This window comes from Panicum virgatum, chromosome 3K (assembly GCF_016808335.1).
Source record: "Panicum virgatum strain AP13 chromosome 3K, P.virgatum_v5, whole genome shotgun sequence".
Taxonomy (NCBI): Eukaryota; Viridiplantae; Streptophyta; class Magnoliopsida; order Poales; family Poaceae; genus Panicum; species Panicum virgatum.
In genome coordinates this window covers 50,055,345-50,197,682 of record NC_053138.1, presented here as the reverse complement: position 1 = coordinate 50,197,682, position 142,338 = coordinate 50,055,345, and the positions used below count along the sequence as shown (strand labels likewise).

The 142,338-nt window shown below is 44.3% G+C and overlaps 9 protein-coding genes and 1 long non-coding RNA gene across 14 annotated transcripts; 7 read left to right on the top strand and 3 right to left on the bottom strand.

The window, feature by feature from the left end:
• The first annotated feature begins 28,702 nt into the window (after positions 1-28,702).
• Positions 28,703-39,281, top strand: LOC120699475 (L-galactose dehydrogenase-like). Its single transcript, XM_039983478.1, has 5 exons — positions 28,703-28,955; positions 29,058-29,289; positions 29,390-29,689; positions 31,703-31,831; positions 38,796-39,281. The coding sequence occupies exons 1-5, from the start codon at positions 28,795-28,797 to the stop codon at positions 38,925-38,927; spliced, it is 954 nt and encodes a 317-aa protein (XP_039839412.1). The 5' UTR covers positions 28,703-28,794; the 3' UTR covers positions 38,928-39,281.
• A 298-nt stretch (positions 39,282-39,579) lies between these two features.
• On the bottom strand, positions 39,580-40,828 carry LOC120701010 (protein LIKE COV 3-like). Its single transcript, XM_039985184.1, has 4 exons — positions 40,389-40,828; positions 40,084-40,251; positions 39,781-39,996; positions 39,580-39,680 (listed from the first exon to the last, which is right to left on the bottom strand). Exons 1-4 carry the CDS (start codon positions 40,594-40,596, stop codon positions 39,580-39,582), a joined length of 693 nt encoding a protein of 230 aa, XP_039841118.1. The 5' UTR covers positions 40,597-40,828.
• Positions 40,829-45,174: 4,346 nt separating this feature from the next.
• Positions 45,175-47,758, top strand: LOC120699473. The gene is made up of 2 exons (XM_039983477.1): positions 45,175-45,812; positions 46,630-47,758. Exons 1-2 carry the CDS (start codon positions 45,473-45,475, stop codon positions 47,562-47,564), a joined length of 1,275 nt encoding a protein of 424 aa, XP_039839411.1. The 5' UTR covers positions 45,175-45,472; the 3' UTR covers positions 47,565-47,758.
• An 818-nt stretch (positions 47,759-48,576) lies between these two features.
• Positions 48,577-52,967, top strand: LOC120699472. Of its 4 annotated transcripts, XR_005685443.1 has the most exons (5): positions 48,577-48,832; positions 48,973-49,141; positions 50,430-50,491; positions 52,558-52,679; positions 52,776-52,967. It is a non-coding gene; the product is annotated as an uncharacterized LOC120699472 (long non-coding RNA). The 4 variants fall into 4 exon arrangements; XR_005685444.1 differs by lacking the exon at positions 50,430-50,491; XR_005685441.1 differs by having other exon boundaries at positions 52,558-52,873.
• Positions 52,968-70,437: 17,470 nt separating this feature from the next.
• On the bottom strand, positions 70,438-73,005 carry LOC120699471. The gene is made up of 2 exons (XM_039983476.1): positions 72,813-73,005; positions 70,438-71,039 (listed from the first exon to the last, which is right to left on the bottom strand). The coding sequence occupies exons 1-2, from the start codon at positions 72,863-72,865 to the stop codon at positions 70,799-70,801; spliced, it is 294 nt and encodes a 97-aa protein (XP_039839410.1). The 5' UTR covers positions 72,866-73,005; the 3' UTR covers positions 70,438-70,798.
• Positions 73,006-73,164: 159 nt separating this feature from the next.
• Positions 73,165-84,062, top strand: LOC120699469 (DEAD-box ATP-dependent RNA helicase 28-like). The gene is made up of 19 exons (XM_039983474.1): positions 73,165-73,691; positions 73,859-74,023; positions 75,065-75,133; positions 75,214-75,320; positions 76,040-76,118; positions 77,208-77,381; positions 77,554-77,702; positions 78,148-78,243; positions 78,567-78,669; positions 79,417-79,479; positions 79,664-79,725; positions 80,070-80,166; positions 80,562-80,680; positions 80,757-80,799; positions 80,940-81,041; positions 82,144-82,239; positions 82,333-82,419; positions 83,319-83,605; positions 83,773-84,062. Exons 1-19 carry the CDS (start codon positions 73,236-73,238, stop codon positions 83,789-83,791), a joined length of 2,373 nt encoding a protein of 790 aa, XP_039839408.1. The 5' UTR covers positions 73,165-73,235; the 3' UTR covers positions 83,792-84,062.
• A 146-nt stretch (positions 84,063-84,208) lies between these two features.
• Positions 84,209-86,250, top strand: LOC120699470 (UPF0481 protein At3g47200-like). The gene is made up of 2 exons (XM_039983475.1): positions 84,209-85,110; positions 85,325-86,250. Exons 1-2 carry the CDS (start codon positions 84,391-84,393, stop codon positions 86,051-86,053), a joined length of 1,449 nt encoding a protein of 482 aa, XP_039839409.1. The 5' UTR covers positions 84,209-84,390; the 3' UTR covers positions 86,054-86,250.
• A 2,585-nt stretch (positions 86,251-88,835) lies between these two features.
• On the top strand, positions 88,836-92,847 carry LOC120701009 (protein FAR1-RELATED SEQUENCE 5-like). The gene is made up of 5 exons (XM_039985183.1): positions 88,836-88,887; positions 90,276-90,523; positions 90,930-90,991; positions 91,088-92,505; positions 92,603-92,847. The coding sequence occupies exons 1-5, from the start codon at positions 88,836-88,838 to the stop codon at positions 92,845-92,847; spliced, it is 2,025 nt and encodes a 674-aa protein (XP_039841117.1).
• Positions 92,848-109,795: 16,948 nt separating this feature from the next.
• Positions 109,796-114,100, top strand: LOC120699467 (serine/threonine-protein kinase D6PKL1-like). Of its 2 annotated transcripts, none has more exons than XM_039983471.1 (4): positions 109,796-109,992; positions 110,547-110,638; positions 110,732-112,284; positions 113,079-114,100. In XM_039983471.1, exons 3-4 carry the CDS (start codon positions 110,744-110,746, stop codon positions 113,917-113,919), a joined length of 2,382 nt encoding a protein of 793 aa, XP_039839405.1. In that variant the 5' UTR covers positions 109,796-109,992; positions 110,547-110,638; positions 110,732-110,743; the 3' UTR covers positions 113,920-114,100. The 2 variants fall into 2 exon arrangements, with proteins under 2 accessions (XP_039839405.1, XP_039839404.1); XM_039983470.1 differs by having other exon boundaries at positions 109,811-109,992; positions 110,547-110,644.
• Positions 114,101-116,582: 2,482 nt separating this feature from the next.
• LOC120699468 lies at positions 116,583-118,554 on the bottom strand. Its single transcript, XM_039983473.1, has 2 exons — positions 117,418-118,554; positions 116,583-117,017 (listed from the first exon to the last, which is right to left on the bottom strand). The coding sequence occupies exons 1-2, from the start codon at positions 118,487-118,489 to the stop codon at positions 116,974-116,976; spliced, it is 1,116 nt and encodes a 371-aa protein (XP_039839407.1). The 5' UTR covers positions 118,490-118,554; the 3' UTR covers positions 116,583-116,973.
• Between the last annotated feature and the right edge of the window lie 23,784 nt (positions 118,555-142,338).

The following is a 142,338-nucleotide window of genomic DNA, read 5'->3' as shown; positions in this document are numbered from 1 at the left end:
GGACAAGCTTCCAAGTTCTCGTATTCGCCGCGATACAGGATGCAGTCGTTAGGACATGCGTGAATCTTCTGCACGTCCAATCCAAGAGGGCAAACCATCTTTTTAGCTTCGTATGTTGTTGACGGCAGTTCATTACCCTCATGAAGCATGTTCTTTACAATCTTTAATAGCTCACCAAATCCCTTATCGGTGACACCATTAGTTGCTTTCCATTTCAGCATCTCTAGCGTGGTACCCAACTTCTTCTGCTCCGGTTTGCAACTAGGGAACAACGGCCTTTTGTGATCCTCCAACATCTTCTCGAACTTTAATGCCTCCTTCACAGTTTCACTGCCTTTCTGTGTATCAAGCAACGCCTGACCTAGCTCGTCAGGTGGCTCCTCTTGTGCAACATTTGCTTCACCCTCGTCCATTGGTTCATCTTGAAAGCAACCTGCTTCATGAACCCATGCCCAATCTGGAAGATTGTTATCACCATCGGAATCTTCTTCATTATCTTCCATCATAACTCCAACTTCTCCGTGCTTAGTCCAAAGGCTATAGTTACTCATGAAACCATTCAAGGCCAGGTGATTCCATAGAGTATCTCTTTTTCGGAATTCTTTTTTTTCGCAAACACTGCATGGACAACACATTAAACCCTTAGGCGACCTATTTGCCATTGCCGCCTTGAGAAAAGAATCTAAATCCTGAATCCACGCCGAGGTGCTCCGGCTTCCGTGCATCCATTGTCGGTCCATCTGTACAAATTAAAAAAAAATCATGCTCATTATCCCTAAAAACAGGTTACTATGAAATAATTCGAAAAAATGTAAATGTGTCATAGGCCACCTATCTAGTAAATTTAAACTAAATAGCAAAATAAATTGGCACAATAACATATACACATGTCACCATGAAATAATTCAAAAAACTCATTCTAAATGTGTGATAGTCAAACTATATAGTAATCATTCTCTAAAAAGCAACAAATCAATTCTACCTTGCTCAAATTAATGAACAAATTAATAAATCATGCTCATTTTCCCTCATCCTTAAAATCCTTAAAATTTTGCATAATAACATATACACATGTCCCCGTGAAATAATTCCAAAAAATTACTCTAAATGTGTCATAGTCAAACTATCTAGAAAACCTTCTCTAAAAAGTAACAAATCGATTCTATTTTGCTCAAATTAATGAACAAATCGGAAAATTATGCTCATTTTTCCTCAACCTTAAAATCACTATTTTCTTTATCTAGAAAGCATGAAACAAAGAATAAACACCGTGAAAAGAGAAGAAGAAGTTACTAACCTTTGGTGCACTTGGATGGGTGAAATCCTCACAAATTTGGGGGAAAATGGGCAGCATCTCCCCTCTAACACGCCATGAGAGAGGAGGAGCTCGGCCAAATGAAATGGTCGAGCTGGGGAAGAAGGAGTGTCTGGTATATACGGGGCAAGTTAGTGCCGGCTGGTGGTTTTAGCCGGCACTAAGTGTGGACGTTTAGTGCCGGCTAGAGCTACCAGCCGGCACTAACTTGCAATTGACCAAGTTAGTGCCGGCTAGAATTCCCGTCCGGCACTAATGTGTCTTTTGACCGTTGTGGCAGCCGTGCTGACCGTTGGGAGATGGCACGTTAATGCCGGCTGGGGTTTCTAGCCGGCACTAACGTGCCCGACTTGTACTGTTCATGCACGTTAGTGCCGGCTCCTAGTTGACCGGCACTAATGTGATGGTACCAATGAGACATTCTCCAGCAGTGTTAGCATCTTCGCCACGATCTTCAGTGAGCAGTTCTGTAGGCATATTGGGCGGAAATCCCCAACTTTGGTTGCAGCACAGTGCTTGGGGATCATGACCACGAAGGCGCGGTTCAGCCGCTCGAGCTCAGCCTCGCCCCGGTGGAAGACGTGTGCGAGCTCCATAACTGAACTAGCAACAGTATCCTAGGCCGCAAGATAGAAGCTGGGGCCGAAGCCGTCCGGGCCAGGTGAGTTGTTCCTGTTCATTGCCTGCACAGCTGCCCGCGCCTCTGCTTCGGTGAAGCGCGCAACGAGGGGCTCGCCGTTGACAGTGGCAGCCGCCGCATAAAGACTGTCCAGGGAGAAAGCCCAGGCGGCAGCATGCTCCTCACCGAGCAGGTTCCGGAGATGTGCTGTCAGTGCCGCCATCTTCGCTTCATGGGATGTGACCATGGCCCCATCCACCTCCAGCGCCCTGATTTGATTCCGGCGCAAGCGCTGGCTGGCGTGCGCATGGAAAAACTGGGTGTTGGAGTCGCCTTCCCGTATAGCTCGCCGCTTGCCGCGCTGCTTCTAGTAAGCAGCACGTTCGCGTAGGGAGGCGGTGAGCTTCTCCTGACATTCAAGTCGCAGCAGCTGTTCCCCTGTGGAGAGGACTTGGGTTTCTTCAAGCACATCAAACAAATAGATGACGAACTTGTAATTTTGGTGGAGAGAGGGTGGTGCACGCTTACTCCGCGCCCAAGCCTTGGTCGCACTCCGGACTGCTTTCAGCGCACCTGCCATGGCGCCCACCGCATTACCATGTAGGTGCCCGTGCCAGGCCGGGAGGATCGAGGGCAGGAAGTCATGGTCCTTGAGCCATCCATTTTCGAAGCGGAAGAGGTTGGGCTTGGGGATGGAAGTGCTGATCGTGAGGAGGATTGGTGTGTGATCAGAAGTGGTTTGGCGAGGGAGGTGAGCGAGGAGTTCGGAAAAACCAGGCTCATGGAGTTGTTGTAGAACACGCGGTCCGGACGCGCCAGGGTGGGGGTAGCCCGGTGGTTGGACCAGGTGAAGAGGCGGTCAAGGAGCGGGATGTCAATCAGGCCAAGATCGCTAATTGCATCATTAAAGGCTTGAGCGAGAGGCTGGTTGACCGACCCATTGCTGTTATCCGTGCTCCCCCTAGTTAGGTTAAAATCGCCAGCAAGGAGCCAGTTCCCCTGAACGTGGCTAGCGATCTCGCGCAAGTCATCCAGGAAAAGGAGGGAGTCCCTGTGATCAGCAGGTGCATAAACATTTGTGACAGCAAAGTGGTAGTCGAAAACAGTGGACGTGAAGAAACACGTGAGGGTGTGGCGGCGAGCAATGTAGGAAGTTGCATTCAGGGATCTGGCATCCCAGGCCGTCATGATGCCCCCGCGAGCGCCGACGGACTCGGCAAAGTGGAAGTCAGCGAGGTTGGGAGGGAGGAAACTTCGGGACTTGGAAGTAGGTATTGACCGCAGTTTAGATTCTTGGAGACAAGCTACGTTCAGCTTAGCGCTGAGGAGCGTATCACGGACGAGCTTGCATTTGTCAGCATCGCCCAAACCTCTAACATTCCAGGAGACCAAGGACCAGTTAGTAGTGCTAGCGGCCATGAACACAGGGAGCCCACCGAGAACACAAACATGGGTTACCCGTCGAAGAGGGCACCCCAGACAAAGAAGACGAACTGGAACAGACGATACGACCTGGTGCCGAGGCGCCAAGCAAGGTTTCAGAAACAGACACTAAACTTGGAAAACCAGGCAAGTTCCGCAGGACTGCCAACAGGCAAACCACAATACTGAAAGACATAAAGGGAAAAGAGCTAAGCTGGAGGCAAGCGCTACTGCTAACATTAGTGGTCAAAGCAGTCCGCGCGGTGGAGACCTTGAGTTCAATCATCCGGATCTGGCCAGCGCCAAGTCCAGAGCAGCGCTCGTGCGATCGCCAATGGATAGGACGTTGTCAACGGCAGCGGCCGTCGCTGCCCCCAAACCAACAGCGTCAGCCAGCTTGAGCAGGTCAGGAGCAGAGATCGGCTTCTTGGTCTTCCTCAGGAGCTTCTTCTTGGCGACGTGGAGCTGCACGGGCTTGGAGCAGAGCGCTAGGCTGTTCTGTAGCGCTTTGAGCTGAGATGCTTTCTCAGATGAGTGCACGTAGACCCCATTGTCTTTGGCGGCCAGGCGCTTGCTGTTGCGCGTGGCGGCCAAACATTTCTTCACCGCAGCAGCCGGGCGCAAGGGTTTTGGTGGTTTGGGCGGGAGTACAGTGCCAACGCGAGTAGGTGGAGCAGGCGGCGTGGCCATGGGGGAGGGGGTGGGCGGGGTGGGGGGGATCAGCAGATGCCGGCGCGCTCTTGTGCCAAGTGAGCAGTAGGGCCGGGGACGAGCGGAAAGTGGCGGTAGCGGGGCAGTGTGGCAGTATACAAGTGATGATCACCGGAAACTTCGGCAAGCGCGGCAGCGGCAGCGGGTTGATGTATCCATGGCAGAGGATGGCGGCACCGAGGAAGGCAGAGGGGTGCAGCGGAGGTGGCTGGTTTTGTTGTGGCGGCGCAGGCTGGCGGGGCGGGCCGAAAGCTTGCGGGGCAGGCGGCAGCAGACCAGCAGTCCCTCGGCCGTACTGCGGCCCATTACCACCGGCCGGAGGAGGCCCAAAGAACGGGATCCAATTCCCCATCCCGTCGTACTGCTGGGCGCGCGGCCAGAACGCCATGGCGTTCATGCGAAGCTGAAACCCATGCCAGCTAGGAGGGTGCACACCGACCCGGTAGGGCACATGGGGGTTGTTGAGCTCAATCACCAGGTGGAGGGAGGAGCGATCCGTGCCAGGGAAGCACAGGGGGTCGATTTCCATGACCGTGCCCACGCAGCCAAAGACCGCGCGGATTCGGTCGCCGTCCCAATGCTCCTCCGGGAAGTTCCACGCCACGACATGGGCGAGCCATTCAGGGACCCCAACGAAGCGGTCCTCGGTTTCCTCCACGCGCTCAAGGCGTACCTCCACGTCCTCATGCGAAAAGGGCTGGAGGCCGACTGCGGCTTCGCGGTCAGCGCACGAGGGGGAGCTGAGGAGGAAGACTCCACGGGAGGAGGGGGTCATCTCGAAATGCAGACCTGGCATCACGGAGTGCATGGCGGCATGGATGAAAGGGCCGGGGGTGGCGGCCGCGCCGCGCGCCTCCAGGTGCATGAAGACACACCTGGCGGCACGCGACCAATCGCCCTCTGGGACCCAGACCTCCATGTACTCAGGGCCACCATCGGCGTTGCTCTCGACTTCTTCTTCACTTTCCTCTTCGCCGTCGTCGTCAGAGGCAGGCTCGGTGCGAGGCAGGGCCTCCGGCACCGGGGTTGGGGACGGCGGGGACCGCCCACGCTCCGCTGAGCTTCCCTCACTCAGCGGGGGGGAGTCGCGGGCCCCCACCATCCTGATATCGCGGGCCTTCGGGTGAGCATGGCGCCGGGGTGGTGCGCCGGAGACACCCTTCCCAGTGTCCACCGGCTCCCGGAACAAATCTCCCAGGAAGAAGGGGCCTTCGTCGGCAGTAGCTTCGTGCTGCTGCACCTAGCGGCCGACGGCCGGACCTGTGCTGGAGGAGGCAAGCATGTTCAGCGGGTCGAAGGCCGAGGTAAAGGACGGAAGGTTGAGGGGGGTTGGGGGTGGTGTTGGCGTGGCAGATGGCGGTAGCGAGCTGCGTGATGCGAAGGGGACGGCATTAACCGCAGCGCGGGATGCCGGGAGGGGAACGGTGGGGCGGCGTTTGGGGTAAGGTGTCTGCTCGCGGCGAGCGGCCATGGGGCACGAGTATCCGCTGTGGCCGGAGCCACGGCAGATGCGGCAGCGGATGGGGTCTCGGCAGTCGCGCAGCTGGTGGTCAGGGGCGAGGCAGCGGAAGCAGCTGGAGTGATGGAGGGGAAAGGGTGCGGAGTGTCGTCTGGGTGGAGGAGCGGGGCGGCCAGGGGAAAGCACAGCAAGAAGGTAGGACGACGCGGTTGTGGGTGGGTGGGCTGGGGTGAATGCGGACGGGACAGGCGGTGCGGCGCCGCGTCTTGTCGCATTAGAAGCGGCAGACGGGGGAAGGGAACAACGCAGGGCTCGACCGGGGGTGCGTTTAGATCCGCGAAAAACTGGTAGAAAAAGTTACATCGGACATCATAGTATACTGTAGCATTTTTCGTTTGTTTGTGGTAAATATTGTTCTACCATGACCTAACTAGGCTCGAAAGATTCGTCTCGCAACGTACATCAAAACTATGCAATTAGTTTTTTTATTTACCTACATTTAGTACTCAATGCATGAGTCATTTCCTATATTTAATGTTTCGATGTGATTTCGATGTGATGGAAAGTTTGGAGGAGTTTGGAAGAAATGAACACAACATGAGCAGTAAAGACGCGATCTTTTGCGATCTCCCCCACGCGGCGGAGTCCAGTCCCAGACAGTGGGCCATCGCAGGCACGGAGAGGGGGGAAGTCAGCTCCTCGGGAAACGGGTGTCTGTCTGGGGGCCTGCACCGAAATGGTTGGTGGCCCGGTGTAACTGCAGGGTTCTTCCTCCTTGAGTCCGTTCGCCATGGCCAGAGCTTGTGCTTCAGAACTATGGAGGCAGAACCGGAACTTATTGAACTCAAGGTAACCACGCGCGACCAGAAAGTTAGCGATGTGACCGTTAGTGACGCTAGCACGAAAGACTGAACGCTTAATGGCCACGACTCTAACTAGGTCAGGGGGAGCCGTGAGAAGGAAAGATAGCACCGAAGAGACGTAGGAGGAGGTGAAACGAGCGGCATGGAGGGGGGGGTCCAAATGGGGGAGCAGTGGGATGCAGGGGCGACAACACCTGGGACGGCCGTGACATGGAAATCACGGAGGAGGACTTCCTGCATCAGGGCTCCCGGCCGGGCAAGGCCACGAGGCGTTGGCGGGAAGGCGGCCAGGCATGCGAGCGGCAGTCCGGGGTGCGTCGAAGGTGGACGCCAGAGATCAGCGGCCGGAGGGGAGAGGGGACGGGTGGTGGCGGCGACGCGAGGGGCGTCGCCTCCGGGGTCACCCGTCTTTTTTTGAACCGGTCGGGGTCACCCGTCTCGCGAGAGGCGAGCGGGTTTGCCATCTGTTGTATATTATAGTATGATTAAACTCATTGTTCTTGCAAATCGTTCCGACGACTCTGTAAACTTGAGTTTTTGAGTGGCAATTTAGCTTGTGCCTTGGGGAACTGGCAAACTGCGGTGGGTTTGATCACTAGATGTTCATTCCATGTTCGTTCGTTCAGCATTGGACCGGGATAACGCGCGACAGGTTGCACATAAACCAAATTGCGCGACGCCCTATCCCACGCTAGTACGTGTAAGCTGAGCAGGCGACGAAATGCACCGGCCTTCAACTCCTGCTGGCACATACCCCATAGGACGTTAAGTGTTGTGCGGGCCTACAGGTGCCGCACGCGGAAGCTCTAGCAGACTACGGTCACATTTTTAGTATAAAATGGCTTTTTTTAAAAAAAATTATCCCTCCATACGAGCTTCGTTTTGAATACCAATTGCACTGTTGTGTTCTGCGCGATGAGACGGTCAAAACTAGATCTCACTTGCATATATTTTGAAGATATTTTGCACTGATAGCAAGTTACTATATGTTATACATATAAGTTGTCATAAAAACTGAAAGTTTCATACACATGAGTTGCCACACATATAAAGTATAAGTCGCCACACATGCAAGATAAATGTTATTATAAAAAATATTTATAAATTACTTAAAAATAAATTTTCCAAAAATCATAATCTATTATAACCATAAGTTGCCAAAAACAATGTCTGTTATACACATAAGTAGTAAAAACGGAGTAAATTATCGAATTTCTATATAAATTGTCATAAAAATAAAAGTTTTCACATATGTAAAATAGAAGTTGCCACAAATATAGAGTCTTATATGCACATGACTTGCCCCATATAGATGATATAAGTTACCACACATGTAAGATAATATTTATAAAAAATATTTATAAGTTGTTACAAAATAAAGTTGGCACAATAGCATAATGTGTTGTGAATATAAGTTGTCACAGAAATAGAATTGGTCGTATACATGAGTTTTAATAAACATAATATGTTATACAGATGAGTAGTAAAAAAAGAGTACATTATCGTACACATATGTTTATATACAAACTACTATAAAAATAAAAATTTCACACATGTACAAAGTTGCCACAAAAACATTCTATTATACACATGAGTTGTCCCACATATAAGCTATAAGGTACAAGTTACTATAAATAAAAATTGATCATGCACTCATACACGTGAGTTGATACAAAACAATAGTTGCTATACATATAAGTTGTTACTACAATAATATGATATACACATAAGTTGCTAAAAAATAGAGCAAGTCATCATTTAAGCTGCGACTAGTGTAAAATATTATTAAAATATATGTAAGTGGGGTCTAATTTTATTCGTCTTGTTGTGTAGAATACATTGGTACAATCGGTACTCGAAACGGAGCTAATATGAAGTAGATAAAATATTTAGGATAACTTCATATAAAAAAAATTCATTTTATCTTTAATGGGTGCATCTAGCAGACCAAAGCAGCGTCTTGTTTGGACCGTAGCTTGGCCGCGGACGCAAAACGGCAGGGCCGGTGCTCAGTCGCGCCTCGCGCGTCAGCGCGACAGGTCGTAGTTTAGCTTTTTCCTTCAGCATTCCCTTGGTTAGGCTTTGGGCGCCCATGTCTGGTGTGTGCTACATACTTCTCCACTACCCTTCCTGACTTGTGCTAAGCTTCTGCATCTCCGGCCACAGAGGACTCCGGCGAGCAGGCCTCCGGAACTCCGTCCGTCGGTATACCTGCACGGGTAGGCAGGCGATCAAGTTTTTGGGGAGGGGCTCCTTCCGCTCTTCACCGACAAACGCCACTTTCCCAACCGTCGCTGCCATGGTGGTGTAGATGAGGGGAACTGCGGGCACGGCTGCCAGCACCAACACCAACATTGAGAGTGGTTCTGGTGGAGCTCATACCGCGGGCACAGGTATTGAGTCCACCCAAGGGTATAAACCTACATCTTCTCTGATTAAGCATTTGATTAGTACTATACTACTTGTTGTTCTGTTCAGTAGTACAGTAGAGAATGCTTTTGCTTTTGTTCAGATGTTCATGTTCATGTTAGTATCTATTACATCGTTTTTATGGATTAAAGTATGTTGCAAAATGGCTAGATTTTCAACAACAACGACAATGGACCACTCGCGAATCCTAAGCAACACTTCATGTGACGGCATCCCAAATAATGCCTGTTTCTCTCGACCTTCTTTGTATTATAGATCCTATCTACACACAAGAAGGAATCACATGCCGTCGTAGCGCAACAAGCAACATACATTATTGTTATCATCATGAGAGTTCATGACATCTCTACTTTTTTACATTGATAATTAAGCTGGATCAGAAATTATTGGGTCCTAGACAAGAAGGGAAGGTTCAGGCGTTCATCTAGTATATATTGGGTCCTAGGTTTGAGTACTTGGACTCGAAGATGAATGCTTTCTTAGCAAAAACTTTTGGAAACTTTTGCCGTAAATAGTAACGATAGCACGCATGCATATCCTTACTGATGTACATTTTCTATCTGGAAACTCTGAATCCGTGTTTCTTATTTGCAAACTCTGCATCTATATGTGTCCTTACTAGTGCTGTACGGCATATATAAGACCTATTATTGGTCTACTGTGACTGGAATTGTGAATCCTAGTTCTATGACCTTTCGAAGAGACTCGCAACGGAGAAATTGAGGTCATTCAAGAATCAATACATAATATTAGTGGAGTACATATATACACGACAGTGCTGTAAGTTTGTCTAACATTATAATTTGTATCTGCATACTAGCTAGCTAGTACAACTCATATGAATTCAGTTTTCTTTTTCTAAATTCTTAATTTTTTAGTGTAAAGAAGCCCCCGCGTCGCCCCCCGTGTTGGGCGACTCGGGCGGACGCCTCGGCCGCCCGCCGCCGCCGGCCCCTCTGCCATCCCTCTCTCGCCGCGCCGCCGCCGGAGCCGGCCACCGGAAGTCCGCGCGGCCCGTGAGGAGGGCGGCAGCGGGGCAGCCCTTATCCTCCCCTTCACCTGGCGGGTGCGGCCGCAAGAGCTGTCGTGGGGGGCTCGCCGCCGAACAGGCGGAGGCGGTGCGGGCGGCTCTGGCAAGGCCGGATCCATCGAGAGGCACGGTCGGCGACGGCGTCAGCTAGCTCCGGGTGAGGTGCGGCCGGGCTCCTTTGTGGCAGTACCGCCCTAATTAATCCGGCTCAAGTGCGCTAACCATCATCTTAAAGACAATCCCGGCTAACACGCACTTCAAACGGAGTAATTCGGCAGTGCTGTCGGGTAAAGTCCCGAAGAATCCACCTGAGCGTCGATCGAACCCAAAGCTTACATGTAACCCACACGAAGGTGAGTCCAGAGAGTACAACACTTCACAAATATATTACATTACAGAGTCTTAACTTAATTATTACAAACCAAGTTCGAAATCATTGAAAGGTACTTGAAATTCGAAAAGAAAGTAGTTCAGAGTTCATTTCAGCGGAAAATAAAACGAGTTCTAAACGACGATACATGATGTCATGATGAAGCCCGTACATGACATCACTCGGCATTGCCATCGCTGGCCGGCGTCGTATCCCACTCCACCGACCAACCAGGAGGCAGAGTACACGGCCAAGTCAAACTAGCAATCATGTCCTCAAAAGTATTACCTGAAACAAAATTTAGCCACAAGCAAGGCTGAGTATACTAATACTCCGCAAGGCTTACCCGACTAGGATATGTCTAACCCTCTAACTAGACATGCAAGGATTTTGGCTTGAGGGGTTTGTTTTTGCCGCAAGCAATAAAGAGTAAGTCCTTATTTCCCGATTTTAGCTTTCAAGTTCTAGTTTGATTAACCATTCTATATTAGCATCTATCCAATAGCATACATGGTGGACAAACAATTATTTTTCATCATTCCACCATATTTCTCATCATCATTGTTCCACTTCTTACTCTATGTGGCAAAAGGGTTAAGCAGTCTCAATATCCGCGAGAGACGGACGATTCGAATCGAATTTGTTAACCTGGCCAGGCAGACCTAAACACACGCATGGGAATGCAGTCCCCACCGACTTTTCCCCTTTTTCCCCGGGCATGAAACAGGCCCACCGTCCTAGGGTGCCCTGCACCCGTGCGTGACCATAGACCAGACAGTGGGGAGTATGTTCCACGGCCGGTTCCATCAGGTACTTAAGCTTACCGATTACCATATTCTCGGCATGTGGTTAGTACGTTCAAACGCTTAACCACCACTACCACACACCGCGGCCTTATCCATTTTGACTAAACAGACGGGGTATCACAAGTACAACAACCCCGCCCGTAACCTTATATTGCAGTGTGTAGTAAGCATTCAACTCCTATGAGCTCGCGAGTGACAGGAAATCACCCGACTTCTACCGAACCATTAGCATAGCCAACTAGCGACCTACACATGCTAGTGTTCAAGCATAGGTACCTAGGATCATGTAACTAAGGTTCCAAACAATTCCTGTAACTTAAATGCACAATAACAGAAATACCAATAGTTGCATAAAATAAAATAGGTAGGACATGCTCCGGGGCTTGCCTTCCTGAGGGTAACTAGCTGTGGGCTCTTCCGAAACTGGGTTCGGGTCTTCGGTAGCTTCAGTCAGATTTACTTGAGCTTCACGCTGCTCACTCTCGGACTCCGGCACCAACTCGTACGTACCGTCAGGTAGAGTAGTCGAATCTATATGAAATGCATACGCGTGAGTTATTTTAGTGATATGATTTAATCAATTCTTCACTAAAGAATTATACTCCAACACAAACTCAAGATGATTTACAAAAGATTATGTTACATCATTTTGGACAACCCTTTATAGAGTAATAATCATTGTACTGACTTCACAAAGTAACTCGGATGGGTTTTCTCTTTTATCCCTATGCAGCAAAAGAAGATTTTTCTTATTTATTACTAGGTTAAGCATGTCCTTATCATAAATAACATTAAACAGAGATTCTGGGTTTGAAATTTTTATGTATGATACATATTTAAATAACTTGCCTACTGTGAAATTTTCAGCCCATTTTATGCAGTCTATTAACCATGAAAAATAAAACAAACAGATACTGCTGGCAACAAAAATGAATTTTATAGGTCAAACTATGCAAGTACTGGTAATGAAATTTTAACTGAAGGTTTTATACCTAAAGATAAGCCTGTCATAAATTTTTCACAATTAAACAAGCATTTTACAGGGCATGAAAAATAGCACAAAGTAATGCTGCATGGATCGAAATTAAATTCCATAGGCTGTTATACTAAGTTCCAGAGCCTCATATTTTACCAGTATGGTTATAAGCTCAATTTAATCCCCTAGAAAAATTATCAGATTTTTCTATGCAAATAAACTATTTTTCTTGGTTTAGTGTAAATATCTATACTATTAATTAGTTGGACTGGTTCCACCCATCTAAAATTTCTCAAAATTTTTGTACAGCAACAAAACATCAAGTTAAAGGTACTGTAAAAGTTTGAGCTCAGTAGACCAAGTTAAACAGTATGTACAAACAAACTATTTTGAACAAGGCATAAAGCAAGATTTAAATAAACTGATATCTAGGCATGTCAAGAGTCTATGAAACTTTTACACAAGGTTATACATCTAACATGTACCCTACTGACCAAAAATGGCTAACAACTCATGTTTTCAACTTGAGATCTAATATAAAGTACATTTCCTTTGCATTTTAAATGAAATAAAAACTATTGAGCAAATGAAAAAGTGCATGTAACAAAAGTTGTAGATATCTTTTCTAGGATTCCATAACAGTTGAGTTTGCATTTTTCCGATTTTTATACGATTTTTAAACGAATTTACAAGTTCACTGGAAAATCTAGAAAATACAAAAACACAGATTGCAAAGGGGCCCCTGGATCTTTCACTTAACCCCCTGGAAATCTAAAACAAATTGCGCTGGGGTCCCTGGCCGGAGGTAGGAGACAGGGGATGCGGCGGCGGCGCGTTTCCCGGCGAGGAGGGGCTCGCCGGCGGCGGGGAGGGGGTCCTAGGGCAAGAGCTCGCCGAGATCTACCTAGGGGTGGGTGATGTGGTCGACGGGAACGGCCGGAGCAGGGTCGGCGGCGGCGTCCAGGGAGCGGCGGCGGCGACTGTAGCGAGCGGCGGCGCTCCGGTGCGGGAGGAGGGGCAAGAGCAGGCCGGGGAGCTTCACTTCGCCCTGAGGAAGCTAGCTCGGGGCTCGACTGGAGGCGGGGAGGGGCGGAGCAGGGAGGTCCGCGGCGGGCGGGCGGCCGGCGGTGTTCACGACGGTGGCGGCGGTGTTCCGCGGCGCTGGGAGGCTCCGGGGAAAATTGGGCGGGCCTGGGAGCTGCCTGGGGGTGAAATAGAGCTCGCTGCGTGCTCGGTGGGGGTGGAGGGGCGCTGAGCTGGGCTCTCCGCGAGAGCCGTGGCTCGGCGGCGGAAAATGGGGGGCGCGGCGGCGCTGCGCGGTGGCGCGGCGGCGCTGGCCGCTCTGGGCGAAGGGGTGGGGCGGATGCGAGGGGAATGGGGTGCGGGCGTGCGTGCACACGTGCGGCGCGAGCTAAATGGGGGAGTGAGGGTGTGAGGAGGGGGCGGGACGCTCGGCGGAGGAAGCAGGGCGTCGGCGGCGAGGGTAGCCGTGGCGCTCCGCGTGCGCGTTTATGGCGCGCTGGCGTGGCTGAGCGGCGAGGCAGCAGCGGGGCAGCGACGCAGTGAAGGCGAGGCGATGATGGCGGGGTGGCGTGCGGGCAGCAGGTGCACGGCCGGCCCGTTTGGGCGCTACGGCGGCGAGGCGGCGCGTCGCCGTGCGCTTGTCGCGGCGTGCGCGTCAACGGGCTGGGCGCGGCGAGGACAGCGTGCGCGCTCAAGTGGAGGGGCGTCAGCGGCGCGGCGAGGTAGCGCGGCGGCAGCGAGGCAGCAAGGCCGCGGCAGCAGCGCAGCGAGGCAGCGAGCGCACGCGCGCTCAAGTGCCTGCGCGCGCGCACAGAGCAGAGAGGAGAGAGTCAGCGGGGAAGAGAGAGAGGGGAGAGAGAAAGAGAGTGGAGAGAGGGAGAAAAAGTCAGCGGTTTGACTTGGTTCAAACTTAAGATTTTCAATGGAAACTCGAAAAATTTTGAACACGAAAGTTGTTCAAAATTAAATTTCCTACAACTTTCCTTTTAGGCAAAAATGCATTTGAGCGTTGGTTTGAAAGTTTAAAATTTGAAATCCAGTTTAATGATCCCGCTTGTGTTTCGGGGTTTTTCTCAAATTTTCATGTTAGAACTTGAAAAACTTTGGACACGAGAGTTGTTTATCTTGTCAAGCTCTACAACTTTCATGTTGGGCAAAAGTTCGTTTAATCAAAGATGCGAGAGTTGACTTTTTGGTGTATTTAAACGGAACCCGGCTTTTAAGTAATTAACCGACTAGGGTTAACTGTGTCATTGCATGTTAATTGCTTGTTTAATAGTGCCAAACACCTGAGGTGTTACAGCCTACCCCCCTTAAAAGAATCTCGTCCCGAGATTCAGATAAGCAAGCTAAGTGCTGGAAAGAGGTGTACCTCCAGTTGAATTCAGAAAACCGGGGAAATTCTGATTTAGGTAGCTTTCAGTTTCCCAAGTAGCTTCCTTTTCGGTATGGTGACTCCATTGAATCTTGTACATTTTAACTGCTTTTCTTCGAGTGACCCTTTCCTTTTGATCAAGAACCTTGATAGGATGCTCGACATAAGAGAGATCTGGTTCCACCAATATTTCTGTTTGTTCAATGATCTCGGTGGGAACCCGAACACATTTCTTGAGTTGAGAAACATGGAAAACATCATGTACTGCTGCCAGTCGAGGAGGAAGTCGCAGTCTATAGGCCACGGGTCCACAAACCTCAGTGATTTCATAAGGGCCAACATATCGTGGAGCTAATTTGCCCTTCACGCCGAATCTCTGCACACCTTTGGTCGGCGAGACTCGAAGATAGACATGATTACCCACTTCGAATTGCAAAGGGTCTCTCCTTTTATCAGAATAACTCTTTTGCCTAGACTGGGCAGCCTTTAGATTCTCTTGTATTACTCTTACTTTCTCTTCTGCCTCTGTTACGAGATCGGGTCCGAATACTACTCGTTCTCCGACTTGCGACCAGCTCAAAGGGGTACGACACCGTCGACCATATAAGGCCTCAAATGGTGCCATTTTCAAACTCTCTTGATAACTATTGTTGTATGAGAACTCCGCTAGAGCTAGACATTTGTCCCAACTCTTGTCATAATGGATGACACAAGCTCTTAACATGTCCTCCAGGATTTGGTTTACCCTCTCTGTTTGTCCATCAGTTTGTGGGTGATAAGCTGAGCTTCGAATTAATTTTGTCCCAAGAGATGCTTGTAACTGTTCCCAAAAGCGTGCAACGAACTGTGTCCCACGATCAGAAATGATGGTCTTGGGTACCCCATGCAAACAAACAATACGATCGAGATAGATCTCAGCGTACTTCTTGGCAGTGTAAGTAGTATGTACTGGAATAAAATGTGCCGTCTTAGTGAGTCTATCCGCGATAACCCAAATGGAATCATGCTTCTGGGATGTGTTGGGTAATCCAACGATGAAGTCCATACTTATATCTTCCCATTTCCACGACGGGATAGGTAGAGGTTGAAGCAAACCGGCTACTCTCAAGTGGCTGGCTTTGACTCTCTGGCAGGTGTCACATTCCGAGACATATTTAGCAATTTCCCTTTTCATTCTAGTCCACCAGAAATTCTGCCTAAGATCTTGATACATCTTGGTACTGCCTGGGTGAATAGAAAATTTGGAAAGATGTGCCTCGTCGAGAATTTGCTTCCGAAGATCATGATTTTTCGGAACAACTAAACGACTTTCGAACCATAGGACTCCCTTATGGTCCTGACGAAAACACTTATACTTCCTTTCTCCTTGAGAGAGTTTCTGTTTAATGATCCCAATACCCTTATCATGTAATTGGGCCATAATGATCTGATCATGAAGGGTTGGTTCAACTGAAATGTGATTTAAGGTACCTTGGGGAACCATTTCCAACTGGAGCTTCCTCATCTCATGACAGAGGGTATCCGAATAGGATTCCACGAATAGGCAATGGCAATGAGCTTTGCGACTGAGTGCATCTGCTACAACATTAGCCTTGCCTGGGTGATAGTGCACCTCAAGATCATAATCCTTGATTAATTCTAGCCACCGTCTTTGTCTCATATTTAGGTCAGCTTGAGTGAAGATATATTTGAGACTTTTGTGATCGGTGTAGATATTGCAATGAGTACCCATAAGATAATGCCTCCATATCTTTAGAGCATGAATGACCGCTGCTAATTCAAGGTCGTGAGTAGGATAATTCTGCTCATGGGGTCGAAGAGCTCGTGACGCATAAGCAATAACTCTATTGTCTTGCATGAGCACACAACCAAGACCCGTACCCGACGCGTCACAATACACGTCAAAGGACTTGGTGTTATCAGGTTGAGCTAAGACAGGTGCGGTAGTCAACTGCTCCCTTAGGGTGTGGAAAGCCTTTTCACATTTTTCATCCCACACAAACTTTACTCCTTTCTTCAATAATTCAGTCATTGGCTTAGCAATTCTGGAGAAATCTGGAATGAATCGGCGATAATATCCGGCTAAACCAAGGAAACTGCGAATCTGATGGACGGAGCTAGGAAGTTTCCAGTCCATCACCTCCTGTACTTTGCTAGGATCCACGGCTATGCCTTCGCTGGAAATAGTGTGGCCCAAGAATTTCACACTATCTAGCCAGAATTCACATTTGGAGAATTTAGCATAGAGCTGATGGTCCCGAAGACGTTGAAGAACAATGCGCAGGTGCTTAGCATGGTCTTCCTCATTCTTGGAATAAATAAGGATGTCATCAATGAAAACCACGACGAACTTGTCGAGCTCAGGCATGAATACCGAGTTCATGAGATACATGAAGTAGGCAGGTGCATTTGTGAGACCAAAAGACATGACTAAATACTCATAGAGTCCATACCGTGTGGAGAAGGCGGTTTTAGGAATATCACATGGACGAATTTTGATCTGATGATAGCCGGAGCGAAGATCAATCTTTGAGAAAATTCTAGCTCCAGCCAGTTGATCGAAAAGAACATCAATGCGGGGAAGGGGATATTTGTTTTTGATTGTCACCGCATTGAGAGGTCGGTAGTCCACACACAACCTCAAACTATCATCCTTTTTCTTTACAAAGAGGGCTGGACAACCCCAAGGTGATGCACTGGGGCGAATGAAACCTTTGTCCAGAAGCTCTTGAAGTTGGATTTTTAACTCGGCTAATTCCTTGGGTGGCATTCTATATGGCCTCTTTGAGACAGGGGCAGTGCCTGGCTGTAGTTCAATAACAAACTCAATCTCTCTATCTGGTGGCATTCCTGGCAAATCATCCGGGAATACATCGGTGTACTCGCATACCACAGGAATTTCTTCTAGGTTGGATGTGCTCATGGCAAATGCACAAGAATTGACACACTCTCGAAAGGGTAAATAGAGAGTAGTGGCTCCGTATTTTGGTGAATTTAGTTCAACAGCTCTGGCGGGAATATCTATTATAACCCCATGCTGAGTCATCCAATTCATCCCCAGGATGATATCTATACCCTGAAGTGGTAGGAGTATAAGGTCGGTGTTGAGGGTCAGGCTACCCAACTTGATTGGCATAAGCCGTGTTATTTGATTCGAAGCGATTTTACCCCCTGGGGTTGATATCATGTACGACCCTTTTGTGTGAGTAAAATCCAAACCCATTTTTGCACCAAATTTTGCACCAATGAAACTATGCGATGCACCAGAATCAAATAATACAACTGCAGGCTTGTTGTGGATAGAAAATGTACCCGTCATCACTGGTGCGCCCTCAGGAAGTTCTGCAAGAGTGGTGAAATTGATACGCCCTTGCTTGACCTGAACAGTTTGCCTTCTGCCCTTGTTCTTGTTGTTTTGATTAAAGACTTGGCCCTGGTTTTGTTGCCTAGGTTGCGGGCACTCACGGGCGAAATGAGTTGAGCTCCCACAATTGAAACAACGGTTTCCCTCACTTGGACGAGCTGGCGGTGGAGCAGTTGGCCTTGGGCCAGTTAACTGAGGAATAGGGAAACGTGCAACACTTTGCTGCAGTGGAGGCCTGATAACCCAACGCCCTGGCTGAGGGGCTTTCTGAGGAATCTGGGGTGCAACATTCTGTACTATGCGATATCTCTGTGGCTGCGCACTAGAGGGTCCAGCTGGCGCTTTCCTCTTTTTCTCAGCACGGTGAGTCATGATACAGTCTTCTTGAGTGAGTGCGAGATTTACCAGCTCATTGTATGTGTCGACCCTAATGGGGTTTAGTCGTTCCTTGAGCTTGGTGTTTAAGCCTCTACGAAAACGATCACGCTTCTTAACATCGGTGTCAGCATGATAGCCCGCGTACTGACAGAGATTGTTGAAAGCTTGGGCATATTGGAGAACTGTACGTGTCCCTTGAGTAAGAGCCAGGAACTCATTCAGCTTCCTGTCCATGAGTCCTTCTGGAATATGGTGGCCCCTGAAAGCAGCCTTGAACTCATCCCAAGTGACAACTTGATCAGCTGGGAGCATGCCAAGGTAGTTATCCCACCAAAGACGTGCCGAACCGCGAAGCTGTTGCGCGGCAAAGCGAGCTTTGTTTTGTTCTAAGCATGGTGCCAGAAGTAGTGAAAACTTGGACTCAATTGTGCGAATCCAAGCGTCCGCATCCAGTGGCTCTTCTGTCTTATTGAACAGAGGGGGCTGAGTTGCCAAGAATTCCGGGTAACCAGCAGCTTGAGGTTGATGAACATTGGGTCCACCCCGTTGCTGTTGTTGTTGTTGTTGCCCCTGGACGAGTTGACGGAGTAACTCGGTTTGGGCGGCCAGATATTCCGCAAAGTTGGGTGGCGGGGGTGGCGGTCGCTGCGAACTGCTACCATTCGCGTCCCCGAAACCCTCAGGGTTGCCACGTGTCGCTCCCACCATCTGGAATGGCAAATTCACTCATTAGTAGGATGACATATGACAAACCCCAAGAACAGAAGGGTAAGCGCGGAAAAGTAGAACTGAAAGGAGCACGTAACAATAGGGACAGCAACGCTGTTTGTTACAAGAAAATTCATAACTTGCACTCTGTTCATCGAAATGCGCCCAAATTTTTACAGCAGATAGATAATTTATCATACTACAACTTTGGTATTCAACTCCAAAGCTGAATCGACAGTTAAGGTGGGCGAAAAATTCAATTCCTCCTGCTCTGTCCAGTCTGTTTTTCAGCAGGCCGAGGTGTAATGTTCGGGCCATAAATTTTGACACACAGGTCTAAAAATGCTGAAATTTGGTGAGCACTTAGATCATGAAATTCCCAACCACTTTGGTATTCAACACACAGCCCAGAAATGCAAGGAAACATGGATAAAAATTCAGACAAGTTTCTGCAGCGATAGACTCCACTGCAATTACACCATTACAACCATGCATCAAGTTCTTAGCTTCCGCCTAAACGATTAAGATACTTTTACATAGGAGTGGTACTCTTTGACAAAAGCGAGGTACTCAACTCTTAGTTAGCCTATTACATCACCATCCAAAGTTAGGCTACCCTACAGAGGAGAATGCGCGAACGACTACTTAAGACATCATCTAAAAGTCGTCCAGGTTGTTGACGGAAGACTCGCTCCTCACTGGAGAGTGAGCTCCCGAAAGTGGTGGCAGGGGCACTCCAGACATAGTGTCAAGTCCTGAGATACCCTGAACCTCCTGGGGCTCCTCCTCCATGGCCTCGGGCTGGGCCTGCTGAGCCTCCAACATCTCAATGTGATCAAAGGCAGCATGCAACTGAACCTGCTGGGCGGTGAACTGCTGCTCCAAAAGTGCAAAGTCAGCATCTCTGTTGTCCAAGAGAACATCACGCTCCTCAATTAGACCCTCTAGTTCGCCCACATGGGCATCAAGATCCCTGATCTGCTCATTCTTAGCAATCACTATCTCATGGCTGGTCCGTGCAGAAGCAATGATCTGGGTCATGGCCTTGGCCTGTAAAGTCTGCAAGCGGTAGAGTGCATTCATGCACTTCACTGTCATGGAGATAGTCTCTGCAGCTCTGTTCTGCTGAAGGTACCCAGTGTGTCCGACCCGACTAAGCCAGTTAGGGTCATGGGGCTGCTCTGCTGGGAAGAGGCCAATAGGAGCTAGTGTGATAGCTGCATAATTCTTTTCACAAAACTTGTTGAGTGCTGTCATGGCTGCAACTTCCCAAGTGTCAACCAGACGGTGTCCAACTACCTCCAGCTCCAAGGAAGCCCAGTGATCTGGAAAAGGGTGGGGAGCATGAGTCATGCGCACGCGACAGCGCGCAACTCCCATCTCATGGAACTCCTCGCCCACATAGCGCGGGGGACTGGGATATCCGGCATCACGCATCACTTCCCAAAGAATGGAGGGAAAACCCTGCCAGTGTGTGCACTCGGAGTGTGCACGCCCATCCTCATCAAACACCAGGAGAGCAGGGGCAGCCATCTGTACAAATACATATGCACAAGTGAGTGATGGCTGAAACAGAATTTGGGTAGTGCACGAAAACGAGTATAACTGAAAACACGGAGCTCTAAAATTCTCAAAATTTCCAGGAACATTCCTTAGGTTCTTAGGAACAACTTTGCTAGTCAACTCAAGAGCTAGATCAGAGCCTAAGGAGGTCTTATCCTTATAGTTTTGCTTTGCTGTCAGCCCGAAATTTTCAGGGATCAGAGAGCCAGTAAACTGAGTGCTGAGGACAAATTACTAAGCCTAAAATTACCAAATTTTTACAGAAGCTTGGTAAGAAAATTTGGCACAAGTTTTGTGTTGAACACTTCTGCAGAAATTATTTCTAGGAAGGCCTAAAAATTCGTGCAACCCAAGTGCTCAAAGCTGACAGAAAAAACTGGGTGTCAAAGTTTCTAATGTGCCCCAATATATACAAGTCGAAAAATTCCCAAATTTAAACAGCAACTAGTAGACAAGTTTTGGAGCAAAATTATCCACTAGCGCCTCTACAAATAAAGTCTTCTACTATGCCAAATAATTCATCTTGCACGATATAGCAGAAATGACAGATTTCTAGATAGACCTTAATTGAGAGAAGATGAACCGTGCTCACGTGCAAACCTTAACCTTACCGACTAACCCACATCTATTTTCAGTGGCCTTCAATTTTATGAGCATGATGCATGCACGACCTAATCGTCCTTCCAAAGAAAACAATTGCCAAATAGTTTTTTGGGCTTACGGGGTTAGCACCGGTGGCATGGCACAACTTACGTCTCTCCCTATATATATATTTCTAGCCGAGTTCTAACCGTTCTTAACTTACGTAATCGCGGTTAGTGTACCTGCAGAAAATTGACAGATATATATATATTCATTGAACCTTTCATGCCAGCACACATGAAAGCGTCCCCATACATTACCGCTCACTATAGAAGCGGCATCCATGCGTCCCACACTGCATGGACAGTGCTCATACGCTACCGAGGCGACGTATTCACGGTTTTTCTTTTACTCCCAATATAATCGACTGATAGTCGGTATATTGGCAGCAGCTCAAGTAGGCCACTGCTTGAGCACAGCGTTCGGTTCGCATTACCGACGGGAAGGTCAGACTCCCTCAGCTGACTGAGTATACTTTACTCCCAATATAGCCAACTAATAGTTGGTATATTGGCAGCACCTCAAGTAAGCCACTGCTTGAGGGCAGCGTTCGGCTCGCATCACCGACGGGAAGGTCAAACTCTCTCAGTTGACTGAGGATTCTTACCATCTTACCTTAGCGTAGGTGCGTCGTTACATAATGTAAAGTACTGAATTTAAAGTACAGAAAGTAATGTGCTGGAAGTCAGTTATAAATAAACCATAAGTTAGATAGCCACCTAAAACTCCCATAATATTCCCTAGGGCTTCACGTACTATACACAATCCTTAACGAACCAACGTATTTACCAAACGTGATTATGTGGCTAAGTTTTAAGTAAAACTTTTAAAATCTAGTCGCACTCTCGGGTGTGCGCTTTGTTCGGCTCTGATACCAGCTGTGGCAGTACCGCCCTAATTAATCCGGCTCAAGTGCGCTAACCATCATCTTAAAGACAATCCCGGCTAACACGCACTTCAAACGGAGTAATTCGGCAGTGCTGTCGGGTAAAGTCCCGAAGAATCCACCTGAGCGTCGATCGAACCCAAAGCTTACATGTAACCCACACGAAGGTGAGTCCAGAGAGTACAACACTTCACAAATATATTACATTACAGAGTCTTAACTTAATTATTACAAACCAAGTTCGAAATCATTGAAAGGTACTTGAAATTCGAAAAGAAAGTAGTTCAGAGTTCATTTCAGCGGAAAATAAAACGAGTTCTAAACGACGATACATGATGTCATGATGAAGCCCGTACATGACATCACTCGGCATTGCCATCGCTGGCCGGCGTCGTATCCCACTCCACCGACCAACCAGGAGGCAGAGTACACGGCCAAGTCAAACTAGCAATCATGTCCTCAAAAGTATTACCTGAAACAAAATTTAGCCACAAGCAAGGCTGAGTATACTAATACTCCGCAAGGCTTACCCGACTAGGATATGTCTAACCCTCTAACTAGACATGCAAGGATTTTGGCTTGAGGGGTTTGTTTTTGCCGCAAGCAATAAAGAGTAAGTCCTTATTTCCCGATTTTAGCTTTCAAGTTCTAGTTTGATTAACCATTCTATATTAGCATCTATCCAATAGCATACATGGTGGACAAACAATTATTTTTCATCATTCCACCATATTTCTCATCATCATTGTTCCACTTCTTACTCTATGTGGCAAAAGGGTTAAGCAGTCTCAATATCCGCGAGAGACGGACGATTCGAATCGAATTTGTTAACCTGGCCAGGCAGACCTAAACACACGCATGGGAATGCAGTCCCCACGCGACTTTTCCCCTTTTTCCCCGGGCATGAAACAGGCCCACCGTCCTAGGGTGCCCTGCACCCGTGCGTGACCATAGACCAGACAGTGGGGAGTATGTTCCACGGCCGGTTCCATCAGGTACTTAAGCTTACCGATTACCATATTCTCGGCATGTGGTTAGTACGTTCAAACGCTTAACCACCACTACCACACACCGCGGCCTTATCCATTTTGACTAAACAGACGGGGTATCACAAGTACAACAACCCCGCCCGTAACCTTATATTGCAGTGTGTAGTAAGCATTCAACTCCTATGAGCTCGCGAGTGACAGGAAATCACCCGACTTCTACCGAACCATTAGCATAGCCAACTAGCGACCTACACATGCTAGTGTTCAAGCATAGGTACCTAGGATCATGCAACTAAGGTTCCAAACAATTCCTGTAACTTAAATGCACAATAACAGAAATACCAATAGTTGCATAAAATAAAATAGGTAGGACATGCTCCGGGGCTTGCCTTCCTGAGGGTAACTAGCTGTGGGCTCTTCCGAAACTGGGTTCGGGTCTTCGGTAGCTTCAGTCAGATTTACTTGAGCTTCACGCTGCTCACTCTCGGACTCCGGCACCAACTCGTACGTACCGTCAGGTAGAGTAGTCGAATCTATATGAAATGCATACGCGTGAGTTATTTTAGTGATATGATTTAATCAATTCTTCACTAAAGAATTATACTCCAACACAAACTCAAGATGATTTACAAAAGATTATGTTACATCATTTTGGACAACCCTTTATAGAGTAATAATCATTGTACTGACTTCACAAAGTAACTCGGATGGGTTTTCTCTTTTATCCCTATGCAGCAAAAGAAGATTTTTCTTATTTATTACTAGGTTAAGCATGTCCTTATCATAAATAACATTAAACAGAGATTCTGGGTTTGAAATTTTTATGTATGATACATATTTAAATAACTTGCCTACTGTGAAATTTTCAGCCCATTTTATGCAGTCTATTAACCATGAAAAATAAAACAAACAGATACTGCTGGCAACAAAAATGAATTTTACAGGTCAAACTATGCAAGTACTGGTAATGAAATTTTAACTGAAGGTTTTATACCTAAAGATAAGCCTGTCATAAATTTTTCACAATTAAACAAGCATTTTACAGGGCATGAAAAATAGCACAAAGTAATGCTGCATGGATCGAAATTAAATTCCATAGGCTGTTATACTAAGTTCCAGAGCCTCATATTTTACCAGTATGGTTATAAACTCAATTTAATCCCCTAGAAAAATTATCAGATTTTTCTATGCAAATAAACTATTTTTCTTGGTTTAGTGTAAATATCTATACTATTAATTAGTTGGACTGGTTCCACCCATCTAAAATTTCTCAAAATTTTTGTACAGCAACAAAACATCAAGTTAAAGGTACTGTAAAAGTTTGAGCTCAGTAGACCAAGTTAAACAGTATGTACAAACAAACTATTTTGAACAAGGCATAAAGCAAGATTTAAATAAACTGATATCTAGGCATGTCAAGAGTCTATGAAACTTTTACACAAGGTTATACATCTAACATGTACCCTACTGACCAAAAATGGCTAACAACTCATGTTTTCAACTTGAGATCTAATATAAAGTACATTTCCTTTGCATTTTAAATGAAATAAAAACTATTGAGCAAATGAAAAAGTGCATGTAACAAAAGTTGTAGATATCTTTTCTAGGATTCCATAACAGTTGAGTTTGCATTTTTCCGATTTTTATACGATTTTTAAACGAATTTACAAGTTCACTGGAAAATCTAGAAAATACAAAAACACAGATTGCAAAGGGGCCCCTGGATCTTTCACTTAACCCCCTGGAAATCTAAAACAAATTGCGCTGGGGTCCCTGGCCGGAGGTAGGAGACAGGGGATGCGGTGGCGGCGCGTTTCCCGGCGAGGAGGGGCTCGCCGGCGGCGGGGAGGGGGTCCTAGGGCAAGAGCTCGCCGAGATCTACCTAGGGGTGGGTGATGTGGTCGACGGGAACGGCCGGAGCAGGGTCGGCGGCGGCGTCCAGGGAGCGGCGGCGGCGACTGTAGCGAGCGGCGGCGCTCCGGTGCGGGAGGAGGGGCAAGAGCAGGCCGGGGAGCTTCACTTCGCCCTGAGGAAGCTAGCTCGGGGCTCGACTGGAGGCGGGGAGGGGCGGAGCAGGGAGGTCCGCGGCGGGCGGGCGGCCGGCGGTGTTCACGACGGCGGCGGCGGTGTTCCGCGGCGCTGGGAGGCTCCGGGGAAAATTGGGCGGGCCTGGGAGCTGCCTGGGGGTGAAATAGAGCTCGCTGCGTGCTCGGTGGGGGTGGAGGGGCGCTGAGCTGGGCTCTCCGCGAGAGCCGTGGCTCGGCGGGCGGAAAATGGGGGCGCGGCGGCGCGGCGCGGTGGCGCGGCGGCGCTGGCCGCTCTGGGCGAAGGGGTGGGGCGGATGCGAGGGGAATGGGGTGCGGGCGTGCGTGCACACGTGCGGCGCGAGCTAAATGGGGGAGTGAGGGTGTGAGGAGGGGGCGGGACGCTCGGCGGAGGAAGCAGGGCGTCGGCGGCGAGGGTAGCCATGGCGCTCCGCGTGCGCGTTTATGGCGCGCTGGCGTGGCTGAGCGGCGAGGCAGCAGCGGGGCAGCGACGCAGTGAAGGCGAGGCGATGATGGCGGGGTGGCGTGCGGGCAGCAGGTGCACGGCCGGCCCGTTTGGGCGCTACGGCGGCGAGGCGGCGCGTCGCCGTGCGCTTGTCGCGGCGTGCGCGTCAACGGGCTGGGCGCGGCGAGGACAGCGTGCGCGCTCAAGTGGAGGGGCGTCAGCGGCGCGGCGAGGTAGCGCGGCGGCAGCGAGGCAGCAAGGCCGCGGCAGCAGCGCAGCGAGGCAGCGAGCGCACGCGCGCTCAAGTGCCTGCGCGCGCGCACAGAGCAGAGAGGAGAGAGTCAGCGGGGAAGAGAGAGAGGGGAGAGAGAAAGAGAGTGGAGAGAGGGAGAAAAAGTCAGCGGTTTGACTTGGTTCAAACTTAAGATTTTCAATGGAAACTCGAAAAATTTTGAACACGAAAGTTGTTCAAAATTAAATTTCCTACAACTTTCCTTTTAGGCAAAAATGCATTTGAGCGTTGGTTTGAAAGTTTAAAATTTGAAATCCAGTTTAATGATCCCGCTTGTGTTTCGGGGTTTTTCTCAAATTTTCATGTTAGAACTTGAAAAACTTTGGACACGAGAGTTGTTTATCTTGTCAAGCTCTACAACTTTCATGTTGGGCAAAAGTTCGTTTAATCAAAGATGCGAGAGTTGACTTTTTGGTGTATTTAAACGGAACCCGGCTTTTAAGTAATTAACCGACTAGGGTTAACTGTGTCATTGCATGTTAATTGCTTGTTTAATAGTGCCAAACACCTGAGGTGTTACATCCTTCCTCTGCTCTGCTGCGACAGAGCGTGGGGGCGGCGCGGCGGTTGTGGCGACGCGGCCGGCGGTGGCCAGCTTGGTCTAGCCGGCTGCGCCATGGAGGTGCTGGCTGGTGATGACTAGGCATGGTGGCCGGCGACGCCTTGGCGGCGCGGCTGGCTTCGCCAGGCCTCCGGCGGGCAGGTCTAACCTGCTCGCTGCACCTTGAGGCTGGCATCGGCGGGCTGCGTGGCCTGGGTGACATCAGGGGAGTGGTTGGCTGTGATGGAGCAGCGTCTTTGGTGCATCGTGCTGCACGTTCGGAGGGGGTGGCTGCCGACGCAGCTGTGCGTTTTCCATGTGCAGCTGGCGCGTCGACACCCCTCTGGACATGCAGTCGTGGAGCGGAGCGACTTCGACGACGGTGGTGGCTGGCTTTTGGGTCTTCGGGGCCTAGTGCTTTGTGCGGAGGGGGAGGTACTTTGGGCAAAAGCCTTTGACGATGGCGACGCCTGTGGGTGCCGTTTCCCCGTTGGGGGCATCGTGCTTCCTCCCCCTCTAACATCTTTCCTCCAGGGGTGAAAACCTTGTCCTTCTTGGACGTGCGACGGTGACGCTTTCAGCGTCATGCCCTTCTTGAAGGCGTCGCACATGGAAATCGTTATGGCCTCGACATTTGTTGTCTTTGGTGGTCGCCTTTCACCTCTCGCCGGCCGCCTGGCAGGCGGGGCCAAATACTGTGACGTGAGGTCAGAGCTACTACGTCAGGGGATGTAACTTGGCAACAATAACACGGGGCGGGCTGTCCTTCGACCCTGGGGTTGCCATAGGTGTGTTTGGGTGGTCACCGGGGGCGGGGCCTTGGTTCGCGATGGGAAGTCAAAGCTGCTCTTCGCGCTACGTTTGAGCTCGGCAACGATGACCTACGTGACCTTGGTCTTTTGCTAGTTTGCCTGGTGGTGGTCGTCTAGGGTTTTGCTTTGGGAAGTCGAAGCTGCTGGCTTATCTAGCTCGGCAACGATGACTCGATGCAGTGGCGTGTTGTGCTGTGCCACGGCACCTGGGTGGGTTAGTCATCCAGTGTGGTTTGGCTAACCTTTTTTGTACTTAAAACTTCTATTCCTTCTTAATTGAATGGCAGAGCTCCTGCCATTTACTTTAAAAAATCCTTAATTTTCCATACGAGTGGCAAAGTATTTTTTTTTTTGCGAAAAGTGGCAAAGGACTTCAGCACTCATTTCTCACCTAATAAACAATAATAGCCTGACCCCTGTGAACAAATCCAGAAGGCGTATGCGTGCGGCAAAGGCAGAGTGAGAGGCCCGATAACGCGAGAATTACATCTATAAATACTATGTCTTGTATCACTCCAGGATATGCAATATGTATACTGATACGGTGTTTCTAGCATTCATCCAAACGTATGCCCCCACGAGTTACAGGCTTGGAATGGAAGGTATCTGGACCCTATACATCGTCAAGCAAATATCAAGAACCAGGATGACACTATACTATAGACACAAGCCACCAATCGGTCAATGATACCACCATAATCACCTTGAGTTCTCCAGGCATATCTGCAACCTCTCCGTGCTCTGCTAGGACCACGACCCTGCATTTTACCAACGAGCTGCCATTCTACTATTCTCGATACTAGCTTGCACCGTATATACTATGTAACTGTTTTCACTCAAACAGAAAAAATGCACTTTGAAAGCCGTCTATGTGTTTTGAATTCCATTTGAACCATGGTTCTACCAATTCAGAATTTATACCACAAAACGAGATCCTATGTGAATAAGTTCAGGCTCGAATAAGTTTTGATTTTTTATTATTTTAAAAAATAAACATCCAAAAATGCACCTTTTCAACATTTGAATATAGATGTTCAACATTTTGAGGATACGGGACAGGTTCAAGATGTCCGTATGTAGCTAGTTTATCGAAGATGTTGAACTAAGTTCTATAAATACTTAATTTAGTTTTTTTAAAAATTAAAGTTGCCCACATTAGATTAATATTTGGTCCTTAATATTTTGAACTTACTAGGTCAAAAAATTTATTTTGTATGGTGTAACTCTGGTGCCCCATCCCACAGAAGGTATATATTCCCCCTCCCCCCAAAATCGTAGGCTGAAATGACCATATTATTACTACACAAATATATTGATCTATGCAGGGTCAATTCCACTTATAGGAACCAGCTTTGTAAATAATAAAAAAATTATTCCTAAGTCGCAGCTCAGAAATTATACGGTTTAGGTCATGTTTGTCCGACCTTTCTATCAGTTTTAAATTTAGATATTTAAGATTTCTAAAAACTAAATATTCCCAAGTGTTTGAACATACCAAAAAGCTATCAACTGCAGTTCAAAATTATCCGGAATTAATTTGGTTTTCACTTTTTTCAGTCAGAGAGGACTCACCTTCACGTAGGTACAGCCGTGACGGAAGAGCATATCTGCCGAACCCACGTGGCCCATATCCGGCCCACGTCACGTCGCTCAGATTGTCAGATTGGATTCCCCTGCTTGATTTGGACACCACAACGACTGGGCACCGCCGCCCACTGCAGAGTCCGGCCATGGAGCTCCGCGAGATGGGCGGCACGGGCCTCCGCGTCAGCGCCGTCGGCTTCGGCGCCTCCCCGCTCGGCAACGTCTTCGGGGACGTGCCCCGCGACGCCGCCCGCGCCGCCGTCCGCCGCGCGCTCGACCTCGGCGTCAACTTCTTCGACACCTCCCCGTACATACGCTGAACCAAACACCCCCCCTCGCGGCCTCGCCTCCCCTCCCCCCTCCCCGCTCCAGCGCTGACCCGCCCCCCTCTCCGCCCGCCGGCGCGCAGGTACTACGGCGGCACGGTCTCGGAGTCCGTCCTCGGCGACTGCCTCCGCCACGCGGCCGTCCCGCGGGACCAGGTCGTCGTCGCCACCAAGTGCGGCCGCTACAAGGACGAAGGGTTCGACTTCTCCGCCGCCCGCGTCGCCCGCAGCGTCGACGAGAGCCTCGCCCGCCTGGGGCTCGACTACGTCGACATCCTCCACGCCCACGACATCGAGTTCACCAGCCTCGACCAGGTCGCCCGCCACCTGCTCGGCGAATTGCCGCGCCCGCCCCTGCAGCTCGCGTGACGCGGGATCCAGCAAGTCGCTCTGCTGATACTCGTTGTTATTGTAGATTGTGAATGAGACCGTTCCTGCGCTCCGGAAGATCAAGGAGAGCGGGAAGGCGCGGTTCATTGGAATCACCGGGCTGCCCCTCAGCATCTACCCGTACGTGCTCGACCGGGCGCCGCTGGGCTCGGTGGATGTCATCCTGTCCTACTGCCACTACGGGATCAACGACACCTCCCTGGTCGATCTGCTCCCCTACTTGAAGAGCAAGGGCGTCGGGGTTATCACCGCTTCGCCCCTTGCGATGGGTCTTCTCACAGATAATGGGCCCCCAGACTGGCACCCTGCACCGGAACATCTTAAGGTATCCCCTTAACGTGATTTACATTTGTCTAGTGCCTGTTGATTGTAGAACAAACAAAGACTAGTGCTTTGTAATATGCAATTTGTCAGGAGGTTAACTGCCTGCAACTTATGCAATGAAATGTGAATCACCCATTTTACTTGCAAGAGGCCTGATTCTAAATAACATGCCATGTTGGCACTATTTGCAAGTGGAACACACTGGAGCCATATATGAGTTTTTTCAATGACTTGGACAGGAACAAGGGGAAAATACGAGATAGATAAGTTAATCCAGTATGAGTGCGCAATCATACATGTACGAGGCATCAAGGTGTGGTTTCAATTATTGAAAAGTAACATGGGTAAAAATGAGAAAGACAAGTTTAGATTTAAGGTTTAGATTAAGGCTTTTAGGGTTTACGATGCAATGAACTCCTTATAAAATTAGCCCCCTAAATCTTTTACACAAAATCTGCAGTGTGTTGGGATTGTCTACCTGATTACCTTCAATGGGGTTTGTGTAGTGATTCGACTTGAGCATAATACTCATTGCAGTAAAAATATGGATGCGAATTGTTCATTTATTTGGTCCAAGTAGAATTCATCCCATCTATTTCACAAAATGGATCTTGCACAGAGGTGGGAGTTGTAGAAAAAGAAACCAGAATTTTCACTATACAAAAGATGAAATAATCGTTCTGCGGAAGGTGTGCTCAAATATTGGGTTGGGTAATGGTCAATGGATCAAGGTAAAGAGATCTGGCACATTGCACCCTGCACTTATTATTTTTTTGGCAATTTTCTGTAGCTTATGCTTTTTTTATGCTTAGGGAAGTTGAAAATTTTGTTAAGAACTTACAAGAAGGTGCAATTCTCTATTATATTTCCAGTCTATGAGTATTGGTTTATGCCAATTTTCTGTACCTACCTGATTCGTGTGGCACTTGCACACGACCAAGCATGCTATCTAGTGCCTGGTTTATGCGTGGCTCTGCATGGTCGTGGGATGACACGATCTATGATGCGCAAATGTCATGCAAATGAGAAGATTATCTCCAGAGTTTAGCTCTACATTTTCCTTTAAATAGTTTCTAAATACAATGGAAAATGCTGCTCGTTTTGAGCAGCACCAATCACTTGAGTAAAGCTTCATTTTTTTTTGTTGGTGTCTTTGCCTATGGGCTGCGCAAGCTCCATGGTGAACTCCAACAATTCAGATAATTTTTGAAAACGACAATAGAGAGATCAGAGGATCAAACCTGATCCTGGTATGGCAGGGCCAGTCAGCCTCCTTGCTTGGCCCACCACCTGTTTTAGTGTTGTGGGCCACCTTGGCACCTCCTGTGATTATGTTCCCACATAATTTTCAAGATGTTGATCATGTAATCAACTCACTAATTTAATACAGAATATGTGTAATTTTATTGCCATTAGTAATCTTGATGTTGCACAGTATAATATGTGCACTACTACAATGATATTCTAAAACTACATACTCTAGATGTATGTACAGTACAATTTAATACCAGAAGTGTAATTTAATCATTCCGAGTCCATAAGGACTAACAAAGAGGTGCGACAAAATTGCCAGGGCATCTCTTGACTTGACATTCTTGATGATATTTGTAGCTTGGACAAACTGTCTGGCTGCACGTTGAGAATTCTTTTTGTCATCTCTCAAGGATAAACTGTCTGGTTGCAAATTGAGAATTCTGTTTGGTCATCTCTCCTTCCATATCTTGCTGAAGTTTTAACCTTATTTATATTAATTGCTTGTATTTATTATTCCAAGGGATTGGAATATTTCTAAAGAGATAGCTTTGGATAGGAGCGCTTGGAGACTAGCTATAAATGTGCCTGAACCTTGAACTTATTTCTTTCGGGTTTCATCTCTAGCCTACCCCAACTTGCTTGGGAAAAAAGGCTATGTTGTTGTTGTTGTTGTTGTTGTTGTTGTTGTATACTTGTATTTATTATTCCAAGCTGTGTTAGATATTCAATTGACAAGTATAATGTAGCCTGTTATTATCAGTCAGCATGCAGGGCAGCTGCAGAGCACTGTAGCAAAAAGGGGAAAAGCATCACGAAGCTAGCTATGCAATACAGCCTGATGAACAATGAAATTTCTACAGTTCTTGTTGGAATGAACTCTTCAAAACAGGTACATATTTCCTTTTTGTACTTTGCCCTCTATGCAGCATATTCACAGAGCGTGACCAATAAATTATGACCAGCATCTTATCGAACTCTTTAAGTTGCTTTAGAAATTAGAAGGCATATTATTACCTAAGCATGTATGTTGCATAACATAATTTCATGCTTCCTTTCTTAGCCTTATGCAAGTGAATCACCAGTTGACTGGCTCCTATAAAAAGAAAGTATATTTGGCTAGATCTTATTAGTTATTACACATGGTCTAACAAAAAATTTTAATCTTTCCTTTTTAATATTAACAAGCAAAATATTTTGTATCCTCATAGTATAATCACAGTGTAACAAGCAGAAGAGTTAATCCCTAATATTTTATTATGGCAGACAGCCATGTGTGTTCGAGAAAATAAGGATAACCATGTTATTGGGACCATAAATAACATTTTGTATAAGTTCCTATTTTGGTTTGCTAATACAGGTACTTTCTTGCCAAATCTGTTCTCATATCTTCTTAAAAGTTAAGAAATTTATTGATTCTTTTTCATTGAGGGGAAATGTCACACCCGGTTTATGAAGGCAAACCGAATGCATCTCATATGTGCACCAGGATCAGTTTACACACATATGATTGACTATAATGTGAATATCACAACGAGTGCAAAGCGAAAAGAGAGTATTAAATAACTTTATTACAAAATCGAATGTCTTAAGCGAATAAATAAATGTCTATAAAGTAGCAGCGAAATCTTCTTCAGCACAGGCAGATGACTGGAAGACATACGCCTAGAAATCTTCGAAGTCTTCTAGATACTCCGGACAGTTATTGTTGTCTGAGCAGCAAGTATGCAAGGGTGAGTACACTTATGGTTGGTACTCAACAAGTGGTAGGGAAACAACTATAATACATGCAAGACTAAGACAAGGAATAGCTGACACGGTTTAACTGCACTCAGCACTTTTAGTTGATCATGTTTTAGTAGCAAACATTAACAAGATATAAGTATATACCATTAAACCCACAAGATAAGCATATATGAAGATAAGCAACATAATCATAAGTAAAAACAACGATTTAGATCAACTTCAAGTTCACTTATCATGTGAGGGTCCAAGCCGCTCGTAACTGTGAGCACGACTGATATATCAGTTTTACACTCTGCAGAGGTTGTACATTTTACCCACAACTCGTGTTTCCCATGTCGCCCGGGTTTGCAAGGCCCTTAAACACTTCCTTTGGTGAGTGGCTAGGGATTCACTATGAGGCCTTTTCAAAGAATCACTATATGTACGCGCCGGTCCCTTACTTTCTGCGGTACCTCAGAAGACGAAGCTTCCTTCACCCGCTCCTCAAAGCTCGATAACCCAACAATCCACCAAATCAAACGCCCCAGGCACGACATATAGATCATCTAGTTACTTAGCCAAGACCAGAGCCATATGGTATTGTGGTTGCACTATTTTCTTGGGTGGTTCTTCATGTTCCAATTAAATCATATACTCTTGATTAACAACATTATGCCATCATGAACATGAAGTAAAACAAGTATAGCTTTTGTACCATCATTAACCAACCATAACCAAAGTATAGCAACTAGCATAGCTACCCAACATGAAAATTAAACCCAAGTTGATCAAGGATAAAGGTAAACAAAGCTAGTCATGTCCTTAATTCGGGTCCCATCATATTATAGCAAGGTTTTAAAAAACGTTGTGCGTTGTGCGTGCGCTAGCCTATGGTTTAGAGTTTTGGAAGTTTAAACGTAGATTAAACGTTTTTTGGTTTTTTTAGTTTTTGGGCAAAATCAGGAGTAATAACACAACTAGAAGTGATAATAGTGACCATACCTCTTGCTGCACACTTGTTTTTGACATCATTTCCTTTTCTGCTTGGTTTCTTGCATTCAACAGCAACTAACAATCAAAGAGAGACAAGTTAATAATATGAAAACAGAAAAATCAAATAGGTAAAGAAACTCATGTATGAGGGCAACAGGCCAGCAGCACAAGGCTATCACAAGAAAATATACACACGAGTACATGACAAGACACAACAATCACAGATTCATAGTTCACATGCTGACATGCCTTAATGGTCCACAAAGGCACAAATAAATAGCAGTACAACACAATAATGGTCTTATGGTCCACACACAAATTGAAGATAAGTAGACAAGTAGATATTAATATTTATATAACTTGGCGTCAACCACCATCTTCCTTAGACAATCCTTTTTAGTCTTCACTTCAGGTAATTCATACCACTTGGAGTCAACCACCATCTTCCTTAGACAATCCTTCTTTTCCATCATACTTTGCATTGTAAGAAAGGCTGTAGCAAATCTAGTTACCCCTGGCCTTATGATTTCTCTCTTCAAGGTGAAGGACCTCAAACATGCCAAAGTTCGGTGGTGACCATAGACAAAGATAGTGAATGATTTTGCTAGATCAATTGTCTTCTTGAATTTTGCAAGGTTACCAATACCTTGCAGCATAAGATTGATGGTATGAGATGCACAAGAAGTCCAAAATATATTTGGCCTCTTGAGGTGCAGCAATGCCTTAGCTCCTATGTTGTTAGAAGCATTATCTGTCACAATTTGCACCACATGTTCAGCACCTGTATCCTCAATTGCCTTATCAACTAGCTCATATATAATTTCACTAGTGTGTGACACATCTGACATCTCCTTTGACTTGATAAAAGTTGTGCCCTCACTAGTATTTGTGCACAGGTTCATAATACTTATTCTCTTCATATCTGTGCAAGCATCAGTCATGATGGAGCAGCCATGCTTTATTTTTTCATCTTCACGGTCTTGTAGTAAGCTTTTGGTTCTTGCGAGCTCCTCTTCCAACAATTTACCACGAAGATCATGAGTAGTAGGAGGTTGGAAACCAGGACCAAATTGACCAATAGCCTCAACCATTTCTTTGAACTCATCATTGTCAATTGCATTGAATGCAACAGCTGCAAAATAAAAGGCACTTTTGCTTAAAATTCCAACAACTTAAAATGTAGGGAATTGATTAAGTATGAAGGCTGCAGGCTGCAGCAATAAGGATTGGTAAATTAGTGCAGAACATACCATGTGTATACACCCATTTAGCAACATATTGCTGCACTTGGTGTGTTCTCTCTTTCCAAAGTGCTTCATTTATGTTTTGTTGCCTCTTAGCTTCAACAGGGGTTAACTTGGGATCAATTGGACGTGCAAATTTGTCCATGGGTCCTAGCTTGCGAGGTGTACTTGAGCTTCCAGCAAGTGACTCAACTTCTATCACTTCATCTTCACCTATTGCAATTTGCACGTTTTCCCTAACCTCTTTCTCATGTTCCTGCTTACCTTTCTTCTTCTTTGCTATTTCATCAAGATTCTTAAAGCACTTTTGCTTAACTTCATCAGGAACTTTTTTGCACTTCACAATAGATGAGCCTTTATGAGCAAGATGCTGCTTAAGGCGATTAATTCCTGCTGCCTCTTGACCACAAAAAAGACACTTGACTTTGTTCTTGTCATTTGGATCACAAAGACGCCCCCACTCCCAGCCTATATCAGATGATTTCCTCTTTAGGTGGTTGTCAGGCTCGGCGGCTTCTAGAGTGGCTGCCGTAGAACCACCAGCAGCAGCAGCTTCGGACGTCGACATCCTAATCCCAACACAAGAACAACATACAAGGCATAATAAGGACCAACAGATCAATGCAGCATGATGAGGACTAAGGAGCTATTGACCTACTGAGGCAGACAGGCAGTAAACATGTGATCTTAACCCTAAATCCCCAATCCAATCCATCAATTGAGTGATTGACATGCAGAAATCAAACTATATAAGTATATATTAATGCCACTTAAATTAAACAGCAAACAATGACTTAACACTGGCAATTCTTAGCATGCAAATTCTTAGCAACAGAGCAAGCAGCATATAAAGCAGAGCCACACAGCAAGTAGCATAGAAAGCAGAGCAATTAGCATAGATAGTAGAGTAATTAGCATATAAAAATATTCACATAATATTCAAATCAAACTACTTGACCAGAACCATGTGCGCCCTCTGTTTTCTATGCAAATAAACAAGCATAAAGGCTAAAGACAAGGGCCTGGTTACTCTTTAAGAAACAGAGGAAGAGGGGAGAGTCGGAGAGAGGATGCGACATGCGTGCATACCTGGACAGGTGAGCTTCAGTCTTCGGCAGTTCGGCTCACAGTCGCAGCTGGCTCAGAGGAAGCTGGTCGGAGGAAGCAGATGGAGCAGGCAGCAGGCGTCAGACGGAGGTGCCGCGCTGCAAGCGGATGCGGTCGCCGGGCGGGTACGAGATGCCCATGCTGCGCAGCGACTTGTGTCCGCCGGGCAGGTACGAGACAGGGGGATGCCACGCATAGGGACGCGCCCGGTCCTGCTTTGTCGACTCCTGGTCCTGCGCCGCCTTTCTTGCCGACGGGCTGCAGTGCGGGAGGCGGAGGCGGAGAGGCGGGAGGCGGGCGGCGCAGGAGCGAGAGCGAGAGCGACGAGCAGGGGATGGGAGGCGGACTGGATTGGCGACGTTTCTTGCCGTCGATTTTGCCGCGGACTGCCGCTCGGGCCCGCCGTTTCCTGCGCTTCTCAGTGCCCGCCCGTGCCTCGTTCCCGCGCAGATATTCCCGCTCGGGACAGCGCCATTATTTCCTTCTTCCCGCGGTCCCGCCCCAGCGCCGCGCGCTTCCCAGATTCAGCGCGAGCTGCGCGATTTTTCAGCGCTTTCCCGCGTTTTTTCCCGATTCAGCGCCGTTTAAACGCTACAGCGCGTTTAGACGAACGCCTAGGCGCGCACAGCGTCTAAATGAACGAATACCCCTTAAACGAAACGTTAGGGTGACGTTTAGCGTTTAATCGCGATTAAACATAGTTTAATAACGTTTTTTAAAACCTTGTATTATAGACACATGCATGTACATAAAAGTAAATGTGATTGATTTGGTGTTTCATGGGTCAAAAATATGGTCAAGGGTCCACTTGCCTTCCTCAAACTGCTGCTGGTCCGGTCCTTCGAAGCCTTGGTCTTGCTGCTGCTCCTCGAACTGCGGATTGTCTATCGCACCAAACACGCACATACAAGCAAACAATTGCAAAAGATAAGAAACAATACACTAAACAATATAAACAGAACAAAACAAGGTTGCTAAACTATTGTACACGTTGCAAGGATCGCATGGGCGCAAAGATCATCGAAAACGGATTAAAAACGAGAAAGTTATGGCTAAAACAAGTTTTAAGGGCTAAAACATAATTAAACCTTATCCTCAGGGGCCAAAACATAAAAGCAGGGGCTGTTTTGTAGATATTTTTGATCTGCTATGGACGGCGGGTTGATTTTAGGAAAACAGAAGGGCTCTTTTGCAAAATCGGCACGGTTGACCGGTATCTGACTGTGTTGACTCAGATTGGATCTAATCTGAGCCACTGGATCGGGATCGGACGGCCGGGGTGGATTGGGGCGGGCTGGCGGCGGTGCAAGGCTGCCGGCGGCGAGCTGAGGCGACGGCGCATCGCCGGACTTGGCTAAAACGGCCGTCCGGGACTCGATTTCGAGCGCGGTTTGCACTGGGAGCATGCGCGCGGCGCAGGCAAATGATCTAGGGCAGCGACACGTGCTAGAACGGGCGGAGTGAAGCTTGCGGCGGCGCATGGCGGAGCGGCGGCGACGGCAAGCACTCCCGGGCGAAACAGAGCGAGAGGGGAACGGGAAAAGGGATCTGCGGCTTCACCACCTCGACGCGAAGCTCCTGGAGGCTCGAACACAGCGAAGAAGTGGCGGAACGGCGGCGTCGCGGAGAATTCCGAGCTCCCAACAATGGCGGCGGCGCTTGCTAGGGTTTTGCGAGGACGAAGGCTGCGGCTTCGGTTTGAGGGGTTCAAGGGGTGCGGGCGCCGCCTTTTATAGGCCGGAGCAGGGCCCCTTGGCGTGCGCACCAAGGCGCGGAGCGGTGGCGCGGGGTGCGGCCGGACTGCAGAGTCCGTGCCCGACCCGGGGTAGGGGAAAGCCCTGACGGGCGGGCCTCGCGTGTCGGTGAGAGAGGGAGAAAGGAAGGCGCGGAACGGGCTGGGCCGGAAGGAAAATGGAAACGGGCCGGCGGAGGAGAGTTTGGGCCGCGGGAAGGAAAAGGAAAAAGGATGGGGTTGGGCGGCTGGGCTGAAAGCGAGGTAAGGAAAAAGAAAAGTTTTTTTTTTCATTTTTCTAAAACGATTCAAACACTTTCAATTTACATTTGAACCCATGAATTCAAATCCAAACTGAACCACAACCAAAATAAGATGCAAAGGCAGCATGAAATGCAACAAAACCTATTCCCCTTATATTTCTTTTTATGGCTAAGTATTTTATTTAATTCCCGACAAATGCTCTAAATTCAAGATAAATTAAATAAAACCTTATCGAACCTACAACAAATCTAATTAATTTTATTTAGGTTCCTAATTTGAAAATACGGGTGTTACAGGAAAAGAAAAGTATTTTCTGTGTTAGTAGTGTATTGCCATATGATGAATCATGTTTTGGTTTCTTTTGCATTTGATTGTTTACTAGTACTGATGTACGTGTATTGGAGCACCATTATGACCGCATCCTGTTGGGAAATTTTGTCAGTTTTAACTTCTGAGTTGTCACGGAAATTACCAACATGTGTTCTGTTGTGTCGTTCTATGTGTTTATATTGTGGCAATAAGCTGATAATAACATCCTTGCTGAGGTAGGTATCTATAATTCTCTATATGCAGAAAGACGTATTTATTGCTGAGGATGTGGAAGTGAATTTGAAAAGTTAATTCAATGATTACATCTCCCTTTTTTTATTCCTTTCTGAAACAAGCATTACAATGAGAGTTTCGCAGTACTGTTTAAAGAATGTTACGTCATCATAAAGAATGTTTCCTGATAAGTTTTGGATGGCAAGAAGTGATTTCCCACATAATGTCTTGTGTTTCCTTGATACAAGGTGGAGGAGAATGTAGCTGCTGCATTGGAGTTGTCAACATCTGGCATTGACGAAGAACTTCTGCATGAAGTTGAAGCAATTCTTGAGCCTGTGAAGAACATGACTTGGCCTAGCGGTATCCAGCAAGCCTAATGTCTAATAGCAGCTTGCTCAGTTGAAACCTTCGGTGTGCCAGTATGGCTTGGTTGGTAACTATATGTGTCCATAACTTCAGTTGCCGGGATTTTGACATGTTAAAGTATACACATGTCAATTGTGTGCATCCGCATCTATCCTGGATAGTTGTTGATCAAAGCGAATGAAGGATATTGCTGGGATTTTATGGGCGGGGCATCTTGTAACATGGACAATAAAAGATCGAAGCTGATCACTGAATAAGCCTTTCGCATACACGTGGGATGGATTAACACATATTATTTTGGTTGCCAAACAAGCAAATTGCACATACTTTTACAGCGAGACAAGGCATTGCTGAATTACACACCATACGTGGATTCCTAATTTCTTTTCTCATTCATCTGTTATCCTGAGTTCCAATGTAAACTTATGTCAATTCACTGTTGATACAGTATTTGTCAATATAAATGTATGCGGATAGAAATTTACACAGCAAAAAGCTTGCTAGGTTGAAGGTTCCCTATGCCTGATCAAAACTGGAACATGTTCTCTAGATCTGCCACCCAACAGTTATGACTTGGAGAGCTAGCAACATAAAGATCTGAATCCTTTGTTACTGCAGCTGCTTGCAAGTTACTGTCAACTTCTATGAGGGAAGAACAGCGTCCTAGGAGTCCTTCGCCGCGCAGCCATGGTCGCCGAGGCCGACGACGCCCTCCACCGCCGAGATGATCTTCGGCACGGACATGCCGCCTGAGAGAATGATCTCTGCAACAAATGTAATTCCCCCCTTTCAGAAGAGTTCACATCAAGAACAAGAAACCATAGGCACAACGAGAGGACACTGGGGCGTCGATTAGATATATACCGATGGCCTCCCGGACGGAGAGGTCCGGGATGATGACGTCGGCGCGGCTCATGAGGAAGATATCGCCGAGGTAGAGGTTGTTGGTGGGCACGTAGACGCAGGCGAGGTCCTGGTCGCCGCGCAGCGCCACCGTCGACGTGATGAAGCCCAGCGCATACTCGCCGATCCTGGGGTGCTGGATGATCACCACCTCCTTGAACGCCCGCGAGCTCTGGTCTGAAACCATGGACACCTATTTGTGAGTAGGCAGAGCATCTACTTGGTATGCCAAAATTTTGATCGGAATGGGTTTTCAGCTGCTACCTGGCGATATGGCGGCGCTGATCTGCTTGGAAGCCGAGTAGATGTGGCGCACTAGGGGCATCCTCTTGATGCAGAACTCGCCGAGGCCGAGGAGCGAGGCGCCCAGCCACGACGACATGAACACGCCGATGAGGAAGATGAAGGTGATCGACGTCACAAACCCGAGACCTGCCAAAAGGATATGAAAGAAATAAACTGGCTTTCAGTTCATCATCAATTGCAGGTAGAAAAAAATTACTGAAGTCACCATAATTCCTTTCTTATTACAGCTCTTTTTTTTTCTCAGATCGGGTCAATGTGTGTACCGAAGAGATGTATGCCGAGGTGGATGTAGATGGGCGAGAAGAAGCCGTCGACGAAGCGGATGAACCACCAGGTCGTGTAGAAGGTGATGGCGATCGGGAGCAGGATGACGCTGCAACGACGACAACAGAGTGCCAAGCACTGGTTCAGCGATCTGTGAATGGTTACTACATAGTGTTGGTACAAGGCGCGCACCGACCATCCAGACATGAACTTCTTCCACGCCCAGCTCCGAATCACTCTCGACAGTGCCTGCACAATCAGAAACACACAACGTTGTAGCCATCATCATCTGTCTGTAAACGCGAGTTTTTGCATGCGTCTTCAAAAGGGAAACCGCGCAAAATTCTTTCCTGAAATCCGTAAAAACAATGCACAATGTGCACGACCAGAAGCATCAATTCGTTCAGGACATGTGAATTCTGAACGATTATTTCTGCGAGTGTATCCATGCATGTTCCTGCAAAATTCCTGTGTTCCAGATCGATCAATGGTGCCGGAATGTTCAGGAGCGGCGTCACTCGATACGACGCCCAAGACGAACGGGACCGTTAAAAGTAATGGAGTCACCTCGATGCCGGTGGGGTGGTGGTGTAGGTGGAGCGCGCGCGCCGACGACGCCGCGGGCGGCGGCGGGCCGCCGGCCATGACGACGGGCGTTGCTGGCTCGGAGTCGTCCTCGTCGCTGGTGGCGGCGTGCTCGCCGGCCACCACCGGGAGGAGCAGCTCCCGGTCCCTCTCCCTGCCGGCCATCGCGCTCGCTCCCGGCCGGATCGATCCAGGCCAGGCCAGCAGCAAGACGGACGCGTCGCGAGCGTGGCCCAACCGCTCTATTTTTGCGCGCCAAGTGCCCGACGGAAGTGCTGGATCGGATCGGGCCCCCTCCGGCGGACCTGGTGAAGTTGCAAATTGCAATGCGCTGCCGCTGGTGGTGGAAGGCTTGCCGCTTGCACGGTCGAGGATCGCCACGTGTGTCTGAGCGCGTGGGCCCGCTCTTGCATTCGGGTGTACACGTCAGCTAAAGAGCTACATGGAACAACCTTTAATAAGAAACCATATCATTTTGAAGGACCGCATGGTGAGTTCATACTTCATACATGGATTCACATATATGCCCATGCGAAAGAGTTACTATCTCTGTCGGAAAATATAGCTACGTTCAAATTAAGTCAAACTCATATATTTTCATCTTTGACCGATAATATCTTAAAAAATAATTAGTTTTCAAATACTAAAAGGTACATTTTATGATAGTTCGTTTCATTATGAATCAACTAATGTCATTTTTATATTACCATCTTTATATTCTTTTTACTATCCATAGCCAAAGTTTAAAAGATTTTACTTTGGAAAAATTAAAAGTAACTATATTTTAAGATACAGGGAATATTTTTTATTTTACTTTTCTCTTTTAAAAAATTTTATTTTTATTTATGATAAATGTAGAACCAATAATAGTGGTGGACTGGTGGTGCATCTATGCTGTTTTTGTTTTAACAAAAGTACTACATTATATTCCTATATCCGGCAATCTAAAATTGCTCAAATGTGTTTTTAACATAAAAATAATTACCACAACATGTAGACACTAGGCTATCAAGGCTCTTGTGAGTGTGCATGCATTGTGAGTGTCTTAGTTGTACTGTTTAATCTAAAAAAACTAGTAAGAGTATCTACAAGAGTATCCTATTTCTCTTCCCCATCCTTGTTTTTTTGGAAAAAATCCAAAAAACCACTCTTCAATAGTTCCCCATTCTAATTTCCCATCTCGTAACAATTGACAAATTGGGTTACCTTGTGCGTAAAAATGCGCACACTTCCGTCGCTCCCCATCGCCCCTCTCCCACGACCTTTTTTTTTGTCGCTCCTCTTCTTTCCTGCGCCATCTCTCTTTTGCGCCATGGATCCAATCCATTCTTTTAGTTTTTTTCCACATTCTAGGATTTAGAGTTTAGTTTCTACGGATGCCGCTGTCATTGTCCTGTCCGCCATGGACTGCGCCCACCACCACTTCTTCCCGCACTGATTCCGGCCGCCACGGTGCATCACCGGCGCAAGTAAGAGGTGAAACGGAACCCTTTCGTCGTCCTCTTTCTTTTTCTCCAAATTCCAAGACCTCTCGTGCCCTAAATCACCAGCAATCTGACTTGCAAGAAACTCCTATCTGCCAGCCATGTCCGTCAGCCATGAAAATTTCTCGTGGAATTATCCTTGTGGGCCACAACTTGTCATTTTTGGGAGTAAAAATAGGAAACTATTAGAGATAGACTTTTTTTTGCCTCCCCATATCTATTTGTGGAGTTGGCAAATAACAAATTTTAGAAAAAAATATTAGAAACTCTTGGAGATGATCTAAGCTCTACCAACATATTGGCTTATTTTAGACAAAATTTGAATCTTCTCGACATTACGAAGTCAGACATGGCATATTATTTATTTATGAAGGTTTAATTTTTGTAGGAAGAGTTGGATATGTTGATCAGCCTCTTTGTTGAGGTTTATAATAGAAATATTAGATAGACGGGTAATCAATAACTCCTTGTTACTGTTCCTTTCGGCAATTTACGTGTGTCGAACAAACAAGAGTCGTATTAAAATCGTCACATACGTACAAGAACCAGTCGATGTCGGCACTAAACATCTGGTCAAGCTTAATGACGAGCTTATCCATCAGACCATCGCCATCAGAATCGATCCCTACAAGGGCTACAAGCCTTGGTGAATGAAGATATCGTCACATAATTTACCGCACACTTCTACCACACAGTGGCTCTCCTATGTTAACGTGTGCTACCCAACACTATTATTACCGATTTACCCATTGCAAACATCCCATCACAGTTTGTTTGACACGAACAGGTGGTGATGGACTTTCACCGCGATTCAAATGGAGGTATTCGTAGTGGGTATTGGAACCGACGGTAAAAGCGAGTATCACCACAATTCGTAATATGAACCGAGGGTGGTATATGCGAGAGATATCACCATCTTTTATATTTTCAAGTGGTGACAAATCTCTCTTCAAGCCACTTATCTCTCTGACAACCAATTCCCTTACATGCCTCCAACCACTCTCTTTTTCCCTTTTCTCATCTTTTTCTACATCCATTACCTCCATCTTCCCCTCTACTTGCCCCTTGCTTGTTTGATTGCGGCGGCGGGGTAGTAAGGAGTGATGCACCTGGTCCCCCTCTCCCTCTGTGGCGGTTGCGAGCGCGATCTACCACAGTGGTGGTGTGAGGAAAGGAGGTGATGGCACAAATTCCCGCAGCGGCACAGACCCAAGACACAAAGTGCAGCAGCGGTGCGGGAGGTCGGCAGGCGAGGCAGTGGCAAGGCCGCAGCGAGTGGGACGGTGCGAACAAGGCGGTGGTGAGCACGGCAGCTGTGAGTACTAGGAGTGCTACGGCGGTGAGTGAGGTGGCTGCGTGCGGAACTGAGTCCCACGGCGGCAAGTGGGGCGAGGCTCGTGGGACAGCAGGAGCAAGGGGGCGTCAGTTTTTTCTTTTTTCGTGAAAGGGCAATACTGCCGGTAATAAACCAGCAATGTTAGGTATAACCATCACCACCGGCTGAAATCTAACAATAGTTAAAACCGGCGGTGATCAGCGGCGGAGCCAGGATCCAGAGCTAGGGGGGCTCTCCTTTCCTTCTTGCTCCTCCCTCCTCTCATTCCTTCTTTCTCCTCAAAATTTTCTCCTTCCTTCTTCTTCCTCCACAAAATTTGTAGGGGGGCTTGGGGGGGGCTTCCATAGAAGCCAAAGTGGTAGGGGGGCTTGAGCACCCCTGCACCCCCTGTCTCCGCCACTGGAGGTGATAGTGTTTTAGAACTACTGGTTTTAGGAGTATCGATGGAGCAGTGCAAAAACCATAGAAACCGTCCTTGATTTGTGGAAAGCGATCGAATGTCTTGCCCACGCGGGCTACACGTAGGACACAGCTCTGATTTCGATGTGCACGATGGAGGTCTACCTGATCCGATATAGTTGCAGTCATGAACCACCACCATACATCGTAGATAAAATTTCCTCTGCAACACATGGTGACATAGAGAATATTATTAGTTTTTCTTTACTGAATCTGAAAAATTCAACTGCATAAGAGAGAGGAAAAAAAGTTGAATTGCCATTGCATGTTTGCGTGTCCTCTGAGCTTCTCAGATGCGTTTTTGCCTCTTGCCCACTTCAGACAAAACCCAGATCTTGGCCTTTAGAGTTTAGATCCACCGATCAAGCCTCCAAGGAACGGACAAACCCCATAGCCGCCCGGCATCGACACTGCCGCTCTGTTGGATATTTCGATGTACTAGAATAAGACTTTGACCACCAATGATTCTATTATTTTTTTTGTTTATGTGATATAAACCCATAATCATGGAAAATTATTATTTTTTTGAATACGTAAAGTTTATATCATGAAGATATTTGTCCTAACGAAACCGAATAAGCCTTTTATATAAAAACATTTGGATCACTATTTTTGCAGGAGTTCAGTTAGCTGCTCAGAATATATATATATATATATATATATATATATATATATATATATATATATATATATATATATATATATATATATGCAGATCATTTGGTTCTTCAGATTTGAATCCTCCTCCAATTGAATTTGAATCTGTATTTGTTCTTTATGAACTACACACATGTAATTTATCCAAGCTACTATGTTGGGGAAAAGCTAATAAATTTTGAGATAAAATAAGTTTTGATGGGAGTTAGTAGATGTAGACCCCCCCCCCCCCCCCCTGGCCCCTGACGTCTCCTCCCTCCAACACCGGTCTCCCCTTTTTCAAAAGCTCAATCACCTTGCCTTAGTGGCGCCCCATTTCACAAAGCTGACACCTGCTCTCCTCCACCTACCCAAAATCAATCCTCTCCATCTTCCTGCTCCGGCTCAGTCCAATCCTTCCCTTCCCTTTTCGGCTCCGGCCAATCAATCCACCGACCGATCATAACCCAGCCAGCCAGAGATTTCTTCCACCTTCTTTTTCTCTAGAGCTCTCTCGCATGGTGCCGTCCGGTGCTGCGCTCGCTTTCTTGGAGCAGAGCAGGTAGGCTGCTGCCGACGCACGATGATCCGCGAGTTCTTGGCCGTGGCGGCGCGCGCGGCGCTGGAGTGGGCGCTGGCGACGCTGCTGCTCGCCAACGGCGCCGCCTTCTGCCTCCTCGCCGCCGCCGCCGCGCGCCTCCGCCTCGGCCCGCCCTGCATCCTCTGCGCCCGCGTCCACCGCCTGCTCCGCGCCGCCTCCGCCGCCCCGGCCGGCGAGGAGCGCGCCGCCCTGCGCCTCCTCCTCTGCGACGCCCACCTCGCCGCCGTCGCCGCGGGCACTCGCGCTGGCCCCGATCGCCGCGACGGGGACGCGGGGAAAGCCGGGCTGGCGGAGGCCGGTGATCCGGCGGACACGGTCTCAGGTAAACCTTCCCCTCGCCCAATCTTCTCTGCTCGTTGCTTTTCTGCCGGTTGATCTCTGAACTTTCTCGAAACAAATTAGCATTATCCACTACAATTCAATGATGCAATTGTGTCCTAATAATTGGGTTGAGAACTCCATTTGACGTGGGTAGTTGATGCCGTCGCAATCAAGGACTAATAGGGCTGGAATTGAAGAATCACTCTGTATGATTGTGTGAATCTCGCTAGTTTTGGTTGGTGCAACTATAACCTTACTAAAACGAACATTAAATTCTAACTTAACCGGAAAAGGAGACAATTAGCTTATAGTAGTTCAATGAGTAGTCAATAAGAGTTCTAGTTTCAAGTGAACTTCCGCCGATGCCTTCTTCAATCACCGCAAAGGTTGTTGGATTGTTGATTCAATGCAACAGCTGGGCTACACCGTCAATTTCAACTGTAGTAGAAAACCGTAGTTGTGCCAGTGAGTGGCATTTGTCAAATGCTCACGGTCACAGATTCATTGCCATTGAGACCAACGTTTGGTTCGTTAGGATCAGGTCAGAAAAAGGTTCAGTTCTAGAGACCGTGCGATGTCCATGGTTAAAGGGTTTAGCAGGGGCCTGAATGTCTGACCCTCAGATGTACATCACAAAAGAGTTTGTATGAAAAAAGCTAAAGTTGCATTGTTTACCATGAATCTAAAAACCAAATGACTTAAACAAACTTTTATGATGTTCACCATTGATGTGCTAAACAAACTCTGATCTCTGATGTACCAAATTACTCTGAATGTCACTCAATCAAGCACCCTTGATGTTTTGTTCACCACTGCAGGCCTGGAGACCCACCGCGTCGTCTCCATCGGCAGCGAGATCTGCGAGCAGGACCTCGACGCCGACGACAGCGGCCAGCCACGCGCTGCCGCCCGCAGCCACATCGCGAGAACCAGCAGCATCGAGGACGGCGGCAGCGGCCCGCTCGTGTCCCTCTTCGAGCTGGCCCCGATCGCCGGCGCCCAGCCTCGGGGCGGCGGCAACTCCTCCGTGGACCCGGCCACGACGCCGGAGCTGGTGGCCGTGGACGGCGACGAGCGCCTCACCGTCGGGCAGGTCGCCTCCGCGCTCCGCGACCAGCGGCGGGAGCTGGAGGCGCTGCGCGCCGAGCTCGCCGCCGAGCGGCGCGCGCGGGCGGAGGCGGAGGAGTACCAGCGGCAGCTGGAGGAGCAGGGCGAGCTGGACCGGGAGGCGGCGCGGCTCGCCATGCAGCTCGTGCACGAGAGCGAGACGGAGAAGCACGACCTGAAGCGGCAGCTCGACGCGTGCAGGGTCAGGGCCCAGCTCTACCAGTCCGAGACCGCCGCCGTGGACGCCGACGACCTCGCCGGCAGCGGGGAAGGATGCTTCCGCCGGGGGGCGAACGGGGGCGACGACGGCAACAACTACCAGTCGCTCGTGGACTTCTTGCCGGGGTCGGTGTACTCCTCCTCGCCGGACCTGGCCAACCTCCTTAAACTCTACACCGAGTCCGGCAACGGTGGCGGCCGCCGCCGCCGGCAGAGGGATGATCACGACGAGCCGGCCGTTGCGGTGGTTGAGGAGGTAGCAGAGGAGGAGGTGGAGGAAGTCACGGCCGTCGCCGTCGTCGCTGATGTCACGGCTGCCACTGAATCCAGCGGGAATGCTGATGCGACCACCTCCATTGTTGCTGAATCTTTACATGAACGAAGCACCAATAGTTGTCACATTGAGACAGCTGCTGAAGCTTCTTAATTCGTCGCGACATCACTGCCTTCTCTTGTAAATTGGATTCTCTTGTGTAAATTTCGCCGCCTTCTTGTCTTTTTTTTGGGGGGGTTTGCATACAGATATTGAAAGCTTGGGGTGTGTGCCAGTGTGTATGTATGTTCATACATGTAACCCGTTTGTCCATTGAAGCTTCAACCTTCAAGATGATTTCCCGGACAGTGTCAGTGTCTGCGGAATGGGAAGCGATGCAATTACAGCGTTACTAGCACAGCATCCTTCGATGGCGGTGGTGCCTTTGGTGGCTCTTGAAGAACACACACACAATGTTTTCAGCCTGACGTACTGATAGTAATCACCAGCCTATTGTGTCAAGAATGACTTTTGTGGTAGGCCTCCAGCCTCTCTTGCTTGTAGTAGGCAGTTGGCGCAGGAACCGTCAGGAACGATAAATAGCATTTCTCAGCCCAGATGAGAATTCAGCCCATATGTGAGCTATTGACATGTCTTTACACAACAGCATGTAGTTGTAGGATTAATAGCTAAATTAAGATTTTTTCTAAGTTAAATGTTTTTAACTTTGAGTATAAATGGCCAAAAAATTATAAAGATTGGTAAAATAAAAGTACAGATTTGCTCCTCATCAATCGACTGAGCCGTCAATCGACGATGTGAGCCGTTGGGTTATGCGCGGACACACGTGATCACTTCTGGTGTAATGGGTCCAAAATCGGGTCCGCCTTTCATTTTTTTTCGCCCCCGCTTGTTTTCTTACCGGGTCAGTCTTGCTATCGGGCACCAGGGTTTAACTTTTCGGCGGAATTTCGCCGAAATTTCGGTTTTTTTTTTCCGTTTCCGCTAGTTACTGGGATCCGAAATTTCGGTATTTTTCGATATATTTCGTTTCAAAATTCAAAATTCAACAAATTTCGTCCAAAATCCACCGAAATTCACCAAAATTTACCGAAATTTCGGAACGTTTCCGCTAAACACCGGGATTTCATCGGAAAACGAAATGGTTAACCCTGTCGGGACTCCTCACATTTTGGCTCACTCCTCCAATTCAGGCTGCAAGCGGCAGGCGGCGGGGTCCTCTGCTCCCCAACCAGCACGAACACCGTGCTGTGCCGCCCACCAGCTCCGGGCACCTCTGTCGTCCTCTGAAATCTCCTCGGCCGCGCCCAGCCTTCTGCTCCTCCTCGCACTGCGCCCAGCCCAGCCTTCTGCCGCCGTCCTCCTGTGCTGCCCCATAGAGAGGAGGGGAAATGGAGGTAGGCGAAGGGGCCGATGATTAGGTTCGATTTTTGATCTGTTCATTCAATTTTGATATTTTTTGTTCGGTTTTGTGTGACGTGCTCGATTATCTTTGATCAAGTATGCCAGGGGGTTCGATTTATGGATCCCTAAGCAATCTGTGTGTTATGTTTTTGTACAGCTTGTATTGGATTAGGGTTGCATACAGTAGAGGATGTAAGCAATGATACCGTTCCTGAATGTGTCCATGAACGTGCCTGAGACCTGAGCGGCGTGGTGCTGTGGACACATCCACCATCCTCGCCGGAGCCTCCAAGACTATCGCCAGCGTCATTGGCAAGCTAGTGACTGTACGCTCCATCCCTCCCCATCTCTCTTGTTGCTTGTTTGTCTGGCCGTTTCATGCTTTTCTAAGCGGTTCGATTTTGGGGGATTTGTGTGTTGTGCTAGAATGGAGATTCTTCGATCTGTTGGCCAATTTATATTGGGACTAGTGATTGCTGGCACAGTTGATTTTCAAGGATTATTGTTATAATAAACTGGGTCTGTGTTATGTGCTTTGTAAGTATAGCTGGTTGATAGGGATGGATGGAGAGATTAATGATTTTTTAAAAAAAATCTAGAGCCTTTGTTACTGAGCTTGCATAGTTTTCGGTGCTTTTCAAGGTGTCTCCAGTCTAATACCAATGGAGGATTCAAGTGTTAGCTTTAGGAGTTGTGCTTACATTTTGACTGTGCATGTTTGCTTAGCTTGCAGCTGGGAGGAGCATGTGGTGGTGAGATATTACAGCCAATTGCGTGTTAAAAATCTGGTGAATCAAATGGCATTCAATTCGATCTCGATTACAGCTATTTTTTTGTTTATGTTCTATTGGTCAGGTTTTTCATTTTTGGATATTACAGCCACATTGCTGTTCATTTCACTTGTCTGTTGCAGTATCTAGAGTGTGGATGTGGTGTGTGACCTCTGCTTAAAACTGACTTCGAAGTGATAGATATTAGTGGAGTACAAGGGCCTGCTAGGCTTGGTATATTGTCCCAAATTTGTATCTAGTATACTTTTGACCACTTGTATGTATCTGCTTTCTTTTGTCTTATTCGTAAAACTTCTAAGATGATTTGTTGTTCCATTTTTGTGTACACTTGTGTGCCATTCCAGTTAATGCAGTTGAATTTGTTTTTCCTTTTATTTCGGGTTTTTCATGCCGCTCCATTTTTCATTTGGTCTCATAGTGTGAATGGCATACTGGAAAGTAGTTGTATGTGTTTTCTTTTATTTTGGTTTCTTTAAGCCGCTTCATTCTTCATTTAGTGTCATAGTGTAAATGACAGTTGTGTTTGTTTTGTTTTATTTTATTTCGGTTTCTTTAAGCCACTTCATTTAGTGTCATAGTGTAAATGGCATATTGGGCAATAGTTGTGTTGTGTTTTCTGAACCCAATGGCATAATTATTTTTTGTTCATCCCAAGTGGTAAAATATTCTTTCTAGTTTATATGATTCTAAAGATAATGCATGTGCCCCTTCATCACTGTGTGTCCTTCGTGTGGCCCCTTTGCCTTGTGTTTCTACTTTCACAATTCTTTTAGTTAGAAGGGTTAGTTTATTCCCTCAAGTTCTAATTATATATGCGCCCCAGGGGAGCAAAAAAATCACTCTACCTCCAGTGCAAGGGATTAGGGTCCATCTTTTGCAAGCAAGGTATTTTTTCAAGTTTCTTTCCCAATTATAGTTTAAATATGTTATAGTTACATAGAACAATTTTGTTGTATCTTATGTTCTTGCTGGATGTAAATTTTTAGTTTGAGGTTTTATTAAATATTTAGTAGCATCTGTTCATATATGCATCTTTGTGGACTTTATTTTTGGTGTATCGACTCATGCCTTTTCTGCTAAGATGTGTTGTTCCTTTCTTGGACATTTATCATTTTTTTTGTGTGTGACACTACATTCTGGTAGTTGGAGTTGGACTTCCTTTTTATTTTAATTACAGTGGTCGAATACTGTACTTACCCAGTTACACCCCAAATTTTGGTATATCTTGTGTGTATGGTCACTGTCATTTAAAAAATATGCGTGCAATTTACATCAATCATTTCTTTTATTCATTATGCAGCTACCAGTCTTGCTACTATGCATTTCTATTGCCACTTCTATGTGGTTTTTCTTTTATATGAAATAACTTATAGGATTTCATGTCTTTTCATATGCCACATTGTGTCAACTCTGAATATTTTTAAAAACTCTGGACATGATGTAAATGTTTGTTTTACACAATAAATGTTTGTTTTTTCAGATGTGCTTTTTTCCTGTTGTCAGCCAAAAAGTAGAACTGTAATGTGTGTTTTCCGGATGTGTTTTTTCTTGTTATCAGCAAAATTGTACCTATAAATGTGTATTTTCTTGTTCAGATCTGTGGCTTTTTTCTTGTTATATCGGCCTAGCAATTGTACCTGTAAATGTCTAGGGTAAATGTAACTTTATTATCAGCCAAAAATTGTACAAGTATTTTTTTGTTTATTTGTTGAGATTTTCTTCGTGATAACCGATTGAGATTTTGTTTATCCCTCAGTTGACACCCTAACCTGCTGTGCTTTTGTAACTAAAATCCTAATGAGGCAGGCTTGCAATCTAAAAGTTTGAGTTGACATGGTCTACTTTTCTTCAAAAAAATGAATAACCTTATATGTATTCATTACTGTTAGCTTTCTGTTTAACACCAATTTGCTAATTGTTAATTACTATTATTATGGATTTTTTTCTTTTCGGATTTGCTCCTTGTATGTTACCTTAGGATCTATTTTTAAACTTGGCTAACATTGCTCCAAGATAGCATCCTCATTGGCAGCTGCATTTCGTTGCCCCATGAGCTTGGACTTCCCTTGTGTAGTTGCACCTTGACCTCCATCTTCATCTGCATGTTGTTTTCTTTCCTCCATGCCAGTGCACTATTACACTGAGAATATTTTTTTTTTTGCATTCAAGCCTAACTATATTATTAATTTTCTTTACCCTTAAGGCAAGCTGAATTGCCCTTACAAGTTGCAGTTCTGAATTTATAGCAAAATAATTCATTTAAATTTTTTTTGTGCATTAGCTGAACATACCCAAAGCATTAGCTACTCTGTTCTTTGGAAACGAACACTACAAATTATTATGCACAAACAATTCTATGAGAAACATTTGATCCAGGAGGGTGGTCGAACAGAAGCTAATGCAGCGTGAGCTCATTTCAATGGCTTAGGAGGTTTTCTTAGTACTGGGTGTAATGTGCTTCATTAAGAACATTCAGAGGATTTTCTTTTGATAAGTGGGGTACTTATCAGATAAAGTTCATCCAATTTATTTATTATCTTGTTATATATATTCACCATAGATTCAAAGGATGGTGATCAAGATAGTCTATGCTTAATTAAGTTAGCAATTTTATTTTCTTAAAAACTTGGCTTCCTTAAGATGTTAGCTTGAGTCATAGTAGTAGCATATGAGTTTTATGGTAGTCCCTTCTTCCTGTCTCTTTCTGAAGACAACTAATGGAAATGGGGGAATGACCTCATGTGGAGAGAAAAGTATATGATCCGGAGACAAAATCATAAGAAATTTGTATTAGAGCTACTCATAGCATGACATTGTAATTTTTTTCTCCGTCATTGTAATTTTTTGGTGAATGCTTGACCAAATTGATTAAATCTTTTTTTTTGTTATTTGCTATAATTCCTTGTGTTATTGATACCATTTTTGTTTCTTATGGTTTCATGCATTCACAGGTTCATCAATTATGCTCAGAATCTTTATGGACTGCCATTACAGATTAGAGTTGCTCTAGATATAATCATGTTTGAACATCCTCAACATTGATCTCCTTTGTTATTGTTGTGGTCTATCATAGGTAACTTTCTTCTGCTTGGTGTAAAGATCGATCTAACAGTCTAGGAGTCTGATTCAACATCGTATACATGTACTTAATATCTCAATTTCCTTTCAGGAAAGCAGAGCCTTTTTCCTGCATTTGTACTTTTCCTTTGTGATATAACATGACACAAACTTAGGGAAATTACCTGCTTGATTTTGTTGAAAATTTCACCCATTCATGTAAATTGTAGTTCTTGTTTTTTTTTTGAGTTTCACATTTATTTGTAAAGTAATTTATTTCAAATATAACTATGTAGTTCATGTATTTCCTAGAAACATTCAAAACAAAAGAAATACCGGTTGTGAGTGCTGATGGTTCAAAAATTAAAAAAATCTGGACTCTTTCACAGACACAATATGTTCGAGCTCCAGAATGGTCAAAATAACAAAAATCCTTCAATAAGTCTAAACTGGCTTGTGTAACAGCGGAACAAACTTGTTAGCCATTCGAGGCAACAGCCAGGTCAAAAGAACTACGAAGCCCAACAAAAGGGTCCAACAGACATAATGACGGGCTGTTAACTTGATGTGAGCGGAAGTAGATAAAAAAAATCGCAGCACACAACACATCAAAAGCTGACAACGGCTCTGAGCTCTTGATCTAGAATCTGATGGTTGAAATGAGTGACTGATGGATAAGATAAAAATCAGTCGATTGACGTCGAGACACTCCAATAAAAGTAATGTTAATAGGTTCACGAACCATGAAACCAACTTCATAACTTGTAACCTTTCTTAAAATAAATTATTTTTAGGGATATTGTTGGTTACGAACGAAAACATTTGTCTTCTAGGATGAAGTAGCATAATTAAGAATAATCAAATTATAATAAGTTTATTTTATTCTGCTTTTTTCAGAACAGTATCATTATTTATTTTATTTTCTATGTTCCTTTTTCCTTGTTTCATTTCATTTCCCCAGTTATATTTCATTTATTTATTTTCTCATTTTCTTTTCCTACTTTTTATTTCCCTTTTATGTTCTTTTGTTATCCTCTCTCCTTTAAGTTACTTTTCAATAATACTAACTTTTCTTTTCCTCTTTTTTTCTTTTCTTATTTTGTGTTTTTTCTTTCTGTATTTCCCTTTCTTTTCTTTTAGTTTCACCTTTGTTTTCTTTGTTTGCCACGTGTATATATTTTTATTCTCATATAAGAATGACTTGTAAGTGATTTGAACAAGTTTGTTCTTGTTTTGATATTAAACTTTTTTATTCACTTTTGAAAATGTTCAGCATCGTGGACACATTAGGTTGTAAGTTAACCAATTGGACGATGTCCTCAAACCAATTTATTACAGAATGTCTAATTTTATCACATCCTTTGTGGTAGTTCAATGGTTCATGGTGTTGTTTGTTGCAATATTTTGTAGACCTTTGGTTCGAACACTTCATTCATTGCTTCATTTTGTTCGATTTAATTATTTTTCCAAGTTATCGGCCCAATAGGCTGCCCGACATAGGATGATGAGGACTCAAAATCAGCCCAAATGCTAGGGGTCACGCGTGTGACTGGCAGTCAAACCATCACAGAAGGCCCAATAACTATTTTAAATCTTTTTATTGCTGGAACAACTGAAAATTGTTTCAAAACAAATTTGATTGGATTACACATGTGGGCTGGTTTGTTTGATCAATTTAGGCCCAAAACTGAAATCTGGAGTGGGAGAACCCAACCGCGCCCCAAAATCAGTCATGGGATGCGAAAAAACAAGTGCCAAACCATGTTGCGCTAAAATGCATGTGCAACGGCGAAACTACTTTGTCCCGTGTTTGGTGGGCTGTAGTATAGTTCTTATATTTAAACTACTGAAATCCACATGCTTCCTTAGGGTTATCTGAAGTTTCCTAGAAGAAGACTGTTTCCATAGAGTTTCTTCAAAAAAATATAGGGAACTATAGATTTCCCTAGGAATCTAACCAAACATTCCTAGGGAAATCACGTTGAAACATGAGCTTAATACTCAAACGGTTCAGTCTCATCCCTCTCTCTCATCCCCTCACTCCTCTCTCTTGTCCTCATCCTCATCCTCGTCCCCTCACTACCTTTCTTTCCCACGCCCCGTCCCCTTCCTCTCCCCGCAGCGGCGCAGTAGGGCAGCAGGTACGGAGCAGCAGCGCCGGAGCTGCGGCGGCACACGGCGGGGCTGAGCAGCGGCGTCGCGGCCAGGGCAGCAGCGGTGGCGCACGGAAGGGCGGAGCGGCGGCATCGCGTCCAGGCAGCAGCAGAGGAGCTACGATGGCGCACGGAGGGCCGGAGCAGTGGCATCGCGGACAAGTAGCAGCAACGGCGCGCGGCGGGGTGGAGCGTGGAGCGGCAGCGCCGTGGCCGGGCAGCAGCGGCGCGCGATGGGACGGAGTTGCATTAGTGCACGGCGGGCTGAGCGGCAGAGTCGCAGCCGGGCAGAGCAACGGCAAGCGTGGAGTGGCGGCGTCGTGGCTAGGCAGCAGCGGCGCTCGGAGTCGGGGCCCATATTTTTAATTTTTTTCTAGACAAGCTTCCTTAGGGCTTAATGTTTCCTAGGGAAATGTTTTCCCTACGGTTTTTTTTGTAAAACCATAGGGCGGTTCGTTCTCATTTCCCATCGAATTTTTCCTTAGAAATCTTTCTTGATCAATTTTCCTAGGAACATGCTTTCTGTGGAGTTTTTCGACCATTTCGCTAGGGTTTGGTCCTAGGAAAACATGTCGATTCCAGTAGTGTTAAACTTATTTATGTAGCTATTCTGGGCGGATTCATCATGCAACAAGCTTTGAATTTTGCCACCTCAAACGGTATATATGATCGTTCCCCATGCTGTATATATGAGGAAACAAATACGAGCGGCCGGAGAGAGATCTGTTAAGATCAGTTAGTGTTCTAGGATCGACTAGACACGGATCAAGAGGGGTATCTTCCATCTTTCCTTTTCACAAGTGCAAAAGAGTTCCTAGATCTAGAACACAGAGAGTATATTAGAGTACAGAGAGAGGGAGAGAGAGACCATCACCACCGGAGGAGCTTGAGGCAGCCATCACAGGTTCGCAGATGAAGATCTGCTCTAGGGCAGCGGCGAGAGATGCAGCAGCTGCACGGTCGTGGTGGCGTTGTCGTGGACGGCGCCGACGACGACGAACCAGGGTTGATGGTGGCGGCGGTGAGACTTCCCACTGCTCCAGCGCCTCTCTCTAGATCGGCTAGGGTTAGGGAATGTGAGTGAGGGTGCTGGCGGCGCGACGAACCTCGTGTCGTGTGCCCCGGCCCCTCACCCCCTTTTTATTTTGGCGCTGTGCAGCGGGGGCTCACCAACCATTAAGGGTTGGGCGCCCCCGATCAGGGCGCGGATTAAGGCCCTAATAGACCGTTGGGTCTATTAGGAAGGAGATCAATCCAACATTCTCCCCTTTGATCTCACTTTGTACTTTAACTTTATACTTTAACATGAAACTTTTTCCTTTAGTTGTTCCATCACAGATTGATAAATAGAGCATGCTTTATCGTCACGGTCCAAGACCGATAGACTCAACAGCTACCATATACATCACTGTTTTGAAACAAATTCTTTATCTTTTGGGCCCTTTTTATTCTCCAGAAATCACAGGCTTTCCCTTAAACCCATGCCGGCTATGTGTTCCATGAACACATTGGGTGGTAAGCCTTTAGTTAGCGGATCCGCAAGCATTTTCTTTGTACTTATATACTCGAGTGTAATAGAGTGATTCTGGATTTTCTCCTTCACAACATAAAACTTTATGTCAATGTGTTTGGCAGCACCACTTGACTTATTGTTGTGAGCATAAAACACTGCTGGTTCATTGTCGCAGTACATTCTGAGTGGTCTTTGAATGCTGTCTACCACTCTTAAACCGGGTATAAATTTCTTTAACCATTCAACCTGCCCCGAGGCCTCATAACATGCCACAAATTCAGCGTACATGGTCGATGACGCAGTGACGCTTTGTTTGGAGCTTTTCCACGATATAGCTCCCCCTGCGAGTGTGAACACATAACCGGACGTGGACTTTCGGTCATCGATGTCCCCCGCAAAACCCGCATCTGAGTACCCTTCTATCTCTAGGGAATCGGATTTTCTGTATGTTAGCATGAGGCCTTTTGTGCCTTGCACATAACGTAATGCTTTCTTTACCATAATCCAGTGTGCCTGTCCTGGATTACTTTGATATCTGCCAAGTATCCCGGTAACAAAAGCTAAGTCAGGGCGTGTACAAACTTGAGCATACTGTATGCTTCCTACAGCTGAAGCATATGGAACCGCTTTCATTTGATCGATCTCATACTGGTTCCTGGGACATTGAAATTTCCCAAATCTATCGCCCTTGACTATTGGAGCAGGTGAAGGCTTGCACATATGCATACTGTATTTCTTTAGAATTTTTTCTAAGTATGCCTTTTGTGACAGTCCTAATACCCCCTTTGTTCTATCTCGGTGAATTTCAATTCCCAATACAAATGAAGCTTCACCAAGATCTTTCATATCAAAGTTTGAGGACAAGAATTTCTTTGTCTCCAGTAGCAGACCAACATCACTACTAGCAAGTAGAATGTCATCCACATATAGGATCAGGAAAATAAATTTTCCACTTCTGAATTTTGCATAAATGCAATTGTCCTCCTCATTTTCTTTAAACCCAAATTTTCTTATGGTTTCATCAAACTTTAAATACCACTACCTAGAGGCTTGCTTTAATCCATAAATGGATTTCTTTAAGCGACACCCCATATGTTCTTTTCCTTTCATGACAAAACCTTTTGGTTGTGCCATGTAAACATTTTCATACAAATCCCCGTTAAGGAATGCCGTCTTTACATCCATCTGATGTAACTCTAAGTCATAATGTGCCACCAATGCCATTATAATCCTGAAGGAATCTTTACACGAAACTGGAGAAAAAGTTTCGTTATAGTCTATCCCTTCTCTTTGCGTAAAGCCTTTTGCCACGAGTCGTGCTTTGAACCTTTCTACATTCCCTTTGGAGTCATGTTTTATCTTGTAAACCCATTTACAGCCTACTGTTTTGGCTCCTTTAGGAATTTCCTCTAAGTCCCAAACACCATTGGAACTCATTGATTTTATCTCATCCTTCATAGCTTCCAGCCATTTAGATGAGTGAATACTTCTCATGGCTTCTTCATACGAAGTGGGATCACCCTCCATATGAACCTCTTCTGTATTATAAACTTCATAGTCGCTAGAAATAGCCGACCTTCTTTCTCTTTGTGACCTTCTAAGAGCTACTGCTTGTGGCACATTTTGTGCCTCAACTTCTGGCACATTTTCCATAGGGGGCTGTAGCACCACTTCCTCATGTCCAACCGCGGGTTCAGGCTGTTCCTGGATGACAGGTTCCAAACCTTCGTTCACAGTTGGTATGGGTGGAGTTACGACAGGTGTTGACACCGTAATAACTGGAATAGTTGGCGCAGCAACAACCGAAGAAGGTACTGACGTCACTATTTCAGGAACTTTTGGTGCAGCATCAACAGGTAGTGAGAAAAATGGCTCTTGAATCATAGGAGTAGGCACATACACCCGCTTCTCCTCAAGGTCAATTTCTCTAGGTACCATGCTCCCCCTGATCATTTCACTTTCTAGAAAGACAGCATGTCTCGTTTCTACAAACTTTGTATGTCTGTCTGGACAGTAGAAACGAAAACCTTTCGACTTTTCAGGATAGCCTATAAAATGGCAGCTTACAATTTTGGAATCCAGTTTTCCAATATTTGGATTAAACACTTTAGCCTCAGCTGGGCTCCCCCAGACCCGTAGGTGAGTCAGTGAGGGTTCTCTTCCTGTCCATAGCTCATACGGCGTTTTGGGCACCGATTTGCTTGGCACTCTGTTGAGAATATGGATGGCGGTTTTCAACGCCTCCATCCACATACTCAATGGCAATGAGGAATAACTCATCATACTGCGCACCATATCCATTAGTGTACGGTTGCGCCTTTCAGCTACTCCATTTTGCTGAGGCTCCCCCGGTGTAGAGTATTGGGCAACTATTCCATTTTCCTGTAAAAACCTCGCAAAAGGTCCAGGAACTTGTCCATAAGGGGTATGTCGACCGTAGTACTCCCCTCCACGGTCTGATCTTACTATTTTAATTCTTTTGTCAAGCTGATTCTCAACCTCAGCTTTGAATATTTTAAATTTATCCAATGCTTCAGATCTTTCTTTGATTGGATAAATGTAACCATAGCGGGAGTAATCGTCTGTGAATGTTATGAACGAATCATATTCATCCACACTTTTCACAGGAAACGGTCCACATATATCAGTGTGAATTATTTCTAACGTTCCTGCACTTCGTTTGGCACCCTTTTTAATTTGCTTTACAAATTTTCCTTTAATGCATTCAACGCATTGTTCAAAATCAGAGAACTCTAGCTGTGGAAGAATTTCACTTTTCACTAATCTTTCAATTCTCCCCCTCGAAATATGGCCTAAACGACAGTGCCATAATTTCGATGAAGTATCTTGAGTTCTCTTTCTTTTCTTTGTTTCTTTCTCTGACAAGGATTCATTCACATTCACATTACATACAGAATGCACTTTATCACGCATAGATAATAAATAAAGATCATTGTAAAGGACAGCATCACCAATACAATTATTATCAAACCATAGTTCACATTTGCCATTCGCAAAATGACAACCAAAACCATCTGTGTCTAAGCGTGATACACTGATCAAGTTTCTTTGAAGCGAAGGAACAAATAAAACATCTTTTAATACAAGCATGAAACCATTAACTAGCTCGAGGGAGACATCGCCAATAGCTTCCACATCTGCTTGTACTCCGTTCGCGACTTTAATTTGTCTTTCGCTTCTTAGCGTAGTCCTTATCGAACGGAATCCCTGTAAAGAATTTGCAACATGCACAGTTGCACCAGAATCAATCCACCAAGTAGATTTAGAAAACTTTAAATACAGGGATTCATTAACAAATGAAATTACATTCTCACCATTCTTTGCCATTATCATTTTTAAATAAGCGGGACAATCTGCTTTGCGATGCCCCTTGTCAAAACAGTGGAAGCACTCATCTTGTGCTGGAGTGCGCTGTTGCTGACGCTGTTGCTGATACTTCTGTGGCATAGGGGCTTTGTCTTTAGCTTTAGAGGAAGAAGCAGCTTGGAAATGCATTTTCTTGTTATTATGCACAAAATTGACAGACCCACCATTCTGTTTCTTGAGTCTATCTTCCTCTTGTGCACACATTGCAATTGCCTTTTCCATGTTCCACTTCTCTGGCTGTGAGTTATAGTTTACAACGAACGTTGCAAACTCTTTTGGCAGAGAGGCGAACACCAGGTGCACCATAAACTCTTCTTTAAGATCCAAGTCCATTGGTTTGAGCTTGGAGTTCAAAGCACACATCCCCATGATATGATCTCTTATCGTACCGGCATTGCCATAGTACCTTTTTGTGACCAACTGCTCTATGATCTGTGTGGCATAAGTCTTTGAAGAACTAGTAAACTGATTCTTTATCTTTGCAAGGTATTCTGCAGCTGAATCACACTCTCCAATTGAACCCAAAATATTAGGATCAATTGTGTTCTTTATAACTGCCACACATTTCTTGTTGGCGTTATTCCACTTTGTCTTTTCGAGATCATAAGCCATCTTTAAGGGAGCATAGTCCCTTTGCTTTTTCTGCCACTCAGCATCAGTGTCAGATTCTCCTCTCACTGGAGCCGGTGGCTCAGTGGGCTTTGGAGTGGTGATAATCTCATCCACTTCTCCACAGACGAAAGCAAGATCAACTTTCTTGATCCATTCACCATAGTTGTCTCCTTTTAGTGTTGGGATGTGACTGATGAATCCCATCAAATTCATCCCCGCTGAAAATTTCAAAAAATAGTGAGAACATAATAACAATAATTGCATGTAAAATTTCAACGTTGGTCAAAATAGAACATACAACTGTTTATGCAATTAAATCTATATCACCGTTAGGCAGAAATAGAAATAAATGCACAAAAACTATGAAATTACAGTATTGTAATTAACAACGTTGGTCAGAAAATTAACAATACTATAATCCTCAAAAATAATCTTTTAATCATGCTCTTAAACTTTAATTGTCTCGTTGGTTCGAATTAAAGTAAAGAACAACTGTAATGACTTTTGCAGCGGAAACATGTAGAAAATTTCTATTTTCAGAAGCAATACTGTGAACTTTTAGCTCTAAACAATATACACGTTGGTGCAAAATTGAATAGAGATCAAACTATAAACAAATTCATTAAAAAAACTATTGAAATTGCTTCTGGAAAAATAGAAAAAACAATAAAACGAAAAACACTGTTCAGCAGCCCAGGAGCAAAACCGGCCCGCGGCCTGCTCGGCCACCCTTCCTTGGGCCCGAGGCCCGACAGCCAACGGCCGGGCCGCCAAAACGGCCCGCCGCGGCGTCTCCTCCCCCCGCCCGCATGGGCCGCCAGCCAGCCCAGGAAGCGAGGAGCGATCTCGACCGTCGATCTTGATCGGACGGTCGCCCGCGCGATTCGCCGGATCAAAACCGACGACGACGCGGCGTCCCTCAAACCCTAGTTCATTCTTTCCCTCCCCTTTCTCTCTCCTCGAAACGGAGGCGACGGCCGCTGGCCATGGTGGCCCAGCGGAGTGGGCAGGGCGGCGCCACCGTGGCTTGCTCGCCGGCGCGCGCGCTCGCCGGTGGGTGAGCGCGCCGCCGTCGAGTTCGCCATGGATGGCGCCAGGCTCTCGAGCCCCGCATGCGCAAAACCCCAGCGTCCCGGAGCGGCAAGCCGGCGGCTTCTCTGTGCCGAGATGTCCGGCGAGCGGCGGCGCAAACGCGTCCTGCGCACCGGTGGCGGCAGTGGCACGCGGACCAGGTAGGCCCCGCGCCCTTTCACCTCTAGGGTTAGGGTTAGGGTTGCATTTTTGAGTTCGATTTGCAATCGATTCTCTCTGTTCTTTTCGATTTGCATCGAGTTCTTTATTTTCCTTCGATTTCTTTCGATTCACAGACGAATCCGTCTTTGCCCCTACTGGATCTATGCACTAGCATGACGTCTGATACCATTGTTAAGATCAGTTAGTGTTCTAGGATCGACTAGACACGGATCAAGAGGGGTATCTTCCATCTTTCCTTTTCACAAGTGCAAAAGAGTTCCTAGATCTAGAACACAGAGAGTATATTAGAGTACAGAGAGAGGGAGAGAGAGACCATCACCACCGGAGGAGCTTGAGGCAGCCATCACAGGTTCGCTGATGAAGATCTGCTCTAGGGCAGCGGCGAGCGATGCAGCAGCTGCACGGTCGTGGTGGCGTTGTCGTGGACGGCGCCGACGACGACGAACCAGGGTTGATGGTGGCGGCGGTGAGACTTCCCACTGCTCCAGCGCCTCTCTCTAGATCGGCTAGGGTTAGGGAATGTGAGTGAGGGTGCTGGCGGCGCGACGAACCTCGTGTCGTGTGCCCCGGCCCCTCACCCCCTTTTTATTTTGGCGCTGTGCAGCGGGGGCCCACCAACCATTAAGGGTTGGGCGCCCCCGATCAGGGCGCGGATTAAGGCCCTAATAGACCGTTGGGTCTATTAGGAAGGAGATCAATCCAACAAGATCCCAATAAAGATTCGGCAGGCCTATTGCGGTAACAACTTTTTCAACCCACCTCCAAAAGAAGTTCTCAAGGTCAACATCGATGGCGCTTTTTTGATGGAGCAAAACTCTAGTAGATGGGATGGACTTCATTAAAAAGATAAGGATGGTAGGTGCTGCCGTAATGGCTGGAGCAGGGAGATTAGAATCAGTTTGTGATGCTCTTTTTGTTTTTTGCATAGGCTCTAATGACAAAGGATTGAGTTGGAAATTAAACGACTCTTCTAATCTAGTCTCCCAATGAAGTCAAGTGCTTAATTTCTTTGTGGTCAGCTCTAGGCGGCTGGTATACTGCTTAATTAGGTGGGCAAGACAAACTTATCCAACTAGAGTTTGTAACTTATCCAGTGGAGATTATTGTGTAGACATGGAAGCTGATGAGCAGCTCCATAGACCAGAGAGCTGACCACAAAGAAAGACAGCTACCTCGTAGTCTAGCTAATTGTGGACATGATTGCTTGTGACCAGTCCTCCTTCCGACATGCGGTAGAAACGAACACAGGTAGCCCGCGAGACACTCATGGCCTCACAACCTACGGTCGGACACACCCCCCTATATAAACATACTTGGTTCATTCCCGACACACCACACAGCCAAAAAAAGTGTCCCTCCATCAACCGCGCGCGCCCATCCATCGTCGTAGCTAGGAAATAAACAACGACCATGGCCCGGAGCACGACGGTGGCCGTCGCGGCGGCGCTGCTCGTCGCCGCCGCCTTGACGCCGTCGCCGGCGTCGGCGCAGTACAGCTCGTCCCAGTTCGACTGCGACCAGTCGTGCATCAACGAGTGCGTGGCGCGCAAGGAGGAGCCCGACTGCCCGCGCTCGTGCAAGGAGGTCTGCGTGGAGATGGAGCAGATCATGGCGCGCTCCGCCGCCGACAAGGACTGCCCGCTCCAGTGCTACGAGTCCTGCATGATTCAGAGCCAGCAGGAGGGCAAGGCGGGGTGCACCAGCAACTGCAAGAAGTTCTGCAACATCAGCAGCGACGAGGAGTTCGCCGCCAGGCTCAACCCCAACAGTAAGGCCATGAAGTGATTGATCGATTGAGGAGCCACCGCTGATGCCAATGGAGCCCATCGTCGCAGCAGTTTTTTTTTATTATTATTAGTTGGGTCTATGCATGTCCTCCCTCGATCGATTGACCCATCGATCTGGATTCGCGTGTCAATAAAAACTTTCATTATGTCACATTTTTGGAACTGCTAAACTCATTGGAACTAAAAAAAATCAACACATTGTATGATCTGTATCGTGTAATGGAAATGACAATGTTAGAATATAATACACAGCTGGACATAACTTATATATTGATACATTGTTATGCATTCTGTCAAGCCATGACTTATCATATGTCCAGCCATGACTTTTTTATATTCTGTCAAAATATATTTCATAATGGTTCCAATCATGCTCATTTGATATCATCAGTATTACTTTTTTATGCAAACTTGGTCAAACTTAAAATAGTTTGACTTAGGAAAAACTTGAAATCCCTTATATTTTGATACAGATTCAAATATTTTGATTTGTGTTAGTATGATATCAAATTTGTATTCATATCCATTTCTAAATATAGATAAAAATATGGAAAATGATTTTTTGGATCTTGCATGTTTCCATCCATAAATGTTGGATTCCAACATTTTTTGAAAGTACAACTGAGTATGACAGCCCCTCTTTTCCCAGTGGCATATTCTATTATATATGTCGTTTAAAATACTACCCCTTTCCACAGTGTAAGAGGTTAATTTTATCTTGAGTAAAATGCGCCAATGGTCCTTAAACTTATTATTGGCTCACAATGTCATCCAGTTCCTCAAACTTTCAAAAAACATATTTAGGTCCTTAAACTTACTAATCTTATAACTTGAGATCCAAATGACAGTTCTTTAAGGTAAATTGAAAATTATATAATTTGTTCTAATAAAAAATTATATACAAAACATCTACACAAATAATAACAAATTAAATAGTATAAATATGTTCAAATACAAAAGATCTGTATAAAAAGTTTGCAGGAAAATGAAACTAATATGGAAAACTTGTAAACAATCAGAAAATAAAAAAGGGTAAATTTTGGAGGAAACATTGGAAAATATGCAGATATAGATTTTTGAAACAAAATTTTGGAGAAAAATTTAGAAAATATAAGAGTTGAGCGTAAAAATTTAGAAATCAAATGTGGACCACATGTAAGCTCCACAACACTAGAAGTATTTCCGCTTTATCACTTAAAAATGGTGATTTGAACTTCACGTGACATGGTTTGGAAGTTTGAGGACCCGAATGCACAATTTGCAACCGGCCAATTTCGAGGACCTGCAATGTATTTAACTCTTTTATCTCTAAGTCAAACTTCATTAACTTTTACCACATTTATTAGAATATATATATATTAACATCTACAATACTAAATGAGTACAGTATAAAAAATATTTCATGTTAGCTTTAATAAACTAATTTTTTTCTATAAACTTGGTCAAAGTTAAAAGAAGCATGACTTAGGACAAATAAAACCTCTTTTTTTTTGAAAAGGATGGTGCATAAGATATCAGCAATACCTGTCCTCTTTTCACTTTCTCTTGTTCTACTGTGCACATTCAACCAGTACACGTCCAGAGTATTGTTTCCTGTGTGTTTCGTATTGCATCCCCACATCACATATTGCATAATCAGGACATCAACGTCTCCCTACAAACGTGCTTCATGTAATTTTAAAACAGTAATTTATTAGTACATTTCTGCTGCCATTACGCATGTTGCAATATTTCTGCAAGTTTGTTGCAATTGGATTGATGAGGATAAGAATAACGGGTACCCCTAACATGGTCCTCAGAGTGTCTGATCACCTGGGTGACGGCCCAGGAGGGGGCGCGGGATAGTTGGGCTCAGGACAAGGCCCAACAATCCAAGGCGGCCTGACATGAAGGAAACGGTCCACGTCTCTCCTAAAGGCTCCACCTCACCCGACGCCGGACCTCCGCGAAGGAGTTCCGCCTTGCCCGACCCCCGACCTCCGTGGAAGGGGGTCCGTCTCGCCCGACCCTCACAAGAAGAACACCGCCCTCCCCTAGAGGGACCCACTCAACCCACGACGATAGGCCTGTGTCGCTATCGACGCCAACTGCCATGAATCATCTTCTTAATGTGTCCAAACACACAGTGGCGAAGCCAAGATGGATTTGACCCTGGTGCACTCTCCATTGCAAAGAAGGAATTTGGTAGACTTTATATGGTAAAATTCAATTAACTACTAGAGAGAAGAAAATTTACCATGGTGCACGTGCACCAGGGAAAGCCCATGTGGCTTCGCCCCTGCAAGCACACCCCGTACGTGCTCATGGTCCTCGTCCAACTCTGCTTTGCAGGTATGGCGTTTCTAACTGAGGCTCTACACAGCCACCTTGTCATTGCCTTCACATTGGAGCATCTGGCATCTGTGGCGGAGCTAGGATTGAGGGCTAGGAGGGCTCTCCTTCCTTCTTTCTCCTCAAAATTTGTAGGGAGGGGGGGGGGGGGCTTCCATGGGAGGCAGGATGGTATGGGGGGGCTTGAGCCCCCCTGCACCCCCCCCCCCCCGGGATCTGCCCATGATAGTAGCTCGGCCACTACTTTTAGCAAAGAAACGGAGCTATTAGCGAACAATAGCTGGCTATTGTTCTACCGGGCGCTCCAATGACATGCAAGTAGCATGGTGTTGATGAATTTAAGAAGGGACATTGCTTTAACCTTACCAACTGATCTCATAACAGCAGTAATTCCACAAGTAGCAGCTGGAATAAGATTCAACACATAGAAAATGTTGTTTTGTACTTTTGTTTATGCACACTGCGAAGCGTATTCCAAGCACACAGTAAAAGACGGCTAAAAATTTGAATTTCCAAGTTTGAATTTGTAATCTTTGTTGAAGTGGGTTGTTGGCCTAGCTCTCGGTGGTTTGCCATGAACTCACACAAACACACGCAACAAGCAAGCAAGAACACAGAGAGAGTTTTGGTGCTCCAGAAAGCCGCAACGTTTTCTGACTCTATCTCCTCAACTTAAACAAAGTACAAGCTTACAAACTTCACCCTTTTCCTAGCCAGGAACACTCCCGCGTTGCGAGCGCGTGCGCTGACTGCGTCACAAGCTCGAGCGTGTGCACAGTGACAGGCTGCTCATGTACAAGGACACCACAACGTGCAAAGAAAATAAAAGGAAAAAGTGTAGATTACCCCCTTGTACTTTTACATAGGTGTAGATAACCCCCCTTAATTCTTAAATGGTGTACTTTTAACCTTAAACTCTCTAAATTGTGGAGCTTATTACCCCGGGGGCACCTAGCGGGCGAGCGCTCGCTGGGATGTATGAGCGTTGCAAATCTACTAGCGGCGCACGAGCACAGCAACTAACTACCACATGTATTAGTTAATACCATATATGTAAAGAGATACAACTTGTCTAGAGCTGGTGCATATTAATTAGGTAGCTTCCGTTTTTCTATCTATAAACTTCTTTCTCTCATGTCTAGTTTTTTTTTGCACTTTTTAGTTCCCTTTCGGGACATCGGGTGGGGATTACTTTGACAACTATATATAGATATAGAAGTGTTTAATATTTCCCTTACATCATAGTATTTATTCAACAAAGAAAATTCATGTATGAATATATGAAAATTTTGTGAAAAAAATAAAACTAAATATTTGACCTTCTTCGTTCCAAATTTTCAAAGTCACTTTTGTCAGAAACTTTACATTCCAAACTTAGTAACTTCGCACTTTGAATTTAGCAACTTTCGTGTCACTAGTCAAAAACTTTTTACAAAAACTGACACAAAACTCTACACTTCAAATTTAATAAACTCTACTAACATGTTTCAAACATTATACTACCAAAAACTTCGTGTTCCGCACCTTGACTCCAAATTTATAAACTTTCTACTAAGATTGTGGAAACCTCAAAGTATGACTTGAGTTATATGAGATACTATATAGTTATAGCTATTAGAAAACTAATAATATTTTTTTGGACCACTAGATGACCTTAAATGAAAATGTTATCAACTACAAATTATAGATCTTACCATTCTCTACAATTTTGATATAAAATTTGACTTCATCCGAGATCATATGAAAAAGTTATGACTTTTTTTTTGTGTGGAATTATTTGTAGGAGCGGGCCATGCCATCACCCGCCGCTAAAAATGCATTTGTAGGATCGAGTGAGGCCACGACGCGCTCCTACAAATGCCACCATGTTTAGGGGCGATTCATGGTGTCATCCACCCCTAAAAATGCTCTTTTTAGGGGTGGATGACGCCATGACCCGCCCCTAAAAATGCTTCTCTAGGGGCGGGTGGGATGCTACAGTAACCCGTTCTATTTGTAGCAACGGATGAAATTTTGGTCCGTCCCTAGAAAAATTGGGGCGTTTCTATAATCGTTTTTGTAGTAGTGTATGGGTCGCCCTAATTTTGTTTCTGCTCGAGCTAATGGAGATATGAACTCCATGGTTTTCATTTTAAGTCATGCTAAATATTTGTTATCTACAACATTTTTATCAACAATACATTAATTTTTTAGATATTTGCCATCATAGTTACAAAAAATGGCCTACATTTCAATTCACTCGTAAAAAAAATAGCCAATTACAGGGTTAAAATTCAAAAATCCTGATACCAAATTTGGTAAGTGCACTACTACAAAAACTCATTTTTGTCCCGGTTCCTAACCCTATGTAGTCCCGATTGTAGCAATTGGGACTATGAAACCGGGACTAATAATCCTAGGCTTACAATTGGGACTACGAAGCTGGGACTAAAGATCCTTGGTTTTAGTCCCGGTTGCCACAACTAGGACTAAAGGGTCTGTGACACGTTAAAAAAATTTTGCGCCCCGCAAAAATCAAACTCAAGACCTCTTGAGTCACACACAACTTTCTTACCACCCCATCTATGGGGTACGTGTGACTATACATATACACGAGATGCCTTCCTTTTGAACTAACTCGTGAAGGACTTTTTAGTCCGGGTTGGTGGTACCACCTGGAGTAAAGAGTTGGGCTCTTTAGTCCCGATTGGTGGCTCCAACGGAGGCTAAAGAGCTCTTTCGTCCCCTAGCCGTTGAAACCGGGACTAATGTCCATATTAGTCTCGAGCGCAATACCATCCGGGACAAATGCAAAAGATCACAGACTATTTCTGTAGTAGTAGTGCCTGATGCTATGGTCCATTATTCTTCACATTTTCAGTCCTTGAGGTAATGTTTTTGTTGATGGATCAAGATAAACCTAGCACTAATTCTTCCCACTTGCATTCAAATTAGATTGCCACCAAAAGAATGGATCCCAATTGTCATATAGCTACTAAGAAATATACCATTGTTGCATCATATAACACACATGCACCATAGTGTGTGAACCATGTCATGCCACCACAGTGTTTGGGATCTCTACCCTATATAAATCTTACATCCTGTCAGCTAATAAGCACCTTTGCCATTCAGGAGACCTGAAAAAGTTGTAATTTGTGATGGGGGAGGTGCACGCACCCAGCACCCCTGCTGTCCGCTGCTGGGGCACCATGGGATGGTGGGGGTCTGGGGGATCTTGGGGACTGGGGAGTTCACGATCGAGCTGGGTAATCCTCGCTCCATCTATCCAATACACTGTGCCTTGGATATCCTAATGAGCCATATTGATTTGTTGGCGCAAATCAACTTCGATATCAGCAATATATCGACTTCTATCACGTTTTAAGAGGAGAATATCTCTGGTGTTACCGGTCCTTAGGGCGTTACCATGAAACCAAGTTTTAAGAGACATCGTCAAGTTTTTTTTACAAGGTTTCACATGTGTCATGAAGTATTTTGGCGCAGAGCGTATGTAAGTTTATATACATGGGGTGCAAAGTGAATATTGCCTGTTAATTTAAAGTGCTAAGTATACATTTGTAGAAGGAAAAATCTAAATTACTCCCCTCAACTATAGCCAAAGCCCGGATAACCCCTAAACTATAACTTTGTTCAGTTTACCTTCTAAACTATATTATTTAGTTCATTTTACCCCACAATACAATTTGTCTTTTTTGTTTCTTTATACATAAGTTTAATTTCAATTTCAAAATTTGCAAGATAGTAGTGGATATCACAATGAATATTTTAAAAAGTTGTTAGAATTTTTTATTGTTATTTTCCATATAATTTTGAACTCCAATGATAAATTTATTATTAATTATCCTAACCTATCAAAATTATGATAAAAATTATGATGTATTTTTTCTAACATGTGTTTATGACGTGTACTATCATCTTGTAAAATTTCAACTTAAAACTCCACATATGCATGAAGAAATTAAAAGACAAATTGTTTTTGGGGGTAATTTGAACCAAAATGCATAGTTTGAGGGGTAAAATAAACCAAACGATAGTTTAGGGAGTTATCCAGACTTTGGCTATAGTTGAGAGGAGTAATTTAGAGTTTTAGAACATATTATGGTTGTGTAGAAAGACTCTCATACACCTAATTATTAAGCATTGGGAATGTGCTAATTAAACTAGCATGTCTTATCCCATGCACCTCTCCCATATGTACCTCCTACATGGTTGCATGTACATCTTTCTATTGGAAAAGACCCGAAAACGATGCACAATTAAAATGGTTGGGTTCACTCTCAACCTAGAATGATATACATTTGAGGACAAATTTCAAGCCATAGAATGACATACATTTTAGGACGGAGGGAGTAATATAGCTAAATTTTTTAAGAAAAAAATCACATACTAATGTGCACAAGAGCATTTAGTTTCAAATAGAAAAATAAATTTATGAACATAAACATTTTAAGTCACACTCAACCTGTTGTAACATAACAATTCGCATTTATAGATGAGAGGACAACTAATTTGTCATACATTGTCCATTTATGTTTAGCTTTTCCACTGTTTTGCAGAGAACCGCAGAATTATTTTAAGAAATTGAAACCTAGCCGCACAATTGTTCAGGCTATTTCGCTAGTTATTCTGTAGTGCATTGTCTCTACTAGGTGGTGCTCGATGATCAAGAACCAAGATGAACCTTTCCCAATTCACAATATGAAGGGATTAAAAGACAGTGGATCAAGCATAGTCTATCTGAGGGATGGAATGAAATTCACCATCCGTACTTCATGTGACTGCAAACAAGTTTACAAGTTTACAACTTATGTCAGACACAGCATCGCTTATGTCTTGCAGTTGTGAGCCCCGTGAGGTCCAGTGTCGATGAAGATTTAAATCCTTTAAAGCACCGATCAAAAAGTATTGTACCATTGTTTCACTGGCAACTGGGGCGCACTATTGATTGACAGATCATTTCTCAATGCACAATTACACATTATTGGGAAATAGGAATGATATATTTTGGAAGTTCAAAGGCACGAAATTGGTATCTGAGCAAGAATTCCAATCAGAAGAGGTGAGGCCATACGTTAGGGAAAATAAGAGAAGTACTTTACTTGTCAACACTGCCAAAAGAATCAGAGCTTCCACTCTCAGCTGAAAGTTTCTGAGCTTCCAAAAGCTTCATCTGCCGCTCAGCATGCTCCCTCTCACATTGGCTAATGCCCATGATGATGTCCAGCATGGTTCCAGTGGTGCCAAAGAAGACCAGAGGAGCCAAGGATTTCTTCTTTATGCCGACAGGAATAGCAACAAGAGCACCAGCAACCGAAAAGAACCAAGTTCCTAGAGCACTGCATGGGCATGAAACAGTGTTTACAGGCAGGAGCAAACAAATTAGAATAGTAGTTAAACCACACAAGACATTAAAATAAATCACACTCAAACTCAACAACCAAGTTACAGTAGACTAGAGATGACACCCAACATGAGCCAACGATGAGAACGAAAAAAGACAACAAAGACCTATATAAAAAATTCACTCAAATTCAGACAAGAAAATATGTGTCTATATTCTCTTAATGTATCTGAAACCAGCCATGCAAGTCTAGCTAATAGAACTTTGTTCTATCTTGTATATATATGTCTGTGCATCGAAACAAATCTTTTCAAAATAGAAGTTATGCAAGTCTACAATATGATTGCCTCAAAAGAAACATTCAAGCATCAATTGAATCTTGGGTCTTCTTTCTTTTGCAGATTGCAATAATGAGCCCGTAGGGATTGCCTTGCCCAGTTAAGAGTGTGCTTGCTTGGTTTGCTTCACATTCTTTTGTTTGCGATATTTGGCAGCAACTAGTTCTAATTTAGAGTGGGATCAAAACTCAAGGGGGTCATCAGTTAGTCTAGTCCTACTATAGTAGTACAACATGATTTGCTGCTGGACACGAATTTCATGTCTTACAGCTTATAAAAGTACAGCATTATGCCGAGTGTAATCTGAAACCTAAGAAATGCTAGATGCCAAACAAGGTAATAATGCTCTCATGTTCTTTTCTTGTGAATGTGTATGAGCCTGCATCAGAAGGACAGGGAAAAAGAGACAAAGATTTAATACAGTTTCACAACTTCGCTTTGTCACTTGTTCTTATGGACACATTCGTGCACAAGCTGTGTACTGCAGGCTACACAAGCAAGGCTGTTCAAGGAGGAGGGGCAGACATATCTAGTTTGTTATTTTTTAATAACTCAGTCGTATCTCTAGGTGGTTAGCAAATCAACCTTATTTTGTGTTGTTTGTTGTTTAGGCCTTGTGTGACCAATCTTTATTTAAGAGAGATGGTAACTAGTGACCAATCTTTATTTAAGAGAGATGGTAACTACTGCAATAAACAAGAACTCTACTCTTTTCTTGCAAGTCATCACTCTCACCTGTTCTCTAACCTCTCTTCCCTAGAAGCTGTTGGCAAAGCACCAGGAACTCAAGAAACACACACATGCAAAGTTTTACACACGGTGGATTCGGTGCAGCGCTAACAGAGCTGCTTTTCTCAGATGTATTAGTCTTTATCTAAATGGAGTACAAAGAGCTAACTATGGCCGCTAATCAAGAGAACAGAAACATAAGAACTGAACTTGAAATGTTGCAGTTTCAGACTGAACTTTGATAGACAGATCTTAGTAATGATTGGCTGATTTTTTGCAATCTGAACTAAAGCCAGCTCCCAAATCAAGCTGAGGTCATATATGCTCATGCTGAATGATTGAACATAAGCTGATGCAAACAATTCAGCCTGAAGACCTCATATTACAATTAAACTTTTGAGAAGACTTTTACTATGTAAATTATCATGGTGTACAAGCAGTACTTGACGCTAGTCAGTAAGAACGTTAAAAACGTTCAACAAACTTAACCATAGAGATATGAGATATCTCCGGATCTAACTCACTGCCACAACAACGATTCAACGACGGCACTCGACGCTAAACACAACTACCAGGATGCGGAGGCAACCACCAAGCTAACGGGGGTTCCTGCTTCCGCGAATCTCGACCGGGGAGAGGACCTAACTACCCTAGCCCTGGAATCAATCACACACAGAGCGAAAGCGAAGGGGGTCACTGACTTGGACACGGTGCAGTCCTCCAGCTGCTTCTCGCCGCCGCCGACTCGCTCCATCGCTGCTGCTGCGGCGTCGATACGGCTGGGGGGCAGCAAGGACGGGTGCGCTCGCGGAAGGGAAGACACTACCGGCGTCTCGCTGCGGCGGCCGGCGGCGGCGGCGGAGACGAGATGGAAATGGGCGGGTGGGCCGTGGGCTTAAGCCTGCCCCAACAGAAGCCCAACTAATTCCAAACGTCACCTGGTCTCATTGACGGCCCATTAAAAAGCCCAGCCCAATAACTCAAAAAAGCCCAGCCCATGGCCTCCTCGCTCTCCTGCACGAAACCCTGGACTAAACCCTCGCTCCCTTCCCCCTCCCTCCTCCCGGCGCCGGAAAAGCGAGCTCACCGCCGCCTCCCCCGCGCCCCTCTCCCCGCCTTTCGACATGGACCCCAGCTTCCGGTTCGACCCGGACGGCTCCGACGAGGAGGTCGCGGCGGCCCCCTCGGCGCGGCGCAAGCCGGCGCAGTCGCCGTGGGAGTTCTCGTCCTACGCGGAGTCCGTGGCGGCGGAGCACGCGCGCCGCCGGACCACCTCCATCGACGAGAAGATCTCGCAGCTGCGCCAGGGACGCGGCAAGCCGGTCCTCTCCGACGACTCCGAGGGCGGGAGCGGGGAGGACGATAGCGATGAGGAGGTGGAGGGGGAGAGCGGGGACGAGGAGGACGAGCTGGAGGAGAGCGAGGACGAGGAGGAGGTAGATGGAAGCGGCGATGAGGAGGAGGAGGAGGTCGAGGCTAGCGGTGATGAGGAGGCGGGCAGCGAGGGGGAGGGGGAGGAGGAGGAGGAAGAAGAAGAAGAAGGCGAGCAGGGAGAAGAGGAAGAGGAGGGCGCCGATGAGGTGAGCTTCACGCAGTTCTACTCCCAACCTCGTTCTGTTGTTCTGTTCAGTATAGTTTTAGCTACTTGTGCTGTGGCGGCAAACAATCGGTGCCATTCAGTTACTCAGCAATCAGCATGATGGGTATGTGCTGAAGTTGTGAAATGCTTGTTAATTGGCAATGACAGGAAGAAGATACGGCCGAGCAGAATGGCACAGTCGATCCTTCTAAATTTTTCGCTTCCTCAGAGGGAGCTTCGTTCCATGCAAATTCGTTCCTTGAGCTCAACTTGTCCCGCCCACTAGTCCGAGCTTGTGAAGCGCTTGGTTACCAGAAACCAACCCCGATCCAGGTTTGCACTTGCAACTCATTACTAGACCATGTTTAAGACTAAGAGTTGGTGCCAAATGCCCAAATCTTCCCTATTGCAGTCCTTAAGATATTTCAGATTCTCAAAGCACTCGATATTAACTGTTTGATGTTACCCCAATTGCTAATTTCACATTTTAAGAACTTGTTGGTATCTCAGAAAATGTCACTAATATCTTTTATGCTTCACCTATATATCTTGTTTTGTTATTGGCTCAGTAGGGATGAGAATTTAGATGGGACAGGTGACAGAAAATTTTGGGTCAATGCTGCTAATTTTAGTCCATGGAGTGGTCGTAATTGAGAGGGAAATGATTTCTAATGGGACTCTTTTTATTTTGCCATCTGAGGTTAGATCAAAATTACAGGCAGAACGCCATTTCAAACATTATATGATGAAATAGAAAGGATTTTCAAAGCATAAGTGAACACAGGACATAGTCTATGGTTTCAAAAATCTTCAGTGTATCTGTATATTATGAACATATCTTACTGCAGGAGCACCGTAACTATCTTTGTTTTTTAGATAAATGTGATATGAGTATTCTAGGGTGCATATAATGGTCAGAGTTTGTTTAGATTACATCAACCTTTCATTTTGTTCATGTGACATTTACAAGGAACATGCATTGAAATATCTCTAGACTGTTACATTAGTTGACCTTTAGGTCATTATGCTGATAACCCTTCTTTTTAATGTCAAATATCCAGTCATGATGAGTATTAGCTGTACATCCACTTGCCACTTGCTGAGTGGAATTCTGTAAAAGGAAATGTTATTACGATTAACTATGCCTATTGACAGGCTAAAGGCAGATTTCTGTCACTACTAACATGTTTATAAGAGTTGGCAGTTAGGGCCAAACATTACCTATATATAAATGCACATTATCTCCTTAATTGATAAAGAAATAATTTATTGTTTCTGTTATGGAACACTTTCATAAAAGTAAATTTAGTGGTTGTGCTGGCAACTTAATTTTGTTTCCAATATCAATTTTTTACTCAACCGTGAATATTCCAGGCTGCTTGCATACCTTTGGCATTAACTGGAAGAGACATATGTGGTAGTGCTATAACAGGATCTGGAAAGGTATCTCTATTGACACACATATATTCTTTCAGGTATTTTGTGGTAGTATATACATAGGGTGACTAATCTCTTTAAGTTAGACAGCTGCTTTCTCTTTACCTGTCTTGGAACGTCTACTTTTCCGACCAAAACGTGTACCTGCAATTAGGGTGCTTATTCTTACTCCTACCAGAGAATTGGCTGCTCAGTAAGTTCTTTATTTTCATATTCATTATCTTACGTGACCATATTTCATCTTACCTCATTTTTGTGGTGTTATTTCATCAGACATAATTTAAACTACAATGGTACTGTCCAAATGAACTTCATTTCCCTCCTTTAACTGTGCATGCTGTTGCAATTGTATTGGTTTGTTTTAGTCTGTATTTTTTAGGAGCTGTATTACAGGGATATGAATACTGGGTCCCTTTTATATTTTATTGTATTAAGATATTCCTTAAAATTTGGGCCTTTTCTATGTCCTGTTGAAACATTAGGTTCATAGATTTTTCTTTTTCATGTTCCCCAAATATTCTTGATTAACCTTTCGTTTGCTGTCAACTTTGGGACTGTTGGGCTGTTGGCATGATCTTTAACTTCAGATCAGAAATCTGTTGCTTATCATGAAGGGCATAGTGCATTGATGTGATATTTTGAAGGCATTTTTTCTCAATAATTTTTGAATTGTAATAAGGGAAAATAATGGCAGATGTCCACTTGTGCTCTTGCTCTTCTTTAAAACAGGGCCTGTCTATTTTTCTTGTATTGTTCACTTTGCTGATTGCTATGGAAAGTTACCTTAATTCACCATAATAACACATAGTTAACTTTTGTACTCTATTGTACTCTATATTATTACTTCTACATGTATTACCAGTTACTACTTACCAGTGAACTGCTTAACATCCATACCTCTACAATGTCCAGGATCCATAGTATGATTGAGAAGTTGGCCCAGTTTACTGACATCAGATGTTGTCTCATTGTTGGAGGACTTTCAACTAAGGTATTCTTGCACTTATTGTGTTCTATTAGGTTCAAGTTTTCCCAAGCCTTTTCTCCTTTTCCTATAGCTTTGCGGTGCATTAGCATAAACATGCTTTAATTCCATTTTAGTCGTGGTTGTATATTGAGCTAGCCAGGTTTTGATATTTGATATCTGGCCTACTATTTTTAGCACTCCTGTCCAATGGATTACAACTTGTTGTCTTGCTATTATATAAGCTTTTGATCATTTGACTTGTACACTATAATCTTGGAATTTGTGGTAAGATTTTTACTGTAACGTCCCGCCTCCCTGAGGCCGGGTCCGCTTACATCTGGCTGCTTTCTAGGACATAGACTGTCCTCACAGACCAACACCAGTCTTTTCTGCACACTTTGTCCTCACTCGTGCGCACCCGAGAAGAACTTCCCGGTCGGTCACCCATCCCCAAATTTCTCCGGGCCAATCACGCTTAACCTCGGAGTTCTTTGGAGACCGGCTTCCGGAAAAGAAGTTGCAACTTGTTGGTATGAGTATCCTATTAATCCTATTAAGCCCTGGGCCGGGGTGTCACATGCTCACCCCCTTAAGAGACCGACATCCTCGTCGGTCAATCTCAAGCCAGGAACGTCCTCTCTTGGCCACGTCCCGTACGTCTAGTGCCAGCAGCCCATGTGCCACGTCCGTGCGTCCAGTGCCAACGGTCCCTGTGCCACGTCCGTGCGTCCAGTGCCAACGGCGCATCCCAGATGCTCGCGCACTGACCCGCCACGCGCCCGTGCACATGCCGGTGGCATCTGCGCCCCCACACGCCCGTGCTCATGCCTCCGCACTTACGCCCGTACGTGCCCGTGAAACCGCGAGAGTCGGCTCTGATACCATTCTGTAACGTCCCGCCTCCCCGGCGGAGTTCTTTGGAGACCGGCTTCCGGAAAAGAAGTTGCAAATTGTTGGTATGAGTATCCTATTAATCCTATTAAGCCCTGGGCCGGAGTGTCACATTTACGTTCTGGTTTCTTCTGTTATTGCCCTCTGTTGTTTTTTCTTTTCCCTGGTCAAATGCTGCCTAACATTTATCTGTTACAATCTTTCTGATGAAATGCTACTCAGGTTCAAGAGGTAGCTCTAAGGTCAATGCCTGACATCGTTGTAGCCACTCCTGGGCGCATAATAGATCATGTACGCAATTCTCTCTCGGTTGGGCTTGAAGATCTAGCTGTTGTGATCCTTGATGAGGCTGACCGTCTGCTAGAACTGGGTTTCAGTGCTGAAATTCAAGAACTGGTAACTGTCGAACTCCTGTGTAGCTAGTTTCCTGTTGTCTTAAACTTTTATGGTAATATTCATCATTGAAACAAATACTGGAGTTGACAGTTGACACAATTGAGTCCTAGTTTTTTGTTGTATTGTTTGAACTCCATATTTTCACCTCACTTTTTCCTAATAACCATTACAGATTCGCATGTGTCCGAAAAGGAGGCAGACTATGCTTTTCTCTGCTACGATGACCGAAGAAATTGATGAACTTGTAAAGCTTTCACTAAATAAGCCAGTTCGTCTTGAAGCTGATCCTTCTCTGAAACGGCCTGCAACGTTGACCGAAGAGTATGCTTATTTTTCATTCATCAGCATGATCTTTCTTTTCTGAGTAGTTTGTGTTTTTCCCCCAAGAGAGAATTACTGTACCACCTCCGTCCCATAATATAGCTATGTTTATGTTTGTCCTAAATCAAACTTTTTTATCTTTGACCAACAATATATCTAAATATAATTAATTTCAAGTACAAATACATATTATGATAGTTAGTTTCACGTTGAATTTGTTAGCATCATGTTTATATTGTTAATCTTTTTAATTTTTCATTATTTATGATCAAATTTGAAGATATTTGACTTAGGACAAATCTAAGCGTAGCTATATTCTAGGACGGAGGGAGTATGATTTATGCTGTTATGTTTTGCGAGTAGACATATTCATCTGCTCAATGCCTATGTTTTCACGAATCTATGTGGATGCTAGTTTCATTTATATGTTCCCTTTTTTATACAGGTTTGTTAGAATACGACGAGCGCGTGAATCAAACCAAGAAGCTGTTCTACTTGCACTTTGTTTGAAGACTTTCAAGCAAAACGTTATCATCTTTAGGTTTGTGTTCTTGGAAACTTTTAGTTTCTTGCATGTGAGGACGCCTTTACTGGTAGTATAATGGACACTAGCTGTCTTATATTCCTTACTTCATGCTATGTTAGCCTGGAAAGTGCCCAAGAATCAGGTTGTACTGGATTGTTACTCCTTATTGCGTAGTAGTTGACAAGATGACACAAAAACCCATCAAGAGATTTGTTGTATATAACAATTCTGTTTTTGCACTGAAGCATTATACCACCTCACCAATTTGATCATATTTAATTGTGTATTTTACTATTTTTTATCATCGTATTGACATTTCATGCCTTGCCCCCTTGCAGTGGGACAAAGCAATCTGCTCACAGGTTAAAAATAATATTTGGTCTCTCTGGCCTGAAAGCTGCTGAACTTCATGGCAACCTTACGCAGGCCCAGCGACTTGAGGTAAATTTGTCACAGGATGTTATTAATTGTTATGTTTCAAAAAATTTCCTGGGTATATGAGGCCAACCTTGCAGAGTCCCTTTCAATTTTGGGTATATGATGTAAGCTGTTATGCTACAAAATTTCTGTTATTCTAATGTGTTCAATGGAAGATATTGGAGCATTATTATTATAATGCTATAGCTTACCAAATTGTGCACGAACTGTCTCATGGTTAAATCAGCTTACATATGCCATCTACTAGCCTTTTTTCTCTGGATTCACACTTAATTTGCTCTGCTTCTCAACATATCAAATAGTCCCAATGATAAGCTTGCTGTGTGGTGGGAGCTAGTTGAGCTAGAATAATTTGATGTGCAGATAGCTAGTAGGATCAAAACATGATGCATATACTTACTGCAGAAAAGCTGCACACTGACTTGACTCGCACCATGCTGACCATAATAATTCGTCACACTATTTTTCCAACAAAGGAACTGCGTAGATTGATTATTGCCAGCCTGGGCCTAACTGAGCACTTTGAGATTACAGCACGCCAATCAACTTCCTCGGATCGTAAATATATATTTCTATCTGGATAATCACGAAATCAGAAATTTTAGATGGGATGTTATATGCAATAAGACACTTATGCCCAATTTGTTTTGGTAATCTAATAGCATACATGCAATTCTGAACATTTCAGTTCATTGAGTCAAATTGTGATATATATTCCCCAATCTGATGGACAATTTTGTTGCTCTATAGGCTTTGGAACTCTTCAAGAAACAAGAAACAGACTTTCTGATTGCCACTGATATTGCTGCTCGTGTAAGAAACAAACTCATCTCACATTGTGATTCTCTTTTACTTTGTTGAGATATTTGTGCTTTTTATTACAAAAGATGCTATTACTTCAACTAAAAAGCAGTGTATCCTATGAAATTAAACATTAGAAGATACATGGGCTGATATTTTAATGGTTTTATTGATGAATTGTTGGTTTAACTTGTAGGGGATTGATATCGTCGGTGTTCGGACTGTAATAAATTTTGCTTGCCCACGAGATGTCAAAACGTAAGTTCTAAATAAGTTATATGTGATTGAGAAGTTTTAAATGCATACAGAAAAGCTTCACGTCCTAGAGCATAGTTCTTGATGGGAACATTGTGAAATACTGATTGATGAGTTTACATCTTTCATTTATCGATTGTTATTTTCTGTCAGTATTCAGTGTTGTGTTTGCACCATGAATTCTTTTTTTTTCTATGTTCTACCCTTCCAGACTTACTACTAAATCATTCCATAGCCTTCCATTTTTATTAAATGAACTTTGACCGGGAATTTCATTTGCCACTCATTCTGATTTTAGCCATGCTCTTCCATATGTATGCACTCCTATATTGTTTATATTATTGCAGATATCTTCATCGTGTTGGCCGCACAGCGCGGACAGGGAGGGAAGGATATGCTGTGACATTTGTAACGGATGATGATAGATCCCTCTTGAAAGCAATTGTAAGAATTCTTGTGATATGCTAAGGATAAAACAAATGCTACAATTCTTTGGTACAAATCATAGATGTATGCATAGAACTGTTAGTATTCTAATAAAGTAATAATCATATTGCTTTAGTGTAGAATCCAACCTTTGCCTGCCGTAGCTTTAGAGTGGCAGTTTGTTTTGAATTTCCTTCATTCTATTATTTTATAACCAAAGAATAACAAACGAGAACATATGAGCTGTGGTCAGTTTTATGAGGATGTATGTCTTAGATAGTTGTAGTACGTGAGTCATAGGGCTTTTAAGTTTCTGCCCTTAATTGATGTGTGCAACAGTTTTATCTGTTAATAATGGTAATTTGCCTTGATTTGGTTGGTGCTGATTGGTTTTATCCGAATTAAATCTTCAGGCAAAGAAAGCCGGTTCACAGCTGAAAAGCCGCATCGTTGCAGAGAAACCTGTGGCTGATTGTGCAAAATTGATCGAGCAACTAGAAGACCAAATTTCTACTATTATTCGAGAAGAAAGGTTAGTTTGACACTAATGTGCTAGACTTTTGTAACTTTCATCCACCACATGAGTATTTATGCCCTTAATTTTTTAGGGAAGAAATGGAAGTGAGGAAAGCTGAAATGGAATTAGCAAAGGTAATCTTTTGGAAGTTCCACTTTTCCCTTAATAAATAGTTGTCCTTTCCTGTGAATATCAATAAGTTGACCATAACTCAGTTTAAGAAGTCTGACTGTATGCATTTATACCTTTGCCATTACATGTTTGAATATACCAGGTAGAAAATATGATGGCTCACAAGGACGATATATACTCACGGCCAAAGAGAACCTGGTTTGCTACTGAAAGAGAAAAGAAGCTTTTGGCAAAGGCTGCTAAAGTAAGTTTATCCCTAATTCTATCAAGTGTTATGCACTTTATTCGCGTGAGGTGTTTTGCTTGTGCAAACTTCATATGTTTCTCTTGCATCTTGCTTTTTTTTATCATTTCTTTGTATTTATTTTGCTTTGACTGTTAAATATTTGCTAAATTTTTTCATCTTCAATTGCATCATTAGCACTCTTGTTCTTCATTATATGGCATTTTATGTCCATAATGCACGTAGTAATTCTGATATAAAACCATCAAATTACTGAGAACCAGAGAACGTAGTTACGAGTTTCATAATTGTATCCAATGGTAAGTGTCCATTTGTCCTAGATGAAAATTTCATTTTAAAAGGCTCTACATCAATGGGAATGGTCCCCCTAGACCCTAGTTCCATATATTTATCTGTTCACCTGGCTCACTCACGAGTAATTTGCTTGACCTGTTGATCCATTCCCAATTCACTTCCCCCACTTCTGCATATTCCTCACATCCCCAGCCCCTTAGCTTGGAGCAGATGTCAGAATCCAGGTAGTGAGGGTGGAGGTGGAGTCAGATTCAGTGGCAGAGGAGAATCCTTAATGGCCCAGCATTGCCAAGGTCCCACCTAGCTCCACTAAGGTAGCTTGGCCTACTTATGTGGCATCCTGCCCAGCCTGCTGATTTGGAGGAGAAATCATGGTGGTTGGCTGGTGCCTAGACCATTTGGATCTTAACAAAAAGAATCATGTTCTTTTTGTTCGAAAAAAGCAGACAAGTAGAGAAGGATACAAAATTAAGTGCTTTTCAGACGAAACCATTTTGGAAGTGTATATGATATTCTTCAGCCTTCTATTTGGTCTACGAAATGGACTCCTAGTCACTTATACTCATCACTGACTGTTCCCATCCTCATGATGCGCCATGGATCAGGCCTTGCAAGTTTCTACAGAAACTTTTATCTTGAGATGTTCCTAATGTTCTCTTGCCTTTGTTTAAATCCTTTCTTAGAAGAAAACAGTTTTTCAAAAAAATTCCTGCTTACATTGGATTGATAATCTTCCTCTTCAAACATAGCTTGTCAATATTCGACACGATACAGTATCAGTAATATTTGGCTTTGTTTTTTCATCAAGGACTCTTTGGACCAAGGTAAGAGTACCTCTGGAGTTATTAGTGCAAAACAAGCTGAAGATCTCCGTCTGAAGGAGAAAAGGAGAAGGGAGAATGAGGTTTGCAGTGTGCTTTTTAAGTGATGTTTAGTGTTTTGTTGATAATGTGCATGAGATTTGTTCTACCAATCTTTTTTCTTCTCTATTTTACAGAAGAATCTACCTAGGAAAAAGCGCCGAAGATTGGAGGCACAGCGGGAGATGTTGGAAGATGATGAAGAAGATGACGAGGAAGCAAAGGTTAATTTGTCCGGTTATTTTGTTCTCTACCTGTGCTGATATAGTAATTTGCTGCAGTGGCAACTGAATTTAAACTAATTGAACCAACACTCCAATATAGCTCATGTTACAATTTTTTGTTCAATTTGTTTGGTTTTTTTTTGTTCTCTACTTGTGCTGATATAATACAGACTATAAGAATTTTCTGCAGTGGCTACTGAATTTAAACTAATTGAACCAACACTCCAATATAGCTCATGTTACAACTTTTTCTTATATACCTTAAATAAAAGGATGCTAACTAGATTCAGTTTGGGATGTGGAGTCAAGTTGTTTAAATAACCGCTAGTTTCAGTAAGACTTTCTTATTGTCACTTCCGAGAAGATGCTTTGAACTTGCTTTTGTATAAATGGTAAAAAGGTGCCTTTTGAAATGTACACTAAAACTTGTTACTTTGTGTAAAAATTACCAAACACTTGCATAAAGAAAATTGGCCCTGAACTGCATTTCTAAGTAAGAATAAATCTAATAGCCTATGGAATATTGAAATCTAAAGGCTTTCTTATAGCAAGCTCCGGTTTCAGTCCAATTTGAATTGACAGTTGTAATATGTTTGTGCTTTTGCATGAATGCCATGCTTCAATGTTCGTAATCTGGAGCCTGAGTTAGGAGCTGTGAGAAAATGGAATTCTTTTCAAAAACTTTACTTTTCATGCCCCCTTCTATTGGTAGCTTAATTCCCAGGAAGCACTTCATGATTACCTTATGCAACATAAGTGTTCTCCAATGGGGAATAAATTATAAACTTTTGTTTCGTGTAAACAAAAATTTGGTCTGGCACATTTGATTCGAGTTCCTACCTATAGCATAGTGATAATTGCGATACATTTGGTCCTAAACATTGAAGAGTCTCCTACAGGAAAATAATAAAGGAGGGAAGAAGGCAAAGAAAGGCCAATCTCTAGTGGATGTGGCTTATCGTAAGGCAAAATCAATGAAGGGGGCCAGTAGACGGGGTCCTGGTGCGGGCAAAGGGAAGAATGAGAAGAAATCAAGACAACACTCTGAGAAGGGCCCCACTAGGCAGGAGGAGATGCATGATCTGTTCCAGAATGATATGAGTGAATGGAAACAGGGACGCGCCTTGAAGAAAAACAACAATTTCGCCCGCAAGAAAGCGAAGAATGCTTTTAAGAGCAAAGCAAGGTATGGAACCATGCGTTTTTGGTAGAAAAATTAAAGGGCAGAAAATGTTTCGCTTTAGGGCTGTCTCTTATGAATAAGCCTAATTATATTTGACTGATGATGCAAAATGCCAGGCGCCTCCACATTTCTAACTGATGTCGTTTTTTCTTTTTCCTTTTTTTTGACAGGTACAAGCGCCGAAAGTAGAATCCACGCTTTCTTGCACTGCAGAGTACTACATACCCCTGTAGTATCATTTTTCACTGACATCTTGTACTGGAGAGTGTATTACATCCCCGTTGTAGTATCATTTTTGACTGACGGGTCCTGAATAAACATCAGGTTCCGGATGATGCGCCTTTCACCTTGTGCTTTTGACCTTTTGTTGGTTGTAAAACTACTTCATCGTAGCATGTAGTGATCCACATAATTTTCGTCATCATTGTATCACCACCAGTCTCGTAGTTCTTGTGCCGAAGCGCCGACCTCTGCTGTTGACTGTTGTGCGCCTTATTTATCACTTCACTTGTAACAGTATCCCTTGCTCCGTATGTTCCTGCTCCTTCGCTTACTACTGCAAGTTTCCTGTCACTATTCCATTCCAAACTTTTTGCTGCATCTGTGGAAGTTCCTTCCCTACAAGGCAAGCCTTCTTCCTGGTGCTCTCCAGTCCTCACCATCCCAGCCTTCATCGAAGTGTGCAATCCTCCCTCCCTCTTTCACTTTATTCTTCCCTCTGCTGCATCTTGATCCCTCTCTTCCTTTCCGAAAGCCTGCAAAGCCTAGCAATCTGCAGCAGCCTGGCGATGGCACCTCATCCTTCTTCATATACCGTTGTCAGCTGTGGAGGTCCTCTGGGGAAGCAGCAGACTCATCAGCAGCAGCGGAGAGCGAGGCCGCCGGACGAAATGGCGGCCTGCCGGCGTGACCGCAGCAGCTTCGAGGAGAGCGCGTGGGTGGCGGAGGTGGAGGCCGTGGTGGCGGACGGCGGCGCATTGGAGGAGGAGGCGGCGCGGTGGCGGCGGCACTGCATCTACCGCGTGCCGGCGCGCATCAAGGACCTGAACCCGAAGGCGTACCGGCCGCAGGTGGTGTCCCTCGGCCCGTTCCACCACGGCGAGCCGCAGCTGCGCCCCATGGACGCGCACAAGCGCCGCGCCCTGGTCCACTTCCTCCGCCGCGCGAGCCGGCCGCTGGCGGAGTTCGCGGCCGCGGTCGCCGGCGGGGACGGGGAGTACGAGCGGCTGGAGGGCGCGTACGCGGGGCTCGGCGACGAGTGGCGCGGCGCCGCCGGCGAGGAGCGGTTCGTGGCGCTCATGGTCACCGACGGGTGCTTCCTCCTGGAGGTGATGCGCGCGGCGTCCGGCTGGGAGGTGAACGACTACGCCGCCGACGACCCCGTCTTCAGCCCCCACGGCCTGCTCCACACCGTGCCCTACATCCGCCGCGACATGCTCATGATCGAGAACCAGCTGCCGCTCCTCGTCCTCGACCGCCTCCTCGCCGTCGAGACCGGCAAGGATGGGGTACGTGCGGATTTTGAGCTGGATTTAATTATTTGCAACTTTATATTTGCACGATGGAATTGTTTAAATAATTTGGCACTGATCCGATGAAACTTTTGATTTGGCTGAAGATCTTTTAAAGCGTAGTCAAATGGTTCTTTATTATTTTGTGCTTTATTTAATTTGCTTTGGCCATGCAAGAAAGTGAAAGGGAGCTAACATGCATGTCGGGCAGAACGAGGAGCTGATCAACCGGATGGTGCTGCTGTTCCTGTCGCCGACGGCGTGGCCGCTGACAACCGGCGTCGGGCTGGCGCTGCACCCGCTGGACGTCCTCCGCCGGAACCTCCTCTACGGCCCGCTCCCTGCCCCGCGCGCGCCGGACTCCTCCTCGCCGGCGGCGGCGCCCGACGACGCCATCCGGTCGGCGGAGGAGCTGTACGAGGCCGGGGTCCGGTTCAAGCGCAGCGCCACGGGCAGCCTCCTGGACATCCGGTTCCACCGGGGCACGCTCTACCTCCCGCCCATCGCCGTCGACGACACCACCGAGTACATGCTGCTGAACCTGATGGCGCTCGAGCAGCTGCACGCCGGCGCCGGGGACGGCGTGACGGCGTACGTCTTCTTCATGGACAACATGGTGGGCACGGCGCGGGACGCGGCGCTGCTGACGGCGCGGCGGGTGGTGCACAGCGCGGTGGGCGGCGACAGGGCCGTGGCGCGGCTGTTCAACGGGCTGTCCAGGGACGCGGTGCTGGAGCCGCGGAGCGCGCTGGACGGCGTGCACCGGGAGGTGAACACCTACTGCCGGAAGCGCTGGAACCGGTGGCGCGCCAACCTCGTGCACACCTACTTCCGGAGCCCGTGGTCGTTCCTCTCCCTCGCCGCCGCCGTCTTCCTCCTCGCCATGACCATCCTGCAGACCGTCTACACCGTCCTGCCCTACTACAGCGACAACAACTAGCTAGCTAGCTAGTTCTTGCTATCACTATATATAACAGCTTTCTTACGGTTTAGTAGTTCTCAGCTGATCGATGAATTTCTTTTAATTTGTTTCTTTCGGTGATTTCTAGCTATGAAGCAACTAATGTGTGCCTTCCTGCAACTCTTTTTAGCGAACTATCTACGTATTTCATTTTGTTTGCTAAAACAAAATGTGCCTTCCTGTAACTCTCATTTTCTTTTCGCGACCGTGCTTAAGCACGTTTTTCATTAAGAGACTGCAACTCTCATTTTGTTTGCTAAAACTAGGTTGAATTAAATTGACCTTGGAGATGAAGGTAGTAGAAAACATACGGATGCTCCGATTTCTTCATAACGACATGTGTAGTGATGATGAATAGAGAAAACAAAAAAAAATTGATCACATAGCCCTGTGAAGATTATTGAACTTGAACCATACATAGCCCTCCAAGTCATGGAGCACCATAGACTAGAAAATCTTCCAAATACTATGTGCATGCAAAAAGTTGTATTCCAACATCAAATACAAATATAAGAGTTTCTTCCATGGCATATATAGTAGGCAGTAGCCAAAACAAAACCAAAACGTTTTAATTTATCATGGAATGTTTGGTGCAGTATACAAGACATGTCATGATGTCCGGCAAAATTTACTGAACCAAACTCTCCAAGTCATGGAGCACATAACATTTAAACCGCAGGTAATTCCTGCAGTATTTGCATATTTGCTCCACACATGTTTCTTGTCTGCGATTTGTACCACCATTCTATTTCCTTCGGCAAATGATGGATTTGGGGCGGGGGAGGTGGTGATATGTGGGTCATATTCCACAGAAAATAGTTGTTTCAAGTGATGATTGTTTGCATAATCACCTGTACAAGAAAAAGCATACAAAGTAGTGGATCATGTGTTAGGAGAAACTAAAATAAAAACTTGATATATTATTACAAATCTTCTATGAATTTGGAACCTAAACGTTCACTGAAGCCCATTTGCTAAATGGGCTTCCATTTTCAGGCCTACTTATATGGGCCTACAATTTCAGCCCAGACCTTATGATAGTGCCCAGATTACTCGTGGAGGGGATTTTTTTTCTCCTTTCTCTCGAATAGGCAGGAGAGTTGCATATTTTTGTATTAAGAAGAGAAGATGAATCACGGTAGTTTAAGTTACATAATGAAGCGCTCAACGCAACGCAAGAGACGGTAGGGCGATGTATTACATGAAAGACCTCGTGATGCTAAAGTTGGAGAGTTGGTTTTCGCTGAAGCATGCTGCTAAAAGTCCACCACTTCAGTTATATAACACGCTAAAATTTGCTGGAGAAACATTATAAATTCGACTCTCATTCATTGTATTATTCAATCAAGATTTACCATCGATGTGAAGTGTATTTTGTTAGAGGAAAAGGTCTTTTATAGTAGATTTGGACTCTTGATTTCTCTAATAGTATATTGTCAATTGCTATAAAATCAATGTCATCTTACAGCTCCTTTGAATACAAACATACTAATGTGAATTTTATACACGAAACATACATATTATTTGACAAATTATTGCTCAAAATTTATGAAGTTCGATTTTTTTTAAAAGTCAAAATACGCCTTAGATTAATGGACAGGGGGCTTCCAGTACACATCATGTAACAAATTTGAAAGTATGCATTTTCCAAAAAGGATTGATAACATGAAAGTATAGCCATACAGCTGGAGCAAACCAGGACTATGCAGTAGCACTGGACATCGATCACAGGATGCCCGGTCCCTGCAAGTGCCTGTAGCCAGGATTCTGTTCAGGCAGATGACAGCAACCATGGCTTTGTATCACAGCAGAGGAACAGATAGATGGTCGTCCAGCCCAATTAATAAGCAAGCAGAACAGCCGCATGGCATGGAGACGCCGATGCTGTTGCTGTTGCTGTTGCTGTTGCAGCTCTGCAGGTCTGCAGGTGCTGCACTTGGAGCGTAGCAGCGCAATCAGGAGGTTAGTGTGTCTGGACTTGTTTGTGGCGCCACCCATGGGCCATGGTCCATCCTGTACAAGGAGGGTGCAGAATTGTATGAACCGGCAGGATTTCAGACACTTGAGCTTTCACGAGCAATCCAAGATTCTGCACACAGTTTCTTGGAACACAACTTGAATCGATTTTGCTATGAGATGCGACGACCTTACTTGACCAGGATCTGTTCGTAAAATGAAATTTCCCGGACCGCAAAATCGTACTCTTTCCGGGTCCATTTCAAGCTTTTGGGATTCTAAAGCCTTGGCCTCCCATGTACTTTGTAGGTGAAAGTGGACATATTTAAAGAATAAGGTACTTTAGGCACACACTTATCACAAATCAGTACTAATCCCTTGCAAGCTGCTGCTGCTGCTTCTTCTCTGAGGACCACCACATGGGAACTGTTCACTGTGGTGCAATGCAATGCGTTGGTGACTTGGTGGCTGGCACGAAAAGGACGGTTGCTTATGGAGGTCATCATGAGCCACGGCCGACACGGTCATGATTAGACCACACTCATCATCGTGCAGTAATATTGGAAACTGCATCGCCTTGAGATCACCTGTTTCTCTCGCTCTCACTTTTTCTGCTTGTTTTTTGCGTGATTTTCTGAGCAAGCAACCAACAGCTCTGCACAGTACAGTACGGCGCAGGGGCGGAGCTAGGTGTAGCCGTTGTTGTCAGCTCAGATCGGCGACTTGCTGCAAAATCAATAGCAAATTACTGTTTCATGCTGTTCATCTAAATAGTTGACACTGGTGTCCAACGGAACTGACACCGATGGATCCGTGGGCTGGCTCCGGCTACGGCGCCATGATTCAGGTCACCAATAGTGCGTTCTAGCTCTCCGTATTACTTATATATATTACTGCTAGGAAATAAATGTTACTTAAATGTTACTTATTACTAGAAAAATAGAACAATCATATGTGCTGCGAAAATTGCAAAAGGAAATTTAACGTCAGAGTCACTTCTAGTCTACCACTTCCCGAGTCATTTTCGCGAGAATCACCTGAATTAAAGTTGTTTTCACTTTCACTAGCGTGGCCTCATATTAAAGTATGCTAACTTGTTTGGATGGTGATCCTAGACAGAGTTAACTATAATTTCCTTTTAGGACAGTTCAATCATAGAACATATGAAATGCTTTGTTTGATGTGTATGTTTCTAGTTTTCATTATCTTATATTTTTAAATCAATTACCCAGTCCCGCTACAATCAATATCCGGCTATCCTACGGCCGACCGTAAAACTAGCATCCGGTACGGCCTTCCTATTTTTGGAAAAAAAACAACTAATCGTAACATATATACTTTCATAATCAGGCCTGCCCACTTGATCTCAGCGACCCGCAGCAGGTTGAGGGGGGGATTCACGTGGTCCCAGCGGCCCGCGGCTAGTTTTGGCGGCAAAAGAAAGCCCGGTCCCCACACCCTCCACCCCGTCTCCCGCCGAAATAAAAACAATTTCTTGCTGCCCCCGTTTCCTTGACGAAACCCCAGCCCCCGCCCTTCTAGGCGCCGCCTCCCCCTGACGAGACGCCCACAACAAGGCAAATTTGCTCAAAATCAGATGGCGAAAAGGAGATTGATTCAATAGAAAAGGTAGAGAAAAAGCATCAGACGAAAAAAGGTACGTATGCACGCAAACTGCTTTGTCTAGTGTGCTCCATAGATCTGAATAGATCTGCATATATCTGAATAGGAGAACAGATTTCATACTAAGCTGCTTAGATCTATACATAAATTTACTTGAGCATCTCAATAGGGTTGTGGTAAAGTTGGTACTAAGATGCGTAGATCTCTATAGACACAAGTTTACTTGAGCATTCCAATAGAACAGAGCTGGTAGTAGGCTACGTGGATATGTATGTACTCAAATTTACTTGACCAGAAAGAAGTCGGTTTGATGCCAAATCTGCTTAATGATAAGACCATCTTGCTTGACCTTTTGTTGAGCTTTTGTTCCAGTACTGCAAAAACAAAAAGAAAATGGCATAAGCATGTTAGCTTACAGATTGGGAAAAAAGGAGGAAAATAAAAGTAACGAAGCATGATTGAAATGTTAGCAAACTGGAAATAGAAAAAAGCATTTTCACCCATCTACACATCGTTGCCAACTTGTTAGCTTTTTCGTACAATGTAAAAATGTTTTTAGGGAAAAAATGCTGGTACAAAGTATTGTATTCTGCTTATTTGCTTAATGAAATGAGGCTTGCAGGCAATACTGAAGGAGCTATTGGTGATGGTGTTCTTGAGAAAATTGTAGGAGTTTTGGAAGGTGTAGTAGAAGAGGTTGTGGAAGAGATTTGGCTAACACCTCCAGTGCCATACACAGGTCAGACTTTTAGCTCTAAGCTGGAGGCAAGGGAGTTCTACAACTCATATGCAAAAATAATTGGCTTTTCTATCCGTACAAGCACTACACGCCTTTCCAGCTTGTCAAGGGAGCAAAACAAGGTTCAATTTGTATGTAACAAAGAAGGACGGGGAGGAAGGTGAAAGAAGATCAAGGCACTGCTGTTTCTGATGATAGCAATTATGATGAAGAAGACTCACAATCGGATGATGGTAATGATGGTTCAGTTAAGAAAAAAAGCTTGACGGCGGCAAGAAGAGAAAGAGGGAGAAGATGTAGCATACAGACTGCAAGGCAAGGATGGTTGTCAAGTTAATTGATGATAGGTGGCATGTAATATACTTTGCACCAGACCACAACCATGATTTTGTTGTGAAGCCGTCACTGAAAAAATTCCTAAGGTCTCACAAAGGGATACCTAAAGAGGAAAAGGAATTCATTGCATTGCTGCACGGGTGCAACTTGAGCACTGGTCGGATAATGCAATTGATGAATGAGTTTTATGGTTCTGCGCAGCTAGTTCCATATGAGGGGAAAGATGTTGGCAACTTCCGCTCCACTATTAGAAGAACAGAAAAGTAAAAGGATGTGCATGAAACCTTGGACTACTTTAGAGAGCTAGAACAAGAAGATCTAGAATTCTTCTATAAAATTAAGCTTGATGCTGACCACAGGGTGGAGTGCCTATTTTTGGTTGATAGTGCTGCAAGGCATGCCTACATTGAATCTTACAGTGATTTGGTGTCTTTTGATGCTACCTATATGACGAACATATATGATATGCCATTTACTCCATTTATTGGTATCAATAAGCATGGGCAATCATTCATGTTGGGTTGTGCCTTCATAAGGGATGAGAAAACTCCTAGCTACATCTGGTTGTTTGAGACATTCCTAGAGGCAATGAAAGGTAAATCGCCTATGAGCATTATCACTTATCAGGATGCAGCTATAAGGGCTGCAATCACGCAAGTTTTTCCAAACACAAACCACAAAAATTGCCGATGGCATATAATGGATAAGTTTTCTGGAACAATACGGCCTGTACTAGACAAGGATGAAGAACTAAGAGATGACTTCAAAGAATGCTTGAACTACACTGTTACTCCGGATGAGTTTGAAACAAAATTGGTGGAGATGATAAACAAATATCATTTGGGAGATGATGTGCATTTTCAGCATCTCTATGCGATCCGGAGCAGCTTTATCCCAGCTTACTACATGCACTATTTTTACCCCTTCCTGCAGTCAACTCATAGAAGCGAGGGGTTCAATGCTGTTATGAAAAAGTATGTGAATCCCAACATGTCTGTTTTGCATTTTGTTAAACAATATCAAAAGATCCAGGATAAGTGCCTTGTTGCTCAGGATGGTCAGGACTTTAGGAAAGATGACAAGGCAAGAAGGAGGTGGTCGAAATATCCTATCGAGAGGCATGCAGCAAGTGTGTATACCAAAAATCTTTTCTACAAGTTCTCAAAGGAGTTTGAGAAAACTGCAGAGTATGATGTGAAACCTGAAGGTCAATTCCAGTATTGGCTAGTGCCGAACAACAATTTTGTTTATGGGTATGGCAAAAGGAACTACCTTGTGACAACACTTGAGGAAAAGGAAAGTTACTGCTGCGAGTGCAGCAAAGTTGATAGAGATGGAATGTTGTGTTGCCATATATTGAAAGTGATAACAAGATTGGGTGTGAAGGCTATTCCTCAGCTGTACATATTGAAAAGATGGACACAAAAAGCAGTCCCTGACAATGAGGGTGATGCGCCTAATGCCCATGTGCAAGCGGATTTCATAGTGCGTGGTATGCCATTGAACAACAAAAAGACTGTGTGGTTTACCAATCTCTCTACATCATTTGCAAAATTGGCAGTTGAGGGCTATGCATCAAAGGAGGTGTATACTATTATGGACAATCACATAAAACAGATTCGAATTGAGGTTGATGAAGCTAAGAAAAGGAAGAAGAAAAACACGCAGAGGGGGCGCAAATGCCAAGCATCTATCCCTAAACCTGAAGCACTTAATAGTGTGCCTGCTGGTCCTGGTGCATCTGAAAATGCAAGTTTATTGGCTCCCATCCCAACTGGTAAGAAATAAAAAAGACGTTGTAATATTTCCCAAACCACCCAACCCAACCACGCATGCACCTAATCCCCCTTGATGAAAAAAATATTTGCATGTAGATCAGAGCAGTAGTGCCCCTGAGGACAATCCTGCTGAATTGGCTGGTCCAGTTGCAATACCAGCAAGTATGAGTAACCCCCCGAGGTCAAAAGTGAAAGGGCGCAAGAAGGAGAAAAGACTGAAGAAGGGGATGAATGCGGAATCGAAGAGACAGAACAAGTGCGGGATCTACAGGTTGACTGGTCACAATGCTGCAAAGTGCAGCAGTAAAAAGAAAATAGAGGATGGAAAGTTAGGGTTCTAGGATGGGATCTATGGTCTACATATAGCTGTGATATCTTACAAACTGTAACTTAGTCAATACAGGGTGTTGGAAAAAAAAGAGTGGAATTGCCTATTACAGAGAATGGAAATGCTTGTGCGGTGCTTAAATGTTGCCTATTGCAGAGAATATAAATGCTTGTACGGTTATTATATTATACCTATTGAGACGAACAGAAAAAGTTGGGAACATGTAGCTAGATTTTGTGTTAATTTGTGTTTTGCTTTGTAATGAAATGCCACTGAGAATGTGAAAACACAGCGTAGCTGATGATGGAGAACAAACAGCTACGTTTTTTGTGTGGAATAGCCTGATGCTTTGTACTAAAATGATTACGAGAATGTGAGAAACCACGTACCTATGCCAAGTTTAAGATGTCTTCCCAGTCCGTGTCATTTTCATCACAGCTGAGCCACTTGCGTGTTGATATCTTTCTTATATTCGCTATGTCTTTCTCTTGTAAAAGGGGGACTGTGCGCCCATTCCAATACTCAGCATTCATGAGCATGTGGAAGCCACAGTCGTGGCTATGTGTAAAAAAAATGAGAAAACAGATATATTAGTAGCATACATGTGTGGCAGGTTACTTAAAGCGAAGAGGGTGAGGGGGGCAGGGGGGTTGCTTACTTGTTTCTCTGCTGTGAGACTGCAATATTGACAAGTTCGTACTTCTCAATTGTGCCATCATAATATGTTCTCCACAAGGTCTTTATGCAATTGACGATCTTATTGCAGCAGTCAGCAAGCTTTTTATCTTCCAAGGTTCTCATAGAATCTAGTACTTCAAATCTATTATTGCGCAAATTCAGCACAATCAGAAAGTAGTGCTCTGAGTGTTCATCAGCCTCAACCAGCTTCTGTAGGACTGGGAATAAAATCTGAAAAAAAAGAAATTTTTGTTCACCATTATGTTAAGTTGACGGTGTGGAGGGGGTGAGGGGAGGGGGAGAACACATGCATCTTTGCATGAGTTGGACACACTATTACATACCATTTGCCTGTGATGTAGGTGGTTTGTCTCCTTACTAAATACATATTTGATCGCTGCCATTCCAGTTTGATTTTGCTACAGCAATGTCTGTATGCACATGTGATGGATCAGACTTGAAAAAATGCCTCCCGAGAAAAAGGCTAAGAAATGCCTTAGTAGAGATACTAAATTACATGGAGGGGACTCACTGAAACATAGAGTCGGAGTACACGTCTTGAGGCTGCCCTTGTCTTCTTGCCATTAATGACATAGATGCCAACCTCGGTGACTGTGTTCTTCAACCTCCCTGTGGGTTTTACAGACTCCACCAGATGCCCGAGCGTAGCGCATGTGAAATGATAATTGATTATAGAGTAAAATGTACCAGAGGTCCATCAACTCGTACGAGAGTGTCACTTAGGTCCATCAACTTCAAAATTGCATTTCTGGGTCCATAAACTAGTAATTTATGTCATTTAGGTCCACAAACTTTGAAAGTTCATTTCTAGGTCCATAAACTTGTAATTTGTGTCACCTAAGTCCATACCCCTCCACCTAACCTTCATGCACTGATATCGCACCAACATGAATCTACACGGTTCCCACACATTGCTGGAGTTTCATCAGAATGGTAAAATTTGAGCCCAATTCCAAATCAAGTGCATAGGGAGGGGTGAGGGGTGGGATGAAAGATTTATTTTAGAGGTTATTGACATGTATTGGGATTCAAAGGGGGCTTCCGGACTGCCATTAGTGAGTTATGGAGCTTACATCCAGATATAACCCCGTAATATGGGTGGAGAGTAGGGGTGATTGCTTTGGAAAGATGGAGAGGGTTATAAGGGGGCTCAACAACATGTATAGCGTGGTAGGGGATATTATATCCTCCGTGGCGTGGGTGGCCGGATATGGTGGTGCAAGGTGTTGTGGCGAAAAATCTTGTGATGATGTTAGACTTGGGTCAACCCAGAGTGGTTCTCAGTGAGGGGTTGAAAGATATTCATGGACAGCTATATCGGGGGCGACCTTTATGGGTCTATAGCCACACGATTACTCATGGATGAAGTTCAAGAATCTAAAAATGCACTTTCAGAGTTTATGGACCTAAGTGACACAAATTACAAGTTTATGGACCTAAAAATACACTTTTGTAGTTTATGGACCTAAATAACACAAATTACAAGTTGATGGACCTAAAAATGCACTTTTGGAGTTCGTGGACCTAAATGGCACACCCTTACAAATTGGTGGACCTCTGGTGCATTTTACTCTTGATTATAATTACACTGAAAAAAAGAGAGTCAAAAACACAAAAATGATGTGGTGTAAAAAACCATGTTTTGTTTTGATGAAAATTGAAAAAAGAGAGCATGTGAGTAAGTTGTAGAAGTTTACATACTTGCTGCTCCTTGACCTGGTGGCGATTCCTGTGAACTTGCAGACAGCATCATATACTTTGCAGATCTCCTTTGAGCATTTGAATGACATTCTCCTTGGTGCAATTTCAATATACGGAGATTGCAGAGCTGCAGCCGTTTTGAATGCTCTTCTTGGTGCAAGTGTATACTCAGGTGTGATGGAAGAATCACCCTCTAGTGATGCGCTGGTTGGTATCCCTCTCGTCTGAGGAGTAGGCTCTGCATTCATGGTCACTATTGTTGCTGCTTGATGCTTGCTGCTTGATGCTTCGTTATCATTCTTGCTTGCGGGGAGTCCTGTAGTTGGTGTGGTTGATGTTGAGCCAACTTTGAGCTTTGCCTTCGCTTGTTCATGCTTCTGAATCGCTTCTGCTTCCCACCTTTCAAACACCTCAATGGGTAAGCTGTCCAGAGACCATGCAGAGCCTTGATCTGTGTGTGGCAATTCTGTAATGTCAGATGAAAACAACACTTACTGAAAAAAAATTCTATTGCATCATTGTTGCTTGGTGGGATGAGTTGGTTTGTCTGATGAGGTCAATTAGTTTGCCTATTTAATGTAACATTACTACTTAACATGATAGAAAGGTGGGGTGTAAAGAAATTAAGTGACAAGGTGAATAGCGCCTACCAAGTGGGTCGAGGTCAATTGTTGGTGGTGTTGTCTCTGCTGCTTGCTTTAGTAGTGTTCTGCGTGTTGCTTCTGCAGGTGGTGTGGGCTCTTCAATTGACTCCATTATATCAAACGAAGGGGGAAGGAAATCCCAAGAGCGCACCTTAGCACCGCTTGCTGTCTGTAGCTAAACATTAGCTGGGGCTGTAGCTATTTCTCTGTCCGCCTGCTTGCTTGCTGCTGCCTTTGTGTTAACTGGCTTGTTGGGGCTGATTGCTGGTTGCACTGCATCTTTGGCTGGAGCACTATCCCTAATGCTGCAGTTTATGTTGCCATTGGTCTTGTCGACTTCATCTACCCTGGTTGGGGGCTCTGGCAGCTTTAACCTTGCATGTCTATTTTCAGGATTGCCTAATTTCTTCACTGTTGGAGTTTGTTGTGCTGGTATGTGTGGGGCTATGGCTTCTAGTGGAGCAAAGTCTTTATATTCACCAGATTGTATCCTTTTTAGCCTGCTGCTAAGTGGAACAAGATCTTCACTGTCATCTATCGATGGTTCCTCACCAACAATGTCTCTATGGTTAGGGGCATCCTCGGGTGCATCCTCAAGATCTAGGTCTAAGCTCTCATTGTCGCTACTCGTATCTGTTTCTTCATCATCTTCATAGTTGAGCTCGTCTTCTTCATAATCAGGATCTTTCTCGGTATCTTCTTCATCTTCATGATGATCAACTGTCATGTTCTGCTTGGACCTTCTCAAGCTTGGTCCAGCTGATTCTTCTTCATGATTCACTGCCCTTTTCTGCTTAAAACTTCTCAAGCTTGCTGTGGTTGAATCATCTGTTGCAGCCATTTCTTGGATGAATGTTCCTAGTGCCTCTGTGACACTGCTAAGAACTTTGCTTATAGCTTCACACATTTTCCTTTTTTTCTGCAAAAAAAGTGGACAGTAAATACGGTTAATATGGAAACTGCTTAATGCATAAAGTTAAAAATCATTTGCAGGTGCATTGATTTGCTTGCTGGGTGACATTAGAATTGCTTGGGGGTGTGGCCGATTTCTCATGCTAAAAAATAGACAAGGGGGGGCGGGGGCTTGCTGCGCATACCTCTGGGGGCAACTGTCTTGGTGCTTTTGATGTTACAAATCTACTGATATCGTCCATCTGTAAGGCGAATCTTGCCCCAACGGAGTGACATCATTCTTTTAGCTGAAAAAAAAGTTTATCGTGTGTTAAAGGGGGCGAAAAAAAGAGATGGAACTGAGAATCAATATGACTGTTTTTTCTTACCTTCAATCTGCCAAAACTTCCATCACGGTTTGTGTCCAACTTGATGGCCTGGTCCAACAGATTTCTCGTCCATGCAGCGATCCTTGGTCTACAAGTTGGGATTTGTAAATTCGGAACATCTAGCGAGTCCGCATACAAAATCTGTAGGAAAATGAACAAAATGGATCAACTAAGTGCAAAAGAATATCAAATATCAAAACTGCACATAAAAAATGACTCCAATGAATCTAAAAAACCCCTTCACATAATTAAAACATACCACAAGCAGAAGAACACAACCCTTCACAGCATTTTGCTTGTTTATTTTCATAGCTGCAGCCTTGAGCTGATCAACCACAAACTGACACCAGTTGAAGCCCTTGACAGTTGAAAGGTCAACTAAAGCTGGGTAGCATCTGGGGTAGATTCCCAAGCTGGTGGGTGGGCACAGGAATGTTGAGATAGCAATCATCAGAAAGGACCTCAAGAAATCTTGGTTTGCAGCCTTGTTTTGTTTCACCATTTCTACTACTTGCTCAATCTTGGTTGGTGACCCTTGGATATTGCTATACTTGCTTTGAATGAAATTTATTGCATCAACATCAAGCTCATATCTCACTTTGTCACCCTTGTTTGGCAACCCAAAAATATCAGCCACCAAATCTGCTGTGACTGGAATTCTGCCTCGACCTAGGAGAACTAGCTCTGAAGATTCAGCATCGAAACAGTGCACCATCAGCCAATTGGTGAATCTTGCTGGGATTGTGGACCATTGGATCTGCAGCAGCCCATCAAAATTGATATCACGAATCATCTTACACTGTTGTTCAGTCAAGTCTGCATATAACTTGACGAGTCTTGCAGGGGACGCCCTGTTTCTTCGAGGCTGCACACATTTAAATGAAAAACATTTGAAAAATGAAAAAGGTTGCATAATCTGATTTATGAATTTGCCTAGATCAGAATAGTATTATTATCTAGATCAGAAAAGGTATTGTTGCTAGATCTGAAAAAATAATTAATCTAGCCAATATTTGAATGAAAAATTTGCCTAATCTGATGAATGAATTTGCCTAGATCCAGATAGTATTATTACCTACAACAAAAGAGTATTGTTGCCTAGATATGAAAAACATTTAATCTAGCAATATTTGAATGAAAAGTTGCTTAATCTAATGAATGTATTTGTCTAGATCAGAATAATATTATTGCCTAAAGAAAAATGTGAAGCAGAACATATTAGTAAAAAAAAAGTGACGAGGACGAGGGTGTGAAGCAGATATGTGACACACATCTTCGAATGATGTAGCCCGACCTTGCTACTCCTTCTGTGCTATTGGCATTGTAATTTCTGATTGCAAATACTCAGTGCTTGGTAGTTGCGGGGTGCCATGTTCAATCTCAGAATAGTGTCCAACAAAAAAGGATAGAGAAAACGAAAAAGAAAATGTAATCTATCAATTTTGTTAGCTGAATACTACTTTCCAATTCTAAAAGATATTGTTAGCTGAATGCAGAGCAGAAATGAGATTTGGATTTATCTCAATACATCTTGGGATTGAAAATTGCAAAAAGGATGCTGAAGTAAATGTTGGCTGATTAGCACATTCTTGATGCAGAAAAAAAAAACATAATGTCCCCTACCTCTATACACATCCCCAACAAAAGGTAGTACCAAAACAAATAAGCCAATCGCACTGATTTTACCTGACAAAAAAACCCAACTAAACACCCTAGAACATGCAATGTAACCCCCTCCCTTAGAAAAATCACTATCAAAAAAAATGTTGAAGTGCTGGCATTATGGGAGGAGCAGTTGGACTCACCTTTTGTTAGCTTAATCCCGTAGCAGAGATCCTTCCACTGTATCCCAACCTAAAAAATGAGGAAAATCCACATGAGTATGAGAAATTTGAGGGGGGTGAATCTCAAAAACTACCAGAGTTCCCTTCCTGACCTGCTAGGCACTGCAGCAGTGAGAGGAGGCATTGGGCCGGGGGGGATTGGTGGTGGCGCAAATGCTGTTAGTGGAGCGCGGATTTAGGCGGCGGGCTAGGGTTAGGAACGCAGCGCAACAGTCGGGGGGAGCTGGATGAGGATTTGGTGAAGGTCTGGGTGGTGCGCGGTGTGCTGATGGAGGTCGATTTTGGCCATGGTGAGATGCTGGGGTGGTGGATGGGGATTTGCAGCGGCAGCAGTGGAGAGAAAAAAATGAAAACGCAGGGGCTTGGAGACAATGGATGGGATGCTCACCTGCGTGCCTCCTCCCACCGATTCGAAAATCGATGGCGTGTCCCCCTGGATCCCCCAGATCCCCCGCCGGCTCAGGATCGATAGCTTCAAAGAACAAAGGGCAAAAAAAATGAAGAAAAATGTGGTAAAAATGCTACAGATCAGAGATACGAAAAGTCGCTAAGGAGAGATGCTCCCCCCTTGATTCTGATCAGTCTCCTCGCCCCCTGCGGATACCCATTTGCTTGGCTTGATAATCTCCACCAAAAACAACCACGCAACCCCCAAAAAAATCGCCTCGTTGTGAAATAAAAAATGATGCGACGATAGCTGAGTAACAGGATGGAACTGACCTAAGATTAGTCTCCACTTGAGAATCCTGCTAATTCCCCGATGGGGATCCGAACTTGCTCTACGATGGATAGGTGAATCGAGCGGTTGTTCGAGAGGATAGAGGAGATAGAGAGGAATCCTAGAGAGAGAATGAGAAGATGAAATGACCGGCGCGAGACCCAATGTTTTGAATAAAATTCCTCGCCGGGTTGTATAAGGTGGGGCCAGCCTATCAGGGGCGCGTGCAGCGCGCGCGACGCGTGATCGTTGGATGGCGACTGGACGGTGGATTGAACCGAGCGGACGAAAAAACAACCGGCCGGTATGAAGTCTAACCCTAAATAAAAGCCCCATATAACAATTGTAATAATATCATTCAACATAGAGTAACATTTAAGAAAACTAGTATATCAACCCGTGTTCCTGCACGGACTAATTAGAACTAATATAAAATAATGCTTATAGCTAATAATTAGAATACCTATCTCACATCCTCTTTCATCTATTCAATATTCTAACACATACTCTAAAATACATATTTATCATTATCTATTGAAATATATTTCTTTTTGCATCACCCCTACATGTATGTTCGATATATATTTAATTGAATCATTTATTTATAAATTGGTATTCTTATCTCTTCCATCATACACGAATACATGGTGACATGTATGGTAGGTAATATTTTTATATAATCAATAATATATTAATAACAATAGAAATAGTAATTTTTAGAATTATAGAATATATTAATAGTAAATTATATAATCAATAACATTAATAATATATTACTAGTGCACTTTAATATTTTGTTATAATTATATAATTTAGATTCAGATTTAGAGGTTATTTTAAATTTCAATAATAACATAATTGTATAATTTATATGCAAATTAAATGGGTTATTTTGAATTATTATATAATAGCATAGGTGGGTAATTGCACAAAATTTAAGGGGTTACTTTAGATTTTTCTTATAATGGCAGAGGTGGGTAATTTAGATTCATATTTAGGTAGTTACTTTAGTCTATTTTTATAAGAGAAAAATCCATTTGACCGCCCTGAACTTGTCACCAAATCTGAAAAACACCCCTGAACTAAAAAACCAGAAATCTTACATATCTAAACTTTCAATACCGGCCAAATTACCCCCTATGACCACGTCAAAGCTGTTTTGTTGGTGGTTTTGCTGATGTGGCACATGTGGGTCCCACATGTCACTGTATTTTTTTGCCACATCACCTCCTCTTCCTCCCTCTCTCTCACTAACTGAGCAGCCCCACATGTCGGCCCTTCTTCCACCTCCAGACCTCCTCCGCCGCCGACGCCCCTGCTTTCCCGGTCTCCTCCCCTCCAGCCCCTACCTCCGGTGGCGCCCCCTTCCTCTCCTGTCCTCCACACGCGGCACGCAGCGTAGGGACAAAGGAGGAGCCCGCGGTGGGACTAGCCGGCCAAGCCTGGCAGTGGCGCGGGCTCAGCGGCGTGCAAATGCAGGAGGCACACGCGCGTGCACAGCGGCTCGCGCGAGCGGAGCGGGAGTAGGGAAGGCAGTTTCGTGCGGGAGGGGGGAGGCAATGGCCCAATGGTGCGCGGAAGCGGGAGCCGCGCGGATCCAACGACGGTGGCACGAGCGTGCATGCGCGGGGGCGTGCGACGCGGAGCAAGGCGGCGCGCTCGTCAGGGACACGGTGGTGCGCGCAGGCGAGGCCGTTTGGGGGGGGGCTCGCCGGGCGCGCGGCCTGCGGGCAAGGAGCAGGGTGCACGGGCGGCCAGCTCGTGTGCGCCAGGAGGAAGAAGGGGTGACGCGTGAGGCCGCTCAGTCAGTGAGAGAGAGGGGGAGGAAGAGGAGGTGATGTGGCAAAAAATACAGTGACATATGGGGCCCACATGTGCCACATCAGCAAAACCACCCACGAAACAGCTTTGACCTGGTCAAGGAGGGGTAATTTGGCCGGTATTGAAAGTTTAGGTATGTAAGATTTCTGGTTTTTGAGTTCAGGGGTGCTTTTCAGATTCGGTGACGAGTTCAGGGGGGTCAAATGGATTTTTCTCTTTTTATAATGCCAATGGTGGGTGATTTATTAGAAAAGATAACAAATCCAATAACTATTATGATTAGAGTTGTCAGATTGATGGCCAAATGTTTCTGATTTTTATGAGAATATGTAGGATATTTCTATTTTTTAGAGTGTCCACCTAGTATTCTAAGTGACTTCATGTGGAGGCTTGAAAGGAGTCTCCAATTAGTAATAGTAAGATAGTAAACTAAATTGGCAACGCCTTAATTCTTGATAGGTAAGAATTATTTTTAAGATTTTTGTTAGGGTCATGATCATAACCTGATCTAGAATACAGTCCTATATGAGTATACTCTTATCTATGGTATACCTATATACATTCTTGAGCTATTTACCATGCTGTACAGAAATCATCACAAATCTATAAAGTTCTGATAGATTGGCATTCTGATTATGTGCCATGCATGTTGATTTGAGGAATGATCCATGTTGCAGTTTTGACAACATTTCTACTTGGCCTCATTTGGATCGTCACACCGTAGTACAATAAAATGGTCCGGTCCTGGTCCGAATCTAGAAAATTTGCAAAACGTGTCTTGACCTGTCATCACACATTCAGTGCCCCTATTCGTGAAAGTTAGTTGATGTGCATGGTACAACACCTTTGGAACGTTCTTGCACATGTCAAAGCAGTGCCAGTGGTGCCATGGCGGACCACACAATGTGGGACGGTATCCTAAGAAACGGCCAGCGGCAGCTAGGAAAAGGATCGGAGGTGATACAAAACACACTTTTAATTTGCCCTGTGGTTAAGTGCAAGTCATGTGGGGATAAACAGCACCTGCATGGATTGCTCTTCTTTCATGATGATGATAATCAGGGACCAACAGAAGATGGGAGATCAACTTGTGCGTGATGTGATCTTCTGTTAGTATTTTATTTATAGGTCCTCGTTTTTCCTGTGATTTAGCCCATTAGGTTTTATACATGTTCCCTGCACTCAAATTTCTAGTGGCAAAGCTTAGGCTACCACCAGGAATATGTTCCATATTTCTGGCTATGCCCTCTATATTATGGTAAAACAAGTTTGTCACAAAGTTCTTTTTTGAAAAAGGAAGTGTTGTTGTATGCCACAATAATTAAGTAGGAGGCGCGAAACTTACAATCTCCAAGTTAAAGAACTTGTATAACTTGTGGTATGGCGATGAACCAAATTAAATAAGTGAATGTCTTCTGAAAAATTCAGTCACTAGCAAAAATGCAAAGTCTAGCTCCGATCCATCTTGCTTTGATCAGTAAGCCTGCGCCACCGAAGAATTTGAAGGCGTGTGGAGATCAGCACCGTGCCACCATGAATTACGGCCCTTGATGTTGGACTCAGCATTGTTTAGACATTCAGAGGGTAGCTTGTTCATGAGCTTGCTTACCTTACTGATGGAAATGTGGTTGCCATGTTGCCTTCAAGATGATGCGTTCCTATTCCCTCGTCCCAATCCAAACCCTTAGCTCAATGATTAATAATACACAAGTTGTTTACACAGAAACATATTCCTAATAAGATTTGAGAAGCTGCAACTGCAAGAATCTGCAGGTGCCAATCGCTGAAGATTTACTCTCTCAAATATAATAGGCTGGTATTAGTAGCTAGGTGCCTAATGAAAAGAGCTAAAGCCATCCATTTCAAGAGGATGACAAGTACTATAACTAGTAGCAGCTTCGTGGGGGGGGGGGGGGGGGGGGGCAGGGACAACGACGTTATCCTTTTCTGATGATTAAATTACTCAGATCCTGGAACTTCTTAGTTATAATCGTTAGATCTCCGTAGTTGCTCTCTGTATACACATTTTGTTTACTTTAGGATTCATTTCATCATTTCTATATGAGTAAAGTCCAACGATCTCTAAACTTGTTCAACTGTGTCATCCCGGTCACTAAACTCGCAAATTAACCAATTAGTTCCTTAAACTTGTTTTGCTGTGTCATCCCAGTCCCTAAACTTAGAAGTCACCCGTTTAGGACCTCAAATTTGTTCAGTTGTGTCTTCCCGGTCCCTAAACTTGATTTTGAGTTTCATCTAGATCAAAGCAGGGCGATCTAAAAATTCTATATTAAAAATAATTCATAATTTTTTCATACGAGCTCAAATGATGATAAATTTTATGTTAAAATTGTAGCCCTCGACATGATCTACAACTTTGTAGTTGAATTTTTTTTATATGAAGTTGTTTAGTGCCCTCAATTTTAAATTTCAAAATCAATAGACTTACAGCAATATTTTGGGATTCTAAACAGTTTTAATTCAAAGACTTTTCAACTACAAAGATATAGTTCGCGTCGAGGGCTATAATTTCTATATAAAGTTTGTCTTCGTTCGATTTTATATGAAAAATTATGGATTATTATTTGATATAGAATTTTTAGATCGTATTGTTTTGACCTAGATGAGGCTCAAAATTAAGTTTAGGGACCATGATAACACAACTGAACATGTTTAAGGACATAAACAGGTGATTTTTAAGTTTAGAAATCGAGGTGACACATCCGAATAAGTTTAAGGAACGAGGACCGAGATAACTTAGATAAATAAGTTTGAGGACATAAACAGTCGATTTGCAAGTTTAGAGACCGGGACGAGCGGTACAAGTTTAGAAATCAATGATGGACTTTACTCTTTTTTTTATTGAAGGAAATGAAGATGCTGTTGACATCACGAGCAATGGCGTCGCATCATTTTTTTTAGGAAAAATGTATGTTTATTTACACATTGTTGTTTCACATTGCACAACGCTTTTACCTATTTTCTCCCAGTGTATTTAATTTGGCACTAGCTACACCCCAATCAAAATGCACCCTTTTTAATTATGCAGGCCATTTAGTTTTTAGATAATGTTTCAGTTTATCCAACAAATAAATCATTGCCTAAGAGAGCTAGCATGGAGACAAGTGTCATGTACTTTGGAATAGAGAGGTAATAAAATGTAAACTATGAACACTAGTATGCTGCATGAGTTCTTCGTATTTAAAATAGGGGAAAACCGATAGAAAGTCAAAGGATCAGTTGGCTGATATTTTAGTTCCTCCCGTCATAAATATTTTGATGTTTCGAACAAGATCTAGTCGAACAGTTGAAACTACGAAGTCAATATATAATTTCAACAACTATATACTTTGAATATATGCACATATTTATCTTGAAAGGTACAAGCTATTACATTTTATAATATGTAAATTTCAAACGTTTTTTAATTATTAGTTCATTTCATTCAAAGATCTAACTACTCATACAAGTTCTTGAAGACTGCTACGAGGGAAAAAAAATCGAGCTACATAAGAATCGTAACTTGCAAGGCGCAACATCGGAACAGTTACTTGGGTGCCATAGAAAAATCTAATAATCCCGTATGGGGCTGTTTGTTTCCTACGTCTTTTTTTAGCCTCTATCACATCAACAACAATCTTACTATTCAGAAGTATCAAATAAAATCTGTTTATAAAATCTTGTTGAAGTGACATAGTCTAAAATTTAGTCCCCGAATCTAAACAACCCCTTACTACTAATGGTGTGTCAAAGAACATGTGATGTTTACCTATGTCACGTACAGTGGCAAATAAAAGGATCGCGTAAAATTATATAAAACGGCAGGAAAGAACTTATATTTCAGAAATGGGCAAACAAATAAACAAAGAATTTGGTATCCCAACAGAAAGTTATCTTTTCAAAGGAAAAAAAAGTAAAACAGAGAGTTCACATCACCCTGCCCAGCAGATACTACTAATTCGTATGATTAAACTAATTGGCAACGGAATCGACAAGATTTGTGGTATAAATTTCTCGTTGGCTTGAAGTTGGTTTGGGGCCCCGAATCTGATCCCTTCCGGGCAGCTACGCCAATGATGCCATGCACCAAACCGCGACAAGACGCCGGGGCCCGCCCTGCCCAGAGGAACAGAGTGACACCGTGATTGCTTGCTCGCGTGGGGTGGGGACAATAATTGTCACGCGCGCCCGCTGAGATCTATAAAAGTTGCTAGCTCACACAGGCTCAAATTCAGCTCATACTCCCTGTCTCCCTCTACAAAATAAGCAGGCTATTATCTTAATTTTCAAAAAAAGCAGGCTATTATCTTGGTTTGAAGTTTCAATATTTATGCTACCAAATAAATATCATTAGATGCACACGAAAAATATATATGTAGTCTTGTTAAACTTGTGAAGATGTTAGAAATGTACTCTTATTTTAAGATGGAGGGAGTGTATCCAATACTCTGTCACCTCTTTCCTTTGTAGTGTACTTCTTCCCACATAATTTTTCTTTCTAGGATGTGCCTTCCCAAATTTACTTTTGTTGACTGAACATTTTTTTTACTTATGGAGTTTGTCGATTCAGCATTTTCTTGTTGACAATTTTTTTTTACAAATTTGCTAACTCAACTTTTGATGGCTCAAAATTTTAATAGGAGGATTGTTGATTCAACAATTCTTTTACAGAAAGTTATTCAACATTCTCTTGACTCTGTGAGGAACCCTCACGGTTTCATGTTGTAAAATATTTTTCTTGTTGACTCAGCAGTTTTTACATATTGGCTCAAAGATTTATAACTAAAGGAACAAACCTAATTTCCTTTTTAGGTAATCTCATGCCTAGCCAAGCAAAGACTTACTAAGGTTTTCAAACTCTAATTTGAATGATTTAATATATATATATATATATATATATATATATATATATATATATATATATATATACTCTGCATATATATTTAAAATTTCTTTATGCCAGATGTAACCATTTTCACACATGCAACCTAAGAGATTCTTATGTTTCAAATAGAAGAGTGTCCACAACTCACTTAAAGTTCAACTCTAAGCATTGTGATGAGAATCTTGCATCCGGATTAACACTTCTGCCTAGAGCAGGAAATGTCTTAGCATTGTGTTGTGCATGTTTTTTTAAAGGTAGAGCCTACTTTACTGACCTAGCATGGTAAAATTTCACTTATCCTCCCATGTTGGCGCCTCTAAAATTTAGCCCATGCTGAGCCCGGGATTAGAAATGCTTGTGATGGCCAATAAGGGATGATCAAGAGGTAATTAATTATACAGTACTGAATTGCTTGCTGATGATAGATGTTGAATGTTGGCACCTCATGATTGAGTTCCAACGAACGCAGGCTAATCAGCAGTACAGTTAAAGCCCCAATCAACAGAAATTAATCTTATCCGTGGGACAAAAGAAACGGATGGATGCTCATCAATGGATTGGTTGCATGGTTATTTTAGCAACGACCGACGCCAAGCTGCCATTCTTAATTCGTTGCCACAAACAAAGCAAGTAAAACCGATGCGCATGCACGCATTCTTCAACCAATCCACCAAACCGGCCGGCCGGCGTCCGTCCATCGATCCATCAATCACCACCGGTCGTTGCCGTTACCGACTAAGATTCAATTTTTTTTTCACGCAGCATGCATTGTCGTCGCCGCACCATTCTCACATTTTATTATTCTTCGACGTACGCGTCACTTTTTTTTCTCACTCACTCTCCCACACGTAATATAACCGTCCCGTGAGGTCAGCAAATTCTCTCCTCTTTTTAGCAACACCTTTTTACATATAATAATTTTTTTGAGATTACACAGTACAACGCAGACACTCACACGTACGCATACTCACACGCACGCACACTCACACTCCTATGAATACACGTACGCAAACGGTACCCCCTGTGAGTATCTTCGAAGACTGAGCCGGCAAATCCTCGAGATTGACGAAGTCACCACAAACGTTTCGCTATCGACGGGAACGTCGCCTACCACTTAATGCACAACGCTGTTAAATCCCAGAATATTCACTCCTATAGGGAGTCGAACCCAGGACTTCAGATGCTACCGAGGCTCTTATAATCACTAGGCTACAAGCCCTACTCAAAAATAAAAAATCACTAGTATTTACATGCATATATGTTTATTTATTTTTATCTTTTTTATGCATGTGCATATTTCAACTAAAGCGACTCAAGGTCTAGGGAACACTTAAACGATGGGATTACTACTATTTGGCGTCAGAGCAGGGAAAAAATAATTGATTTGGCAAAGGATATCTTTGTAAATAGATGGCCAACAATATACGAAAGTAATACTATCTCGTTGCAAAATATAACAACTTTTAGACTTGGTCAAATAAGCATTTTCATCTTTGACCAATAATATTTTTAAAAATAAAATAAATAGAAAACGTTACATGTTGTGATAGTTGGTTTTATTCTAAATAAACTGATATCACTTTTATATTGTCAATCTTTAATTTCTTTAGCATCTACGGTTAAAGTTTAAAAGGTTTGACTTGGAGAAAATCTAAAATAGCTATATTTTGAGACGGAGGTAGTACTAAAATATGGATATTTGCTTTCAAGGTTACTAGTTAGGTTTGCCCATTTCTTGATTTGTACTCTTAGAGTGTGATAATCATGGTATTTAACATATTCTCATGGTATGGTAATTTCCTTATGTCTCAATCTTTTAAACGAATTGTGTCTCAAAAATGGATTACCATCAAATCTTTGGTCAAATTAAAGCTCTGTCAATGTCTGAAAGGACAACCATTTGCGCGGAAGGGTGTACAAAGCCGGCAGCAGCTAACATATATGGTCTGGACCATATGCTGTGGTAACCTACTACGTGAACAAAGGCATTCAATGGCTGTACTTGTCATGGTTTTCCTTTGTGTAGCAAATGTCCAACGACTTTGAATTTTTAAAATTAAAGGAGCCATAATTCGGCTTTTGCTCTTTTTTCAGTTCCAGCAGGATATATACCAGCATTTAGTCCACCTTGGGGTTGGATTACTTACGTTTTGTTCTTCCATTTGTATGCTAACCAGAATCCATTTCTATCACCCCCCCTCCAGGCTCTGTTTAGTTTCTAAAAAAATTTATACAGTATCCATTACATCGAATCTTCGGACACATGCATGAAGCATTAAATGTAGTTAAAAATAACTAATTACATAATTTAACTAATTAGCACATGATGGATCTATCTATGATTGGACATTATTTGTCAAGTAACAACGAAATATGCTACGGTACCAAAATCCAACATTTTCACCAACTAAACACACCCCCAAGTAGCGAATTCTTAAGACCCCAACTTTTTTTTTGCCCCCATTAATATTATTCTCAAGTAGCAAACCCGAACCAAAAAAAAGTCTATCAAAATCCAGCATTTTGGTCAAGATCTTTTGCACCATATGCAAGCAACTTCTTTTTGAAAGTGACACTTGCAAGTAATTGCAAGTTACTTGTAATGCTTAGCAATCACAGCCGCCGATAGCTAAGTTGCTCCTCATTTGTCGGAAAGTTTTTTTTAATATTTAGCTGAAGATTGAACGTTTCATCTACATATATCCTTCTTCTTGATGTTGCTTTCCTCTATGGTATGTTCCTAATTAGTAGTACGCTCGTCCATACGTTTGAGCTCGAAAATATAATTTACATAATTTTATTAATTAAAGATGAGGTTGAAAAGGCGTGACAAACACCAGATGGGTTATGCCGCAACACATGTTTATTCGACTTGTTAATAGGTGCGCGGTAGCATAAGGGTGCATAATCCTTGTCACCTATTGACAATTTTTTTTTGTCATTCTTTGTTTAGTTTGTCTGCTTTCGGCTTATTCTCTTGCACAGATCACTATTGAATTAGCTGAAATCATCAAAACAGCCAAATAGAGTTGGATTTCTTGATTCTGGATGATGATTGTCATAGCTGGAGGCAAAAATACCAATGCATCAAATAATGTGTATTTTTGACACAATTAAATTGGGGAAAAAATAGTTCAGTTCTCGGCATTCATTTACGTACCCATAAATGAGAGTAGGCAAAAATGAAAGGTAACTGCCCGGCCAGTGGCCAGTATTGTAACAAATAATCCTAGCGGTTCAGATCGACGATCGGACGGCTGAAAACGCGCCGAAACGGCCGCGGGCGGTGCCACTCGTGACCTCTGCACAGAGGATCCTGGATGCCCTTTTAGGCCGATTCGTCTTCGTGGGGCGCACCCCCCGTCCTCTCTCTCTCTCTCTCGCTGTTCCCTAACTTCCCTCTCGCTCTCTTCCCTCTCTCTCCCCGCCTTCTCCAAAGCCGCCATTCCCAAGAGCAGCAGCAGCAGCAGCCGAGTTCGTCTCCCCAGAAGTACCCGACGACCCCGGCTCCACTGGGCCGCCGCCGCCTCTCCTTCCAGCTTGGAGATCCGGGCCGGCATTTCTTGGTAAGCTTCAGCTCCGCTCTTCGGCCGTTTTCCCCATCCCAAATCTGGTCCTTGGGCGCGTCCGTGCTCAGATTACACGCGAATACGGTACTCCGACGGAGTTTCTAGCGGCTTCCACGAAATGCGGCCTCGACGGCGGCGAGGCGCCGCCGCCGCTGCCGTCTGGATCAGGAGTCGTGCTTGGTGTATTTCTTGAGCAAAAAAGTTCCAATTTTTCCACTTGCTTTGGCGGGTTTTAGTAGATTTAACCGGCCTAGTTTGGAAGAGGCGTGTAACCTCCCAGATCTTTCTGGAGTGTTAATTTGTGCAAAAGACCGAGATTTCAAAAAGTTTTGTTTGAACTGTGTGAGCCATCAAATTTAAGGTTAAATTGCTCCTTTCTAAATTCTTAGTAAATTTGTATGTGCATAAAAATATTAATCGCGAGCTTGCCTGAATATATAGCTTTGCCCAGCGCTCGCCTCTCAATTCCTTTTGTATAATTCCTTTTAGTTTGGAAGATGTAGCTGTTGCCATGTCTCAATCACTAACTCTGGATCTCATGATCTTGGCAGGGTGGCCACTGGTTGCTGCACTAGTTATAAAAAAGGCCTGCTTTCCTGGGAGTTCCCTGGGGTTCTCATCTCGGATGACGTCTCTGTGAAAGGTGCAGGTATTGTAGTATGACTTGCATGCTCCGGATGTCCCTGCCGGCATCGGGCTGAGTTGACGTACTCCTTGTTTGTCCGTGTTGAATCAGTCTGCTGGAGCCATGGGGTCGTCCGGCTGTAGCTCCGAGATAGTGGAATCCATAGAGGAAGAATTTGACAGTGCGCCCATTGGTGGATCCAGCTTGCTGCATATTAAACTCAGGGATGAGGAGAAACGCAGCAAATGCCATGATTATCCTGTGGAAGATGACCTCGACCAGCTTCTTAAAGCGATTGATAGCAGAACATTCCGTCGGGCGCTTAGTCCTGCCAGCACAGGTGGAGATGCGCTGGGAAAGAGTGTTCTCAAGAAACCAGCTAGGTCAGGGTTGTCTCAAAATGCAGGCATTGGGATATCCTCCAAGACTGTTAATATGAAGCAGGCGCTGAGAAGGCTATGCATTTCCCAGGCATCAGAAATGGCTGCAATGAAGAGGCTGTCGATGTCACCTGGATCTTCAAGTTCATCTGAAGCTGGGACTATCCACAGGCTCTATGCCTCTTTGATGGTCCAAAGTAGTACTGAGGGTCTTCTGCATGATGATGAAAAGATGAACCTGATTGAAATATCGATCACTCCTGAGAAGATGGATAAGAGTTCATCTAGAGGTATGAGCGAGTTCAGTGAAGATTGTGAATTCGAGACAGCTGATGGAAGTGCAGTCACCTCTGTCCGTTCTGTGTCTTCAACCTCAGCTGAGATTCGGAAGATCAGAATCCAAGATGTCATTAGTGGTGACCCTATTGATAATGAGAGTTCCTTGGTGGAAAGTGATAAATTAGGAAGTAAAGTTTCTGCAGCTACTGCTGATGGCTCTCCCAGAGTCCCAATCTTGAGCAAGCCCATCACTACGTCCAGGCTTGTCAAGCCAGTCTTCCGATGCAAGACAGCTGTTAAGAAGAAACTGAAAGAAGAACCATCTTCATTGGGTGATTCTTCCAATAGCACAAAATTCTGTTCATCAAAGGAGTCAATCTCCCTCGCATCAACCAGCTGCTCTTCAACATCTAGCATTACAAATCCCACCAGCTATGCAGAAGAAGAGAAATCAACTCCAGGGCCAGAAAAATCTGATGAAACATCTTCCGAGTGGTTGGGAGCAGAGGAAAAAGGTGAGTGCTCCCAGAATTCGAAGAGCAGCATTAGTGAGTATGGTTGTAGCACGAGTATCAGCGATGAGAGCCAATTTGGATTGTGTGGCTATAATAACAGGCCACACATGGCAAAGGATCTGCGCTGGCTAACCATTCGTCAGTTAGCATTGCAGCAGGGATCGTTAGGTCTCGACAATTTCAAGCTTCTGAAGAGGCTTGGCTGTGGGGACATTGGGACAGTGTATCTTGCTGAGTTGGTTGATTCTGATTGCTTATTTGCTCTGAAGGTTATGGATATCGAGTACCTTATTAATAGAAAAAAGATGCTACGAGCACAGGCTGAGAGGGAGATACTAGAAATACTCGATCATCCTTTTCTCCCAACTCTTTATGCACATTTTACCACAGACAATCTCTCATGCTTGGTCATGGAGTACTGTCCAGGTGGTGATTTGCACGTTCTTCGTCAAAAACAACCTGGAAGAAGCTTTCCAGAGCCAGCAGCAAGGTAAATTCCATTCAGTACTTAGGCATTATTTTATATTCAGTGCATTGTAAGTCTCCATGGTTTGATCTCTTCCTTCTCTGACTTGTGCTAATTCTGCTAAAACAAAATTTGCCTGGTGATCAAGGAATGTGATGACGAATATAGTACTGTGCATTGTCTACTTTACAAAGTTGTTCCGTGATGATCTAATTTGCAATTTTCCTGTTTGGCACCAAGATAGATTTGCATCCTTAAAGCAGCATATATACAGCCGGATGAAGATTTTAGCCAACTTTTTAGCTATTCTGAATTTGTTTAGAACTTTGAAGTCGTATTGCTATCTAGCATTTTGCTTTCCTTTGAATTTCAAATATACAGATCTGCTATGTTCTTCTGCACAAATAGCTATGTTTTCTGGTTATCTTCTGCTAGCATGCATTTGTACCTCAATTTTAACTGTTACATGGGAATCTAGTTGTAGTGATCCGATTCTTAGTTGGTTTGTCAGGGATCCAATCTAATGCCCATCAGCTTGTCGCAAAAAAACAATGTTATAGGCCCTTTTTTGCTTGTCTTGAACTATCTGAAAAGAAATATTCTTCTATATGGCGTCAATGGACAAACAGTAACAAATTTCTGTCAACAGTTAACTGTAAACATAAAACTTTTTTTTCCTTTTTTTGGTATTTTCTACTACGTTGTCCTTGTGAATTATGCAGGTCCTGTTTTCTTTCTTCTTGTACATTCATTTAGTCTTCAACTAGTGTGTTTTAGATTGATACACTGATGGTAGTGATGAAATGATTGCTATGCAGGTTTTATGTCGCAGAAGTTCTCCTTGCTTTGGAATATCTTCACATGCTAGGGGTCATATATCGTGATCTAAAGCCAGAAAACATTCTAGTTCGTGAAGATGGACATATAATGCTATCAGACTTTGACCTCTCACTGAGGTGCTCAGTGAATCCTGTGCTGCTTCGGTCATCCTCTGTAGAAGCAAACCACCAACCAAGGAAACTTGCTGGACCTTGTGCTGAGAAGTACTGCATCAATTCATCATGCCTCCAGCAGCCCTCTTGTGCCCAAACATCTTGCTTCACACCACGTCTACCATCAATTCCAAAGCCTCGGAAGCCTAAATCTTCCCAGAAAAGGCTCCCTCAGCTTGTTGTAGAGCCTATTGATGCACGCTCAAATTCCTTTGTTGGCACGCATGAGTACCTTGCACCAGAAATCATCAAAGGGGATGGCCATGGAAGCGCCGTTGACTGGTGGACCTTTGGTGTCTTCCTTTATGAACTTTTATATGGCAAGACACCCTTCAGAGGACCTGGGAACGATGAAACATTGGCAAATGTGGTCTCACAGAATCTCCGGTTCCCGGACAGTCCAGTTGTGAGTAGCAACGCCAAAGACCTCATCAGAGGTTTGCTGGTGAAGGAGCCTGAGAACAGACTTGGATCGTTGAGAGGAGCTGCTGAGATCAAGCAGCATCCTTTCTTTGAAGGCTTGAATTGGGCCCTGATACGGTCTGCTGCTCCGCCAGAGACACAACCTTGCAATGTTGTGACTCTTGCGAAAGAGCGGAAGAAGAAAGAAGGCAAGTGCCTCGAGTTTAGAAGTAACTCCGAGGACCTAGAATTTGAAGTTTTTTAGTGAGGCCCTGGTACAGTTTCACACTATTTCCTCGGATAGAGTCTACATTTTTTTCTTTGAGTAGCCAAAGGCTGGGGGTGTACATGTAGATTCTTGTATTTCAGTAACTGTTGACCCTGTCAATAGCATCACTAAATTAAAAAGAATAAGCAGAGCTTATGCTATTATCATTGCTACTGCATATGAATTGGTTCCTATTGGATGCACCAGTAGATTTTACTCGTATTTTGCATGAACCTGTGCTGCTCCTTTTTTTTTTGGCTAACTACTGAAACTGATGGATTCCTGGCAATTGCATTTCATTGCATGATGAGTTATTACCAGTAGCGTAATATAATAATTGTCTCCTTTATATTGGAATTTCTCCACACGCAATTTCATGCATAATTTAACTCCAGCTGAAATTTACAATTTCATGAAACCAATTTTATTGTACAGAAGCTTATTGTTTTCAGATCAAACGAGATCCATTTATAATAAATGAAAAATTGCCAATTTTTTTATACCCAAAATTTCACTAGTTTCAAAGCACTGAAGAATCCCAAGAAAAGTCACAAAGTAATCGAACTGCTACGATTCCGTATTATCTATAGCACACCTTTGTCTGATTCCTCCCTAGGATTCTGCTGCACAAGGCATCAACATCATATGGAAGCATCACATGCTTCTTCCAGTCTTGCACATGTCTACAACATCACTTGTCAAGCGTGCGTGCATCATTCGTAGCAGCAACTTTCAATAAAACAAATCATTCGTAGCAGCTCTGCAGCTGCATTTCATCAGAGCCATCAAAAATGCAATTCTGAACTCAATTCAATTTCATCTTACAGATGGCTTGATTGCAATTCTGCAACTAACCGGCTCAGATTGTCGGATGAGCCCCAGTGGTATGACAGGGACCTTGCTTGTGTCTGTTAGAAGCTATCATTCATGATCCATGACACTGATGACCGACACCGCTATGATTAGGGTAAACACCTAACCATCACAATAACCGAAATGGCCACAATGCGCCCGATAAGGATATTGCTGGTGCCATGTATTCTGACAAAATGATTCCGCCCGCCCGCCCCCGTGGTTATTACTGACTAGATTTGTGTCTCTTGGTGGTAGGTTCTTTTCCTATTCATACTTTTCTTATTGCATTAATTTGAATTCAATCTGGCCATGGAAACAAAAAAAAAGCAGTTTAAAAGTTTGTGATGGTGGCATGTTATGAAAGCATCCTTTCACATTTACAGGAGCAAAATTAAATAACTTGCAGGCAGATCTGAAAGCTGAGCAGTCACCTTGCCTTTTTGCCCATGGCGTGGAGTTTGTTTATAGGAAAGTGATGGCCATGGCAGCTTTCAGAAGGTTCATTCACATTTCTTACCACAGTGCAGATGCGCGTCACTTTGTAGCATCTAATGGAATGTCTACCCTCAGCAGGTAAGCAAAAACATACACTCCACTTTTGAAGATGCTTGGAGACCGTGGTTTCCAAGTAAGTCTTGTGGAAATCCATCGTCATCCATGTTCTTGCAATGATTAGAGCATGATCTCGAAAAAAAGCAATAAAAAATGCTTTACTTTTTGAGAGTTCCGAGTTTAAAAACCTTCCAAGTAAGGAGCGAGCTCTTTCCTCACTGGAAGAAGGATCTCCACAAGAATGAACTATCGGATCGGGTGGATGACCATAAGAAACAGCCAAATAGAATTTACTGAATTTTGCAGAGTATGACTAGCTCGTCTGAATTGATTTTCGCCGTGTGTTTTCTGGTATTACAATGGTGTTTAATGATGTGCATAAAGTTTGCGACTAAAAGACCTGAACGAAATCGACAAAATAAACCATAACCGAGATAGTGGCTCTGCAAGAAGCCAACAGCAGCAGACTCAAGATGATGCATTCGTAAGTTTTACCAGGTCTTGGTGCTTAGTGGAACATCAGAAATCAGCGAGTCCTTCCTAGTGATGACAATCTACCACAATCTGAAAATGATAGAATGCACTAAACCAACTCAAAATTTAAACAACATTTTTTTTGCGAAAAAAACAAACAACAATTGACAAGGGGAAAAAACTCGGCATCTAAAGGTCCAGCTCGTCTTGTAAAAAAAGTCCTGCTCAATACTATTCATAATTTGGAAGGCTTACAATATGAGATTCAATGCATGCCCTGCTCCAACAAAAAAGAATTCTAAAGGTTTACAAGACCGAGCTTGGAATTCAGGTTAAGCCACGCCAGAAGACAACATATTATTTTTTATAAGAATATGAAAAGTATGTAGCAAAATAATACCACCAGATCAACAAGTTTAGTTGGAAGCATATATAGGGATTCCACCAATATATGATCCCTAGATAAGCCAAATCTAACCAAAACCCGATGAGTTCAATTTGCTGTAGCACAAAAGTTGTCTAGCATTCTCTATATGCTAGATTGTATGATCCCTACAAGCATATATGATCACTACAAGCAAAGCATCAGTTCTGATATCTACTTTGAAGCTCAGGGTTCAGACCGTGTCAACTGCCAGGTTTGGTGACCTTGCTGGGGAACAGTGACAGTTTCCTCGTATGAGTAGCACTGTGTAGTAGTATGAGCGAAAGTAGTAGTGAGCGGAAGGATGACACTCTGGAAGCAAGAATCAAGTAGACGACTCAGGTATCATATACTCTGGAAGAAGAAACCACTGGATCTTCATGTTCATGTATGGTGAATGATAGTAGTAGCATTATGATTTATGAGGGTAGAGGTAGCAAACAGATGGCACAAGGAAACAGCCAAACTAAATTTACCAAAATACACAGTATGACTAGCATGCCAGAATCAGTTTGGATGAGCGATTTTCTGGTACAACAACAGCATTTAATTGCCCACATACAGTTTGCTACTAAAAAGTCCTGGACGAATTTGTTGAAATGATGCTAATGAACTTGTACCATTCATATTACAACCAGACTCAGCAGAACAGAAACCACTTGAAGGTAATGGCTTGCAAGAAGCCAACGGCAGCAGACTAAGATGATGGTTTGTCCATTTCATTGGTCTTATTATGGAGTGACATATCATAAATCAGCAAGTCGATGCCGGTGATTGCATCTACCACAATCTGAAAAAGATAGAACACACTTAACCAACTCAGCATTTAAACCCCAGTTGAGCTCTTAGATAGGTAGTTCAAAGGTTTACGAGACTGAGCTGGAGATGAGCCAGAAACTAACAGAGCACTTTAAAAAGAATTGAAAAAATGTATCAGGATAAAACCAGATCAACAAGTTTGTAAGCATATTTTAGCAAATGCACCAAAGCATGATCCTTAACAAGTAAAACATAAGCCATATAAGGTGTGTCAAGTTTGCTCTGGAATGAAAGTGTTCTAGTGTTCTCACTATGCTGATGTAATTGAAATATAGGAGTAGTAAATAGTATTCACAATGCAACTGAATAACTGATTGTTCACAAACCAAAACCAAGCAACTAAGAGAACATAGTAAAGGATAGCGCCAAACCTGGAGTGTAGAAGCTCATGATTGGCAAGACAGAAAAATAGTAATCAAGCTCGGCTACCTTTTTCACTTTCCCTGACTTGAGCTCAACCGCGAACATGCCTACATATGTCCTCACGAAGATGACTTCAACACCCTCAGTGAAACCAATAACGCTAGTTGTCTTACTGTTGTGGATGGAAAACAGTGTCTGAAGATTGATAACCCTACAAATTACCCATCCTGCAACGCCCTCTGGATTCACCTTCCTCGACCAGAGGTAAAGGTTTGAATCTCTAACAGCAGCCAACCCCAACGAACCGTCCTCCGTCCGCATGAGAACAAATTCGCTACCACCATCCTGGTCCGGAGGGCCAATCAGAGATAAGTCATCCTTACCCAAGCTGTACTTGAGAATTCGGGGAGTGAGGTCCAGCGCGAAATAGACTTCATCCCCAATGACGACTGGAGAGTTCATCTCGCCGAAGGAATCAGCGCCTAACTGAACGGAGGCCTGTGCGCCCCACGACCACGAGCGGGTGTCCGATGAGTAGACATGCGCGTCCGTCGCGCCGCGGCTGAGGCCCAAACACACCACCAGGAAGGGACCCCCGCGGCAGTCGAGGTGGTCGCATCCGGCCGCGGCACTGGCGCAGAGCAGCGCGGCACCGGAGATGTAGAAGCAGTCGGGCTTGGGCAGGACCTGCCGGTCGCCCGTGATGGGGTCCCAGACGGAGAGGGCACCCTCGCTGTCGGCCCACATGTCGAAGAGAAGGGCGCGGCCGCGGCGGCAGTCCATGACCCGCGAGCGGCTGGAGCAGACGAACGCCGGCGGCTTGAACGGGGTGGGTGAAGTGAAGGGGATGAAACGGGGTTCGCTGTTGCCGTAGCTGCAGGCGAGGAAGGCGAGCAGCGGAGGCGCTCGGTGGAAGGCGCGGTAACGGCGGAGGAAGGCCCCGTCGTAGATGAGGCGGAGCCAGGTCTTGCAGACGAGGGAGGCGCGGATGAGGCACGCGGGATCTTCCGGCGGGAGGCGGAGGAGGATCTCGCTGACGAGGTCGGCCATCAGCTGCGGCGGCGAGCGCGGCGACGCCATGGCGCGAGGGTTTGGGTGGGGAATTGAGGGATGGGGGAGTTAATCCGACCAAATTGAAAAATGTTTTCTTTAGCGGGACCAAATTGAAAATGTTCCTTCACACCGGGTGGGGGTGTGTCTGTAAAATTGAATGTACTCGCGGGTAGAGTGAATGGAATGAACATTGTAAAAAAGATAAGATATAAATAGTAAGGCCTTATTTAGATCCAAACTTCAAAATTTTAAAAAATTTATAAAACATCTGCATGGTGTACTAAATATAGTTGAAAGAAAAATCGCATTACACAGATGGACTGTAAATCGCGAGACGAATCTAATAAACCTAATTAGGTCGTGATTAGACACTAAATTGCTATGGTAAATCTACAGTAAACATAATTATGCTCATTAGATTCGTCTCGTAATTTACAGACGAGTTCTTTAATTAGTTTTTCGATTAGTCTATATTTAATACTTCAAATATAAAAACATTTTTTTTAAATTCTAAAAATAAGGAACTAAGCACACCCTAAATGGAGCAATTTTTATTGGTGACCTCAGTACATATTTATAGATATTTATAGGTAAATGTTGCGGGGTGCCACCGGCGATACTGGCATTTTAGGCATCGTCACCAGGGTTCACCTTTTCGTTTTTTTATCGAATCCCGCCAACTGCCGGAAACGAAATGCAAGATTTGCAAGATTCGTCACCCATCCCCGCACGATCTGCAAGATTCGCACGTCGTGCCGAGAGCAGGGTTAACCGAACCGTCGGTAACCGGTCCGGTTTGACCGGTTACCGGTCAAACCAGTCCGGACCGGTTCCGGTTCGGTCCGGTATGAAACCGGTCCAAATTCAAAATTTAAATTTGAATTCAAAAAAATGAAAAATTCCCAAAAAATTTCTAAAAATATTTCAAGGTGCAAAGAATCTAATGGTGTCAAATTTTCTCAAAAAATCGTTCATTTAGTATGGTTTGCGGAATTTATAAGTTAAATAAAAAAACGTGCATACGAAAGTATACAAATACAATGTAAAAGTAGTATAAAAAAGGGTTGGAGGGTTCATTTAGACTAAAATATGTTGTACAAACATTTATTTAGTATACTTTGTGGGCATTTGAATTTAAACAAAAAAAGAAAAAAATTTGAATTTGACCGGTTACCAGTCAAACCGGCCGGTTACCATCCAAACCGGCCGGTATACCGGCCAAACCGACCGGTATACCGGTCGGAACCGGTTGAACAGGGAAGTTTGAATTCAAATTTGAATTCCACCGGTTCCGACCGGTAACCGCCCAAACCGGACCGGTATACCGGAACCGGAGGCCGGTGGTTACCGGTCACCGGTCGGATACGTTAACCCTGGCCGAGAGGGGGTCGGGTGGGTGATGATGTCCTGGTGCCACTCGTACAGGAGATTTCCCGCTTCTCCTTTTTGCTTTTGACTGAAATGAGGTTAGCCAATATTTTTATATGTAACACTCATTTGACCGAATCACCGCTGAAATTAATGAAGTTTAATGTCTTCCAAAAACCATGTGAGGAAAGAAAGATTTGAAAAACGAATACTCTATCATAACTCATGGATTTCAAGAAGTATTCTATACCGTTTTGATATCTCCATCTCCAGAAAACGGGGGGGGACCCTTATGCTAACATTGTTTCATTAAAACCTTTATATGAGAAATATTCTTATAGAAAAAGACTCATTAAAGAAAAGAGTCCAATGGACGTGAATTAAAGAGACACTCCCCCGAATCCTGCAACTCTCCAAACCGTTCATACCAATCCCTTGAATATATTTTTCAAATGAGGACCCTTGTAGAGATTTGGTGAAAAGATCAGCGAGGTTGTCGTAAGATTTTATCTGTAAGATATTTATCTCTCCACTTTGCTCAAGCTCATGCGGGGAAAAAATAACTTGGGAGCGATGTGTTCAGTCATGTTACTCTTGATATAACATGTCTGCATTTGTGTCACAAGCAGCATTTTCTTCGTAGATAATAGTAGGTTTATTCATGGAACCAATTCCACATGATTGCTTATGTGGTTTATCATCCTGCGGAGCCAAACACATCCGCGTGAGGCTTCATATAGTGCAATGATCTTATAATGATTTTTAGATGTTGCCAAAAGTATTTGCTTAGATGATTTCCATGAAATAGTCATTCCTCCATGAAGGAAGATGAACCCTTTCTGTGATCTGGCTTTGTGAGGATCAGACATATAGCCAGCATCCGTATATCCAACTAGACTGGAGTCTCGGGTCTTTTGAAAAATAGTCCAAGGTCCATATGTTTGCCTCCAATCCAATAGGGTTTGTTGGAGCAACACTATGTGTTGATAATAGATTCATTGCGAAAGCAATATCAGGTTTGGAACTATTTGTAAGATACATTAGCGCTCCAATGAGACTGAGATAAGGATATTCAGGACCTAGTATCTCTTCACCTTCCTCCCGTGGTTGGTGTTGTAATTCAACGTGAATGTAAATGAACACAGCAGGATTGAGATAGAGAAAAATAGTGAAATGGAGTAATCTTTATTGATGAATCTGGGTACATATTTATATCCTTCCATGGTACAACATGGTACAAAGTAGAGCCAAATAAATCCAAATGAACTCAAATACTTCACACTAGCATTAGGTCCTTATATTTTATTCAAGTTTTTAATTTCTAGGAATCACCGGCTAGTAAATTTGTACGCGCCGGTCCGTTACGCTCGCTGACAAGTGGGGCCCACATGTCAGGTTTATCCCCCACCTCTCGCTGCCTGCTCCCCTGCTTCCTCTGTTCCGCCTCCGCCTCGCCCCTTTCCACCACCGTGTCACACGAACGTGCTACAACGGCCTTGCCCGCTCCTCTCCGACGACACGGCGCACTGCCCCGGCCACCGCACCTTGTCTTTTCCCCTTGCGCGCGAAAACCCTAGCCGCGGGGCTCAGGATGGCCGCCACATCGGCACCATCTGCTCCCGTCACATCAACGCAGTCCCTCCTCGGTGTCTGGGCCTAAACCCTAGAGCCCTGGCCTATATAATCCCCACTCTGCGACACCAAAACCCTGGCCACCCAGGGGAATTTTCCCCTTCCGCCGCCGCTACCAAGAGAAGAGAGAAAGGGGGAGGAAATAGAGGAGGCGAGGAGGAGAAGAAGGAGGAGCCACTGCTGCCATTGCTCCGACACACCTGCGCCAGAATGTCTACGCCGACATCCCTGCGCGGCATGGCACGGCCCCGAGTCCCCTGCTCCGACTCACCGCTGCACCGAGGCCCGACATCCCCAAGCCCGCCGGTGAACGACACCTACCCTGCCCGCCGTCCCTCTCTGCTACCGCTCGTGGCCGATGCACCTTCTGTAGCAAGTCGTAGGACCTGCCTTCCCTCTTGTGTGAACGGTTGTAGGAGCCCGACAAGATACACCGCCATGACCCGCAATCTGCCACCTCCATTCCTTACCTAGCGCTGCCATGCCTAGCACGGTCACGCCGCGGCTCGGGCATGCCTGATGACCGCGTGCATGCGTGATACCCAGGCCGGGCCACCAAGGCGGAGCCTTGCCCGCCTCGGTTGGACCCCTCCTTTCCGTTCCATCGGCGTACCTTAGCGCCGCCATGGCCTTGCCCTGGCTTCGCCAGGCGTGTGCTATGCACACGCGCGTGAGCAGGTGACCAAGGTGGAGCCTAGCTCGCATTGGCGCTGGGGGTAGCCACCACCGCCCTATCTCGTCGTTGCCAGTTTGCCATGGCCATGCCTAGGCCACACCTGCGTGCACGCATGGCCGCCGGTACATATGTGGGTAGGGCTACATATGTGCCGCCAGTCCCATACGGAGAGGGCACCCTCGCTGTCGGCCCACATGTCGAAGAGGAGGGCGCGGACGTGGCGGCAGTCCATCACGCGTGAGCGGCTGGAGTAGATGAACACCAACAGATTGAAGGGGGTGGGTGAAGTGAACAGGATAAAACGAGGTTCGCTGTCGCCGTAGCTGCAGGCGAGGAAGGCGAGCAGCGGAGGCGCTCGATGGAAGGCGTGGTAGCGGCGGGGGTAGGCCTCGTTAGAGATGAGGCGAAGCCAGGTCTTGTAGATGAGGGAGACGCAGATGAGGCACGCGGGATCTTCTGGTGGGAGGCTGAGGAGGATCACTGATGAGGTCAGCCATTAGCTCCGGCGGCGAGCGCGGCGACGCCACGGCGGCGAGGGTTTGGGGTGGGGAATTGCGGGATGGGGGTACTCCAACCAAATTGGAAATGATTTCTTCAGCAGGACCAAATTGAAAATGTTCCTTGACATCGCCGAGGGGGCTGTAATTTTGAATGAACTCGCGAGTAGAACATAATAACATTGTGAATGGAACCAACAGTGTAAACGCGATAAGATATGAATAGTGAATGGAGCAATTTTTATTGGTGACCTCGGTACATATTTATAGGTAAATGTTGCAGGGGTGTAGCCGGCGATACTGGTGTTGCGGGCATCTCGCGCATTGTGCCAGGAGGGGGTGGGGGCTATGGATGGCAACGGGCACAGTATCCGCGGGTATGGAGTGTACAAACCCGTATCCGCAAGGAAATTCTCAAACCCATATCCGCACTCACGACCCACGACGGGTGCAAAACTATACCCGCATCCGTCACCTGCGGGTGCCATGTACATGCGGGTACACCCGCATACCCGCCATGATCATGCAAGCAACACTAATATTAGTAATTCAAATGGAGCAAAACCATCAATCATTCAAATCAACATATTAATTGAACAAACAAGAGCATTTTCATGGCTACATCACACTAGAAGTGCTTATATACTTGTATATGGGTCCACATATTAGTTGTTGTTGCGGGTAGAGCGGGCACGGGTACACCTTTTTCAAACTCTGCGAAATTTTACCCGTCAGGTTTAAGTACAAACCCGCACTCGTGTCCGTGGGCACAAACACAAACCTGTATCCTCGCCCTAGCGAGTTTTTGCCCGCGGGCATGCGGGTAATTTGTACCTGTTGCCATCCATAGTGGGGGTGGGGGATGAAGTCATGGTGCCGTGCGTACGGGAGATTTCCCGCTTCTCCTTTTTTTCTTTTGTCTGTGATGAGGTTAGCAGATATTTTTATGTGTAACACTCCTTTGACCGACATATTTATAGGTAAATGTTGCAGGGGTGCCGCCGATGATACTGGCTTTGTGGGCATCATTGCTCATCTCCGCACGACCTGCGAGATTCGCGCATCGTGCTGGGAGGCGGTCGGGGTGGGCGATGAAGTCCTAGTGCCACGGGAGATTTCCCGCTCCTCCTTTTTTGCTTTTGACTGTGATGAGGTTAGCAGATATTTTTATATGTAGCACTCCTTTGACTGAATCACCGCTGAAATTAATGAAGTTTAATATCTTCCAAAAACTATGTGGAAAAAAAAGATTTAAAAAACGAATACTCTATCATAAGTCATGGACTTCAAGGAGTATTCTATGCCCTTTTGATATCTCCAGAAACCCGGGGAGGAGGAGGGGGGAGGGGGGGAGGGACAACGCTTATGCTAACATTGTTTCATTAAAACATTTATACGAGAAATACCTTTATGGAAAAAAACTCATAAAATAAAAGAGTTCAATGGGCGTGAATTAAGTTAATTCTCAAGAGACACTACCCCTAAATCCTGCAACTCTCCAAGCCATTTCATACCAATCCCTTGAACACATTTTTCAAATGAGGACACTTGTAGAGATATGGTGAAAAGATCAGCGAGGTTGTCTCAAGATTTTATCTGTAAGATATTTATCTCTCCACTTGGCTGAAGCTCATGCGGGAAAAAGTAACTTGGGAGTGATGTGTTTAGTCATGTTACTCTTGATATAACATGTCTGCATTATCTTCGTAGATAATGGTAGGTTTATTCATGGAACTAATTCCACATGATTGATTGCTTATGTGGTTTATCATCCTGCGGAGCCAAACACATTCGTGTGAGGCTTCGTACAATGCAATGATCTTATAATGATTTTTAGATGTTGCCAAAAGTATTTACTTAGATGATTTCCATGAAATAGTCGTTCCTCCATGAAGGAACACGAACCCTGTGTATGATCTGGCATTGTGGGGATCAGACATGTAGCCAGCATCCGTTTATCCAACCAGACTGGAGTCTCGGGTCTTTAGAAAGAATAGTCCAAGGTCCATTGTACGATATAAGTATATGAGGATTAGCGCTCCAATGAGACTAAGATATGGATATTCAGGACTTAGTATCTCTTCTCCTTCCTCCGGTGGTTGGTGTTGTAATTCAACATGAATGTAAATGAATACAACAGGATTGAGATAGAGAAAAATACTGAAATGGAGTAATCTTTATTGATCAATCTGGGTACATATTTATATCCTTCCATGGTACAACATGGAAACGGAGGAACAGGGACGAGGACGTGCTACATGCGTGCACGACGTGGGTAAAGTGGTGAACATGGGCAGATCCTTTCCCGCCCGATTAGTTTGGATGAGATCATCCAAAAATATCTTTAACACTCCCCCTTGATCGAATCCTGACTTGAGATCAATAAAAGTGACTAATTTCTCCAAAAACCCCTATGGAAAAAATATGAGGAAATATATATGGATATGCCACTAAAACTCCTTCAAAACCCATTGGGAAAAATAAGGAAACATAATACGGCATATATGGCCATTGCTCGATCACAAACCCATAAGATTTTAGTGAGCAATGTTCCTTGATATCCACTAAACGACCCCTTGCGGAGAAGACGATATGACATGATATATCTTGGATATCTTCTTAAAAAACTCCCGTGGGGAAAAATAGAGATACGACATATATGTTCTTGTATTGATATTGCCTCATTAAAAACTTTATATGAGAAACCATGAGGGAAAAACTCATAAAGAGTAAAGAGTGCAATATGGTACTTAACAGGTTATAATCACTAGGAGACTTCCCCTGAATCTTGCAAACTACAAAGTCTCACATACCAGTTCGATGAACACTTTGAAAAGTGTGAAATATGGTAGGGACTTTGTGATTAAATTAGCGAAGTAATCACATATTTAATTTGCAAGAGGTTTGTTCCTCAAATGTATCACAATACATGAGGATAAACCATTTTTGAGTAATAGTGTAATATTACTTTCACATAACCTATTTGCATCCAAGCAATACAAGTAATCTTATCTTGATAGATAAGGTCAGTGATGTGATGAAATCACAATTAATCACTCAATGAAATCTTGCATGTATAAATGTTAGATTTCGGAATGATATGTGGGAATATTTGTTAGAGTCTATGACATCTACTACGAGAATTCTAGTACAAAATACCAGCATGTGATGTGCATTAATGAGGACTAGTTGAGCGGTAACTTCATATCCCACTATGGTTACGTTTAACTCATCCAATGACAAGTCAAAAACTTTTAGTACCATATAGATATGTATTGAAAATCCTTTGACTCCAGTCGATAAGTCATTACTGAAGTAGAGCTATGTGAGCTAGCAAGTATCTGCAAATGCAATATCAGTCCTGTTGCAACTTGCATGATACATGAGCGCTTTATTGGTACTAGGGTTTAATCCCAGGGCCTAATAATAATGTCAATGTTTAGGGAATAAACAACCATAGGAGTTGATGAATACGATCATCCAATATCATTAGATATTGGTAGACTACTGTGAATGCTTAAGTTGTAGACTTAAGCGTGATTTGGTTTTACCCAAATCTTCATCTCATAATCCATCATAAAATGATTGTATGATTAACAGTGTGGTCGGAGATGATACAAAATCCATTTGGGATTTTCAATGCGAACACACCTATGCAACCATTGTTGTGGGGAGTAAACTTTCTGAGGAAAGAAGTCAACCAATCAGTGTACCACAAACACCGACCATATCAAGTCATGCATTGACTTGGCGTGTACACAATGCATGTTGTGATTTTGATTCCTAACACAAAGCTAATTGAATTGTGTATCTAAATCTATCAAATTTTAAATATCTACTAATGATTAATTGTAGGAACATAGCTTTCACACATACTAGTAGTATGTTAGCTAGGCTTCTACGTGAAGCCATGTACAAGCTCTTGCTATTTCTCCACCATGCTTTATAAAGAAAGCATTATGAGAGTAAGATATTACTTAATCATTGTTTTAGTGAGAGCAATTCTCCTCAATTTCCATCTTTGATTTGACCTGAAGTGAGCATCAAAACACTCTTGCCTAGGACTTTTGGTCTGGATCCAGTAGGTGTAAGGGATTTTAAGATGTAGAAATGTCGACGTTGTGGACTTTGTATGATTGGTTCAATATAACTAATATTGCTTGTGAAAATATTAACCCTTGAACTCCATAGGCTTTGGAATTTGGATAGTGAATCCATAAGGTGTCAATCCACTATTTTTCAAGCTTGTAAGAAGCTAACTTTCTTGTGACCATACATCTCCTCCTCTTATTGGGAGTTGAGTGGTTTTGAAAATGGTACCTCCATTGTTTCTGGCACAATAAGACTGATAAATAGATAATACCATTAGTAAATATGTTTGGTAGATTATTTGAAAAAAATTGCAAATATGATTCCAAACTAGTAGTCCAGATTTTTCTTGTACATGGATATAATTTAGAGAGAATATCAGGATGTGACATTCACTCCTAAATCTTAGCATTCTTTGTGTGGTATAAATCTCCCCCTAATGCCTAGAATACTCCTCAATATAATCAGCGTACGGGCCATAAATTAAAATCCCCTTTGGATAATTCGAGGTATATGTAATGCATGATGGATGCTTATACCTCCAATATTCTCATGCCCATAAGTGTATGCTGAGGTGGTGATATTAGGATGTGCAAGACATAACCGAAATGTTGATGGGAAATATTTGATTATCATCAAATATTCATGTACTCACCGCACACGGAGGGAGCTGTATGATTGCAGATTATTGAATTTGAAATGTATGTGATGTGTACATTCACATCCTCCAACATATATTGGCAATTTCCAATTCTTGTTTGATCACATAAAATAGTTGCATTCTCTTTATCAGAGATTCAATTAGTTCATCATGGATGTAAGGTATGATGGCGGGAAAACAGGCGAGCGATGGCCCGCCTCCACATCAGCAAGACAAGTTTAATTTTCATTTATTTAAATAAAATAAAGTAAGTAAATTCAGGTATTGTTAGTCCATACTTCCATAATTATTATAAAGTAAAATGCACTGTGGGTACATGAACTTGTAGTGCTGTGTTAAATAGGTCCATAAACTTAGAAACCGGACATCTAGCCCCTCGAACTTTCGAACCCGTTCACCCCAGGTCCAGTCCGGTTTTGCATGGCTTGCATGGCACTGTGCGCCCGCGATTTGCTACAGTAAACCCGGATTTGCTACAGTTACCGCGGTTTTGTTTTTTCTTTTCTAATTTATTTCGGCTGAATCTTTGAAAAATCATAACTCTTCGATACAACATCGGATGAAGATGATTTTTATATGAAAATTGTAGCCCTCGACGAGATCTACAACTTTCTAGTTTTGAGTTTTTTCATTTGATGAAGTTAACTTGCCCAAAAAAATTATACAAAAGTACAGCACCATAATAATCACATACTTCTGCTTGTCGCATTAGAAAATTAATATATTTTTCTGTTTGTTGTCAAATGAAGACACTTTGTATACCAAAATTTTAATACTTTTAACGATCTAGATTCTTGTAGTTTTGAGTTTTTACATTTAAAGATGTTAAGATGTTGATAAAATAGTATAAAGCCTCAACATCTTTTGCGTACTTAATATGCTGCTTTATACTGTTTTATCAACATTTTAACAACTTCAAATATAAAAACTTAAAACTCTAAGAATCTAGATCTTTTAGAGTACTAAAATTTTAGTATACAAGTGTCTTCATTTGACAACAAACAGAAAAATATATTAATTTTCTAGTGCGACAAGCAGAAGTACGTGATTATTATGGTGCTGTACTTTTGTATAATTTTTTTGGGCAACTTAACTTCATCAAATGAAAAAACTCAAAACTAGAAAGTTGTAGATCTCGTCGAGGGCTACAATTTTCATATAAAAATCATCTTCATCCGATGTTGTATCGAAGAGTTATGATTTTTCAAAGATTCAGCCGAAATAAATTAGAAAAGGAATAACAAAACCGCGGTAACTGTAGCAAATCCGGGTTTACTGTAGCAAATCGCGGGCGCACAGTGCCATGCAAGCCATGTAAAACCGGACTGGACCTGGGGTGAACGGGTTCGCAAGTTCGAGGGGCTAGATGTCCGATTTCTAAGTTTATGGACCTATTTGACACAGCACTACAAGTTCATGTACCCACAGTGCATTTTACTCATTATTATATTTCCATAACAATTATGTTAATTACATCTCCGTAGAGAACACCCCTGATTAAGAGTTCCGACATGAGTATATAAAAGAAGATTACATCATATGGCTACCTATTACATAGCTACAAAATAAAAGAAAAGTCTAATCCTTGACTCCCTAGAAGGATGCCTACCGTGTAGACCTTGATTTAGTGAATTTCATGCCATAAGCATAAGCTTGTTCGTTTCCAAAGCTTATGCACACGCATGATTTACCATAAATTTGATGACCACGTGTATATGGGTCGCTGCTTGCCTGCTCAAATATTCGAGACGCAAGTGCATGACGTGATGTGCATCATCACTATAATTATTTTACCCGGCTCATATGCAATTGGTCGTATATGACTATATAGCATAGCTAGAGAGGATATGAGTTGCTATAGGAATATGGCCTTTGATTTAATTTGATATATATCCATGTTTTATCTCACCGCTGAGTATGGGGTGGAGATTGAATCCACGTATGGCTTTGTTTAGTTTTTATGCCACTGTTGGCCTGCACGCAGCGACTTTAGGGACGCAATGCAGAAGCACACTGTTTATTTATTTCTCATATACTTATTTTAACCTACTACTTATGACATGAGATGCATTATTTTTGTTTAATATATGATGTATGAAAGCCTGCCTACAGTATGTATTGGACATGACTGCTGCTACAGAACTAGCAAAATACACTTGTTTTATTTGTTGTGTTCGGGTTAATCTACTCATGATGCAGATACTAGCGGAGGCATTGTATACGCAGGTGGTTTCTTTTAGTTCAGACGCAATGTCTGATCATTTGCATGCGCATGCATGGTAGTCTGTGATATGAAAGGATTGCCGTTGTTAGAGACGCCTGTGACGCCAATTAATGGCATCCATCACCTGTTTGGATCTATGAGTTATTTTCTAGCCCACCCCAAATAGCCCCAAATAGCCCAAAGAGAGAGGGGCTATTTCGAAATAGCCCACCAAAAAAAATATCCTCCTTGGAGTGCAATTTGGGGCTATTTCATGGACTTGCTGGATGTTCACAATGAGTCGCTAAGCGAGAAGTATTTGGGAATGCCATCCGATGTGGGAATAGCAGCAAATGGTGCCTTCAAATATTTGAAGGATCGTGTGTGGAAAAAGGTGCAAGGAAGGATGGAGATGTTTTTGTCGGCAGGGGGAAAGGAAGTTCTCATAAAATCTGTGGCACAAGCTGTACCGACATACTCTATGTCCTGTTTCAAGCTACCACGAGGACTATGTGAACACATCAATGGGCTGTTGCGAAAGTTTTGGTGGGGAACCAAAGAAGGAAAGAGAAAAACATGCTGGGTGGTCTGGGATGAGATGATCAAACCAATGTACATGGGAGGCATGGGGTTCAGAGACATCGAGCTTTTTAATTTGGCCTTGCTGGCTCGGCAGGCCTGGCGACTGCTGGTGGAACCTGAGACCCTAAGTGCCCGGGTATTACAGGCCGTATATTTCCCAGAGAAGGACTTCCTAGCAGCCGAGGTGGGGCCCTCCCCGTCGCGCATATGGCGTGCGATCATGGAAGGGAAGGAGGTGCTATGCCAGGGACTAATCCGCAGGATTGGCACTGGAGAAACGACGGAAATTTGGGATATGAATTGGCTACCTAGGAACGGATTGCTCCGTCCGGTGACGAGCTGCATTGCTGACCCCCCACGCCATGTAAGTGAACTGATTGATCAAACCTCCTTCTCCTGGGATCAGCAGCTGCTCCAACAAATCTTTACTCCAATAGATGTGGAGGTGATCACGAACATACCACTTAGTACAAGGAGGCAAGAGGACTTCTGGGCATGGCATTATGAGAAGAGCGGTTTGTTCTCGGTCCGCTCGGCCTATCGCATGCTGGTCCATAACAGGGACAAAAATGAGGCATGGTTGGGTGATCGACCAAGCAACTCCAACACGCAGGCTATGGAGAAGGAGTGGTCAACTATATGGAAGGTCAGAGTTCCTTCAAAAATCAAGGTGTTCATCTGGAGATTGGCTCGGCAGTCCATCCCCTCTGGAGATGTCCTCCATGACAGGAACATGGCGCCGAGTAGTGCTTGTACCATATGCGGATCACCGGATTCCTGGAAACACTCTCTTCTGGAGTGCAAAATGGCAAAGTGCGTATGGGCTCTAGAGAGGGAGGAGATTACAGAACACCTCTGTCAACTGGATGAACCAGAAGCACGGGAATGGCTCGCGGCGGTGTTCTCCTCGCTGTCACAGGAAGATAGCACGAGAGTGGTCGTCACCCTATGGGCGATCTGGCATGCACGAAGGAAGGCGATACATGAGGGCTGTTTTCAGAGCCCGCTTTCTACTCACTCCTTTGTGGACCGCTTCATAGCTGATCTCGGGATGGCCAATCCCCAGGTGGAGAAGACAACGCGGGGGAAAAGTCAAGGCCCGCGATGGATCCCGCCACCAGCAGGTGTCATGAAGGTGAATGTTGATGCAGCCGTCTCCAAGAACGACGGTCGGGCATCGGCCGCGGTCGTTGCTCGAGATGCAAACGGCCTGTTCCTGGGAGCGTCCGCGGTGGTTATGACAGTCATGACTGATCCGGAGACAGATAGAAGTCCTGGCGTGCAGGGAAGGCGTGGCTCTAGCCCAGGACCTTCTGCTGAGCAGAATCAGGCTTGCTAGTGACTGCTCTAACGCAGTCGGAAATATTAGAACAGGCGCGGAGCGCGGAATCTACGGTGATGTTATCAAAGAGATAAAAGAGATGGCAAGGGGCTTCCAGACAATAGATTTTGTGCATGAGAGTAAAAGCTCAAACATTGACGCCCATGTCTTGGCCAAGAGCTCACTGTTTGATGCCATAGGCCGGCATGTGTGGCTTCTCGATCCGCCGTATGGCGTTTGTAACAATTTATTTAATGTAAGCTAGTTTTGGAAGGACTCTCCCACCCTCAAAAAAAAATGTGGGGACCACTAAAAAGTAACTTTTCTCTCTCTTGTGGCCGCACCGGATCTCGCCCTGGCCTCCCTTGCTCGATGCTGCGTCCCTCTCCCTCCACCCGCGGCGCCTCGCCTCGCCCGTGACACGCCGCCGCCGGGCATGACCGGCGCCGCCATCCCTCCACCCGCGGCACGTCCCTCCACCAGCACCTCCACCGCCACCAACATCGCGTCCTCCATCGGCGGCGTTGAGCGCGATGGCGGCCGCCTCCCTGACCCGCCTCCGCCTCCCCTCACGGAATCCGCCTCCCCCACCAGCGCCGGCTACCTCACCCGCGCCGCCGCCGCCTCCCATCCGCAGATCCGGGCCCCAGACGCTGTAGCCGCCTCCTCATCCACGGATCCGCCACCAAACTCCTCCCTGACCTGAGGCTCGAGTCCTACGCCGCGCCCGAGGCCGCCGCCATCGCGCACGCCGCCACCGCATGCCTCCTCTGCGGCCTCCCGGGGGCGCCGCTACGGGCCACCTCAACTTCCCAGAGCGAGCGGCGTGCTACGCCTACAACGGCGGCCGCGGGCGTGCGCCGCCCCTGTGGCCGCACTCCGTGCAGCACGTCGCCTCCAACGCAGGCATGGCCGCCGATGCATAGCTTGTCGACACACGAGTGGCTCTGGCGTCGTCGTCTCGTTCGCCGCCGCCGCCTCCCCTCCAGGCCGGCACCACTGGCACCACCCCTGGCGCTACTAGCATCGGCATTTGCGCCGCACGAGGTGGCGAAGGCGCAAGGTGGCGGCTTCGATTAAGCATAGCAGGCCGGCCACACACCATGGGCCATGGCGGGGCACATTTCGCTGGATCCGAGTCTAGGAGGATCTCAATGGTTGAAAAAGTGCATTAAAGATAAAATAGTTCCGGGATCCAATCAGTCCAAAGGCTATTTTATTGGAGGACTATTTGCATAAACTATAAAATAGCTCTTGGTTATTTCTCTAAACAAGACCCATAGAATCATACAAAGCTAGTTGGTTTGGATACTAGCTCGTTAATTTCTATGTCTCCAGCAGGCGGACGGAGCAGATCATGAGGCTGCAATATTTAAAAAATAAATGCTTCCGCACATAGTTTGTTTCTTCAAAGCAACCAATGAACATGCATGAATATCTCTTAATTTTGGGTTAGCTCGATGACCCAAGCAGATCAACACCCTGCCTTATACAGACAGCATGTGACCTTGTTTTCTTTTGAGTTTGCATTTTCTACGTAGGAGCAAGCCTCGCGTAGACGGCGATGGCGGCGGCGGCGGCGGCGGCAGCAGCGGAGTCTGAGCCGTGGCCGAGTCAAACCAACTCGAGTACTGGCTGGAGCCAAAATCGCGTTCAAACCAGAGTAGAATTGAAGCATCTGCTGGGGACTGACTCATGATCGAGACTGTACGAAGGGGTATGTTGAACAATTAGTCAATTGTATAATTAAATTCTAAAATAAATAAATCATGAACATGACTAGAACTAGGATGAACAACCCTATCATACTAGTAGCAAGACACAGTAGAATTATGATCTCAGAACACATGATTAAACACTAAATTAAAATAGCAGTGTACGTATTGAGCTTTTGGCTTCGGGAAGACAAACGGCGCTGACGGGATGACGGCAGTCGTACGAACGGAGTGCAACAGACGACGTCACAGGAGACGATACGCCGCAGCACCAGACTTGGACGGAGGATGAGCCGTGGCGAAGATCGTTAAGCAGTCGCACTAGGGGCTTCCAAAAACCTTATTCGCCCTCTCTCCGTGCAGGATCCCAAAGGCGAAAGGTTCCGAAGACCTGCTCTCCCGTTCGCCGGTGCACGCCGGCGCTCGGGATGAAGAAGAGTACGGTGGCGGCGCAGCAGCGAGAAGAGGCAAAACCCTAACTCGAGTTGATGTATCCTTTGGTGCAGCCTATGTGTTAGATATATAGGAGCGCCACATGGTCTCCTCAACTTCCACTAGCAATGTGGGATTAAAGATTTGCACCACATGGGCATTTGAGATTTATTCGGAATAAGCCTTTGAGATTTATTTGGAATGACTGAAATACTTAATGGGCCAAGACCAAATTACAACAATCCCCCACCAGATCTCAAATGCCCATTTACAGATTTGCCTGTTTTTCACTACCATTTGATATACCAGCATTTCGGTGAGGACGGTTAAGTTGAACTCTCACCTAGAGCTTCAAGCTACACTTATCCACAACTTGAACAATGGGCTACGCCTTGAATTGCAAGTTTGGTGCGAACAAGCTTCACTCAAAGTCATAACCAGTACACGACTGCCAGTAGCCAACTCCGCGGGTGGAGCATATACATCATACTCCCTGGTCTCTTCATGAGCTTAGTAGAGATTACCCAAGTCTCATAAACTGCGAAGTTTAACAGTCGGGCTCATATAGGTGTGCTTCTTTCAAGAATGCTCTGTAGGACAACATCTTCGCTTAACCAAGCCAACAGAAACATATTAAGGCACATAGCCAACCTACCATACAATATCTGAGAGTATTGCATCTTGACTAAGAGAGGGTTCAAAAAGAAATTTACTCTCCTTAGTTAACCGATAGCTTGTTCTTCCCAGGTCCTAATTCACGGGATCTCCAATCACATTGGTTGGGTTACTACTATGGCAACTATATGGGGTCTCAAACCCATCTCTCGTTGCACTTTTTATCACATTTCGTGATAGCCCTTCTGTAAAGGAATCTGCCAGTTTTTTGTCTATTTGAATATAAGTCACACTTATCACTCTGGAGTTTCTCATCTTTCTGTCAGACTTCAGTCGTCTTTTAACATGTCTTGATGACTTTGCATTATCCTTAGCACTGTTCACTTTGACTATCACCATTTGATTGTCACAGTTCATAAGGATAGCCGGCACTGGTTTCCCAACCACAGGCAAGTCCATCAAGAGCTCATGCAGCCATTCTGCCTCAATAGTGGCTGTATCTAAAGCAATAAGTTTTGCTTTCATGGTTGACCTTGTCAAAACGGTCTGTTTGAAAGACCTCCATGATATCGCACCACCTCCAAGGACTTATGGCCTAAAGCTCATCAGCATCAGATATCCAGTTCGAATCACTATATCCCTCAAGCACAGCAGGGTGCCCAGAATAATAAATCTCATAACTCATAGTACCAACTAGATAGCGCATAACCCTTTCAAGTGCATGCCAATGATCAGTACCCGGGTTGGACATGAACCTGCTCAATTTGCTCACAGCAAAAGATATGTCGGGTCTCATTGTGCTAGCTAAGTACATGAGTGAACCAATTATCTGGGAGTATCTCAGCTGATCTTTCGCAATCTTCTTTTTCTTTCGGAGTATCACACTGGGAATATAAGGAGTTCGAGAAGGCTTGCTATCTACATAGCCAAAGCAACCCAATATCTTCTCGCAGTCAATAAAACCTCCCCCCACCATGCTTTAGATAAACCAGCAGTGTCTAACATGACGTTAACCAAGTCAGTCAACGTGCGGTTTTTTCTCTCAACAACTCCGTTTGACTCAGGTGAGTAGGGAGGCGTCCTCTCATGAATAATACCATGTTCCTCACAGAATTCATCAAAAATTTTGAGAAAATATTCACCACCACGATTTAACCTTAAACATTTGATTTTTCTCTCTAGTATTGATTTTCAACTTCGGTCTTATACATTTTGAAGTAATCTAGCGCTTCATTTTTAGTTTGCAACAAATAAACATAGCAAAATCTACATGCATCATCAATCAACGTCATGAAATATCTCTTTCCACCTTTCATCAACACACCATTCATCTCGCACAGATCAGAATGTATGAGTTCGAGAGGTGCCAAGTTTCTCTCCTCACCTGCCTTGTGAGGCTTTCGAGGTTGCTTCGATTGCACACAACTATGGCACTTTGAACCTTTGGCAATGGTGAAATTCGAAATTAAACACATGCTGGACAATCGAGACATCAAGCCAAAATTAACGTGACATAAACGAGAGTGACAAACACTCGCATTATCATTAACAGCACCGCAAATATGGTTCACTGACTTATTACAAAAATCTGCAAGGGAAGGGTGGAACAAGCATCCGCAATCATAGCCTTTACCAATAAATTGTCCATGTTTTGACACGGCTTATTTATTGGACTCTAACACTACCTTAAACCCGTCCTTGCAAAGAAGGGAGCTGCTCACTAGATTCTTGTTGATAGTTGGGACATGCTGTATGTTCTTGAGCTGCACGATCTTTCTCGAAGTAAACTTCAGATCTATCATAACACCACGAACAAAAGCATGTGACCCATTCCCCATCAACACGCTTGACCCTTGAACAGCCTGATAAGAAGAAAACAAAGAGATGTCAGCACACACATGAACATTAGCACTCGTGTCAAACCACCAACTCGTGGATTGAAAAACTGAAAGAACAGTAGATAGACTATTGTACCCATCCTCAGTGGTGCCTAGAGTTGTCATGTTGACATCCTTGGATCCTTCTGATCCATGACTCGCCTTTGCCTTGTGATCTGCACGGTTAGGACAATCTCTTGCGAAGTGTCCCCCTTCACCGCACGCGAAGGAAGCACATTTGGCGTTTGTGTTCTTCTTCTTGAAGGTAATAGTCTTGACAGGCTTGTGGGTTGCCTTTCTGTTCTTGCTGTGTGGGTGGTTCTTCTACACCATGTTGGCGCTATAGTTACCCTCGCCTCCTTTCTCAGAAGCATCCTTAGCCCGAGCTTTCTCCTCAACATCAAGAGATGCTATCAGATTTTCATCTGATATCTCCTATCTCTTGTGTTTCAGAGCAGTGGCGAAGTTCCTCCATGAGGAGGGTAGCTTTGCAATTATGCATCCAGCCACAAACTTATCAGGTAAAGGACATTTCAGGAGTTCGAGCTCTTTGACAAGAAATTGTATCTCATGAGCCTGTTCTATAACAGAATGGTAGTTCACCATCCTAAAGTCATGAAAGCTCTCCATGGTGTAAAGTTCACTGCCTGCATCGGTTGCACTATACTTAGCAACCAGAGCATCCCACAAAGATGTTTTTGGCATACTTTGCATATGCTATGTGCATGTACACATCAACCAGATGATTATACAGAACACTTATCACGCATCCCACAAAGGTGTTGTTGGCATCCGTGAACTTTCTCTTCTCCTCAGGAGAATGATCACCTACAGGAATACCAAGCCTCGCTTCCCATGCATGCAGCACAGTAAGCTAGAGACGGACCTTAAATTGCCATCTCTTGAAGTGCACACCAGTAAACTTGTCTGGCCTCAATGCATCAGCAAAACCAGCTATTATAAAATTAACAGATTGCCTATAATAAAGTTTTTGGATTGTTGAACAATTAGGCAATTGTATGATTAAATTCTAAAATAAATAAATTATGAACATGACTAGAACTAGCATGAACAGCTCTATCATACTAGTAGCAAGACGTACTATAATCATGATCTCAGAACACATGATTAAACGTTGAATTAAATAGCAGTGTACGTACTGAGCTTTTGCCTTCAGGAGGACGAACGGCGCTGACGGGGTGACGGTTGTCGTACGAACGGAGTGCAGCAGACGACATCGCAGGCGATGATACGCCGCAGCACCAAACTTGGACGGAGGACGAGCCGTGGCAAAGATCGTTGAGCAGTCGCGCTGGGCGCTTCCCAAAAACCTTATTCGCCCTCTCCTGGTGCAGGATTCCAAAGGCGAAAGGTTCCGGAGACCTGCTCTCCCGTTTGCCGGTGCACGACAGCGTTCGGGATGAAGAAGCGGCGCAGCAACGAGAAGAGGCAAAACCCTAACTCGAGTTGATGTATCCTTTGGTGCAGCCTATGGGTTAGATATATACGAAAGTCACATGGTCTCCTCAACTTCCACTAGCAATGTGGGATTAAAGGTTTGCACCACATGAGCCTTTGAGATTTATTCGGAATAACTGAAATACTTAATGGGCCAAGCCCAAATTCCAACAGCGTATACCATTGTTTATTTAGCATTTTACTAGCCAGCCGGGCATAATCTCTCTACGAGATTATTTTACTAGCCGGCCAAGGCAGCTTTTCACCGGAGCAGAACCATAGAGGAGAAAGAAAGGGTGAGGCTTCTTGACGATGAAGCAATCGAAAAGCAGAGCCGGCAGATTAGAGAAGCGCCATGAGGCTTCTCACCTTGCAGCACCTTCATGCACGCAGCGACGACGCTTCGCTAGTGCGACGGCACTCCTTCCTGGCTCTATTTGCCTGAGCGCTCTCTCCGGCAGCCTGACAGCAGCTTTCTTTGCGTGTAGCCGCGGCAGCCTGGCGGTGTATATCTGTGCAGAGGTGAATGGAGCGGAACGGGGGCGGAGAATGGAAACGGAGCCGAGATAGCCCGAGCGCTCGTGGTGGCATGCTATTTATAGAAGCAAGGGGGGCAAGCAAAATGGCGCTCTTTTGATTTGATTTTCAGATGACGCCGGCGCCTGGACTTGAATCACCGCGCGCGCTGCAGCAGAACGTGGAGACGTGGTGCTTGGACCTCGTCAAGTCTACAAGTTACGCTCTGACCTCAGTGTTTTTGTTGTGAGAGTGTGTGTGAATGTAAATGAACACAATGTGACACAATGCAAAGAGTGGAATCAGTAGTTTTCATTGATCATTAAGGGGGTATTTATAGGTTACATAGAGTGTTCAAACTGCTTGTAATCCCACTCAGACTACCCACGATCAGGTGATCGTGGCCTGCTTCCCACGACGCCATGACTGAACGTGGGTGCCTTGCTCCAGCGCAGGAACGGTTGTGGCCCTCTGACCACTCGGGTGAAATCACCCTTTTCCAAACGTAACACTCCCCCTTGATCGAATCCGAGCCTTGAGATCATATGAAATTAATTATCTTCCAAAAACCCTGTGAGAAAAAAGGAAGATTTGAATGGTGGATACTCTATCATAAACTCATGGAGTTTAAGGAGTATTTTATGTCCTTTTGATATCTCCAGAAAAACCCCGGTGGGGAAAACAAGAGATAAGACATAAGCTCATGTTAACATTGTCTCATTAAAAACTTTGTATGAGAAAACTCTTATGGGAAAAAAACTCATAAAAGAAAAGAGTTCAATGTAATGTGAACAGAGTTAATTTTCAAGAGACACTCCCCCTGAATCCTGCAACTCTCAAAGTCGCCCCATACCGATCCCTCGAACACATTTTTCAAATGAGGAGGTTGGTAGAGATTTTGTGAAAAGATCAGCGAGGTTGTCACAAGATTTTGTTTGCATGACATTTATCTCTCCACTTTGCAGAAGCTCATGTGGAAAGAATAATTTGGGAGCAATGTGTTTTGTCATGTTGCTCTTGATATAACCCGTCTGCATCTGTGTAACACACTGCATTATCCTCATAGATAATGGTGGGTGTATTCATGGAATCAATTCCACATGATTGCTCTATGTGGTTTATCATACTGCGGAGCCAAACGCATTCGCGTGAGGCTTCATATAGTGCAATAATCTCAGAATGATTTGTGGATGTAGACACAAGCGTTTGCTTGGACGATTTCCATGAAATGGTCGTTCCTCCATGAAAGAAAACGAACCCTGTCTGTGATCTGGCATTGTGGGGATCAGACATGTAGCCAGCATCTGTATATCCAACTAGACTAGAATCTTGGGTATTCCAAAAGAATAATCCAAGGTCCTTTGTACCGTTTAGGTACCTAAGGATCTGTTTGCCTCTAGCCAAATGGCGTTTTGTTGGAGCAGCACTATGCCCTGCTAATAGATTTATAGCGAAAGCAATGTCAGGCCTGGTACTATTTGCAAGATACATTAGCGCTCCAATGAGATTGAGATAAGGGTATTCAGAACCCAGAATCTCTTCTCCTTCCTCCCGTGGTCGGAAAGGATCTTTCTCTAAGTCCAATGACCGAACAACCATGGAGGATTTTGCTGGATATGATTTGTCCATATTGAATTTCTCCAATACTTTCTAGACATAGACAGATTGATGCACAAGTATTCCAGATCGAAAGTGCTCGATTTGCAAACCTAAGGAAAATTTGGTTTTACCCAAATCCTTCATCTCGAATTCCGTCTTTAGATGATTGCGGGCTTCATCTATATCTTGGGTGTTGCCGATGATGTTCAAATCATCTACATACAAGGATATGATGCAGAATCCTGTGGAGGATCTTTTTATGAAGACGCACGAACAATCATCATTGTTGGAATAACCTTTTTGAATAAGGTACTCACTCAGCCGGTTGTACCACATCCTTCCCGACTGTAAGGCCATATAATGATCTTTTAAGCTTTACACAATACATGTTGCAATTTGCGCTTGAATTCGGTACAGAGATTCCATCGAGAAGCTTCATGTAGATATCCGAATCTAGTGACCCATAGAGATATGCGGTCACGACATCCATCAACTGAATAGATGGACACTTTTGCACTGCCAGATAAATTAAGTATCGAAAAGTAATTCCACTCATTACTGAAGAATAAGTTTCATTGAAATCAATGCCGGATCTCTATGTGAACCCTTGTGCTACAAGCCTCGCCTTGTATCTCACCACCTCATTGTTCTGATTCCGTTTCTAGATGAAAACCCATTTGAAACCCATAAGAAAGGTTTTGGGAGGTGTAGGTATTACTAATGAGAATACCTCTCTTTTTGTGAGGGAGGCTAATTCCGCCTCAATTGCTTCCTTCCATTTATACCAGTCCGAGCGCTTTTTGCACTCTACCATTAACTTAGGATCTGGATCATTTTGGAGGTTTTCTGCAATTGATGCCGCAAAATATGTGTCAACAATTGTAGTCTTTCTGTTGTATGATTCTCCAGAATCAACATAATTGGTGGAAATTTCTTGCACCTCATCCGACTGTTCAGTATTTCCCAATACAACATTGTCGAGGTGTTCTGATGTCCCATCATCCGAATTAGAGTGCTCTATTGATGTGGGATGTGGATTTGGTATGTCCACTTGGTCTTTCTCAACTTGAGGTTGAGTTGCATTTACTAGTTCAGAGGGTTCATTCCTCTGTTTCCTATTGCGCTTACGAGAAGTCGCAGCCTTAGGAAAAGCCGTACCTCTACCTTTCTCTTGCTGAGATGGTAGCTGAATAGTTTTATTTGGTACCTCTATTCTTTCCAGCACCTTTGGTGTTGGTAAATGCATCTGGCAAATTGTTTGCAATGTGTTGCAAATCAGTTATTCTCTAAACTTGAAGTTCAGTTTCTTTGGTACGTGGATCCTCCTTTTGGGTGTCAAGTGCATCCCAGTTGATTTCCTGGCATTCAATATGGTACTTGAATTCTCCCCCTAATGCCGGGAAATGATCTTCATTGAAGATACAATCTGCGTACCGGGCAGTGAGTAGGTCCCCTGTGAGGGGCTCCAAGTATTTTATGATCGACGGAGATAAATACCCCACGTAGATCCCCAATTTCCTGTGAGGGCCCATAGAGGTACGCTTTGGTGGTGAGATCGGTACGTATACAACGCAACCGAATTTCCGCATATGGGAAATACTTGGAGGATCACCATGAACCAATTGCAGCGGGGAGGCTAAATGGTATGCAGTTGGGCGCAATTGTATCAAGTCTGCAGCGTGTAGGACTGCATGACCCCAACAAGTTGGTAGATTACAATATTGCAATAATGGTCTAGCGATGAGCTTTATTCTCTTGATGAGAGATTCTACTAAACCATTTTGAGTGTGAACATACGGCACTGAATGTTGTACTTCAATTCCTAAAGCCATACAATAATCATTGAAAGCTTTGGAAGAAAATTCAGCCACATTGTCCATTCTTATTGACTTTATCTGGTGTCCAGTTGTCTTGCTCTAAGTCCAATGACTTGTGCAATCAACTTTGCAAATGCATGGTTTCTCGTCGACAAGAGGCACACATGTGACCATCTTGTGGATGCATCAATGAGGACAATGAAGTATCTGAACGGCCCAGATAAAGGCTGAATGGGTCCACATATGTCTCCTTGAATGCATTCAAGGAACTTGAGTGATTCAGCTTGTATTTTGAGATGTGATGGTCTCAAAATTAATTTCCCACTTGTGCATGAAGGGCACATCAAATATGAGGATTGTGGGAATTTCTTATCACTCACACCATGACCAATTGAATTGCTAATGATTTTTCTCATCATCTCGATTCCGGGATGGCCAAGGCGGTCATGCCAAGTTTGGAATGTGTCAACATTCTGAAAATCACTTTGTATGCAACATATGGTACATGTTTGATATATGTGTAGTACAATCCAGATGGGAGAGAGGGCACCTTTTCAAGTGTCTCTTTGCCTTGTCCGATATCCTTGGTAAAAAGAAGAAGTTCTTCTTTATTTTCTTCATATGTTTTCACATGAATACCATTTTTCCGGATATCACTATAGCTTAGTAGGGTACGAGTTGAATCGGAATACAATAATGCCTCCTCGATATGTATTTGTGTACCCATTGGAAGTGTGATAGTGGCCTTTCCAGAACCTACTATCATAGTATCGCGTCCAGCGATGGTAAGAACCATTCCTTCTCTGTTTGTAAGAGTT

Excerpts from the sequence above, each read along its gene's own strand:
- LOC120699467 (XM_039983471.1), top strand. The coding sequence starts at position 110,744 with ATGGGGTCGTCCGGCTGTAGCTCCGAGATAGTGGAATCCATAGAGGAA. Across the intron at positions 112,285-113,078 it reads TTTCCAGAGCCAGCAGCAAG|GTTTTATGTCGCAGAAGTTC; the intron begins GTAAATTCCATT and ends ATTGCTATGCAG.
- LOC120699469 (XM_039983474.1), top strand. The coding sequence starts at position 73,236 with ATGGACCCCAGCTTCCGGTTCGACCCGGACGGCTCCGACGAGGAGGTC. Across the intron at positions 81,042-82,143 it reads TTTTGGCAAAGGCTGCTAAA|GACTCTTTGGACCAAGGTAA; the intron begins GTAAGTTTATCC and ends TTTTTCATCAAG. Across the intron at positions 82,240-82,332 it reads AAAGGAGAAGGGAGAATGAG|AAGAATCTACCTAGGAAAAA; the intron begins GTTTGCAGTGTG and ends TCTATTTTACAG.
- LOC120699475 (XM_039983478.1), top strand. The coding sequence starts at position 28,795 with ATGGAGCTCCGCGAGATGGGCGGCACGGGCCTCCGCGTCAGCGCCGTC. Across the intron at positions 29,290-29,389 it reads AGTTCACCAGCCTCGACCAG|ATTGTGAATGAGACCGTTCC; the intron begins GTCGCCCGCCAC and ends TTGTTATTGTAG. Across the intron at positions 31,832-38,795 it reads GAATGAACTCTTCAAAACAG|GTGGAGGAGAATGTAGCTGC; the intron begins GTACATATTTCC and ends CCTTGATACAAG.
- LOC120699470 (XM_039983475.1), top strand. The coding sequence starts at position 84,391 with ATGGCACCTCATCCTTCTTCATATACCGTTGTCAGCTGTGGAGGTCCT. Across the intron at positions 85,111-85,324 it reads TCGAGACCGGCAAGGATGGG|AACGAGGAGCTGATCAACCG; the intron begins GTACGTGCGGAT and ends CATGTCGGGCAG.
- LOC120699471 (XM_039983476.1), bottom strand. The coding sequence starts at position 72,865 with ATGGAGCGAGTCGGCGGCGGCGAGAAGCAGCTGGAGGACTGCACCGTG. Across the intron at positions 71,040-72,812 it reads GAGGACTGCACCGTGTCCAA|TGCTCTAGGAACTTGGTTCT; the intron begins GTCAGTGACCCC and ends ATGCCCATGCAG.
- LOC120699468 (XM_039983473.1), bottom strand. The coding sequence starts at position 118,489 with ATGGCGTCGCCGCGCTCGCCGCCGCAGCTGATGGCCGACCTCGTCAGC. Across the intron at positions 117,018-117,417 it reads CATGAGCTTCTACACTCCAG|ATTGTGGTAGATGCAATCAC; the intron begins GTTTGGCGCTAT and ends TATCTTTTTCAG.
- LOC120701009 (XM_039985183.1), top strand. The coding sequence starts at position 88,836 with ATGGATCCGTGGGCTGGCTCCGGCTACGGCGCCATGATTCAGGTCACC. Across the intron at positions 88,888-90,275 it reads CATGATTCAGGTCACCAATA|GCAATACTGAAGGAGCTATT; the intron begins GTGCGTTCTAGC and ends TGAGGCTTGCAG. Across the intron at positions 90,524-90,929 it reads AGCAAAACAAGGTTCAATTT|CTAGTTCCATATGAGGGGAA; the intron begins GTATGTAACAAA and ends GGTTCTGCGCAG.
- LOC120701010 (XM_039985184.1), bottom strand. The coding sequence starts at position 40,596 with ATGTCTGGATGGTCGGTGCGCGCCTTGTACCAACACTATGTAGTAACC. Across the intron at positions 39,997-40,083 it reads CAGCGCCGCCATATCGCCAG|ACCAGAGCTCGCGGGCGTTC; the intron begins GTAGCAGCTGAA and ends CCATGGTTTCAG. Across the intron at positions 39,681-39,780 it reads CTCCGTCCGGGAGGCCATCG|AGATCATTCTCTCAGGCGGC; the intron begins GTATATATCTAA and ends CATTTGTTGCAG.
- LOC120699473 (XM_039983477.1), top strand. The coding sequence starts at position 45,473 with ATGATCCGCGAGTTCTTGGCCGTGGCGGCGCGCGCGGCGCTGGAGTGG. Across the intron at positions 45,813-46,629 it reads TCCGGCGGACACGGTCTCAG|GCCTGGAGACCCACCGCGTC; the intron begins GTAAACCTTCCC and ends TCACCACTGCAG.